Genomic DNA, 144,179 nt, shown 5'->3' on the forward strand with positions numbered 1-144,179 from the left:
TCTCTCTCTCTCTCTCATTTTGTAGCAATCCCCAACTCTTATGCTTATGTTGCTACCCTGCCCCCTCTATAAAAGTATATTTAACCACCTTGAATACAATTTGTTTTATACATCAAGGTTGCATGGAATATAATTTGTTTTATACATCAAGATTGAATATAATTTGTTTTATATTTAACCCCTCTATAAAGGTTGCATGGAATATATATACCCTTGCAGACTGTCACGCCAATTACATCGCTTGACATGGCATCTTAGGGGTTGATTGAGTACTAAGGTGATCTTAGATCATCTAAGATACTTTCGTACAGATGGATATACTTTTCATCCAAACACACATAATTTATTTTATCTAAAATAATCTTGATGTTTTTAATCTTAACTCAATACCATTTATTGGTGGGACTGTTATTATTATTCCATCATTACAATAACAAATCAATTATTGATGAGACCCACTATTTTTTTTTTCAAATTTCCATTAAAAAGTTAAAGTATATCTCAACCAATTTCATAAATCTAAATAAATTTCAATGAGACCCACAAGATTCACCCAAATATCTTAATTAATTACTATTCATAAATAAATTCAGATTATTTGAGATATCCTTAGCATTTAAACAGAGCCTTAGGCAGTCCAAGTTATCCTTCCGTTTTCATTTTATTATATAAAAAAATGTTAATTGAAAACTAATAAAATGTTATAAGGTAATAATACATTTACTTTTATGTAGATAACAAAAGATCATCACTTTCTAGCATAATGAAAAATTGTCAAGCAAAGTATAGCTATACTAAATTTAACCAATTTTTAAATAAATGAAATTACTGAAATAAAATATAAAGAATAATATAGACATCTAGATATAAAAATAATAAATAAATAAGAAATTCATATTCTTTTGATAAAAGAACATGACATCATCTCTTAATAATATGAACCACTTGCAACAATACATAACATAGACAAATTTTAACTAATGCTTGTGGATAGATAATCAATGCTGGTCTATTATTTATAAACTAATATATATTGCTTTGTACAAATTCTAATTTTTTGAATAGCGCTTAAACTACTAATTAGTGGTTGATTAGTGTTATGGGTATTACACAACGACTACCTTTAGTCCCACTAATTTGGTATAATCACCAAAATCATTGCAAAAACTTTAGCTAATAGGCTTAAAACAACCATGCATGGTACTATATCTATCAACCATAGTGCTTTTAACACTGAGATGCTTATTTCAAATAGCATAATGGTTGCATACGAGGCCTTCCACTCAATGAAGACAAGAAAGATAGGGTAAAACTGGGTGCATGGCCATCAAGTTAGATATGTCAAAAGCTTATGATTGAATAGAATGATCGTTTTTAGAGGCCATGATGGATAAACTAGGGTTTGATGAACGATGGATTGACATGGTTATGGGTTGTGTTAAATTATTTCTTACTCAGTCCTTATTAATGGACAACCAGGTGAGTGGTTCAAACCTTCGAGGGGATTAAGACAATGTGACCCTTATCCCCCTTTCTATTCTCATGTGTGCTGAGAGTCTTAGTATCTTGATAAATCAGTCAGACAGTGAAGAGATAATAAGGGGGTAAATATGTCTAGGGGAGGACTAAGACTCACTCACCTGCTATTTGTAGATGATTTGTAGAGTGTGGGAGGGCTAAAATGGATGAGTGGAGGAAGATCACTAATATTCTTGAAACTTATGAATTGGCATCTGGTTAATAACTAAACAAAAGTAAAACTGCAATCTTCTTCAGCTCTAGTGCAAGAGACCAAGAGAAAAATATGATATTGAAGGAGATGGGAACTTGTTCCAATAACAATTATGAGAAATATTTGCATTTGCCAACTATTGTGGGCTAGACAAAATATAACTCTTTTAGGGTATAAAGGAAAGGGTGTAGCAGAAGATAAACAATTGAAAAAATCAGTTTTTATCCCCAACTGGTAAGAAAATCTTATTAAAAGCTATAATGCAAGCAATCTCAAACTACTATATGAGTGTCAAACTACTATATGAGTGTCTTCAAGCTATCCCCAGCTACTATGATGACTTGCTTCTGGTGGGGGCACAAGCAAAATGAGAGAAAAATCTAGTGGAGTAGATGGGAAAAGATGGGGGAGACAAAAAATAGTGGAGGTTTAGGATTCAAAAATGTAGAGAGTTTTAACCAAGTAATGCTAACTTAGCAATGCCAAAGAATCCTAAGTAACCCAAACCCAAACTCATTAGTAGCAAGAATATTCAAAGAGAAATATTTCAAGCACACGGGCTTTCTTGAAGCAAAACTAGGTACAAGACCTTCCCTCATATGAAGAAGCCTATAGGGATCACTGGGCTTAATGAAAGAGGGGCTCATCTAGAGAGTAGGGAATGGGCAGAGCATCAGCATTTGGGGGGGGGGGGGGGGGGGGGGATAGATGGATTCACAAGCCAACAACCTACTGTATCCAATCAACAAAGAAGAATTTTTACAAAAACATAAGAGTGCAAGTGCTTATAGATGAGGAAAATAGGTGCTGGAAGGAAGAAGTAGTAAGGGAAATGTTGGAAAAAGAAGAAGCGGATATGGTGTGTAGCATTCCAATAAGCCTATTTGGTCTATAGGATAAGAGAATCTGTGCTTATCACCTAGATATGGAGAGGAAAACGAGAGTTAAGGGTGAGTCCTCAAGCAACATAGATGATGGGAGCTGTGGAGAAAGCTATGGAGTTTACATGTCCTAGGAGTGGTGAAAACTTTTCTCTAGAAAGCTATTAATGAATGCCTTTCCACGAGAAAAAACTTGCATAAGAGAGGAATTATATAGCATCCCATGTGCCTTGTATGTAGGTTAGAGGTGGAAATAGTTTGCCTTGTCTTATAGATTTGTTGAGTAGTCACAGACCTTTGGTTTAGAGAGCTACAAAGATATGTTCAATACTAAATCTCACCAAGATAGTTTTTGAAGGGGATGTCCAAGTAGTCACAAAGGCAATAAATAGCATAGATGAGGATTCATCATGGTATGAGAATTGAATTGAAAATGTGAATCAAGCCTTTCTTAGCAGACTAAGTTGGAAACTTAAACATGCATATAAAGAATGTAATAAGGCAGCACATCAATTGGCAAAATTTGCTCTTACTTGTGGGGAGGAGAGAGTGTGGATAGATGAATGCCCTGAGGTTATTTGAAAAAAAGTTCTTCATGATAAACTTTGTATAGTTTTATACAAGTATATTAATGAAAGTTAAAAGTTTTACACTAAAAAAAAAAAAAAAAAGATTGGTACAACGACAAGTAGCTGGTTGTATCATACAGCAACAACAACTCCATCTGTGACAACACCTAGTAGTACCAACCAATTGCCACTATGGAAGCAACTCAACACAACACACTCTTCTTTTTATGCACCATCATAAGCTAGCCTTCGATCACTTATTTCCTTTATTTTTTATGCACCCACCAAATGCAAGTGCTGTGCAACATGGGTGCACCACAAAGGTCCACATACGAAAGCTACCACACACTAGTCCACGTGTAGCTCCTTGAGCTCCCATTACCCCCACCCAAGCCAGACATAAATCATGCGATCAAAACCAAAATTTCTCTCTCTCTCTCTCTCTCTCTCTCTCTCTCTCTCTCTCTCTCTCTCTCTCTCTCTCTCTCTCTCTCTCTCTCCTCTCTCTCTCTCTCTCTCTCTTTGTGCAAGTAAGGCTTAAACATACATATGTGCTCATAAGATGCATGCTACGGTCATGGGTTGAGAAAGTATGCATTGCATAGCATAAGTGATAGGAATACGTTGTTGTTTCCTTTGGGTTTCAAGTATTAAATGTCAAAATATGATAATGATGAACATATGATATGGCTTGCAATGATGTAAATGGGCATTTTGTTAAGTTTAAGAAGTAAATAAATTGTGTTGTGTATGAATGAAGCTTGACAAATCATGTATATGTTGGTTATTGTGGTTAGACAGATTTAATGTGTTGATGAAGTTTGTAAAATCTTATGTGTGTATTGGTTTGTTGTATGTTGAGAAAGCATATGAATTGTATGATTTATACTATATGTGATTGCTCCATGTATAATGAATTTGAGTCGTGTATGTGTTGTTAAGTGTGATACCCCGTTTTTAAGTATATTTTCACTAAAGGAGCTTTTTAATTTAATTAATATATTAGTTCTTTTATTTTAAATTATTGTATTTTAAATTGATTTTATTTTATTTGATGTGGCGTTTAATTTATTTTAGTCGTTTTATGGTTTTAAAATCGTTTTCGTCGGATCAGTCTTTGGATTCCGGAGGTGAGAATTGGACCTCATTTTCTTTCTCTATCTTTTCTTTTTTCTTTTTTATTTTTCCCTTTTTTCTTTCTTTCTTTTTCCTTTTCTTCTTTTCTTATTTCTTTCTTTTCTTCTTCTTCTTTTTCCTTCTCCCCTCTCGCGCACTGCAGCTCTCTCTTCTCTCTTCCCGTTGCCGATGTGTCTTCCACCCAGAACCACCGCCGCTGGCCAGCATGGCAGACACCTCCCACCCAGAAAACCCCCCTCCGGCCGGTGAACACCCCCACTAAAAATCAGCCCCATCCGAGCCGCCATTAACCCCCTAGAGCCCCATCTTTCCGCATGGTTTTGAGTCATTTTCGGCGTCGTCGCTCCACCTCCGGCCACCATCTTTTTACCACTTCATCCCCTACCTCTGGCTGTCCTAACCCACCCATTTCTGGCTCCGATCCATTACCGGAGCAGCTCCCAGGAGCTCAACTCCGATCAGCCCTTTTTTGCACTTCCACCGCCATTTCCACTACCACCCACAGCCAAAACTCACTTTCTTTAGCTTCATAAACATCTTTAGACCATTCTCTATCAATTTCATGTCTTGGTTTGTCCCCGTTCAAAAGTGGGTAATTTACAACCCACGGCTACAGTGTAAAATATACTATTATGTTACTTTTTCTCTGACGTTTGCAACGTCGTGAGCTTTCAAAAAATACCTTATAGCGCTGTAAGTATTTTTCAAACTCTATTTTAGATTTAAATATATTTTTACTTTTACAATAAATTTTTTGACTGGTTGGTTGATTCCGGACTGAGTCCGAAGAGTTCGGGAGTCGGATGGATTGAAGACGGAGTTGCTTGATTTTGTTGTTTTTGTAATTGCTTGGTTATTTGTGCCTTGAGGCGTGCATTACATGGAGCATTCATGTGCATTTTATTTAAATTGAGAAAATCCGATTTTATTCGTGTAAATGGATTTTCGGGTGCGTGTGTATCACGACCCCAAGCCGAGATGGGGTATTATCTTGGTGGAGCTCCTCTGGTCACTCGGGAGTGGATAATACTGAGTTACGACCGGATCGCACAATACGGTAACGCTGTCGTGTCAACTCCGTGGTCCCTAGAGTGGCGGGGACTAGAGGATGGTCTGGTCCAGGGACGCACTGGGTGCGAGTACTAGGCATCACTTGTTTAGGTGTCACACGCGTAGTCATTACCTGCAGTGTGGCATAGGGGCCAAAGTGTATGGATGATCCCTATTGGAGATCATGGTGAATGCAATAATTGGATCGGTTTTATGGATTTCGGATACGGGCCGTTTTCTGGAAAAATGGCGAGGTTACGTTGAGGCTTTGTGATCCATTTTCTGAAAAAATGATAGTTTCTTGTTTTGGGCCATTATCCGGGATAATGGCAAAGACTGGTTTTAAAGGTTATGTTTTTGGGCCTAATGAGATTTTGGCGTGCGTAGAAAAATGTGGTTTTTGTGGGACATGTGCATATGCGAATATGCATCGTGTTTGAGTTTAATATGTTTTTATCTAGTGGCATTTGGATCTTATTTACCTGCGGCACCATTTTTGGTACCCTAGATTTTGATGCAGAGATCGAGGAGGAGGAGGAGGCTGAGCCTGAGGAGGCGGCTCCGCCGGAGTATTGATTTGGAGTTATGCTTTGTAGTTGGTTTTGAAATGATATTTGTAGCTTGTAATATTTTATTAAGTATGTTTTGAACGGCTTTGTATTAAACAAAGAAAAATTCTAGTACTTAGTTATATGACTTTGTTTATCCGTTGCGTGTTTTTAATTGCACACTCGTTGCATGTACACACATTTGGCACTTGGCGATAGGGTGGTGACCCGTGTTGTCATCATCCTGATGTATCGATTTTCCCGTATCCGTACATGGGATTTGGAGGCGTCATAGGTGGTATCAGAGCAGTTTGGCTCTGGGTAAAACCATATGTCCCGTAGGTATAATACCAAAAAGTTTTTAAAGTTGTGTTTTAAAATTTATTTTAAGTAAAGTTGCTACTTGATTTGTTTTATTTGATTTGAATTTATTTGAGCTAGTTTGCTTATGTTTATTTATTTAGTTATCTTATTGCATGCTAGTATATTATATTTTCTTGTTATGTGGTTTGGTTTTGGTTTTTGGTTTTATGTTGTTGGTTTTATTTGTTTTCTTAAAGGGGGTCAAAGGTTGTGTTGTGGCAGGAAAATGGTGAGGCCAAGAAAGTCTACTCAAGAGCCTCGGGACGATACGCCAAGAGATGATGCCATAGCCCAAGCAATAAGGCAAATGACTGATTTCATGCAGCAAAATTTTAGGCCACAACAAGGAGGTCCTCGGCCACAACAAGGAGGGCCTTGGCTACAACAAGGAGGGCCTAGTGGAGTGGTGCAAGCTGGATGCACCTATGAGCGCTTTCTAGCGCATAGAACTCCACCATTCACGGGAGAAGAGGATTCACTACGGGCTGGAAAGTGGGTCAGAGATTTAGAAAGAACTTTTGAAGCATGTGGTTGCACTGAGGCGCAACAAGTACTTTATGACAGCTATCTGTTGCAAGGCAATGCTTCTGAGTGATGGGATACAAAAAGAGTAATGCTGGAGTCAAAATTGGGGTCTTTCGCCGCTGTGTCCTAGCAAAGCTTTAAGAAAAAATTTAATGACCGATCCTTTCCCACTTTTGTGAGGTGGTAAAAAGTAAAAGAGTTCTCAAACTTGATCCAAGGGAGTATGACCGTGGAACAGTACGCCCGAAGATTTATAGAGCTTGGGCGATTTGCTCGCCACCTCATCACCACGAAGGAGATGCAAGCCGAGCGTTTCCAGGAGGGTCTGCATCCTGATATATGCAGAATGGTAGTCTGCCATCAGATTTCCACTTTTCAGGATTTAGTGGACTTGGCCACTCTTGCAGAGCGAGAGAATAATTTGAGTATGGGCTCCCCTCCAGGACATAAGAGGTGGAGTTTTACAGGCGAAGGAAGTAGTTCTGGTTCTCCTCAGAAATTTGTTCAGCGGACCAGGACTCAACCACAAGTAGCCTCAGGTGTACGTATGAGAGGACGGGTGCCAGTTTGCAGGAGTTATAATAGAGCCCATGTGGGTGACTGCCCTTCGGGTGAGGCTCGATGTTATAATTGTGGCCAGCAGGGGCACTTTGTTCGTGGGTGTCCTAGGCCAGTTCAAGGAAGCCGTGGAGGTAGACGTGGTGGAAGGATGAATCAGAGGCAAACAGTGCAGGCCCGGGTTTATGCTGTTACACCCGGAGATGTTGATGATGAGACACCAGCGACCCATGATGCTGGAGTAATTACATGTATGGATCTAATTTAATGTTAGATTCAATTTTTGGTGTGATTTGGTTTCTTCTTTATTTTGAATTTCATGGATTAATGTGTTTGGTTCAGGGAGAGTCCGTTTATATGAATTTTATGCTTGCACTTTGTTTGATTTGGGTGCATCTCAGTCGTTTGTATCTTCCACTTTTGCTCGGATATGTAATCTGGTTACGGGACCTTTGCCAAAGTCATTGGTAGTGGCTCTACCAAATGGTGAAGTGGTGTGGTGTTCCAAAGTTGCTTTGGGTTGCCCTTTGAATTTTGGTGGAAGGTTTCTGGATGCAGATTTGGTTGTATTTAAGCTGTTGGATTTTGACATCATCCTTGGGATGGATTGGCTATACCGATATTCTGCGAGTATTAATTGTAGAAGTCCGGTTATTAGCTTTCAGCTTCCAGATGGTGATTATTTGGAATTTGTGGGAAGTAAGCTAAAAGAAAAGCCAGTAGTTATATCGACAATTCAAGCAAGAAGAGAGATTGCATGTGGGGCGGATGTCTTCATAGTCCAAATGGTGTCTACGCCGTCTGAGAAGAAGTCATTGGTAGATATCCCAATTGTGGAAGAATTCCCCGACGTGTTTGTGGATGACTTGTCTGGGCTACCCCCTGTTCGCGAAATGGAGTTTGTTAATGACTTGGAACCTGGAGCGGCCCCTGTACATAAAGCTCCTTATCGTATGACATCAGCTGAATTAAAAGAGTTGAAGGTTCAGTTGCAAGAGTTGGTGGATAAGGGGTTCATTCAACCAAGTACTTCGCCATGAGGTGCGCCAGTGCTGTTTGTTAAAAAGAAAGATGGAACCCTCAGAATGTGCATTGATTATCGGGAACTAAATAAGGTGACCATCAATAATAAATATCCTCTCACACAAATCGATGATTTGTTTGATCAGTTTCAAGAAGCAGCTGTGTTCTCGAAGATTGATTTAAGATCAGGATACTACCAGCTAAGGATAAGGAATAAGGATATACTTAAAACTGCTTTCAGATCAAGATATGGGCATTATGAATTTAAGGTGATGCTTTTTGGGTTAGCCAATGCCCCTGCTGCTTTTATGAATTTAATGAATCGGGTATTTAGACCTTATTTGGATTCCTTTGTGGTAGTATTCATTGATGTTATTTTAATTTATTCCCGAGATTTGGAAGAGCATGTTTATCACCTTCGTCTAGTTCTTGGGAAATTAAGAGAACACCAGTTGATGAAAAACTCAGCAAATGTGAATTCTGGTTGGAGGAAGTCAGATTTCTTGGACATGTGATTTTCCGAGACGGGGTGGTTGTTGAACCTAGTAAGGTGGAAGCCATTTTGTCGTGGCAGTGTCCGACAACCGTGCGCGAGATTCGGAGTTTCTTGGGATTTGCCAGATATTACTGAAGATTTGTGGAGGGATTTTCTCGCTTATCCGAGCCTCTCACAGCTTTGACTAGAAAAAATGCAGAATTTATTTGGTCAGATAAGTATGAGAGAAGCTTCCAAGAATTGAAGAACAGGTTGACAACTGCATCAGTGTTGGCACTTCCAGAACTGCATAAGCCATTCGTAGTTTTCAGTGATGCGTCTAAATTTGGATTGGGTTGTGTCCTTATGCAGGAGGGACGAGTTGTTGCTTATGCATCTCGTCAGCTAAGGGATCATGAGAAGAATTATCCAACACACGATTTAAAATTGGTTGCGATTGTATTTGCTCTTAAGATCTGGCGGCACTATCTGTATAGGGAAGTTTGCGAAGTATACACCGATCACAAGAGTTTGAAGCACTTGTCCTCTCAGAAGAACCTGAACAAGAGGCAGAGGCGATGGCTAGAGTTAATCAGTGACTACCAGTGCAAGATCAAGTATCATCCGGGGAAGGCAAATATAGTTGCTGATGCTTTGAGTCGAAAGTCGCACTTGGAAGATGAAGCCGAATCGTCAGAATTGGATTCTTTACTTTGCGGGATAAGAAGACTCCTCATTGAAAGTTCACAGCAAGAGGAGATATTATCTTCAATTCTTGATATTCGAGTAGCTGATTTTGAGGAATTGAAGACTCTTCAAATGAAGGATCCAAAACTGTTGGATATCAGAAAAAGAATCAGAAAATCTCGAGGGCCGTTGCATTATAGTATGGATAAAGATGGAATTCTTCGGTTCCGAGATCGTAGAGTGGTCCCTAAAGATTCAGAATTCAAGGAGTGGATCATGGCAAAAGCTCATGCGGCCCCTTATTCAGTTCATCCTGGCAGTACAAAGATGTACCGGGACTTAAAAAAAAATTATTGGTGGGAAGGGATGAAGAAGGATATTGCCTTGTATATTGAAAGATGCCACGCATGCCGTCAAGTCAAGGTCGAGCATCAAAGACCCGCTGGCATGCTCCAACCCCTCTCTATTCCTGAGTGGAAGTGGGACGACATTACGATGGTTTTGTAGTGGGCTTACCGAGGACTCCTAGTGGGAAGAACTCGGTTTGGGTGATTGTTGACCAGTTAACGAAGAGTGCTCATTTCTTGCCTGTTAATAACACTGATTCCTTCGGTAAGTTGACTCGCTTGTACGTGAAAGAGATAGTGCGGTTGCACGACATACCGAAGAGTATTGTGTCGGATCGGGACCCAAGGTTCACGTCTCAGTTTTGGAAAAGTTTGCAGGCAGCATTGGGTATTAAGTTGAAGTTCAGTACTGCATATCACCCTCAGACGGATGGTCAATCAGAGCGCACTATTCAGACCCTTGAAGATATGTTGCGAGTGTGTGTTATGGAATTTCAAGGGAGTTGGAAAAATCATTTGCCGCTCATAAAATTTGCGTATAATAATAGCTTCCATGCGTCCATCTAGATGGCCCCTTATGAAACTCTTTAGGGGAGGAAGTGCAGATCGCCTTTGTGTTGGGATGAGGTCGGGGAGAATAAAATAATTGGGCCTAAATTAATTCAGGAGATGCAAAGCCAAGTTCAAATTATCAGGGATAAAATGGCGGCAGCTCAGAGTCGTCAGAAAAGCTACGCTGATACAAGAAGGAGAGAGTTATCTTTTGAAGAAGGTGATTGGGTTTATCTCAAAGTCTCTCCTATGAAAGGAATTAAGCATTTTGGTAAAAGGAGGAAACTGGATCCGAAGTATGTCAGCCTTTTTCAGATTTTGGAGAAGGTAGTGTCCGTCGCTTATAGAGTTGCATTGCAGGATATTTTGGAGATATTCACGATGTCTTCCATGTATCATCCTTGAAGAAGAGTTTTGGACAACAAGAGCCGCGCTTTGTCGACCCAGAGCATATTCAGTTCCAACTGGACCTTACTTATGAGGTTGTTCCTTCACATATCATGGATTGGAAAGAGTAACAATTAAGGTCCAAGACGATACCTTTGGTAAAGGTGGCATGGGGAGATCTGTTAGCTCAAGATTTCTCTTGGGAGAGAGTAGCTGACATGAGGGAGCAGTACCTCTACTTGTTTGAGTAAATGACGGTACGTTTCTTAAACTTGATCTCAGTGGAATTTTGTGGCTTGCTTCAAGTTAGTGTTTGATCTTGCAAATTTCGAGGACGAAATTTGTTTTTAAGGAGGAGAGGATGTGATACCCCGTTTTTATGTGTATTTTCACTGAATGAGCTTTTTAATTTAATTAATATATTAGCTCTTTTATTTTAAATTATTGTATTTTAAATTGGTTTTATTTTATTTGATGTGGCGTTTAATTTATTTTAGTCGTTTTATGGTTTTAAAATCGTTTTCATCGAATCAGTCTTTGGATTCCGGAGGTGAGGATTGGACCTCATTTTCTTTTCCCATCTTTTATTTTCTCTTTTTTCTTTTTCCCTTTTTCCTTTTTTTCTTTTTCCTTTTCTTCTTTTCTTCTTTCTTTCTTTTCTTCTTCTTCTTTTTCCTTCTCCCCTCCCGCGCGCTGCAGCTCTCTTTTCTCTCTTCCCATCACCGATTTATCTTCCACCCGACACCTCCCACCCAGAAAAACCCCCCTTCGGCTAGTGAACACCCCCACCAAAAATCAGCCCCATCCGAGCCACAGTTTACCCCCTAGAACCCTATCTTTCCGCACGGTTTTGAGCTATTTCCAGCGCCGTCGCTCCACCTCCGGCCCCCATCTTTTTACCACTTCATCCCCTACCTCTAGTCGTCCTAACCCACCCATTTCTGGCTCTGATCCGTTGCCGGAGCAGCTCCCACGAGCTCAACTTCGATCAGCCCTTTTTTGTACTTCCACCGCCATTTCCACCGCCACCCACGGCCAAAACTCACTTCCTTTAACTTCATAAACATCTTTATACAATTTTCTATCAATTTCGTGTCTTGGTTTGTCCCCGTTCGAAAGTGGATAATTTACAACCCACGGCTACAGTGTAAAATACACCGTTACATTACTTTTTCTCCACCATTTGCAACGTCGTAAGCTTTCAAAAAATACTTTATAGCGCTGTAAGTATTTTCCAAACTCTATTTTAGATTTAAATGTATTTTTACTTTTACAATAAATTTTTTGACTGGTTGGTTGATTCCGGACTGAGTCTGAGGAGTCCAGGGGCCGGATGGATTGAGGACGGAGTTGCTTGGTTTTGTTGTTTTTGTGATTGGTTGGTTATTTATGCCTTGGGGCATGCATTACATAGAGCATTCATGTGCAATTTATTTAAATTGAGAAAATCCAGTTTTATTCGTGTAAATGGATTTTCGGGTGCGTGTGTATCATGACCCCAAGCCAGGATGGGGTATTATCTCGGTGGAGCTCCTCTGGTCACTTGGGAATGGATAATACTGAGTGACATCCCTTGGGTTATCACTGGGCGACGACTGAATCGCACGATACTGTAACACTGTCGTGTCAACTCTGTGGTCCCTAGAGTGGCGGGGACTAGAGGATGGCCTAGTCCAAGGACGTGCTGGGCGCGAGTACTGGGCATCGTTTGTTTAGGTGTCACACGCGTAGTCGTTACCTGCGGTGTGGCACAGGAGCCAGAGTGTGCGGATAATCCCTAGGAGAGATCATGGTGCATGCAATAATTGGATCAGTTTTATGGCTTTCGGATACGGGCCGTTTTCTGGGAAAATGGCGAGGTTACGTTAAGGCTTTGTGATCCATTTTCTGGAAAAATGGTGGTTTCTTATTTTGGGCCATTATCCAAGATAATGGCAAGGACTGGTTTTAAAGGTTATGTTTTTGAGCCAAATGAGATTTTGGCGTGCGTGGAAAAATGTGGTTTTTATGGGACATGTGCATTAGCATTCTTTCATGCATCGTGGTTGAGTTTAATATGTTTTTATCTAATGGCATTTGGATCTTACTTACCTGCGGCACCATTTTTGGTACAGTAGATTTTGATGCAGAGATCGAGGAGGAGGAGGAGGCTAAGCCAGAGGAGGCGGCTCTGCCGGAGTATTGATTTGGAGTTATGCTTTGTAGTTGGTTTTGAAACGATATTTGTAGCTTGTAATATTTTATTAAGTATGTTTTGAACGGCTTTGTATTAAACAAAGAAAAATTCTGGTACTTAGTTATATGACTTTATTTATCCGCTGCGTGTTTTTAATTGCACACTCGTTGCATGTACACACACTTGGCACTTGGCGATAGGGTGGTGACCCGTGTTGTCATCATCCCGATGTCTCCATTTTCCCATAACCGTACGTGGGATTTGGGAGCGTCACATTAAGAGGCATGTGGATTGAAGAAGCAAGTATTCACATGAGTTGGGGAAATTTTGGTGTAGTTATTTGAATTCTTTTGTGTATAAACATGTGGTGTTTGAATATCAAAGCAAGTTGTAATTGTATGTATATGCTTAGGTTTGGAATATGTTATGGATTCAATATGAGAGTGAGTGAAGCTTGGATTGAGATGGATTATGTCAAGTATGGTTGTTATTGTGAATGTAGAGAAGAAGGCATTATACTTGAAGTTGGATTGAATTGTGTATATAGGAAATGTTGAGTAATAAAATAGAGTTATAACATGGTGTATGACCAAAAATAGGAATGTAGAAGTTAACTTCCTTCATTTGAACCCATTCCTTCATTCAATTAACATTTTTTTTATTCAAAAAATCTAGCCTTGGCGTCGAGGCTTGAGACACCTTTAACTTTCTTACCTCTTTCCAACATCCTTGAGTCTAAAGACTTACAACTCTAGGTACTCTTAAATACTCTATTACATCACTTACACAAGCCATGATTCAGTGCTTGAAACTTAGTCATGTACATTATCCTAAACCTAAACTATGAACTTTGGAATTCAACTTCACTTCTTGTCCATAACCTTCATCAGTCTCTTGAGTGATCCTTCAAACCTCATTTACTTTACCTTTCTTGACTTCAAGACCATGACTTGTGATCTCTTGAGATTATCTTTCCAACTCTTGAAATTCAACTCCTTATTCAAAACAATACTTCAAGCTTTACAACTCAGTCCCACTACATACTAATATCCAAACTACAAATACAATGCACTTTCTCCACACAATTAGAATAGCATCTCAAAATTTTATGCTTTAATACAAGCTTCACCATTCAACCTCAACACTTCAAGACAATTCATCTCAATCCAAATGCCATTAATTTTCTCACACTTCATAATATAACATAATCCAAAGCCAAACACATGTATACAATTATAAATGAGTTTCAATACTCAAATATTACATATTTATGTAGAGTTAGCTTCTACATAATTATTCTAAAATCTGTCAAACATAGACCACCAACTAAAACATATAATTAGAACCATAGTCTCAACTTCAAGTTTGTCCAACTTCTAAAAATACACTTGTTTAATTCATATGCCACTTAACAACACTTACACATCTCTAAATATCAAATATGCATCATATAATTCATTTGATCCATAACATAGTCTAATCCAAAACGCTATATTACCAACATACTTGATTGAGCTCTCAAACTCAACTAAGTCCTTTTGCATGACGTTCCTTGATTCCGCTAGGAATCGTATAGACTTTGAAGTATTGAGACATGTAACACAATTGCTTGCGCCCATTCATGACAATCAAAGATGCAATGCACCTAGCATGTATCTATAAATATGCAAAATTCATAACGAATAATTTTATTTTCTTTAAACAATATTATGCACTAAATGAGATACATCCCAAAACATTAAAACAAAATTCATAAATTAAATGTGATAGACATTCAAGATTATAGTACAAGTCCAAAAGGTCTATAATCATAATAGTATGGGAGATAGAGCTCCGTAAATACAAGCATAAACTAAAGTATCTACTATACAAATCCATTGAGTGGCTTGTGCAACTTAGTCAAGAATGTCATAATACTATTGATAAATCGGAGAATGGAGGCTATAAGTTTTGTGTTTTGCCTTCGCTATCTAATCGACCACTTCCAATTAATCAATCCCCTACACGTCTTCTGGTCTTGACATATAGTCTACCTTTTAGGGAGAATGGTAGTTGGGACTACTATAGTAAAATTTGATTACAAATATCAGTAAGTTAATAAATAACTTAAACTAATAGTTTAAATATGCATGCATGATAGTAAAAGTATGAATGCATACCATGATCATAAATAAGCTTGACATAACTTGATAAATAACATGGCATTTGTTAATATGACTTAAACTGACATGAATTGAACTTGAGCATGGGCTGAACGTGAAAATGAACTTGGACGTGAAATAATATGAACTTGAATATGAAATACATGAACTTGAAATCTTGTTTAATAATTAAACATGATTAATAAACATGAATAGTACTACATTGTTCCCTTTGAGCCATGCATCCCTATTGGTACCGCATCATATCACAAGAATCTACACTAACTATGAGTGCATTAACATATGTATCAGATCATAGGTATCCGCACCTATTATGAAAAATGTAATATACGTATCTCATGACATGTATTTGCACTTGCACAAATACGTATAATATTAAATTGAACATGTGGGTGGCATCATCAGCATTGGTGCCTGCCTTCGCTCCGGTGACCAGTTAATTAGGCCACATTCGAAGCCTATTATGGTACTTTGTCAATTCGAAAAAGTTTGCACTAATTTAGACATTCTAGCATGAACAAAGGAATTTTACTAGGATATTACCACATCCTACCATTTAGGATCTTGACAAACATAAACAGACTTGATTTGATGTGGAAAAACTATTTTTGAGACACACTATGTACTTGAGATATGACATAACGTGACATGTAGGTGATATGAATGACATGACATGAAGTATAGTGTAACAGATAACATTTCATGATAATGACATAATAGGTAACAAATGAATGACATAGCATAATGTACAACAGATAAATATTTTATGACATCACATAATGTGTAACAGATATACATTTCATGACACGGTAAATTGTGTAACATTCATACATGTAGTGACATGATATAACATGACATATATAAGAACATAAGAACATGAATAATTGTTCTCTTGCCAACACACATACACAATATTCTGACAGTAAGTTAGAAGTTAACTTACTCATACATAAAAATGTACTTAAAATAAATAATAGAATATCATAATATGACATTTATAATAAGTATAATAGACATGGATGATGGTCTATTACCACCATACATACACAAGTATTTTAAAAGTAAGTTAGATGCTAATATACAATGTTGTAGCATGACGAATAAAATGAGAGAATAAATGGAAATTATAAAAAGATATTTTTAAATATTAGAAACTCATTATTAAAAAACTTAGAAATATAGAAATTCTAAATCAAAGTAAAATTACAATTTTACTCCTCTACATGTAAAAAATGACTATTTTACCCCTAACTTAAGGATTTTCACATTCTAACTTCAAAACTCACTAAAATTTACATTTCTCATGTAAATTTTGTTCTCAATCTAAATATCTAATTAGAAAAATTTAAAACGCAACATAACTAGATCAAACATGCATAGGCTTAAACATGTATAGGCCAAATCTCTTGATTTTTGTTGCAATTCTATCAAACCTCATTTCTCATGCTTAAATTGAAATATGTAACATACAAAAATCATATTCCATGCTCAAATAACATACAAAAACAACCAACAAAACTTTCATCACAAAACTGACAAAACTTTTAAGTATTTAACCTCAAGCACAACCCTTGATTGATGTTAAAGGTTTTAGCTCTTTTCAAAACAATTCCAAGAACCCCAAAAGTCCAATAACTTACTCTCAATACATTCATAATACATTCTTAAGAATTATCATGCTGGGAATCATCAAGCCAAAACCAAAAAAAATAACAAAATCACACTTGATACATTTGATTTTCACATTTTTCACCAAAACTGAAAACTATGTAGTTTGGTTTTGATCAAACCATTAAATCCGAAACATATCATGAAATAAATCATAAATGATCAATATCATATGGTTAATAATCAAGTCATAGAATATATATATACATATATATGTATATATATATATATATATATTTATATTTATATAAGCATCATAAGATCACATGGCAAGAATTGCATCAAAACATAAATCTACTAGAAAGCCTCAAATACAAGACCTATCCAAACCTTTACATGTATAAAAATTTATATCTTTAAAATCAACACCATAAATCCTCAAACTAATATTCTAACATGTAAAGAAAATTCATATGAACATCATATGTGAATATTAAAACCACTAGAGCATGCTTTCTCAACAAAAGATTCAAACTTATTCAAAATAGAATCTGTTTTCATACTCCTAATTTTCAACTATTCAGATCTTTGCAAAACTCTCATAAAAAAACTTATAACATGCAACGAATCTTCATCAAAATTTTATATTAGAATTTTAACTATAAACCTTAAAAATATCAAACCAAAATCTTGCCAAGAACACCATAAAAAAAAAAAAAAATTAAAGAATCACATATTGTCCAATTTATCTCCCAGAATGTCCTCTCCATGCTTAAAGAAACTTTTAACCCATCCAATGACCATGAAAATCTACACAAAGCATACAAAAAGAAACTAAACTCAAAGTGGAACAACTTATGTGAAGGTTTTTTTTGTAAGAAAACACTTACAACAACTTCAAACAAGTCGAACAATGTAAGCTAGAAAAACTATACGAGAGAGTCTCTCTGGTTTTCTCTCCAAAAAAAGGTTTCAAAAGTGATTAAATGCAAAGATAATGGATAAGGATGACACTTAAGAATTTGGAAGGGGTGATAGGAGATGTGTGAAAAACACTTTGGGTCATTGGGTGTTGCTGCCCAAGGTTTTCTGCCTATTGCTACCGTGTGAGAGGGAGGGGGTGAGGTGGCTTTTGGCCTTCCCCATCAACTACTATTTGGGGCTGACTTGGGCAGTGAAAGGACTAGCAATGGTAAAGGGAAAATTTCTCCACAAGCCTTGCCTTGGTGGTGCAATTTCGTGAGCCTTAATTGAATAGGATTCCATTTAGGGTTTGGTTGGGGTTTGGGTTCCTATCAAGTTCAAATCTAATTTTTTTTTTACCTAATAAAATTATCAAGATATAAAATAATAATAATAAGGATGTAATAACATAAATTTTAGTGGCTATTAGCACATGAAAGTGATTTAATCAAGTAATTAAACATTAAGCTAAAACCAAATTTGATTAGGGTTTGGAGGCAAACTTTTGGGGTTTGAAGAAACTATTTAGTGTTTCAGTTTTCACTAAAATTTTGAATTTTCAATTAGATTCCAATTATTTAGGGTTTCACTAGGGTTAAAACCCTTTTTGATTTGACACAAATTGGATGGTTGGATAGAACAGTGTTTGGTTTAGGTGGCATGATCACAAAACTTGATTTCCTACACATTTCCATCTTATGGTTCCTCTTGGCTCCAAGTGTCCAATACTATTCACAAAGTGTGACTAAGATCTTGCCAAGTACCCATATAAGATTTCTTTAACCTAATTTGAACATTCCAAAATGTGATCTTGAAAACACTAAACTGAGTGCTACATGGTGCTTACACTAGTCACTATTCACTCCAAGAAATGGTGAAAATAACTTTACACCATAAAATCCTAAATATTCATACAAAACTAAGAGTATACTTCATTTTACAAAATTCAACTCCTAAATGCCTTAAACAATTTAAAACGCGTTTCCGAATAGTTGCTGTCTAGAAAATGAAAATTGTTTTATTACGCTATATAATCCTAAGTATTCATCTAAGACTAATGGCATAGACTGTTTTTCATTCTCACACTCTTAAGTAGTTTAAATAAATAAAATCACATTTCTAGCATCATAGTAAGTAGTAAGACTGACTATATTGGCAGACTGAAGCATATACGATTAATCGATTCATGAAAGCTTTTTTGGGGATTTCCATGAGGTTCTTAAATCTTAAAGAAATTCATCCTTTGAATTTCTAACAGTCTATTTGTGATGACCCACTTTTGAGTGTATTTTCGCTGAAATGGTTGTTTTTATTTTAATTAATGTATTAGTTATTTATTTTAATTTATTTACGTTTTAAAATTGTTTTTTTTTATTTAATTGATGTTGTGTTTTATTTCTTTTAGTTGTGTTGTGGTTTTTAATATCTTCGCGGCGGTTTAGTGTTGTTTTTCCCGGACTGAGGATTAGACCTCGTCTTTTCCCTACATCTCTTTCCCTTTTTCCTTTTCTTTTTCCTTTTTCTCTTTTTCCTTCTTTCTTTTTCCTTTCTTTTTCTTTTTTTTTTCTTTCTTTTCTTTTTCCCTCTCTCTCCCCGCGTCGACCCCCCCCGGCCTCTCTCTCTCTTCTCTCTCCCTCACGCCGGAAGCCTCTCACCCCCGATCTACCGCCGTCCGGCCACCGTGCGGCTCACCGCCGGTACCGTTCGGTTCGTCTCCCTCCGGCGCACCTCCCCACCGAAGCTCACCCCCATCCGGCCGGCCGTTTGGCTGGAAAACCTCTTTAAAGCCCGCACGGCTTTGGCTCCGATCCGCCGCCGTCGCTCCACCTCCAGCCACCATTTCTTCACCACTTCATCACCGGTCCCTTGCCGTCCTAACCCACCTATTTCCGGCCTCCAACGACCACCGGAACAGCTCCTACGAGCTAGCTTTCCTTTTTGGGAAATCCGGCCTCCCACCGCCCTTTCTGCCGCCACCCACGGCCAACCACCACTTCCAATAGCTTCACAATCATCCCTAGACCATTCCCTATCGATCCCAAGCCCTAGTTTGTCCCCATTCAAAAGTGGGTTTTTCACAACCCACGGCCACAGTGAATTTTTACTGTGACGTTGCTTTTTCTCCGCCGTTTGCAACGCCGCGTGTTTTCTAAAATTGCCATATAGCGCTGTAAGTATTTTCCAAACCCTATTTTCAGATTTAAATATATATTGCTCATTCAATTTATTTTATCTGCTGGTTGGTTGATTCCGGACTGAGTCCGAAGAGTTCAGGGGTCGGATGGATGGAGGACGGAGTTGCCTGTTTATTTGATTTATGTTGTTGGATTATTTTATTATGCATTGTTATGACATTGCATGGTGCATGCACGTGTGTTTGTGAAATAGTGTGAAAAGCCTATGTATTGGCGTAAATGGTCTTACGGGTGCGTGTGTATCACGACCCCAAGCCGGGATGGGGTATTATCTCGGTGGAGCTCCTCTGGTCACTCGGGAGCGAAATAAACTGAGTGACATCCCCTAAGTTGTCGCTGGGCGATGACGAGAGCGGGGCTAGGGGATGCTTGGCTACGAATGCGTCGGGCGCGGAACCGGGCATCGCTCTACTCACCGACTCCGTGGCCCTTCGCTGGCGAGGGCTAGAGGATGCTTGGCTACGAACACGCGGGGCGTGGAACTGGGCATCGCTCGTTAGGTGTCACATGCATGGTGGTACTCTGCGGTGTAGCACTGGAGCCAGGGTGTGCGGATGACCCCTAGGGGAGGTCATGGTGCATACGGATAAAATGGATAATGGTTTGAGTTGGATAAAGGCCAAATGTGACTTTTGGCGTGGTTTTTGGAAAAGAAGTGTCTTTGGGCCAAATGAGATTTTTGGCATGTGTGGAAAATTATGTTTTTGGGTTTTGTGCATCGGGCATGCTTCATGCTTTTTGTTTGAGTTCTATGTGTTTTTATCTAGTAGTGTTTGGGTTTTACTTACCTGCGATACCATTTTTGGTTCCGTAGCTTTTGGTGCAAAGTTGGAGGACGAAGAGGAGGAGGCTGAGCCCGAGGATGCGGCTCCGCCGGGTTGCTGATGCTATGCTTTATATTTGGTTTAAAACTGTATTTGTGTTTTTGTAATATTTTATTTATGTATGTTTTAAACAGCTTGTATTACGTTAAGAAAAATTCTGGTACTTAGTTATGACTTTCGTTATCCGCTGCGTGTTTCTTTGTGCACATATGTTGCCTTGCACACACTTGGCACCCGTCGATAGGATGGTGACCCGGGTTGTCACCATCCGGACGTCTCGATTTCCCCATGTTCGGGCGTGGGGATTTGGGGGCGTCACACTATTACTTTTTTCATATACCATTCATAATACACATTTAAACGTAACATACATTAAGATAATACAATTACAATGCTTTACAAGCTTTACTTACAACTTTATAACAATCCCAACTAAAATTCACTTCATCATATTTTCTCGTAATGAACATATTCAATACAAACAATCTGTCCATACCATTTATACACCAACACAAACAAAACTACAAAGCTTTATTCATGGATCCATACAATCCCAATCAAGTACATGATAACTTTTCTCTGCCCAAGCATTTAAAATGCAACACCATTTTCTCTAAATAAACATAATAACCCATGTGATATGGGTATAAAGATTATACCAAAATTAATAGGTCGAATTGGTGGTTAATATGGCTAAGAATTGTAGTCTTTTGAACCAATCAAAGAGAAACTCAAAAGGATAGTGGAAGTAGAGCACCATAAGGATTTCATGCGGTTAAGTGGAAGTGGGTGGCTGAGCATGGAGGCTTATTGGTGGTGTCATGTCTTTCTTTGTAGGGACAGTGATGGTAGTATGACTGGAGGAACAAAGAGAGGGAGTTAGGAAACACTAGAAATAGAAGACGTATGTATTTTATGTCATTGTCGTGCTACTAGTTGTTACTGTGCTCGAGCTAGACCATCGCGATCACCTACTGCTTGTGCTATTGCTTCTCCTCTTGCATTGCTGGTGCTTATGTCTACTTATGGATGGTGACTGAAATCGTTGACTATATCTTACGGGACCATAAAAATGCTCTAGGCCCATTTCAACTAAGAGGATGCATGCCTCGAAATTCCAAGATGTGTTGTCATCTAAACTTTGCAGTTAAATGGCTTGTCTATGGATCTTAAATTTTCAAGAATTGGTAGATGTTGCCTTAATTGTAGAGGAATAGTATAGGAGTTTGGTTGTGTAACGCCTTGGTCCTGGAGGGATAAGAGAGTTAGCTCATGTAGCCTAAACATATCAAAACTATAAATCTCCAAATTCCAACTAAAACATAAATTCATTTATTCATATCAAATATATATGTTCCTCCACCAAGACACCATAGAAAATACCTCAATAAAATGAACTAAAATCTCCACAAACCTGGACATATCCATAACTCGAAACATAAAAATAACATGAAATGATAATTCTACTAAGACTCTTCAATAAATAATTGTGCACTCTTGCACTTATTCCTATACGACCATTATCCTTGCTAACAATTCCTATTTTTGACTTCCAGCTGAGGCATCAAAATTATCTAAAAAATGTTATGAAAATAAGGGAGTGATTTATCAATAACTTAGTAAGTAAAGAAATTATACTAGTATGTAAACATGAGTATTTACAGAGATCATAATGTAGAAACTAAAATTTTCATTTTCAAAGTGTGGAAATAGAACATGTTATCAAAATATCAGAGCGAAGATTCAAAAATAATTTCATTCAAAAATATCCTTTGGTATGGCATAAATGATCACCATCATCATCATATCAGAACATCATATCAAAACAGAGGCCATGTATAACCCTCGTGGTAGGGTTGTGCATCTACAGATAACCAAGCAGAACATAAATCACTCTGTCACTAAGGTGTGAACTCAAACAGATACCACTACTATAACCCGTGGCAAGGCCATATCTACTATTATAACTTGTGGTTAGGCCACATCCACTATTATTACTCATGGTTGGACCCTATCCACTATTATCACCCGTGGTTGGTCGTAACTAAACAAAGTGGAAACAAAATCAAATTCATAACTAGAAAGTCACACCAAATGTTTTTCAGAAGTTACATCTTATCAAAACAGAGCACTAAATAAAATCATATCATCTTCAGAATCAAAAAAAATCCAAAGCATATTCACACAATCATGCATAAATTTTTATAATCGCTCTTTTTGCATAGTTTAGAAAAATAAAGTGCAAAAACTAAGCTCATGTTTATGCCAATCATGACAAAAATGCTTTCTATTTCATCAGAGTTCATGAGTAATGCTGAACAAATAACTGAGGTTATTTTCACATTTCTTTTAAAAAATAAATATACATATTTTTCAAAATCAACCCCGTTTCATTTTCTTTTTATGCGAAGTCTAGCATAGGAACCCCCCTACTTACCTGAACTTCTTAGCTTCTCTGAATTTCTTCAAAACAGTGTCAAATGAATATCAATCATCACCTATAAAAATTCATGTAACTTGAATAAATCTTCAAATGAACATATAACTCGTATTTAAACCTAAAATACCTATTTTAATTACTCAAAGCCTAAAATTCTCGTAACTCTAAGAATACTTTCACTTTCTAAATTCCTCAATATTCTCATAATTGAATAAATATTTTGTTTAACTCGGAAAAAAATTAAAATGATATCTTAAAAATATCCAACATATTAATAACATAGAATGCTTTGATCATTTTATATTCCCCCCCCCCCCCCCCCCCAAAAAAAAAAAAGTCATGAAAACCTTCTCTCTTAAAAAAAAAAAAAGGTTTACTTTAACATAATTATTCAATTTTACAAGAAGTCTAATAATACCCATATAATTTAAATATTCTCAACATGTTCTTTTATTTTACAAAAATAATTTTATTCGGATAGATATATCCACATCTATAAAAATAACATTAAAGATTCATTTCAAACATTAAACTTAAGTGTTTTAAATTAAAAGATTAAACACTTATTATTTATTACTAAAATCAAATTGTAAGATTAATACTAAATAATATAAATTAATACCTTTCAAAATTTTCAGGATGGAGACAAATAAATTTTGGCTAACACCATAAATAAATCAAGCCAAATCCACTTTAACACATTAACAAGCTTTTGAAAATAAAACAACCACTATCACAAAAGTTAAACCCAAGACGAGTTAGGCACGTGGGCTTTAATGGCCATACTGAAATTTTAGCTAGGTATGCACTACTGAGAACGGAAAAACTTAAACAACTTAAAGCAGCAAACCAAAACATATAATAAAACCAAAGAATTTTGAAGCGACGGCTACCTAGTGAAAAACCAACTAGAGACATCATGGCTGAATGGTTCGCTGGCAGCAAGCTAAGGGTAGTGCGGCTGAGCTTATACAAAGAAGGGAGAAGGAGTGCAGTAGCTTACCTAGAGAGAATCAGGAGCAGTGACAAAACGGGCTGAAGATCAACAATGGTTTGTGCGACAGTGGATTGTGGTGGTGCAGCGAGGATACCATGGTCTCTCTCTGGCGGTGAAGGGAATTACAATAGCCGAGAATGGCCTTTGGTCAAGCAACGGTTTTGAGAGCTCAAAATGCTCTATTTTAATTGGCAAAAATAAAGGCTTGATGTACACAGGTTGGATGGTTCTCGGTCTACGGCTTGTGGAGATGGTTCACTAAAACTTAGGTTGCAGAAACTCTATTCTTGGAGAATTCTCACACAAAGAATACATCTATACGTGTATATATATATATATATATATATATATATATATAACCGTCAACCCTAGAAGAGGATAGTCGTGCATGGCATGGAACGTGCCTGACGTGGAACTAGTCCTTGGCTTTCATGCGCTTGGTTATTAAATGCAAAAGGTTTTGGCTTTTTCCTTAAGTTCTGGGTCTCGATTCAACGTCTAAAAATAATATAACTTGTCCCACTAATTTTTTCGGCCTATAAAAATATTTCACCTAAGCCAAAATATTTAAAGATTCTAACCTACTCAACAATCCTAGTAAGAATATTCGATATCAGCCAAAAATAAAATTTAGGCTAATAGTCCAATCCAAAAATACTCATTAATCTCTAGTGGTCTTTTAATCCATATAAACCCAATTATTATTTTTTTTAAAAATACAGTTGGGTACGGGATCCGGGTGTTACAGGTTGCACAGGCCATTAATAAGAGGAAGCGAGCTTTCCTTTCAATTTAGCTAAAGTAAATCCTACAAGAAGATTTGTGATAAGTTTTGGTGACAAAGGGAATGGCATAGCCACCAGCAAATCAACAACTATTTTAGTCCTAATCTAAGACAATGTGGGGTGAATCACTATGGAGAATACAGAATGTCCACCTCAGATTGTTTGAAATGTGGCCAGTGGCGCCACATGGCTAAGAATTACCTAAAACTTGGGCTAAGAAATGGAGTGGCTGATGGTACAATAGAATTGCGCCAATGTATGAGGGCATGCCACCTTTCGAGGACAAAGGGAAGGTAAAGAAGAGTCTTACGTCGGCATATAAAGGGAAGATCATAGTTTGATGAAAAATAGGGAGAAGTGGTTTGCAGAGTGCAACTAGTCCAACAAAAGAGTGAGCAACACAACATAGAAAGCCTGGCAGACACATCTCAAAATAGAGGTAATAAATGACTTTTCGTCCTGTGTTGGGTGAGCAAACAGGAAGGCAAGAAAGAGGAGCTGAAGAGGCTAGTAGCTTGGATGGAGGGTGAGGTACGAGCCTAAGGTGAGTAACGGTCAGGAACAAGACCCATGCGGATGTACAAGCTTTTTGGGACAACACGGAAATGCTCAGAGGGTAGCATTGCCGCACACATAAACTCACTCTATTTGAAATGTCACATCCAGAGTGGGTTTGTAGGGAAAAGGTTGTAGCTCTGTAGGACATATCTTCAGAGCCAAGAGGTACTTGGGAACTTGACAATTAAACGACAGTGTGTGTCTTACCACGTGTCAATCACCATGGATGGGTAGACATTCCTCGAGCCATTCCTAATGCACATTGCCACCAATGTCATACGAGAAGGAGAATGCCTCGTGCTGATTGGGCTAGAATATTTTCATTTGGCCTTACTTGATAGATTTGAAGGAGAATATCCCGAGCTAATCATGTATGGTGTCTTCGAGCTGGTTGGTTGAGTGGATGTGTTCCTCAATGCAACATGTATATCCTTTGGTGTATGAATGAATGATTTAAAACAAGTGAATTAACTCGCACGTTGGTCGGGTGTGAGTGATTCCCTTAGTCAAACGGCGAAGCAATTTCCCCTGCTTGGCCTTTTATCTATGTGATATTTTATGTGATAAGATTCTACATGATCCAATAAGATGAGTTTTACAAGCTTGAGAATAGGATTATTCATCGCCTCGGTGATATATATATATATATATATATATATATATATATATATATGTACATTGAGGTTTTGCAAAGAAGGCAATTCCTCAGAGTGTGATTTCTCACCATACTTGTATTTTAATCAGAGGGTGATTCCTCGTCATAACTTTGAATGCTTGTGTTTTGCTTAGAGGTTGATTCCTCGACACACACAATGCACGTGTTCATTGTTCTTTCTACATCAAAATGTGCATTACATCATCACATGCATTGTCTCTCATTAGCAATTTTTTTAGAGCTGTTTAACCTATTCAGAAGTAGACCCATGACAAGTACCCGAGGAAGAAAGACCAACACTGCCCCAGCAATAGATACGGGGGCATGTCTCCGTTATTAGTAATTTTATTGTTTTTTTGGAGTTGTATTACTTAGTCCAATGACCAATCATGTTTGGTTCACCATATTTGGATGTAAGGAAAAAACAAATGGTTTTGAGTATTATTTTTTAAATGAAGTGACATGTGGATACTTGAGGGTTTATTGAAAGAACCTATTTACAATTTAAAACTCTCGTACAATTAGCACTTAATCTTTACTTATTCCACTGCGGTTTAAACGACCATTTACTTACACATACACTTCCTTATGAACATTGCATTCCTAATTTCGATCTAAATCTTGAGTGTTGCCGACTAACTGGCACCCTTAGCATCATAGATCTTCGCCAAATTTTGTATTGAGGAATGAGGTGCCACAAACATGATTCTTGTACACTATTTGAATTGTTCTCGTCACAATCATGACTTTGCCATGTTTGCCCGGTTATGTAATTTGTAACTTGAACCGTTACAACAAAAGTTGCTATAGCAATCACATTTGAGTAGTATTAGATTGTCCATTAGAGGTTCGCCAAAAGGCCTTTATAGGTAGATTTGATTGTATTATGTATGATTGGTCTTGATTTACTTTTGGCAACAGATTGACAGAAAGTTACGACTTGTTACTCGGTTGCTAGCCTTCATGCTTGGTCGCATCAATTTGGTTGATAGGTGCTATACTCCCTTATATACTTTGCATCCTAGCATGGGTTTCGGGGCAAGGAACGCTTCTTGATATCCTACATTCTCGCATTCTTCCAACTCTAACTTGCTTATCCATTACTTGCTCAATACCTTCACTCACTTTCAAACTGGCTCACGTTACCTATCACCCTGTCTAACTTTTACTCGCCCGATGTAAATCTCACATGCCCTTTAGTCGCCTAGCCTTTGTTGGCCCAAGGTGACGCTTACTCCATTCGTTATTTACTCCTTTCCTGAACCTTTACCCACTAAGGGTAGTGTTTGCCTAGGTCTTGCTTGCACAAGGCTTTTGCTTTCCTTATCTATTCAACAGGGCCCTCCCTTGCACACGAGATGATGAATATTTCACCTAGTCTCACTTTGCTTTTACGTGGGAAGTTCCTACCTTTGAAGGCGGTTCTCACAAATTGTCTAGGTCTCTGTCTCATCTCCCTGGGCCAAATCCCATTCTAAAGCTCCATCCTCATAGTGGTCCTCACCTCGTGAGGTTAAAATATAAAAATACAGAAAATTGAGTCCAATGCTCAATAAGCAACACCTCATAAATAAACATAGAGTTTACTTGAAAACATGTGTTCCCATAAATACATGATTAACCATGAACATGAACTATGCATGATGCCCTAAGTTGTATTTCACTTTCCTTTTTAGGAAATACCCATTATTAACCCAGGTGAATTCAGATTAGTAAATCTTAAAGATTTTGATTCCATCTATGGCCACGGTTTAGGAATACATACATAAGGATGACAATACCAAATGTACTACCAACGTGCCTATCATGTCATGCTTAACTGTCATACATTCATACATATCATAACATAGGCCATTATATGTCTTAGTTGCCATATATTCATCATGATCATACTCGCATGCATTTTTTTCATATATTTACTTATCATATCTTGTCATAATACATGGAATTCACATAAGCAAAGTGGGACTAGGTGAAATATTCATACATCATATTGTATTATGATGTATGAGAACCACATAAAATCATAACTCATCATAAAATATTGTGATGCATATGCAATGAAAAATAGCATGAAACTTAATTATGAAAATCTACCATGCAATCAAAAATAGTATTCATCATTACTTGAATACGTAAAAAATGACTACTAATCAAGGGTCATATGTATGTAATGTTTTTAAAAGTATCGTTTATCGTATTCTAGTACCTTATAGCTATAACCCAATATTTAAGGCCCACTCAGTTTTTGATAACTTTTGGGTTTCACCTTGGGCTCATTCTAAGCTTCCTCCTTAGAAATTGGATCCTCTAACCTCTTATGTTTTAAGCCCATTTATCACTACCCTTGTGGTTCTCTTGATAGACTTTTCGTCGGGTGCCACACACACGACCGTCCGCCCAAAACCCACCACCACCAAAAACCAACTGATAAAATTTCCAAAATCCAGAGAGAGAGAGAGAGAGAGAGACGAAGGAGGTTTGGGTGAGAAGAAGAGAGACACAGAGAACAAATCTCAGTGGCAACACATGCAAGAAATCCTCTATTATTTAGTCAATGGTTAAACAACTTGATAGGCGGCTTAGTACATTGCAAATTATAGAATAACAAAAAGGGAAATAAAATGCACATGTTGACTATTAATTGTTGAAAATGATGTCGCTAAAACTTTAACGAGATAGCAAGAGGACTAAAATGTGAGTCTCAAAACCCAAGGATAAAATGTGCGAATATTGTAAACCCAGAGAGCCACCAAATGCTTACCTTTTACACCATATGGAGTGCAATGGGGGAAGTTTCAATTCTACCAGAGCCACGAAACATGCAGAAGGAAAAGATTAAACAGAGCTGGAAAGGAGCAACTACAGCTTCACTATCCGTTTGTTCTCTTACTCCTTTGCACCAAACTTTAATTAAAACCAAATGGAGAACAACAAAAGAAAAACTACCATTGGAAAGCAACCTCGAATACATTTTTTTTATTCAATATTTCAGCATAAAACTCAAATAGGATAACAAGAGCTTGATATAGTTACAAGGCAAAAACTTCGAAACACAAACTAAATACTATCAATGATTACCAAAGCCAGACAATATTGGAAGTCCCTCCAGTGATTTGATGCTCATCAAATCGGATAAATAATGGACATCTTGACACCCAGGTCAGCAAAAACTGGGTATCAAGCCACAATGTGTGCATGTCTATCTCTATACTAAAATAGACAAGATCACCAAAGAATCCGGTATAAATACAAACTGATAGGATGACAAACTTGATGCTATCAATGATCATGAAAGCCAAAAGAGAAGTGCCCTCCTTTTGTACATCCGATGCTCATCAAAATCTAATTATTACGAAGTTGACATCATAACACCCAGGTCAGCAAAAATTGGGTAACAAGTGACTGTGTGCGCATCTATGAGTCTGTATTTTAATGATGTGCCGTATGAAAATTTGGCAACCGACTTCCCAGTCAGTCAACGTCTATATACCTCCACTCCTGGAAATAAAATATAGACAGCTAAAGAAGAGGTGATTATCAGCCACTTGCCCCGTCATCCTCACTGTCTTCACTGTCATCACTGCATTTATAATCCCAAGAATCAGCTAACGCTCCCAACAAGTTCAAACCGCATATATAAAGGCAAAAAGAAAAATGATACAGAAGCATGCGCACAATTTTATGCATGCAGACATCTACTTGAACGTCTATTGTTTCATCGTGTTCCCTAAAAGTAGATGCACATTGGCAATAGATAACAGTATATAAAATGGCACTCTTGCATTTAACTAATATATTATAAGATTATACAAGTCATTGAATGAAAAGACTAACATATATACCACATACACGGTAATACTATACGGGCCACTAACCTTTTTTTTTATCATCAAATAAGAATTTTATTCAAAATAGGCAAACCCAAGTATACTGGACATAGACATATACAAAATGATTGTCTAAAGCTACAAGAAAATCATGTGCGTTCATGCCATTAAAATCTATTACAATCGACTAATGGACTAAAGTATGAAGAAAAAAAGTTCAAATCTACCCATCTTCAGTTCACAATCCTCAAAATTCAGACCATTCCTCTTCATCCATATGCACCACAATAAACAGATCGGTATCATCTTCCACATAGCTGCAATATGAGAGTTACCTCGGATGCCTTGCCAACTGGCTAAAAAGTCAAAACCATTCTTGGCATTACCCAAAGGAGTCCCACTCTAGCAAAGATATCATTCCAAAAGCTCATGGCTACTCTGCACTCACCAACTCCCCACTTTTCTTACACATTTTTTTATTTTTGATAATTAACTTTTCTTACACATATAATACCAATCCAATACAAGTCGGCATTTTCTTCAATTATCTAAGGTGAGAATATTTCCTAATGAAGCAGTCCATACAAAAATAGAAGCTTTAAGGGGTGCCTTAGTCTTACATATGTTCTTCCATGGGAATGCTCCTGTAGAGTGTGTCATAAGGGACTTGTAGTATGACTGTATAGTAAAACTCCCCTTCTTGGATGGTGACCGCATACTCTTATCTGTTCCTCCAGTCACTCTACAATTATGCACAAGAATGAAGAAATCTGTAAATGTGTCAATTTCCCACTCTTGGGAAGCTCTAAGGAAAATGATATTCTATTGAGAAGAGCCACTAGAGAGATCCATGAGCTTTGCTACTGAAGCCTCCTGTCTCATGCGATGCCATATAGTGTTGGATAGGCTTCTTTGAGGATTAGATCTTCACACCATAGGTCATTCCATAATTTAATTCTGGAACCATCCCCAACTGCAAAGTGTGTCTCAATGGAGATTGGTCCAGCCTCTTCGTATGTGTTTCCAAAGCCCCACCCCATGTGATCCTCTCACCTCATTTGAGCACCATCCTCCCCACAATCCACCATATTTTAAGTCTATGATCACCCCGATCCCCCCTCTTCGTGGTATCTCCAGTACCATTGGCCTAATAAAGCCTTGTTGAAAACCAACAAGTTCCGAATTCCCAGCCCGCCTTAGTACTGGGTACAAACAAAAATTCACCAAATTTGAATTCTTCGTCTATTTCCCCTCGATAGTAAATCTCTTTGCAATTTCTCTAACCGGTTAGCCACCTTGCATAGTATTGGAAATAAGGTACATAGGCAAGTTGGATAAAATACTTTTTATCAATGTAACTCTACCACCTTTAGACAAATAAATTCTCTTCCAACACGCAAATTTATGCTCCACTTTTTCCAACACCCCATCCCAACTAGACTGTGACTTAAAGGAGGCACCCAAAGGAAGACCGAGTATTTCATTGGCAAGGTGGAGACTTTGCACCCCAAAATATTGGCCAAGCTCAAAACACCTGGAACATTTCCAACTAGAACTAATTCTAATTTGGCAAGATTCACTTTTAATCCCAATGCCGCTTCAAAGCAAAGAAAAAGACTTCAAAGCTTGAATGTGATTATGACTAGCACGACAGAAGACAAGTATCATATGCAAATAAGAGGTGAGTCATCTCAAGTGTACTGATTCTTGCATCCCCAATGACAAAGCCAGATTGAAATCTACCTTCCACAAGACCTGCAATCATTTTACTAAAAGCTTCCATTATGAAAACAAAGAATAATGGAGATAGGGAATCACCTTACCTCAAACTCCTTGAAGTTCCAAAGAAACCCTTTGAGGTACCGTTCACCAAAATAGAGAAATGTATGGTGGATATACAAAATTTGATCCAAGAGCACTAGTGCGCTCCTTGTCTACATGTCAAGTTTACTCGATCATATGCCTTCTCCATGTCGAGTTTGCATAATAACCGTAGTTCATGCAACTCTCGAAACATTTATTGGCAATGAGAATCAAATCAAGAATTTACCGACCTCAAATGAATGCATTTTGGGGCTTGGATATGATCTTCTCCAATAGTGCACTCAATCTATTCGCCAATACCTTCGAAAGGATCTTGTACATTTTGCTCACCAAGCTAATAGACCAAAAGTCCTTAATCTCCACCACCCCAGGCTTCTTTGGGATAAGAGCAATGAAAGTATCATTTAGGCTTTTTACAAAGTTACCTCGTTTATGAAACTCATGAAAGAAGCTCATGATGTATTCTTTAACTACCTCCCAACATGCCTTAACGAATGCAATAGTGAACCCGTCCAGACCCAAAGTTTTGTCACCTACCATACTTCTCACCACCCTACGAATCTTCACCTCCTCGAATAGCCTCTCTAGCCAACTTGCTTCTTGCAAGTCAATCGACTCGAAAACAAGGTCTCCAAGAAAATTGTCCGAAAGTAGTTTTTCTTAGTAGTTGGTAATATGATCCTTGATCTCATATGGATTCGATGTAATCCTCCCATCTACCAATAAGGACTCAATGACATTGTGCCTTCTATGTGAATTAGCAATGTGATGGAAGAACTTGGTACTATCCTCTTCTTTTAACCATAAAGCCCTCAATTTTTGTCTCCAATAAATCTCTTCAACTAAAGCCATCCTTTCAATATCCAAGGGGACATGCTTTTTGTCAGCCTTTTCTTCTTCTGAAAGGCCCCTCTCCTCCTCCACGTCCTCCAAACCTTGTAATTCATCAAAGGGGGGTTTTTCTCAGTGTTCCACATTCCCAAAAATCTGCCCATTCCACTTCTTCAAGTCATCCCACCAGCCTCTTCTCACAATATTAGCATTAGGACCATAAACACCAACAAAGAACCATTAATAACCATCTATCTTTTCCACCACTTTTATATCCCACATTACCAAGATGCCTCCCGAAGCCCACCTTGGCAGCAAATATGACCACCGCACATGACAACAATTCCACAAACTCCATATGATGTTATGGGGGATAAATTCTCTTGCAAACATAAAACATCCACTTTCCAGCCATTCAACTGCTTACATTCCACGAGACTATGGGTGCTGGGTGGTCACAAACTCCTTCTGGCCCTCTTCCATTGCACTCAAGCCCCTCATATGTCTGAAACAAACAGGCTCGACTTTTAACTCCATTGGCGGTCTCAACTCTGGCAACCCATCGTCCATGGGTGTCTAAATATACAAGGAAATCATGTACATTCATGCCATAAGTCTATTACAATCGACCAATGAAATAAAGTTTGAAGAAAAAAAGCTCTAAGCTCGTCCACTGTCCATTCACGATCCTCAAAGCTGCGATCATTCCTACATCCATATGCACCACCATAGATACATTGGAATCATCTTCCACATAGCTGCAATTTAAGAATTAACCCTGAGGCCTTGCCAACTGGCCAAAAATTCAACAACCCTTATTGGCATCACCCAAAGGAGCCCCACTCTAGCAAAGATATCATTTTACAAACTCATTCCCCTCCATTTCTTCAATATGAAAACAAAATTCTGTCTGCCACCATTGCCATATTCCACTAAAGCCACATATCAACCTTGAGCATTGGAACATCTCTGAGCAATGTAACCTCTATTGCCATCCCATGAGGTTGCAAAGAACTTTTTTTCTTTTTCTTTTTTTTTTCTTTTTTTTTTTTTTAATTTTATTTTTAATTTGTAAACAAAATTTTATTGATCATAAGAATAGGCAAAGCCCAAGTACACGGGTCATATACAAGAGCAATGCCTAGGAGTGAAGTTCTAGTGATACAAGAAATTCATGAATGGTCATACCATTAAAATCAATTACAATCGACCATTGGAACAAGGTGTTAAAAAAGAAAGGTTTAAGTTCATCCAATGACTGCTCACGATCTTCGAAGTTTCGCTCATTCCTCTCCCTCCAAAGACACCACCATAGGCATATCAAAACCATATTCCAAATAGCAGCAATTTAGAAGTGCCTTGAAGACCTCTTCATGAAGCTAAGAGGTCAATCTCTGTTCTTGGCATCACCCAAGCTACACCCACCCTAGTAAAAAAGTCATTCCACAAAGTCGTGGCAATTTCACAATGCATTAGTGAATGCTTGACAGATTCTCAGCTCTTTTTATACATACAACACCAACCCAATACTATGATGCAGCGTTTTCTTAGGTTATCAATTGTGAGGATCTTCCCCAAAGCTGTCCGTACAAAAAATGATGCCTTTAAGGGGGCCTTTGTATTCCAAATGCTCTTCCACAAAAATGGATTTGCATTATGCTTAGAGATGGAATGGTAGGAACATAATGTGAACTTCCCTTTCGCTAAGGGGCGCTAAAAGAGTTTGTATTCACCTCCCCCCCTCATAGAGACTGAATAGACTAGGGTGTAGAATTCAAAGATTGCGTCAACTTCCCAATAATGGACAACTTTAAAGGATGTGACACTCCATTGGGGGGTGCCATTAGAAAAGTGAAGGAGGTCCTCAATCGAGGCTTCTTTTCTGCTTGCTATACCAAAGAAGTCAAGATAGGCTTCCTTAAGTATCCTATCACCATACCATATGTCATGCCAGAATTTAATACGAAACCCGTCATTTGCCTCAAAACGGGTAAAACTAAAAAAGATATTCCATCCACATCTTATGTGCTTCAAGAGCCTCACCCCATAGGATCCATTCACCTTATTTGAGCACCAATCTCTCCATGCTCTACCATACTTTTCGTCTAAAACTAATCTCCACAAAGCTCAATGTTCTAAGGGATATCACCATAGCCATTTACCCAACAATGCCTTGTTAAAAACAACAAATTTCGGATACCCAGCCTCCTGGATAAGCTGGGGAACAAAACGTGGTCCATTTTACCAAATGAAATTTAAACTCATCATTCATCCCTCCCCGAAATCCCGCTGTATTTTCTCCATGCGATAAGCTACCTGTGGTGGAAGCAGAAATAAAGAGAAAATAAGTTAGTAGGATGGATAGCATACTTTTAATGAGTGTGGCTCTGCCACCTTTGGATAAGTACATCCACTTCCAACTGAGTTTTTGCTCCATCTTTTCTAGGACATAATTCCAAATGGATAACTATTTGTAATGAGCACCCAATGGGAGGCCAAAATATTTCATTGGTAGGTGAGATATCTTACATCCCAAGATAGAAGCCATACCATCCACATTTTACGGAATTACATTTGATTTGCCCAAGTTCACCTTTAATCCGGAAATGACTTCAAAGCATAGAAGGAGAGCCCTTAGTGCACGAATATGATCATGGCTGGCCTCACAAAATACCAAGGTATCATCGGCAAATAAGAGGTGAGAAATATTGAGAGTGCTAGTACTGGCTTCCCCCATTGAAAAGCCGGATTAAAGCCACCCTCCACCACATTGTCAATCATTTTGCTAAGTGCTTCTATTACGAAAACAAAAAGTAATGGAGATAAGGGATCCCCTTGTCTCAATCCCCGCGAGCTTTGAACGAACTGCTCGTTGTGCCATTACTCAAAATAGACACTTGAGTTTTGCGAACCCTTTCGACTTATGACATTTCCCTTACCTCCAATTTCTACATGAGTTTTGCAAGCCCTTTCGACTTCGAACATTTCCCTTGCCTCCAAAATATTCTCCAAACCTTTAAGTTCCTCTAAGGGTGTCTTCTTCTGGTTTTCCACTTACCAAACACATTCCAACTCTTCAGATCTTTTTTAAACGCATTCAATTTACATGCCAAAAATGTATCCTCGGGTTCCGTGGAAATGATAGGAAGTCCACCATTGTTTAACGCGGCCAATAAAGCCCTCAGATTTCAGCCACATGTCCTCAAATTTGAAGTAGTTTGGACCTCCATGTATTCCGCCACAGTCAAGAAGGATGGGAAAGTGGCCTAAACCTAATCGGGGAAGACACTTTTGGATGAATTTTGGAAAATGAGCTTCCCAATCCGAGGAGACCAAGATTCTATTGATCCTTGACCAAGAAGGAAATTCACAGTAGCTCAATCAAGGGAAGGAACTGAGTGACATTAAAATCACCCCAATGCACCAACGCATATCCCAAATGCTACATAGCCTAGCCAACTCATCCCATAATAAGCTTCTAGCTTGATCTAGATTAAGACCATAAACTCTTGCGAAGGCCCATTGGAATCCATCCTCAACATATTCTTGAACGAGCAAGCCACCGTATAATCCCCCATAACATCCTTCCACCTTTTCCACCACCCGTTTGTCCCACATCACTAGAATGCCCCCCGAAGCTCCATTGGGAGGGTAGATAGTGCCAACCCACCTGATTACATGCCCACAAACTCCTAATGATGCTTAAAGAAAAACTCCAATTTCGTTTCTTGTAAACATATAATGTCGCCTCGCCACATTTGTAGTTGATTTCTGATTGTGAAGCACCTCTCCTTCTCATTCAGCCTCCTCACGTTCCAAGAAATGATTTTTGGCTTCATTGTACAACCTCGTTTGCCCTTCCCATTGCTCTCCCATGATTCAAGCTCCTTTCACTTGTCCCATCACTAACAATCCAGGTAAGCCAGTTGAGCTTTCCATCTGAGCTAGTCTACCTTTGTCCAGTCTCTACAGCTACAAGTAAAACAATAAATTGGTCTTTGAAACCATTACATACAATCTCCACACAATGTTGGATCTCTTTTAACTATATGGACTACCCATTATGAAGCCTTTGTATCATTCGGATGTATAGAGTTCATTGGGTTAGGTGCATCACAGGAATCTCCATTACTACCCAAAGGAACTACCTTCGCCACCTCAAAACACGACCCTAGCCAGTGCTCCCTCTCTTCCCCATTAGATTGATACAAAACCATAGAAACCTTCGAAGATTCGGCCCCTGCAGATTCAGATACCATACCGGTGGCAGAGGCCACCTTTAATGGGAGTTTCGAACAACTCTGTGAAGACTTGGGTGAGGCCACACCATCAAACCCTGCGATTTTGGCAACGTTTTTAGCTCCAAAGCAGATACAACTTTCTCTATAGTCACTGGCACTGATGTCACCACTCTGGGTCGACAAAGGTGGGGGATGCACCCTCCAACCCCGTGATTTTGGCGTCATTTCATCTCTAAGACAGATATGACTTCCTCAGTGACACCATCACTGCCACAACCTCTGGGTTGTCGTCCACTGGATCCCCCATGTCCAACGACCCGTTCTGTGAGATTCCCAGCTAACAGAATAATGGATCCAACGGTCTGGCTACTACATTGATTGTTGGGTTGGCCCCTTTCCTGGACTTAGCCCGCTAGTGTTGAGTTACAGGCCTTGAGGACATGGGTTGGGCCCTTTCCTTATGCAGCCCACAGGTTACAAGCCCCTCTTAACTCTTTTGTTTCCCTTACACAGCCCAGAGCCCAGATCTTCCTCCAACCCCAGCACGTATCATTGGCTTACCCTCTGGATAAAACTATCTAACATCTCCCTTATTTCTAAAATTTCCCTTGTGAGGCTATTTGGGGTTAACTACTTTGTACCACTATCGCTAAACAGACCATCCCCCTCCCTTGTTGCATAAGTGTTGTTGGTTGGTAGTGTGTTTGACCAACGTGTCTGGCACGCCTCTACAACGGAAATACCATTCCTTTGTGAATTGTCCAAATTGCCCTTCATCAATTGCCCATCCCTCCTTTGTGCTTCCTTTAGTCTACAATGAGCTCGTCTAATGGCAGAATCATCACATGGAGCCAAGACAACCTGTCACATCCCCCAGGAGATTTGCCCAGGACCACACCTCGGCACGACCCATGGAGGGTCAGGACAGTCACATGGCTAGTCTGCTTGCATGCCTTAGCTCAAACCATAACACGCAGCGGGCGAGCATGGAGGCTACTGACCTTGCGCAGACCATGCGTGCAGGCTTGCGCGTGCATCTGCGCGCATGCATGCGTGCCCCCACACCACCTAGCAAGGCCAGTGGCGTGCCCCCACAGGCACGCCATCCAACGCACGGCTCCAGCCCGTGCCTTGCAGAGCAGGTTAGTGGCATGCCTCACGGCGTGCCATCCAGCGCATGGCTCCAGCCCATGCCTTGCGGAGCAGGTCAGTGGCATGCCCACCAGGCATGCCATCCAACGCATGGCTCTAGCCCATGCCTTGCAGACTCAGCGCCTAGGCCACCAGCCTGGGCCATGCCGTGCACCATCATGGCTTACCTTCAGCAAGCCATGCCCATCATGCCGTGCACCACCATGGCTCACCTTCAGCAAGCCATGCCCACCATGCCGTGCACCACCATGGCTCACCATCAGCTAGCCATGCCGCACCACCCTGGCTCACCATCAGCCAGCCATGCCGCGCACCACCATGGCTCACCACCCAGCAAGCCATGACCGCACCACCTGACCACCGTGCACCACCTAGCCCACCATGGGCCATGCATGCCACGGCTAGCCTTGGTCCATGGCCATTATCTTGTTATTTATTTTATTTATTTAATTTGCTTTATTTATTTATTTTCTAAGGACCTATTGGGGGTTTCCAATTTGTTTTTCTTATAAATAGGACCTCCTTCATTTGCTTTAGAATCTTTTGGCAAACTCCTAGAGGGAAGACTATTGTTTGAGAGATCATAAACTGGTGCCTTTGCACTTAAGCTTTTTGGGTGCAATTCGTGAATCCCAAAGAGAGAATCACACTTTGCAATTCGTGAATAAGTGTGATTCAATCTATCTTGTTCTTGCAACTTGGTGCAATTCGTGAATCCAAGTTGTGTTTATCAATCTATGAGGTTTATTCATTACTTGTGCAATCCGTGAATCAAGTATTGATTATCCTTATTATGTGTTTGTTCATTCAAGTTCATTAGTATTTTGCTATTGTTCTTGAGCGTTCTTCGTTGTTCTTGAGTGTTCTTCATTTTGCACTCGAGTGTTCTTCATTGTTCATGCATGTTCTTCATTTTGTTCATGCATGTTCATCATTGTTCTTGAGGTGTTCTTATTGAAGTTGGCTCATTCAATCCGTCCAAGCCCCAAAATCGCCCCACACAAGTGTTAGTCCACTTTCCATAGTAGTTTGCTTCATCTTTCATGCCTTAGCCGCCCACCCTAATTGCCAAGCAAGATTCCTATAATTAAGGAACCCTAGTTGACCCATTCCATACTCCATAGCCGGCCATACACATCATCCATCATATCCCAAGATTTTAGGAGAGTCATCTCCAAGATTCGAGGGAGATCATCCTCCAAGATTTTAGGAAACTTCCTAAAATCTCTCCTCCATCAAATTTCGGCCAGCCCTAGCCATTCCCTCCACATCACTCATCTTCAATCCTAGCCACCCATCTTACATTTTCCAAACCCTAAATACATCATCCAAACCCTAAGCCTATCTTCCAAGTGGCGCCTACACCATAGCACTCACTAGTGCCGTGCGCCCATCACCCTTGAACCACACCATCACTCTTCATCTTCCATCACTCCATACACCCATCTTAGCCTAAACACTTAACCCCACCATCCCCAAGTGGTCATATTGACCACCTTTGCACGTGAGCCAAGCAAGAGAGGAACCAAGGTTCGGTCATCACAACGCCACCATTGGCGTGGAGGACTTGGTGTTTTGGGTCTAGACCGAGGACCCCAACACAACCTTCATGTATGACTTCCCAAGGCCCTTTTCCGAGTCTTTTTGTAGGATGGTTCCAGCCCCTCTCAAGAATTGCTTCCCAGATTTTCCCACGCTTTCATGCATCTCATGAAGAGAGTTAGGAATCTTCCATAAGCATTTGGACCTCTTTGTGCAATGAAAGCGCTGCTGCTTGCAGGGGAGGTTTTATAAAATTCCTTTTTTTTTTTTTTTTTTCCATTTGAGCAAGCACACTTACAACGTCTGCAACAGCCATGTCACAGCTGAGGATCCCAAAACCAACTCTTTCAACACCTTTCTACCTCGCTGTACAGTACACACCGAGTGACTACCTTCCTTAGAGAGCTCAAAAATTTTAGTTTCAGTAAGGACCAGTTTCTAGTGACCCATCTTAGATACAGCAAATCAAGAACATCATGATCATCGAGAACCCTTCATGGAAACAATACCGAGAGAGAACTTCCTTATGAACATGGTTACCAAATGGATCTAAGAACTCATTTTTATCGCCATTCGAGCATTCCTCAAGAACTCTAATGAACTAGTTCACCGTGAACATCTCTAGGACCAATGCTTTCGTAACCTTCCAATTGCTCTCTATTATGCGAATCCATCAGCTACCTTCCTTAGACAGTTCAACAACTTTAGATTCTAATCCGTTTCAAGAAACCCATGATGATCTTGTAATTAGACACTACAAATCATCATCAGTGAGAAAGTGTATGGAGAGAGAAAGTAAGGGGCACTAACCTTAAGAAAGGACACATCATGATCAAAAAATCTCATTCAAATTCTAGTAATTGACAAACCGCATAGCTTAGGAAATTGTTTTCCAATACATTACTTCATTGGTCGGTTGTAATTGATTTCAATGGAATGAGTTTTCATGAACTTCTTGTATCACTGAACTAGCAGACTCATGCGATGCTCTTGTATATGTCCCATATACTTGGGCTTATGCCTATTCTTATGATTAATAAAATTTTGCTTATCAATCAAAAATAAAAAATAAAAAATCACAAACTAAAGAAATACTCGCAATGACAGAATTTGGCAGAAAGTTAAACTAGAATGGACAACTTGAATGATGGTTAATTGAACACAATAGCCAAGCTTTGCATCAAAGTGGAAATTACTATCAGGAACAAGTTATTTGAACAGTAGTATCATCAAGATGTACATAGAAAAGGGTGAGACTCAAAACTAGCTACATGTTTTGTCTTGCAGGCACCGAAAACATGACTGTATAGACTATCTATAGAAATTAAAGATGATACTAATTCCTAATAAGTAATAGAACCACCATACAGGGCAAAACATTAATATTCATCCACATTGTAGAGTTGGCATAGAGTATTTGACTGGATATACCTCTGTTCAGGATACTTTGATAGCCGTCTAGCATCCAAGCCAGTGATAAATTTCTGCGCAGCTTGGACATTTTCAGCACCTGGAAAACATAAGCACTTTCTTTGTTTAACCAATTACCCACATTGAGAATTTGAGAGAGAAAACAACAGTGAAGAACTCATTTAATTTATCTTCAGATCATTCATTCAATGAAAAGTAGCAAAGTGAGATAAAACAAGAGCAGAAGAAAATACCCTTTGTTAATTGGAAGATGTGCAGTGCACATCTTTCTGCAGCAAGTCTCACTGGAGTGCTTCCATCTTTCAAACAATCAGCAAGAGAGGGTCCAATAACGGTAAGATGGGCCATAATTGCCGATGGATTTGTCTGCAACAAAGTTGACCACATATAAAGTGCCCAGAACTTTTTGGATGAGATCCACCCAATACAGTTCATAATATCAATGCAAGAGTAAGTTCAACCACATACTTTTGCAACTGCTTTTAGAGCAGATAATGCCCTTCTTCTTACTTCACTGGAGTCATCATGCAAAGCTGACACTAGGGATGAAAGAATATCTAGATGTGCACTCGTGTTAGCTGAGTCACTTTCAATTTCATGAAGTAGAAGCCTTCCTAATGCCTTTGTCGAAGCCTCTCGAAGTAGGAACTGCTTGAGAGAGACTGTTAACAATTGGCAAATGTAAAATCAAAAAATGCATTACATTAAGAACCATGTACCTTCTCATCTTTCAAAGTTCCCTCAAGGTTGTCTACTATAAGCTGGAACAATGGAGACAAACAGATAGCGTTGGGGTTGTGTCTGAGCAAGGATGAAATGGTGAGTATCGAACCATGCCTTGCAGACCAAATTGGTGATGAAACCAAACTTGAAATTTCTCGAATCAGGTCAGTCAGCTCAGCATCTTCCATGTACTGTGATATCATTAAAGGAAAGTCAGGTTACAAGAACATAGAACACAACCTAATATAAAGACTATGATGGAAATACAGTATTTAAAAAAGGAACCATCATGTGGGGTACAGGAACCAAACACTGTACATAGTGGTGGTGGTGGTAGCAGAATTGGATTTACAGAAAAAACTCTTAAAAAATACAACCAATTAAGAACCTGATCTTCATATTTATTGCTCATTTTAAGAGTGAAGCATTAACTAAAACTTAGATACAACAGGAGAGATTCTTTTATCATCCACTTGGTACCTGTGATATGATACCCAGTATGCTTGAAACAGATATTCGAACTTGTTCATCATCATGATGAATCCAACCCTTTAGGAAAATGAATACACGACTTCTAACAGAAGCGTTCACATTCTTTCCAGCATGCTTCAGGACACCTTTTAAAGCAGTCAGAATGGCCCCTCGAACACCACCATCCGAAGGCTAAAAGTCAAAATACAGCAGCGTTATACAATCCAGCTTTGGATTTAGCATCCAGCACGATTAAAGAATGACAATCCTCACCTGCAAACTAGACAGGAGATCCCCGACTAAAGGATCAACCCTGGTACTGAGCGCACTGAGCTTTCCAAGTGCAAGGGCAGCACTCGAACGAACAGTCCTGCACACATATACAACATAAGAAGCAAGCAAACATAATGCATGAAAGTTAGGAAATAATGCCAGCAAGTGCTGACATTTTCCGTCAAATGATAATTCTGTAAATTTCCCAACAAAAACATCAATGAATAAGTTGACCAACAAAAACCAGAAGATACTATGCTCACACCAACAGAAAACACATAAGGAATACTAGTTCAGTAAATTCAAAGCTAACCTTGTACTGTCTTGTAAACACTTAACAAATGTAGTTTGAAGCTGAGGGAGAAAAGGTTTCAAAGCCATCCCACCCTTTCTTATCATTATGCTTAAAGTAGACAAAATGGCACTCTTCACCTGCCAGGGGAACCGATCACCTATGATCCGGATAAGAGGCCTGTAGTTATAAGCATGCAATAACCACAGTTAGTATCTCATAACATGTCTCAGAAAAACCATGGGAACCTTTTTTCCCTACAGAAGAGCTAGTATTGGAAATTTATATATAGTCAAACGCAAGAGTACCCAACAGGAATATATAACAAGTACATTCAACCACTGGGGTTGATGCTCAAATATAATTGCTTAATTCCAAAGAAAAACCAAAAGTATCGGGATTTCCATGGTACATACCCTGTTATTGGAATGACAAACTCCTTCAGTGCTTGTTCACTAGTCACTTCAATCAGTTCCCCAAGACCCAATGCTGCCTGCTCTCTTAATTCAGCAGACCCACTTATTAGACCCTAAAGGTGCAATGTAATATCAGAGGCTGAATTTCCTTGCTCAAATTCAAAGGTAATTCCAGAATAAGAGGCTACAACAGTGTTTAGTCCTTCCTTAATATTGTGGGACTGCCTATGGTAAATTATTGAGAAAACTATCAACCTTAAAACTCTCCATCAAATTACTTTAGCCATAAAAGAAGTGCACGCATCATCAATGTCCAATACAAGACAAACAAAAACTAAGTCAATTGGGATTTGGAAGTAAGCCAAACATTCAGAAGAGGTGGAAACATTAAGGAAGAACTGAAGGCAAGAAAAATACGGAGCAGAAAGTACCAGGTTCTAATCAACATAATTAATAATAAATGAAAACCCAACCCTTCGCATATGATTTGAAAATTTCCTTTTTACTGTTTGCATATAAGGAAAATTCTTTAATACTTTTTATATCAACCGCTCATGAATATAAGTAAACTGAAAATGACACCAATTTCCATGTTACACATTCAAGTATGTTACCTACTCCCACAAGATTGAGGCTCCATTTGAATGCTAAGAGTATCTCAGATCATCTATGAATAGTAGTAAAATAGTTTGTGAATAGTAGTGAAATAGTCTGAGAACAGTTGTGTTCCCAAGACAATCAAGATTGGTTTTAACTCTCCGTCTTTCAGTACAACCAATTAGATGATGGAACAGAAGTACAAATTTGGCAGGAGAAACTGAATAATAGGCATTGTAAACCAATCAAGCTCGATAGGAAGCGCTGCCAACTGTTATTCCAATTGAATATACTGGAGTATAAACACTCAAAACTTTTTGTTACAGACATCTATTCATTACTGTCTTGTTAATTTGTTTCAGACATGGACAGGAGGAAACAACTTGTATCTAATCGTTCAATGGAGCATGAAGCAAAAGAAACTTGACTTAGAAAACTGAATTGAAGAAAATTTATAGCTGAAAAACCCTTCATATGTCAAGTTAACAGGATGATCAGGCAAAGAAATGCAAAACAACAGACGGAAGCAAGAAATTTATATTTCAAGTATCCACAGTGATAAATTCAGGCGTACTAATCTCATTTGCTTTTGTTTCTTTTTTATTGAGGCACAAGGAAATGGTTTATATACCCTGAATAAAGGCATATAATATCATAGGTCCCAGGTGAGGAACATGACCGAGATGATTAACTTACTAAGCTTCATATCCCCGCAAGAAGAAAAAAAAACAAAGCTATAATGACTGAAAAATGGTATGAAATCAGTGCTTTTAAAATAGAAAAGTGAGAATACTTGGAGAAAGATTGGAAGTAATGGCTGAAGGGCTTTCGGGAGAGAGAGTCCAGGTATGAGAATTTGTCCTCCCTGCAGTTCATGAAACATTATATTACACATTCAGATGAATTGACCATCCACAAAAGCATATCTAAACTACACATATCTAAACTACACAAGGATTGACTCTTACAGAACAAAAGCATCAACCGTATACAATCATCCAAAGTACTTCTCACCTTCTTTTTCCTACGCTCCTTATCTCGTGATGTAGATACAGCATCACGCACTAGTTTTACATATGAAGGAAGCACCTCCTTTGGAACTGAATTGACAACCTTTGACAAAGCCTCCCAAGAAACCTGTTGAACAGAATATAAGGTACAATCTACAATATGGAGATCAACAATGAAATGCTAATAACACGTAAAATATACCACAACAGTAGCTGAATCTGAATCACTAAGCATTATAATCAGGGTAGATATCATGTTAGGAGCTTCATCAACCAAATATAATTCGCTGTTTTTGAAGAAATATCCTATCAGATAACAAGAACTTCTTCTGATTGAAGCCTGAAACCATCAAAGGTAATGAAAATAAAGTGAGAGAGATCAAGAAATCAACAAAAGAACAGAGAGCTTGAATATAAACTACCTGACTATCAGCAACACCTCTAAGGAGCTCTGATATCAGAGACTCAACACCTTCCTCATCAATTACCAAGACTACCGTTTCTGCAGCCTCCTTTGCCAAAGTTTGAACATCCTACAATTTAAACATATCATAAATCATATAAACAGTACGGAAGATGACATGAAAGAGAAAAAAATGAAAGCAGAATTGTTAGTTCTCATTAAAGGATAGGAGAAGAAACTACCACAGAAATGTGATCTATTAATTTAACCGCTATACCTTTTCATCACCACCCATTGCAGACAGTAGAGCAGGAAGAATGGTACCAAGGTGAAAGTTGAGACCAGGTCCAGCAACCTCCGCCAAAGCTCCGAGAGCATGTGCATTAAAGGCACTGAAGATGTATGAACAAGTTTTAGGGAAAGAAGTGACAAAAAATGGAACAAGTACATTTACTAAATTGGAGACACTTACGAAAGTGGAAGATGAACCAGCTTGGGCAAAATATGAGGCAAAACAGCAGTAGTCCTGACACTAATAACCCAATGCTATAGTTTAGCATTTGATATTGAAAAAAATTAAGAAATTGAGATAAAAGCAGCAACCGATCATATGTAGGCAGGATGGATATTTCACCTCAAGATTTGCTTAAGTCCATCAAGGGCAGTATCGGAAGTTTGTTCATCTTCCAGGGCATGCAGAAGAGTTGGAACTATTATATCAATTGCTTGCATTCCAGCACTCTACATCAAGAGCTTGATTATTCAATAACTTGCAAATTACTACTGAGAGAATGTATTTTGAAATGATAGCAGAAAATATATGCACCTTGTAAAGAGTGCTGAATGCTAAGCCGGCTGACTCACGAACCTCGGGCATGCTTTCAAAGGATATAAAATTATAGTCATTTACATACAACTATAAATTTAACTCAATCATTTAGCAAATCACAAAAAAATGAGACATACTTGTCACAAAGAGCAGTCTGAATAGTAAGGATCAGATCATCCATAAAACTTAATAGCTGACTCTTTCCAGCACTTGCCATCACTTCACTTAGACCAATGCATACACCCTGCCACCATGTATATAGGAATTCAAATGATCAAGAAAACATTTACAGAAGTTCTTTTCGTTTTTAATATAAAGTATTAACTTGTTTCAAAGTTCTGAGATAAAATGAGGACAGATAGTGCCCAAAAAAAGTTGCATTTCCATCTCACAAAAGAAAGATACTTAAAAAAATAATAATAATCTGTTGAAAAATCTTACCATAAAGCAGAGAGAGAGAAGCTAGAAGAGAAGTACTCTTGATAAAACACAAAGATTGAAAAAATATTGCAATTGCAAGGTATGAGGGAATAGCCTCCAAAAGTTCACTACCATGGCAACAAAACTTTCCTAGTCAGCACACAAACAAATAGAAAACAGTCCTTGACGTCATTCTTTTAACTCCAAAGAGAGAAAACAAGCAAGCCCATTATAATTATGCCCTTGTTACGAAGTGCATCCACTCTCGAAATTTTCCCCCACATTTGTGCCACTACCACTCAAGGGGAGACATGCTTGAAGGGGGGGATGGATCCACGCCACCCATCCAGAAGCCAGTGTCTAAGTCATTCGCATGCAGGAGGACAGGATAATTCACCTTGGGGGAGGGAGAGGGGAAGGTAGTGGATGCCTGCCACTTCCCAAGTGGCCCCCCGCCCAATGAGGTGCTGGAGGCAGACAAATCCTTTTGTGTGGAATCATAAAGCTTCTATTGGGGTTTGCCAGAAAAATGGCAATACATTGGGAGGAAAAAAATATTTTCAGTTATGCAACTAAATGACTTTTAATTGTTTTGGTTTTCGGAAGCAAAAATCTAATAAGCACACTGAAAAGGTACTAAAAAATGTTCTTGAGACCAAAAGCAAACGTTCCATCAGCCATGGGAGTTCATAATAATGAGAAAAACATATTACAGAAAGACAGCTACAATGCCAAAAAGAACAATGATTAAAAGGAAAACCCAACAAGAGATAGGGAAACATTCTCACTTGTCTTCTGCTAGTATTAGGGTCCTTCAGCCCCCGGGATAAAATTGGGATTATCAAAGGAAGTACTCTCTCACCAAGCTTCCTAACAAGCTCTCCTAGTGATCGTCCAGCAACCTACAAGAGCACAATAGTTAATAAATAGAAAACTAGCAGATTGTAGCTCAAGAAAAACAGATCGCCAATATTCAACTGCAGACCTGACGCCTTTCAGAGGATGATGATGCAAGAGAAGTGATTAGAGTATTCATTAAAACTGTAAGAATTTCTTTGAGAGTCTTTGGAGTATTTGCCACTATGGTTTTCCACACATGTAAGGCAGCCTGAAAGCAAAGCCATATTTGAATACATATTATATGTGAAAAAATTTTGATAAGTTATATGTTACAGAAATGAAAACAACTTACATAAGTCCTGTAAAAGGTAATAATTATGCCGGTTTCTTACCTGACGCACAGATATGCTGACATCACTCCTAACCATATATAATGCAGCAAGAACTTCATTGCGCTTATCCCTTCCTAGAACCTCAATGATAGCACGCCCGTGTGCTTCAGTGCTAGCACCTTCATCATCACTGCCCCCCTCAAGCAATGCTTTTCCAGAAGTTCCAGCAACCTGGAAGAAATATAAATTGTCAGACATAGCAATTCAGCAAACAGAATGAAATTCTTTTATTGACACAGAGAGTTCTTCTATCAAATAGGGGATGTTTGCTCAACACACCACATATGTGGCTTGGAGGACGGGTGATTCTGAAATGACATTAGGTGAATATGGCTCTCAAGGACACATTTCTTATCGTTTATAGGATGAGGCGTACACAGGACGCTTCATTGGCAGAGCTTACAGAGATCTATCCCATCAATGGAATGTGAGCTCTATTAGGGCTGCCCAAGATTGGGAAGCTAACATATTCTCAAAATCCTTTAACCTCTTGTACTCCACGGAAATAAAAATTCAAGACGTAGATAAGATGGCATGGACTCCCTCTAGAAAGAAAAAATCTATTTGGTCCTTCCACAAGGTCACCGCCAATTGGAAGAACAATTCCTTCCCCAGAAGAGCATTCGAGGCCCTTTTACAGGCGCCCTTCTGTTTATGGACAACCTCATTGAGGAAGATCCCGAGCATGAATAACCTAAAAAATCGGCGGAATATTTTAATTGACTAGTGTTGTATGTGCATGACAAGCACAAGGTGCATCCCTTGCTTCTTCATTGTGAGGTTGCAAAAACCTATATCCTTAATGATTAAAGGAGTCTATATGCTCTCCCACAAATGACAGGAGTTTTGAAGCCAAGGACAGCTCATTAGAGGATCTTAGAATCCTTTAATTCAACACATTGTTTCTTTGGAAAATGGCTATAGATTTCAATGGGCCCAATGTTCATGATTTTCTTGCATCTATTTCGTCTTTTTCTTCTTGACTATGTTTTTTCTCTCATATGCATCCTCTGTAGATTTCCATTAATATATTTACTTTAAACAAGAGATCCCCCAACATATACTTTAAACAATTCAGGAGCAAAATTTCTATAGATTTCAATGGGCTCAATGAACCATTGGGCGCAATACAGGTTTTCCATAAAATAGCAATGAAAGTAGCTGCGGAGCATATACTTTGAACAAGAGATCCCCCAACAATTCCACAGAGCTCTGTCGAATACGCCAACTATCATTGAAAATACCATCTTCAACAGCTGGCAGGAGTAGGGGTAAGGACCTGGGAGTAAAAAAAATTATAAGAATATGAAGAGAAATTTGTTAAGTGAAAATAAATCATCATTGTAACATTCAGAGATAATAGCAGATATCCCACGTTACAGCAGACTTACATACAGGACATCCCAACTTAATCCCCGGTGACTAAAAAGTTCACAAAATGCTTTGACATAAAAATTAGAAAACATCCCCGAATCTTTCAAGGTTACAATACCATTCCATATAATTTTTAAAAATGCAATATCCTAGGACGTTCATTGTTAAGTCCCTTCCTGCTCATTTAGTAAATTTTCTTTCACGTTTAAAAAAACAATGTGCAAAATGACTAGAATATATTCTTAACTATGAAAACCAAAACAAGAGGGAGGGAGGCAGGAAATCAGGTGTTGCGTAAAAATCCTTACGTGGCCGCATAATGCTCAACCAGGACATGCCCAGCACCTAGTGCTGCATCACGTACAGATTCATTCTCATCGGCAAGACCTTCAAAAGTAAAGGCAGATATGGTGTTCAGGAATAGAACCAATAAACCTCACAAGATAGTACAACAAGAAATTCCAAAATGACATCACACTTACCATCTAATATAGCAGGCAGAACCTGTTGCAAATAGTTCTGGAATTGGATGCCCAATGACCTTGGCAAATACTGTAATAAATTTCCATAAGGCAACAATTATGGAGAGCCAAGGAAACAAAGGCTAATAGTAATGATAAGCAATCATACAAACTATGTGTTTACCTTGAAAAGTGTTAAATATCCATCACGTACAGATGCTCTCTGATGAGAACAATTGCGAATAATATCAGGGAGGACATGCTCGAAGTACGTTGTCCCAAGTGCAGCTAAGACCTAGAGAGAGTGAAACATAAAACTTTTATTACCAAATAATTATATCAAGAAAAAAGAGTGAATTGTGTGGCACTTCAAAAAGGGAGCACCATCTCTATTCAATAAATATCAGATACCAGTACTTCTTAAGAGATATTTCACACTTCTCATACGCATTTTATACATATTCAGTATTTTCTTGATACAATTGACTAGCATAAAATATACTGTGAACATAAGGATATGACCATTTTCAATATAGATAAGAAACAAAAAAACATAATGAATGCAATGGATGAATTCTAATAAAGTCAGGTTTTTTACGCGTCCCTTCTCTTTTAATTCACAACTAAGGCTTTCACGTCTCTGTGTTTAATCTCATCAATTTTTCACCGGGCCTCATTAAGTTTAGCAAAATTCCTTTTCGACTTTGCACTTCTCACTTCTACTCCTAGACATCAAATAATGTCCTCTTTTTATTCCAGAAAGAAAAGAATGACAGCCAAAAAAACTTGGCATTCAAACGCATCAATGCAAAATGTAAGTACTACATGATCTAGAGTTGATAATATGTTGTTCACTGGGATAATGAGAATACAATAATAAATTTTCATAAATTATGGACTGTCCCTTTTTAATAGCTATTCATTAGAATGCCAGAGCTAAAGTATCACTATTGAATACTTTCACGATATAACCAAAAATATGACAACACGACAGAAGGTGCGAGTTTCTTTCCAAATATGTGTGTATATGGGGCTCTACTCACCCTGCTATATCATTTCTATAGTTTAAAAAAGAAGTGCAGAAGAAAAAGTGCCATACCAACGTAGCTGTGTGGTACGCTACGATGCAGTTCTGTATCAGATGGTAATAGGTAGAACCAAATTCCAACAGATCACTGAGATATACAAAAACTAGTTGTACATCTAAACAAGAATGTGATATGTAAATGATATCTTAATTTATCTCCAAACATGCAATTCTGATGTTTTCATATTTCACATAGACTATGTTTCCCAACTTAACCCTAATAGAAGGAATAATCATTCAGATTCCGTAACTGTTGGTAGCAAGATTTCTGCTGATCAAGCAGACATTCAACAACATATCATGGAGTTTTACAAGAAGTTGTATAGCCAGCAGTAAAGTTGGAGGCTGAAGTTGGATGATCTCTTTTTTTATTTCATTGAAAGAATGGAAGCAAGTACGTCGAAGCATTGTTTGGAGGAATCAGAGGTACTTGAAGTCTTGAAAGCTATGAATGGAGATAACGCCTCGGGCCTGGACAGGTTTTTCTTAGCATTTTTCAGGATTGCTGGAAGGTATTAAAGGAGTGTATTATGAATGATTTTAATGTATTCATGCTAAAGGCATGTTCAAAAGAAGTTTAAATGTAATCTTCATAGAACCTAGTACTCAAAAAACAGGGATGGTTGATATCAAGGGATTTCGTCCAATTAGCCTTGTCAATGGGTCATACAAGATAATTGCTAAGTTCTTTCAAATCAGTTTAGAGTTGTTGAGAAGATTATTTCAAAGCCACAAATTGCGTTTGTTAGAGCTATTAAGATTTTAGGCTCAATACCTATTCCCTAAGAATGTTTGGATAATAGGCTCAATTCAGGTGAGCCAAGAGCACTTTGCAAATTAGATAATGAGAACGCCAACAATCATTTTAATTGGGAATTTCTTCAATATCTTGCAAGGGCAATGTGGCTTTGGAGAAAAATGGTGAACATTGGTAGGGTGGTCCATTTTCACTGTTACTCATAGTTGTTGTCATGGATTCTCCAATCAAAATGTTATCAGCAACCACTGATTGAGCGTTTTTTTCTGTGACATTTTTGTTGAGGCTAGTGATCTCGGTCGACTAAACATTTCTCACCTAATGTTTACAAATGATACCTTAATATTTTGCTGGACTAACTCAAGCCACCTTTGCTGCTTGAGGCCCTTTTTTATGCTTTGAAGTTGTTTTTGGATTGAAAATGAATTTGGCCAAGTCAGAGATTGTTCATCTAGGTAATGTTACTAATGTGGATGGTCTGGCTAGTACATTGGGGGTGAAAGGTATGAAATATCTTGTCCCCTCCCCTTGAGTGCCACTTTCAAGGACAAGTTTAGCGAAAAGATTGAGAAACATTATGCTGGATGGAAGAGAATGTACTTGTCTGCGAGAAGTATGATCACCTCCATCAAGAGCACTATTTTCTATTTGCTTAAATATTTCTTGTATTTGTTCCCCCTTCCCACTAATGTGGTCAATCATTTTATGAAGTTGACTAGTTGAAGAGTTCAAGTTTAACCAAGTAAAATGGGGAAAGGGGGATCAATGACGTTAATAAACGTCTTCGCATTAGATCTCTCATTCATAGTTGGAAGATTGATGTTGTTTGCCTACAAGAAACCAAATTGAATTTTGTTGTTAGAAGTATCATTCGTAGCTTGTGTAGAGTTTCATATGTATGTTGGACCTACTTAGCTTCTTCGGGGGCCTCAGGTGGTGTTTTGGTGATGTGGGATAATAGAGTTGTTGAATTGGTGCAGGATTGTGTTGGAGTTTTCTCGGTGGCTTGTGTTTTAGATAATTTCGAAGATGGGTGGAAATGAGCATTGGCAAGTGTTTATGGACCTAAAGGGATCAGGATAGATATTTGTTGTGGGACAAATTGTCAGGATTATACTATTTGTGGGATTTGCCTTGGTGCATATGAGGGGATTTTAATATAATTCGTTATCCAAGTGAGGGTGGATTTTTCTTCTATGAGTTCAGCCATGGAGGATTTTTCTCAGTTGATTTTTGATTTGGAACTGCTGGATCTGCCTCTGATGCGGGGTGAATGTACATGGTCTAATTTTAGAGGTTAAAGGCTGGACAGATTCTTAGTCTCTTCTTCTTGGGAGACTCATTATCCGAAGTTATGTCAAAAAAGATTGCCAAGGGTATGTTCTGATCATTTTCCCATTTTACTTGATTGTGGGGGTATTCATGAGGGTAAATGTTATTTTAAGTTTGAGAATATGTGGCTTGAAGTTGAGGGTTTTGTAGACAAGGTGAGAAGCTGGTGGTACTCTTTATCATTTTGAGGGGACTCCTACCTTTTTTTTGGCCAGTAAACTCAAAGTTTTTAAGGCAGATTTGAAGAAGTGGAACAAGGAAGTTGTCAGGAATGTAGAGCAGCAGAAAAAATCACTTTGGGAGGAGCTACAGTCCTTGGAGGTTGAGGGGGGAAGTGAGGAGACTTTGTTAAGGAAGAAAGAAGTAATGTTAGAACTTGAGAGGGTACTTTTGATCGAAGAAATATCATGGAAGCAGAGACCGAGAGTTCTATGGCTTAAAGTGGGAGATAAGTGCACTAGCTTCTTTCATAAAATGGCTAACTCTCATTAGTGTAGCAATGCTATTGAGATGATTAAAGCTGATAATAATATGCTCTCTACACCTAATGAGATTCAATATCATGTTGTGCAGTTTTATAGTACTCTCCTAAGTGAGACGGAGGATTGGAGACCTAAAATTGATGGCTTGAATTCTGAGGCTGTGGATTCTTTTACGGCAAGCCAGCTAGAGAGGCGGTTTGAAGAGCTTGAGGTGCATTGGGTGGTATGTGGGATGAGAAGAGACAAAGCCATTGGCTTGGAAAGGTTTTCTATGGCCTTTTTCAAGATTGTTCGGAGATTCTGCGAGAGGAGGTGATGCAGGTTCAACAAGAATTTCATGATTATCAAAAGTTTGAGAAGTCGTTGAATGCCACATTTATCACTTTAATTGAGAGTGGGTGCATCGGAGTTGAAGGATTTCAGTCCTATTAGTTTGGTAAGTGGAACTTATAAGATAGTTTAGAAGGTTTTGGCAAATCAAATGAGCAAGGTGATGGATAAGATTATTTCTAAACCTGAAAATGCATCTGTTAGAGACCGACAAATCATTGATTCTGTGCTGATTGCGAATGGGTGTTTAGATAGTCGAATGCTGGAAGGTGTTCCAGGGGTTCTTTGTAAACTGGACATGGAAAAAGCGTACAATCATGTAAACTGGGATTTTCTCTTATGCATGCTTAGAAGATGTGGTTTTGGTGACAGGTGGAGTGGTTGGGTCAGACATTGTATCTCGACTGCTCGGTTTTCAGTTTTAGTTAATGGGCAGCCTTGTGGTTATTTTCAGAGTTCTAGAGGATTGACACAGGGGGATCCATTATCTCCATTTTTATTTGTTCTTGTTATGGAGGCTTTGAGCCATATGGTGGAAGCCGTGGTAGGAGGTTTTATGTCAGGTTTCTCAGTGGGAACTAATAATAATGGCTTCATTTCCATAACATATTTGCTTTTTGCTGATGATACTCTTATTTTTTGTGATGCTGTTGGGGAATAAATTCAAGCTTTCAGGGCCGTCTTGTTATGTTTTCAAACAGTATCAGGGCTAAAGGTGAACTTGGGTAAATCAGAGCTGGTCCCAGTGGGAGATCTGCATAATATTAACAATTTGGCGGAATAATTGGGGTGTAGGGTTGCTTATTTGCCCGTGAGATATTTGGGTCTCCCGCTGGGAGCATCATTCAAAGCAAAGTATATTTGGGTTGGGGTGGTTGAGAAGATTGAGAAGAGGTTGGCAGCGTGGAAAATATTGTATTCATCTAAAGGGGGTAGAATCACCCTTATAAAGATACTCTTTCTAATATCCCAACTTGGTTCCTTTCATTATTTCCTTTACCACTTGGAGTGGCTAAGCGTATTGAAAAGTTGTATAGAGCATTTTTGGGGGTGGTTTGGAGGAGGAGAATAAGATTCCTTTAGTAAGCTGCAAAAAAGTATGCTGTCCGATTGTTGATGGAGGATTGAGGGTTCGTAATTTGTGTAGTTTTACTAAGGCGTTGTTGGGGAAGTGATTGTGGAGATATCATAGGGAAGAGGAAGCGTTGTCGAGGGGGGTGTTCGATCAGAAGTATGGGAGTGACTGGGGGGGATGGTGCACTAAGGAGAGTAGGGGGTCTTATGGTGTGAGTGTATGGAAGTTCACTAGGAAAGGATGGGATTATTTTGTGAAACAAGTCAAATTTGTGGTAGGTGATGGTTCAAGAGTTCGATTCTGGTTTGATGTTTGGTGTAGTGAGAATGCACTGTTTAGATCTTTTCCAGCTGTTTTCAGATTGGCTGTTAATCAACAGGCATCAATTTCAGAGTTGATGACTTACTCTAATGGAGAGGTGCATTGGGATGTTAGATTTTTCAGACCTGTCCAGGATTGGGAAATTGAGGAGGTTACTGATTTGTTTAGATTGGTGTATTCAGTGGATATTAGAAGACAAGACAGTGATCAAATGTTCTGGAGACATACAGTGACTAAAAAGTTCTGTTAGATCATATTATAAGTTGTTGTCCAATCAGCATTACATTTCTATTCCTTGGAAGAGTATTTGGAAGGCTCATGATCTGTCAAAGGTGGCTTTTTTTGTATGGACAAGAGCTATTGGGAATATTCAAACTATTGACAATCTGAGAAAGCATGGAATGATTGTTATGGAGTAATACTTCATGTGCAAGAAAGCTGCAGAATCAGTGAATCATTTATTTCTACATTGTGATGTGGTTAAAGTGTTATGGGATGGTGTGTTTACTAGATCCGGACTGACGTGGGTTATGCCAAAATCAGTGGTAGATTTACACGGCATGTTGGACTAGACTTCATACTTGCTCTCAAGTGGCAGCTGCATGGAAGATGATCCCTTTGTGCATTATGTGGTGCATATGGTTGGAAAGTAATGAGAGGTGTTTTAATAATAGGGAACGCAATGTAAAAGAACTCTGGAAATTTTTTATGTGTTCCTGTATTAGTTGGTTTTCAGCTATTGTTCTTAATGGAGGGGATGTTCAAGAGTTTTTGTCCCCATTTGGCTCTCCAGTTTCGTACGGAGGTTTAGGAGTTCAATACTTTCTTTTTATAGGTAAACGGGATTTTATTGATAATGGCAGGGCCGCAGGAGTTCAAAACTTGCTTTTGTTCAATTAGGCCCTTTTAGGGAAGTGGCTTTGGCATTGCCAACATTAAAGGGAGGTCTTGTAGTGGGCTCGAAATTTGGTAGTGCCTGAGGTGAGTGCTGTTCTAAGGAGCTAAACGGGCTGCTGCATGTGACAGAGATTGTCTAAAAATATCAGAATAGGAAGATGGCTTTCTTATAGTCATACTAGATTTGACATGAGGGATGGCTTTAGGATCACGGTCTGGCATAATTTATGGCAAGTAGCATAATTTATGGCAAGTAGATAGGGCCATAACGAAGATTTCCCAGAGGCATTCAATATTGCACGAGTGCAGGAAGCTTCAAAGGCTAACCTATTGGACTTCTTTAAGGGACCCCCAACGGAATTTTTGCATTTTTAGAGCAGCACATAACTTGGAGGTTGTCTTCACAGGATTCTCAATTTCAAATACTCTACTGGATTTTGATGGGCAGCTGCAGAAAAGATTTTTTGGAACCCTTCTAAGAAAAAGAAGCTCGGTGTGTAATCTTTCTCTCAAGTTCTTATGCCTGTCCATATATAATGCCAAATAAACACATGCTAAAATTTTGTTCCTTGGAAAAGTAGTTGGTGAACTGTGGCTCCACACAGGGTGGCTTCTTTTGTGCGGATAGCTGTTTTAAATATGATTCTCACTTTAGATAATTTAAGGAAAGAATAAATATATTTGCACTCATATTTATTGACAAACCAAACACGCTGTTGATGCAGAAGTGCGGTGCCTGTCTTATAAGCTTAGATAAAATAAAATAAAATAAATGGTATTGGTATTTTGATCTTTACTGTGCATAAAAAGTAATAGGTCTCACAGTAAATAATGTGTTCACACCATACTTGTAAATATAGTATAACTATTAAGGAAAAGGAAAAGGTGTGTATAGGTCATTAATCAGTGTTGTATGTGCTGAAGAACTAGAGAAGTAGTGGACAATCTTTCACTCCATCGTGAAATCACAACTACTTTGTGGAACACACTTCCAATCTACTTGGAGTGGATTAGGTAATGCTTCTAAGTGTGGAAAATCTCAGCATCACTGTGAAGTTTTGTAGGAATTGTTTCCTTCTTGCCTAACAAGGTGTCTATGGAGGGCACAAAATGATCAGCTTTGGAGACTATAAAAAATCAATGGACAAGCTCAAAGTCATATTAATTAAAACCCTTTTTCTTTGCGCAGTCACTCATAATTGTGATGCCGCCCTCAATATCAATATTTTCTTTTTCTTCTTCTATTGTTTAGGTGTATGTTGAATATTTACTATGTGTAGAGATGTCACCACTTTTGACTTTGAATAAATTACATTTACTTAAAAAAAAATGCAATTCTTTCGCACTTCTGTTTTCTTTTTGGGCGGGGGGAGAGTGCAGATAGGCATATTTCAAACATTTATCAGCATGTGGAAAGTATATACATCCCCAATCATAAGGCTGTGCAAAAGTATGTGGAAAGCCCAATTAGATGGAAAGGAAATAAGCTACAATAATCAAATTAAAATAAATCAAAGTGAAGTAAATTTGGATAACAATTCTTACCTCACTCAACCCTTGAGCAGCTCCGGAGCGCTCAACATTACTATTATCAGATTTAAGTGTATCAAACAACCATGGAACAAGATCTGGGAAATTTTCTTCTCCCATCCCTCTTATAAGGGATCCAAGGGCTCTCGCTGCAACTGACCTAACTTCCGGAATAGGATCCACCAAAACCTGTTGCATTGAACCCACAAATGAGGATAGGCTTCCCTAAAAAGATCAAAATGTATGAAGTCTAGAAAAGAAGGTACCTTTTTCACTTCAGGAAGAAGCAACCCTATGTAAGGAGTCATATCCTTTGGATCTGTAACCAAGGAGCACATATTTCCAACAATTTGCGCAGCTCTCTTTTTAGTATCAGCACTTCTCTCCCTTAGCCCTCTATGCACTATAGGTACCAAAAGGGCAAGGGAAGGGGCATCAATTGAATTAACAAAGGTTGTCTGCGAAGAGTCAATCATACCTTAGAGCAAGAACAAGATAGACGAACCTTAGGTGATTGATCACAAATTTTAAGTTGAAGAGCTTACTTGGAGTAGGATATCTAGCGAGTATTTTGTATGGTCATTGGGGTCAGTAAGACCCATTAAAAGAGTAGGAACAAGGGAAGATATTTCCGGATTCTTTATTACACTCCCAACCTAAGATTTGCACAAGAAAAATTTTGTAAAAGCATATAAAAATTAACAGCATTAGTAATTCACAATACAAATTACACATAAAACATAACAGCATTAATAGCCCACAACAAACAATAACCTGTTGAAGGGCCGTTTGCCCTGCTGACTGGACTTTGGGATGGGTATCTGTCAAAACCTACAGTTAGAAGCAATAATAATGGTCAAGACCACTTATTGTTTACCTCAGAGAAAATAAATTCATAGTCAATAATACAATTGTAGACAGACCTCTGTCAGTTTGGGCACAATCTTAGGGAGGCACTGAGATAGTTGTTGCGGAGCACAGTAAGCCATAGCACCAAGTAGTTGTACACTGCTTTGCTTTGTTCTCCAAGCTTTATCCTCAAGACCCTAAAAGATATTTACATAATAAAATTACAACTTAAAAGCAAAAAATTGTAATATAACTTTGGCAGTAAGGGGTACATTTAAAAAATAATGACATTCTAAGGCCAGGATGAAAACGAAAATGGGGTGGGCGGAAGAGATTACATTTGTCAAAGGGCATTAGAATTGCTTTGTCCAATTGAAGTTAGGGGAAGTTCCAGAATTCACCCTATACGAGGTGGAAGATGACTCCATGGTAAAGTTATGGCACAAAACGTGGTCTGGAGATCTTCTTAGGAGGGGTTTTTTCTCGCTTAGCTTGATAACGTATGGATCAAAGATTCTACGATGGCAGACAATTTGCAGATTTCAATGGCTTTACTCAATAAGTAGAATGTATTATAGCAACCAGTATTGAGAGGTTAAGCTCTTTGCTTCATTTTATGCTCAGTGTTTGGGCTCCCCCAAAATAGGGGTGAGACCAATAATTCTTTTTAATAAGTATGAGATAAATATTATTGATATGAATGAAATAGGCATAGCCTATTTATACCAAGAAGTATACAGAAGAACACCTTAATACATTCTAAGAGCAATAAATTAAAGACAATAAATCATGAACATTGTCCCCATTTAGTACAATAGCGGAAAACCAAAACAGTAAAGTGTGGAGAAAAAAATTCTTCAGCTCCGCCATTGTGCGCTTTATCTTCAAAGCAACGCGCATTCCTTTCCGACTAGATACACCACATGATACACAATGGGATCATCTTCCACGCTGCTGCCACTTGATGACAGCCTTGCATCTTCCTCCAACAACACAACAAATCCACCACCCTCAAAGGCATAACCCAAGCAACATCAACCCTTTGAAAGATCTCATCCCACAACACCCTTGTTATCTCACAATGCAGTAAGAGGTGATCCATAGATTCTCCATTTTGTTTACACATATAACACCAATCCATCACTACACATCCCATCTTCCTCAAATTGTCTGTGGTCAATATCTTCCCAAGGGCGGCATTCCATACAAAAAAGGCTACTACTTTAGAAGGCACATGAAACCTCCAAATACTCTTCCAAGGGAACGGCGTATGATCTTGTGTTGACAAAATTTTATAGTACACCTTAACTGTACATTTCTTGTGATTATTAGACCTCCACTTCAATCTATCACAATGTGCCATAGGAGTCCCCATGTAGTATAGTAGGCTGAAAAAATCTGATAAAATAGATAATTCCTAATCGTGAAATGTCTGTGCTACTTATCAAAAAATAAATAAATTCCCAATTGTGAAAATCCCTATTAAAAATAATATTCCACTGAAGAGAACCATGAAGATAATTATGGCACAGACATCATAGATTGCAAGAAGATAATGGACGAACTTAATTCCACAGTACTAAAAGAGGTGTGAATTGTGTTAGGTTGCAGTGGGTCTAGGCCTCCTAGTTATTGTTTTTCTCCTTCAATATTAATGAAATTTGAATTACTTATAGAATGGGTCGCAGGCTAGCTTTGTGGCTTCAATTGATGTTGTTGCTGATGGCTTCACCGGTGAAGGTAAGAGGTGTGGTTACTTCAGGAGGCCCCTATTTGCGACTACATTGTAACAGGGACCACACAGAATGGGTCGTAGGCTGTTTCTGTGGATCCAAATGATGATATTTTGCTCGTGAAGGAAACAATTGCCAATTTATCTCAAGAAGAATCCGCTTAGTACTTGCACTATCGCTCTAAAGAATGATCTGTCACTAGTAGCTATGCATGTGTGTGAAAATGAGGTTGATTTGTCTTGGGATTCCTCAAAACATGGTAAGCCAAACTGAGAAAGGTGTTGTGGAATGTTATCTCATGATTTTTCTCCTAGTTTTTTTAATTGAGAATGCACGGGGGTCTTTTGGGGAAGGATCAGATGTTTGAGGAGATGCAATTAGTGCCTAGGGTAAAGGATTGCAAAAGAACTTGTGTACAAGGGAGGGAGGAGGTTGGTGGTGATCTTGTGCCACTATGCACATTGGTCTGTGTCATACCTTGGAAGGATTTTCATCCAAATGGGTGCTTAAAAAAGTAAAAGAGATTCAAGAGTATGCGGGGATTTCTTGTGACAGCTTTGAAGAACAATTTCAAGCCTTACTCGTTGCTATTGAGTAGAGACGACATTCTCTCTCCTCTAAATACACCACAAAAGGTGAAAGAGAGATAAAAAGACTACCTTGTTTTTATGAAGCCTAAGATTCTTTTGTATGCTCAGGGGTTGAATGATCTTAATAAGTGCCTCCGTATCAAGAATTTGCTTTGCCTTTGGAAGGTCAATATTGTATGCTAGCAGGAAAATAAGCTGGATTTGGTTGATAGAAGCATTATTAAAAGCTTCTAGGATTGTTTGTACGTTGGTTGGGTTTTCCTTGCCCCAAAAAGAGCCTTGTGTTGTGTCGTTGTGACGTGGGATAAGAGGATTGTAGAGTATCTTGAGGAGTGTATAGGTGATTATTCAGTGGCATCCTCCTTCAAGAATGTAGAAGATGGTTTTGTGTGGACTTTTGCAGGTAAATATGGTCCAAATTTAGATAGTAGCAGAAGGCTATTGTGGGATGAGATTGTTGGTTTCTGTAGCTGGTGCGAAGTGCCTTGGTGCATAGGAGGGGATTTCAATGTCAAGTTGTTTCACCTTCGTGGGAGGCTCAATTAACTAAGATCTGCCATAAGAGAGTGCCTCAAATTTGTTCGGACAACACTCCTATTTTGTTGGATTGTGGGGGGATATTCATGAGGGTCACAGATATTTCAAATTCAAAAAAATGTGGCTGAAAGCTTGTGGTTTTGTGGACAAGCTGACATAGTGGTGGTCTTCTTATCAAATTCATGGCACCCCAATTTTATATTAGCAGATAAACTAAAAGCTTTAAAGAATGACCTAAAGATGTGGAATGGACAAGCATTCAAAAATTTTGATAGATAGAAGAAGACTCTTCATGAGGAGTTGCAAGGATAGAAGGGAAGGGAGGAGAGAGGTGCATTTCCAGACAAAGTGACTTTGAGAAAAAGCCATATTGCATTGGAGCTAAAGGGGTGCAATTGATGGAGGAGATTTCATGGAGGCAAAAATCTAGTGATTGAAAAAGGGGATAAGTGCAAAAAGTTCTTGCATCGGGTGGCCAACTCACATCGGAGGAACATGCCATTGAGATGCTGCATATCGACAGTCTTGTTTGTTCAGAGCACTCTAAGATCAAGGATCACATTGCCCACTTTTACAAAAGTCCTATAACAGAGCAATTTACTTGCAGGCCTAAACTCCATGGTTTTGCTTGAGTCTATTGATGTTCTGAGTGCTAGTCAATTGGAGAGACCATTTTGAGAGGAAAAGGTTTAATCAAAGTTTTGAATACCGTTTCGGTGACCATTTCGGTTCAGGCACTAGAATAAATATTTCGGTACCGGTATGTTTTGGTGTACCGTTTCGGGATTAATTATATATTATATATAAATATTTATATGTATATATAAACTAACAACTAATAAAATAAATATATATATATATGTAAGTGTGTATCATGTATATGTGTATATATATAGAAGAATTGAATATTTATAAAATGAATATATGTTGAAAAAAATCACAAACTTGAGTTAAGACACAAAAATAAAGAAACAAAATAAAAGAATAGATAAATTATTAAAAATAATGATATTTAAAAAAATAGAGAATGAGGGGACATATTTAAAGTTATAAAAAAATTAAAATTATATAAATATATTTATATTTTATAATTAATTAAATACGGTTTGGATTTAAAATTTACAAAAACGCCATCTAAATATAAGAAAATTACAAAAACAGTCCGAAACGGAATGGAGATTGAAACGCTCAATTCTGGCCGAAATGGCCGGAATTTGAAGCGAAACGGAATGGGGTGGTAGAGTGTACCGTACACTACACTGGAATGGTAAATTCCAGCCATTCCGGCCAGAACGGAACGGAATTCAAAACCTTCAATAGGTGATAAAAGGGATGGCTTAAGAAAAGCCCTCATATCCGAATGGTTTCTCCGTGGCCTCTTTCAAACTTGTTGGAATGTTGGTAGTGATAACATGAAGGTTTTTCACGAATTTCATTCATATGAAAAGTTTGAAAAAATTTTGAATGCGACCTTTATTGCAGTTATCCCAAAGAAGGCCGAGGCTTAGGATGTGAATGATTTTCTCCCTATTAGCCTTGTTAATGGGGTATACAAAATCGTATCCAAAGTTCTTACAATTGTACGCCTACAGTCGTGGAGAAGAATATTTTCAAACCCTAGAATGCTTGTGTTAAAGGAAAACAAATTCTTTTTATTTATAGGCAAAACAGAAACAAATTCTTGACACGATGCTAATTGCCAATGAATGGCTAGCAGAATCAAAGCGGGAGTGCTAGGTATTTTATGTAAGTTGGCTATGGTTAAGGCTTATGCCCATGTCAATTGGGAATTTCTATTTTGCTTGCTTGGGAGGTACAGTTTTGGGAAAAGATGTTGCAATTGGATCAAACATTGTGTCTCCACCCCCTCACTGCTCTATCTTGGTGAATGGCACTCCAATTGATTTCTTTAACAGCTCTAGAGATTAAGACAAAGGGATGCATTATCTCCTTTTCTGTTTTGTTATTGTTATGGATGCCTTCAATAGAATGCTGGAGGACACTGCAAGTGGAGGATTTTTTTTCTTATATAAGTAAACAAAGTTTATTAATAGAGATAGGCATAGCCCAAGTACACAAGATGGTATACAAGAGATAAGACCTATCTAGGTCAAGGTAGTGGAAACAAGAAATTCATGAAAATTTAGGCCATTGCAAGCGGAGGATTTTTTTTCTTATATAAGTAAACGAAGTTTATTAATAGAGATAGGCATAGCCCAAGTACACAAGATGGTATACAAGAGATAAGACCTATCTAGGTCAAGGTAGTGGAAACAAGAAATTCATGAAAATTTAGGCCATTAAAATCTAAAGCTATGGCCCATAGAAATAAAGTATCGGTGACCACTCCTTGTTTTCGAAAGTTCGATCATTACACTCTTGTCATATGCACCACATAATGTAGATCAGGATCATCTTCCACACGACCTTGACTTGTGGGACACCTCTCGATGTATCCAACTAGCCAGTAGCTCAACCACTATGGCAGGCATTACATAAGTTAACTCAACTCGACTGAACACTTCAACCCAAGAGACGCTCCACTGACTAGTCGGATTTCTTACACATTCAACACCAATCTAGGATAATGAGGTGTCGCTTCTTCAGGTTATCGGCTGTCAAAATCTTCCCCAAGGCTGCTGTCCAAGTGAAAAAGACTGCTTTAGGAGGCGCCTTATTGCTCCAAATTTTCCTCCACAAGAACCAAATATTTGGTAAATGTGTAGGGACTTATAGAAAGATCAAACCGAGAAAGCACCTTACCCGAAGGTGTCCACCACAGTCTATCGACATGTTGTCCATTCGGCTACTTCCCAACCTTGCGCCACTTTACTGAAAGTGACATTCTACTAAACTTTATCCCCTAATTGAATTATTATGTCCGCTACTGAGGCTTCTTGATTACGTGCCACTCGGAAAACAGATGGAAAAGAGTCCTTTAGAGCCTCATCCCCACACCATACATCCCTCCAAAACTCAATCTGGGAACCCTCACCCAGCACTAGTTTAGAGTGGGTATAAAACAGCTCCCCACCTCGCCTAATGTGCTTCCAAACCCCCACTCCATAAACCCCATTCACCTCTCCAGTACACCAACCACCCCACAAGCTTCCATATTTGCAATCAACCACCAATTTCCATAGGGCTTCAGGCTCCAAATTATACCTCCATAGCCACTTCGCAAGTAGGGCCCGATTGAATGTTTTCAAAATTTTTATACCCAACCCACCTGACAAGATTGGCCTACACACCTTATCCCAGCTGACCAAATGGAATTTGAATTCCTCCCCCATTCCGCTCCATAAGATGTCATCGTATAGTTTTTCAATCCGAGCCACCACACTAGCTGGAATTGGGGACAAAGACAAAAAATATGTTGGTAAGTTCGAGAGAGTAATCTTAATGAGAGTCAACCGGCCACCCTTCAACAAGTGCAATCGCTTCCATGCTGCCAATCTTCTTCCTATCTTCTCTATAACCGTGTCCCAAATGGATAGAGCCCATGAGGCAGCCCCCAAAGGGAGTCCCAAATAAGTCATGGGAAGAGAAGCTACCATACACCCAAGAATGCAAGCTAATTGTTGAGTGTTGCTGACATTACCCACTGGCACTAACTCTGATTTGTCGAAATTCACTTTCAAACCTGACGCTGCTTCAAAGCATAGCAATAGTGCCTTCAGTGCCCTTATCTGGTCTCGATCTGCCTCACAAAATAATAGTATATCATCTGCAAATGATAAATGAGATAAAGTAATAATGCCCCGAGTTGGGTCACCCACCGAAAATCCAGTCACAAACATTTTCGAAACCACAGCTGATAGCATCCTACTAAGAGCCTCCATTATGAATACAAAGAGAAGTGGGGACAGCAGGTCTTCTTGCCTTAAGCATCGAGAACTATAGAAGAAACCAGTAGGGCTCCCATTAATCAATACTGAGAACCTTGCTATTGAGATGCACCAACTGATCCACGTTCGCCACCTATCCCCAAAACCGCATCTCCCTAACAAATATAGAAGTCCCAGTTAACATGATCATATGCCTTCTCCATGTCTAATTTACAAATAATCCCTGTGGAGCTAGATTTTAGTCTGTCATCCAAGCCTTCATTCACTATAAGGAGAGTCTAGGATTTGATGACCCCCCACAAAAGCATTTTGTGGCTTTGTAATTATCTTGCCCATAACCTCCCCTGATCTATTTGCTAGCACCTTGGAGATAATTTTGTACACCCCATTGACAAGGCTAATGGGCCTAAAATCCTTAACCTCTGATGCTCCAATCTTCTTCGGGATCAACGCAATGAAAGTAGCATTTAAGTTTTTCTCGAACTTCCCAGCCGAGAACAATTCCTGGAATACATTCATCAAGGTTTTCTTTCACTCCCCTATATCTACAAAAGATTGAGAGTTCCAAAGCTTAAGATCATTCTTCAAAGCTTTAAGTTTACCGGCTAGTGGGGGGGGGGGGGGGGGGGGGGGGGGGGGGGGGGGGGGTGGGTTAACCATGAAACTGATACAATGACCACCATTGCCTAACCCTTTCCACAAAGCCCTCACTTTTAAGCCCCATGTTTTCAACTTAAAGTAAAGGCGCCTAGCTTGGATACCACCACAATCCAACTGGATGGGAAATGATCTAGGCATAGACGAGGCAACCTCTTTTGACACACCTACGGGTAATGAGATCCCAATCCACCACGTCCGATTATTAGACCAGGTAAAAGAGCCCCCACAAGGGGGATATCCACCAAGTTCGAGTTGAAAATACAATCTGAAAATTCTATCATTGCGGGGGGCATCCTGCTGTCTCCAAATCGTTCACTAGGAAATCTAATAACATTGAAATCCCCATCTACACAACAGGGAAGGTCCCACCAGCTATGTAACCCAGCAAGTTCCTCCCATAAGAGTCTTCAATCATTGTCTACATTCGGCCCATATAAAACTGCAAAAGCACACAAATAATTATCTGCTACACTCTTGAAAGAACAAGCCACAGTAAACTCCCCCACAAAATCCTCTAACTTCTCAACAACTTTTCTACCCCACAGTAAACTCCCTACAGTGTCTTCTTTACCCAGGATACCTTGGTCTTCCCTTGAGGGCAGCTTTGAAAACAGAGGTCATATAGGATCATGTGCTTGAGAAGATTGGCAGAAGGTTGGCAAGATGGAAAATGATGTATCTATCAAAAGAAGGGAGAATCACATTAATCAAGAGCACTCTCTCTAGCCAACCTCCATCTTCCTTTCCATATTTCCTTGACCTGCAAGCATGGCAAACCATATTGAGAAGATTTTTCACACTTTTTTGTGGGGTGGAATCAGGGATGAGGCCAACTTTCACCTTCTTAGCAGGGATTAGGTTTGCTCCTCAATCTCTAGTGCTGGATTAGGGTTTGGAAGCTAAAAAATTTTAACAAGGCTCTTCCTAGGAAGTGGTTATGGCGTTTTCATCATGAAGGAGAGACGAATTTGGAAGTATAAAACGACATCGCTTTGGGGAAATCCCCAAAAGGAGGTCATTTTATATGCAAAATGAGTATATATTAGGCCAAAACCATAATTCTCCTCTCCTCTCCTCTCCTCTCTCTCTCCCTCCATCGTTCTCTCCTATCATCTTCTCCTACTCCTCTCCTTCTCCTCCTCCACTTTTCGGTTTTTCTTCTCCTCCTTGAAGCGTGGTTGTGGTTCTTTGCTCAAACCCACAGCCACACCATGGTTTTACCGTGGTCGTGGTCCCGCCTCTGTCCACTATAGACTACATCGAACCCTGGGACTCCCCCAATATTGTGGCTAACTTCCATTCATGGGATATATTAATTGTGACCTAGACCAGATAAACATTGGAAAATAAAAGTCATTCCCCCTCACTGCCATGTAAGTCAAATACTACCATAGCCTTTTGAGACTCAACCAAAAGAACCTCAAACTTCAGGCATAAGGCATTGTTTACTAGCACCAACCCCTGAGTGTCATCAACGATTCTATTTGTGGTCGCTACGAACTCCCTTTGAATAATGCTCCCCTCTATCTGAGCTCACTACCACCTTCCGTTCATCATCAACAATTTTTGGGCACTGAAGGCCAAGTCCATATTCTACGGGTTGGCTCAAGTGTTTAGGGCCTTGGTCTCGAGGCTATGCTCCCCCATGTCTAAAGTTCAAATCCTTGCGTTCAAACAAGGCCACATCCCCCGGAAGAAAAACCAATGATTTACCTAATTTATGTGATGTGGTTGATTTACATGAGTCAGGGGTTTAAATAGGTAAAAGACATCTTGTGTTTCTGCAGTCTCCAAGGTTCCTCATCATCATAAATTAGTGTTCAAGATAAATGTTATTTATATAAGAGCTCCTTGTGGCAAGAAAGAGAAGGAGATCAAACTAAAAAATGAACTCTAAAATCATATTTTGCAAGACACCTATAGTACTTTACTTCCAATGAACTTTATACTTCCGAGAATCGATGTATTGAGAAATAGAACTCGGGACCTCTCGCAGTAAGGTATTACTTCCAATGAACTCGGGATTTCTCAATGTACAGATCAAAAAAACTATTCCGTTCTCAATGAACACCAATGAGAATATATTTCTTCATTTGGACATAATATTATCCAGTGTACTAGCAACCTCAATGACGGGTTGCTGAGATATGATATTATAAAATGATTTCACCTCAAACACCCCCACACTTCAAGGAAGCCCCTCTTTTCGACCAGAAACAATAAAGCCAATCAAAAATTGGCGTAAGGAAATCCAACTTCTAATTGTGTGTCGCTCACATGAAATCCACTTCCAAATGAGAGCATTGCTAGACAACTATAAATGGCCTGTTATTGAGTCAAGCAGTGTTAATTAACTCCACGATTGCAGCCTTGAAATACTAGTTCCCACACTACACACATATGATGCCAAAACCATACTTCCGAACCATCCCGCCACAAATCTAGGGCAGAAAAATGAATTCCCTCCAGTTTTTTATTCTATTTTACCGAAGGTTAACACCACACAACCCATTAACCATATTATAACTCCACTAACCCCAAGAACTCCCATATTAAACATCCACCTCCGTTCTCCAAATACTTTCTCCTATGCGTAACAGCATAACCATTTCATCAGAAAATCTCAATTAAACCACATCGAATTACAAACCCTCAAACCTCCCATGAGGACTGGACATCACATTTTAAGACCATTTCACCAAATAGTAGAAAAATTTGACAACAGTATCAAAGTGAATTTGCCTCACAAGTCCCTGACCAAGTTCTATGCAAGGACTATTACAGGTGGGCAGCCGGCCATTTCTCCTACATAGTGCTCCTGTAAGAGCAAAAAGTAAATTCTACATAGTGCTACTTTAAGAGAAAAATAGTAAATCCTACGGGTTTCTATACAATGGCTATAAATTGGCTTTGATCTCTCTGGTGCTGCACATGTAGAGAAGAATTTTTTAAGGAGTTTCCAGAAGCTTAGGCTTGCCCTGTCTAGGACAATTGTTCAAAACATATTTCGTACGCAGACAACATATTTGCGAGTCATTGTGGCAAATCTTGTTTGACTGCAAGGCTACATTAGAAATATGACTAGATATGTTTTTAAATGTATGTTCATATAAAAAATTCAAAAAGATCCATTTATAGATTTTGCTGTGATTTTACTTATCAAAAATATATTCCGCTACATTTAGGTTTATGAGATTGTATAACCAAGCTTTTTTATCAAACTAAGCCCTAGCTCAAACAAACATGAAAATTTAAGGCAATTTTTTTAAATGAACTATCTCATTCTCAAGGTAGAGTAAAAATCCAATATATTTTACCTTTATGCTAGAATAATCTATTGCACAAAACTAACACACTATCAAGATAATGTAAATCCAAAGAGAATTTGCATTTCTTATAATAAGTGGAGGAGTGCAACGTGTGTCACAGAACGTATCATTTAATTTCAAATTTCAAGCCATTATAGCAGGTATAGAGAGTATAATACCAACGTAATGTTGGGAATGATTTGTTGCATATTTACAAATACAATATACTAAAAAACTAAAAGTACGAATTTTTAATTTGACAACGAAATATATTTGAACATGTACCTAATAACAGTTATAGATAGTATTGGATAGTGAAATAAGAACCTTTAGAAGAGACGGAAGGACAAGCTTCACCCCATGAGCACTAAGTTGAGACATCATTGCACGGGCGGCACACTCAGCAGCCTCACGAACTGCTATAACTTGATCAGAGAAAGAAACCAAAAGTAACGGCAACATTTGAATCACATACCTAGACAGATATCAGTTGAGACCACAAGGGGGGGAAATGACATCAGTCAAAAATTGGAATGGTGAAGAACTCACACTTTTGACCATGAAGAACTGCCTACTTACGGTTCATATAATCTTCCAAGTGTTTCACAGAGGCACTCAAATCCCAATAGAGCTCCTTCACGACATTTAGCAGAATTCCTGCAGTTAAAATGCCAGATCAATAACAAGTAAATTACTTGCCTTCAAGAACCAAAGACTTGACAAAATAAACTAAAATGCAGTCTCCTAGGATATGGCCAAAAGATCATGATCAATATTAAAAGCTCCATATTTGGAATTACAAAATGCAGGCCCACCTATACAATCAAATCTAAAGAGAGAGCCAATCAGCTATACATCAATAGACATAATTTCATTATCAATGCAGGTGCAACTCATAACACCGTTTAACCAATGAAACAAATTAGTTGGTCTTAATATAGGATGGTCTTCTAGGAAACAACATAGCCCAGCTTGGTCTGAATTATTGATCCTTTTTATCTAGAAACAAAAATTTTATTGAAAATAAGAGTAGGCACGACTTATTGATCTTTTTTATCTATAAACAAAATTTTATTGAAAATAAGAGTAGGCACGAACCCAAGTACACGGGACTTATACAAGAGTGTATGAGCTATGCATGATAATCTAGTGATACAAGAAATTCACGAAAGTTCATTCCCCTAAAATGAATTACAATCGACCAATGGAGTAAAAAATTCAAAAATAAAGTTCTAAGCTCATCCATTGGCTGCTCAAGATCTTCAAAACTTCATTCCGTTGCTCTCCCTCCAAAGGCACTACCATAGGCATAACGAGACCATCTTTCAAATTGCTGCAATATGTGAATTAACCCCAAAGGGCTCTACAAGATGCTCGGAGATCAATCACCATTCTCGTCATCCTACATGTTAGTTCCACTCTAGCAAAGAAGTCACTCCATATAGTCATAGCAATCCCACAATAAAGTAGTGAACAGACTCCCCACTACTTTTGCACATGCAACACCAATCCATGACAATGATTCGGCTTTTCCTTATGCTGTCCAATGTCAGGATATTCCCCAAGGAAGCAGTCCATACAAAAACAATTGCATTTGCAGGAGCCTCTGTCTTCCAAATGCTCTTCTATGGGAATGAACTCGTGTTATTCATGCTTAGGGACTTGTAGAATGGACGGATGGTGAACTTCCCTATCTTGGAGGAGCACCAAGAAAATTTTATCTTCATTCCATGCCAGAATTTAATTATACACCCACAACACAACCCAAAGCGAGTATGTTTAAAAAATGTATCCCATTCTCTTCTTACATGCTTCCAAAGTATTTGAACAGCACCTTCCCCGTGCCTCACTGTAATTTGATTTTATGACGGTCCTCCACAACACCCCCCCCCCCCCCTTTCTTGTTAGTATCTCAATAACCATTTAACCAAGAAAGCTGTGTTAAAAATCTGAAAATTCCAGATTCCAAATCCACCTTATGAAATCATAGAGCACACCACAATCCATTTTACCAAATCCTTTACCACAATCCAAGAAATGCATTGTTTTATATTTGGCACAATACGAGTTGCATACTCATTTGGCAGCACTCTTTTTAAAGTTAGCCTAACATACTCAGGCAGCACTCTTTTCAAACTTAGCCTAACATACTCACGAAATATCTGTATCCTGCCATCAAGAACCTTCGAGTAGTTTGTGGAGGATGATCCTAGGCTATTTGTTGTGGTGTATTTCGAGAGAAAGGAACAATCAAAGCTCCAAAGGTAAATAAAGGATAGTGGCAGATCTTCAGGATTGCTTTTTTCAAACACCATATCATTGGATAAGTGATATGTAACTTACCAAAATTACCTCCATAATTTACTACTCAGAACCCATCACCAAAGTAAAGAGAATTTACTACTCAGAACCCATCACCAAAGTAAAGAGAGAGACGGAGTGTGTGAGTGAGGCCATTCCCAATTTGTCAATTAGGTCTTTCCAAACCCTACCATATTTCCCCTCAGGAGTATTATAAAACCATGTCAACCTACAACCCCATACTCCCCAAGGCCAGATCAAGCCTAATTGTTTTTTTTTTTTTTTTTTTATAAGTAATAATCTTTATTGAATATGAAGAAACTAGGCAATGCCCAAGTACACAGGGAGTATACAAAGTGAGACACCTAGTTACATTCTAGTGGGCTATAAAGAAAATAGAAACTCATGAACATTCCCGCCCTTTAAAACAATAGCAGAAAACCATTGAATCAAGCCTAATTGTTTGAGCATCCCGAGGCAAATGTGCTCTGTTTCTGGCACTATAAGATTTGATAAACTCCAGCCGCCTCTCTGCTAGGAGCAATTTCATGGTGAATAATAACCAGCTGAGACTGATTCAAGCCAGAGAGGTGCAAATGATATCGCTACTTGTCTTAATAATTTAGAGTACCGACAAGTTCCTTTCAGCCATTAACACAAATGATTTTGATTCTACCATAAATTCAGTTGAATAGCCCATAAGGAATGACAGAAAACTGGTTCACTTGGAAAAAGAATGAAAACTAGGAAAAAACCCAAGGATTTCCAATGACAATTCTGAATTCTGTCAAACACCTTTCCAATCAGCAGACAAAGAAGCCAGTTGATATTAAAACTTTCATATCTGTGAAGCACCATTCGTCAATTCTTGCTGATATGACAAATACAAAAAAGAGACTGAACTCGTATACCATAAAAAATAAAATAAAACTTATGATAGAATGACCAGTGAAACCCCTTCTCACTTGATTGGATTACTCGCATATCTGATCAGGATTTTGTAAAATACTTTCATGTAGAAAAACAAGTGGAAGACCTTTAGGTTAGTTTCTCTCTTGTTTTGTGGGTGAGGGAGGACTCATGAGTAACACCTTCCTGTTTCCAGTGACCATCTCCAACATATAGATGCTCAAAAACATACAGGTTTTGGGTGACCAAAAATCTGAAAACAACATGAGGACTTATGACTGAAACAATGAGAATTTGATTTGGGTTTCAAATGATGGAATTTTGACACATTTTAGATTGCTGGTAGCTAGAAAAATGTCATACACTTTTCAGCAGCAGCAGGGGTTTTGGGAGATAAAGTTGATAGAAATCAAAGAGCAGGGAAAAAATCAGATAGTAGTCTATTCATCATTCCTAGTTTGCTTAAGCATCATACCTTAGAGAAGGATCGTGTGTTCCACAGACCTCAAGAGCATAATTCCAGAAAAATTTTCAGATCACTATTCTCTCTCTACTTTAGGAACCCCTATCTCATCCATAACAAACTACTCAAAAAACATACTAAAAAACAATTTAGGATCTAATGGTCCTAGCATAAGACCAATGCCCAGAAACATATAAATTGCAAGAACCTTAAACTCCAAAATTAAAATATATCTAAACTAATTAACATTGGCAGGAGTGCAATGCTAGAACTTTTGAAGATGGCGAGAGGACAATGTTAAGGAGTTAAAAGCCATTATCATCTCAATAGTTATACCACTGCTGACAACAATTCTCAACTTACTAGTTTCTAGATTTAGGAGTCTTTTTCTTTTCCATCTACTAGTTAGTACGGTATGATGTCTTCTATACTTCTTGTAACGCCTCAATGGAAGCCCAAACCACATGGCCTATACTCCAAAATGACTAGTCAATGATACAATTGGAGCCCCATTAGAACCTTATCAAGAGCAAGAACTCCTCCTTCCCAAGCTATGTGGGATCTCATTCACCACCTACCCTTATCCTTATCATATGGGGTATCACACTTCTTGTGTACAATATTTGCCCTCTACACTATTAATGAGATTTACTTATCAAAACAAAATAACAACATTTGCCACTATCTCAAATAGTGAAGAAAAAATAACACTTGCAGTAACAACAGCTGAAAAGAGAACAACATCAACTCCTTGTAACCTGCAGTCATATTTGCATACGGAACCAACACTATCCAAATTATATGAAATAGTGCAATCAGCCACCTACAATACAAATGAATCACTAACCTGTCTGCAATACCTTCCCTTAGTGTAGCCACGATACCATACTTCTTCAAGCAAGAAATTCCAAACCCCTTAACCACACCTGCAAGTCCAAAAGCTGCTCCACGGCGTTCGCCATACTTGTCACTCTTCATCAATTTATCCAACAGCCTGGATATTAGAGCAGGTGCATCATCCTAATGCATGGAAAAAAAAAAATGAAAAAAGAAGAAGAAGAAGTTATGCAAGGGAGAAAAAAAAAAAAAAAAAATTGGCTCTGGTCCAAGTTTAAGGTTTAAAACTTCATATTAGACAAATTTAACCTTCTGAAAATCAATCAAAAAAACAATAATTGTAGCAGCATTTGAGGTTAAACAAATACGTGCTGAAAAGTGACAATGCGACCTTATTTGGAATTTTGCTGTCTTATTTGAACACCATCACATATTACAAATGCAAACCAGCACTAAAAGCCATGGCACAGATTTTTGTTCCTACTTCTTTTCTCTTCTTTTCCAGAGCCCTTCTTGTTGGGCATTAATAACCATGTTACTGATTATTGCATTGCCCTAAAGACCAGCTAAACCTATCAATTAAGTACGGAAAGAAACAGCTAGTCATGCAATGTTTTTCTACTTTTGCAGGTCTAGTCATGCCAAGTGGTGACTCATAAATGTAAAATGAAAACAAATTTTCCCATTTAGGAGAATCAACAATCAGTGGGATACCATCTCTGTAGGGACATCTAGCTTATAAGCCTTAACCTCATTAGTATTAAAATGGAAAGTTAAATTTTTTAATTAATATATATAATTGCCCCTTTGACATACATGCTTTGATTTCATTAGTGGAGATAGGCACGTCGAGACTGCCCGTTGAACAGCTTCTGATGGTGTGTTTAGCACATCCAACAACTTCTCAACAACAGTATGAACTTTTGGATCATCCTGTTCAAAAACAATTTTCCTACCATGTTATTGATAGGTATTTCAAAGGCAGTTTATTAAAACTAACTTTGTAACTAAAAACCACGGTCAATTCCCCAAAATGGTAAGCTTCACACCTTTGCCAAATGTTTTGCTAGAGCTCCGGTGAAGATAACCACACCCTCACGAACCAAATCATATGTTTCTTCATCTGTTGCCTATGAGAAAGCAAATTAATCATACTAGATGTCACAAAAGGTTCTGAATTATATTAATATGTCACAACTGTAATTTATTCCATGCAAAATAAAAGTGATTCATAATTTGTAACAGATGCAGAGTTCCAATCACTGTGTGGATAAAAGTATTTATGATCACATCGCACCAGAGAACAAAAAGTAGAAAAAAATAATAAAAATTAATTAAAACAAGCATTGCTAATCCAAAAGAACACCAACCGTTTTGTTTAAGTAGTTCTCAAAAATTGGAAACAACAATGACACATTCTCTCCCCCATGCTTGTCAATAATCAAGATACCAGCATTAATCATTCTTCCCCTAACATCTGCATTAGGATCAGCCTGCAGAATCAAAAGGATCTTTCTAGTAAATTCCAAGCTTTAAAGATGACCCAAAATACTTATCAACAGAAAAAGTAACTAAAAAGAAGGAAATGACCAGAAACCAGACAAAGCAAAAATTTGGAGAAATACAAAACAAATAATAATAATAATAATAATAATTTTATAAGTCTAATACTCTGAAATCCCTTTTTCCTTTTGGCAACAACTCCGAAAACATATAAATTAAAATTAGATGCGTTGAGAAGAATAAGGAAAGTTTCATGCTCAAAGAACAGTGAAGATCTTACTAGTGCTCTTGATATGAGAAATGTCATAACAACCGGAAGGTCTTTGGTCCTAAGAACGTCAGCAGAAGAATGTAATGCCAATGCTATTCCTTGTCGACACAACCAACCAGCATCAATATGTTCATCTCCAAAACCAGCATCACGGATATACAAAGAAAATAAAGATGATAGTGATTCCTGAAAATATTACCAAAACATAAGAAAACTACATTGCTAAGGCAGGATGCAAGGTTCATATCCAACTAACCTGTATACAATCTGGGTGTTCATCCAAAGCAGCAGATAATGCCTCCGCAGCAGCCAAGCGGACATTATAATTGCAATGCGAAAGCGCTTTGAAAATTCCTGAATAGTCTGTCCCAAAATCATACCCATAGCGATCCCACAAATCTTCTGCTGCTTCTGCAATTAACTGAAACAAGAAGAAGATCAATATAACAAAGTGAAATTGTTCTGTGACAGGAAAAAAAAAAAAAAAAAAAAGACGACAATGAGGAGAACATAAGATTGAAACGAAGAAAAACAGAACTACTGATACACGAAAGATATTATTACTAAGTGGAGATATTTCTACACCATTTGGACGTCCAAAGATCAACTTGCAAGGATGCTCTCAAACTCTTTTTGGTCATAATTGGTTGGAACATGATATATATATATATGTTCCAGCTTCAGGGTAGTGCTAGATGTGCTCTTGTAATATAGCATACTATGTAAGGAAATACTCATCCATTGTATTGTTTTTGCAACATGTAGATTTGATGCATGCATAGTAGAGTTATTGACACATTGCTTTTGTCTTTCAGTGAACTCTAGTTCTTGACTTATACAGTCACCTCATATTTTAAAGTAGCTGTGGAAATAGAAAATTAAACCATTTCCTGCTCAGCTGAGTAAATCAGGAAGCCAAGAACCCTTTTTGAAACTGGTTAACTCAACAAGCAACACAAACTGGATAATGTCCTTCTCTGCTTAGTCCGTGACAAAAGAAAGTACATTCAAAGTGTAACTACTATATACATATATAGGCATACTTTGAAATTAATTTTACTAACATCAAGGATAGCATGAAAATGGTGTCTGCTTTACAAATTTTGGCATAGTGGTAGATTGCCATTGCATGTAAAAGAAAACTCAAGTGCATTTCTCATAACAACCCTTCTATTGAGTTCTTTTATCTTTCTTGAATGGCTTTATCATCAGCCTTAGTTCAAGACTAAATTCCACTAAGACTCCATCCCCAGCCACCCGTAGCATTTTCCCTAGGGTTATGACCAAATATCCTACAGATAAGGACCTTGCTACAATCCTTTATGGTTATTTGAGTGAAAACTGTTAAGATTTAGTAGAATAGTGAACAGATGAGCGATGATGTTTCAAGATGCCGCTTTGTATACTAATAGAATGCTTTAAGAACCCCCAAGGGTTGGTTCAAGTGGTAAAGGCCTTGGGTTTGGGGGTATGCTCCCCCCAAGTCTAGGTTCAAATCCTTGTGCGTGAAAATAATCTCTAGGGGCTACCGAACTGAGAGATTTTTCCCTTAAATTACCCAAGGTATACTTGCAGGAAACTCCTTGCCGAGAGCCTGTGCACCCTGCGAGTAGTCTGGACGTTGTGTGCCAATGGGAAAAAACTAATAGAATGCGTTAACTGTTGTATGCATGTTAGTGATTTGAAACAAAACAAGATTTTAAAAATAACAAAGCTAATATAATCTGCCCGCAGAATCTGTTTGTCTGAGTGTCTGAGTGTCTCATGTTTGCACCCAACCCCCACTCCAGCGCCTCTCGCCGAAGCTGATTCCTTCTTTCTTTCCCTCTCTTTCTCTTTCTCTCTTCTCCCTTCTTCTACAGTCTTTCCCTTCTCTTTTTTCTTTTCTTTTTCCTGATTCTTTATGATGGAAGAGCTTAGACGATTTTCAGTAGAATCGAAAACTTCCATCTTTGCGAAAGAGGGGGCCAATACCTTCCGTATCACTGAGAAAAGCAGAAGGATGTCTCTTTTCATTCTTTTAAATGGCTCGACGGCCTCTTGGGTGGTGAATATGGTGGGAGAAGCCATCAGAAGCAGATGGCGTGAAGATTTCTTCAAAAAAACAGAGGGTGGGTAATGGGATGTTTACTATACAGCTGCTCAGAAATTCTAGAGGATATTACCTTCTATTGGAGGAATATAATAATGGAAGGAGAAGAGGCTCAGTGATCATTCCAGAAGGTTTAAAGGGCAACGGCTGGGAAGGCTTTGTCTACAATTTAAAAAAAACTGCGGAACACACGGTGGCGCAACCAGTGTCACGAAGCGATGGAAAGTCTGTCCAGGCCCCGAAATCCTATGCCATGGTGGTTGGTTCTGAGGCAGCTTTCAAATCCGCCATGGAAGAGAAGGAGAAAGCAGCTGGTCCTTTCCCAGGGGACACGGGGGCGTCTCATGTCAGGGGCAAAAAAGTAGGGGAAGTAGAGGGTGTACTTTGGGCTATCAGAGCACAGCTTTCAGGCATGCTAGAAGAAGTTTCTTTACTGGTGCAAAAAGTTGATTTGGGACTGAGTATGGTGATGGGACTGGGTAAGGAGAATTCGGCACCTACGCCTTCGGCGTCAAACTCTCTGCATGTCTCTGAAAAATCCTTTCCCAAAGTGGGAAGATACGGGTCTCTAAATGAGAGCAGGAATCTGGTTGTTTTGGGAGGGCCAGAGGGTGGCCCAGGCCCATATTCTTCCAACTTAAATTCTAAACCCACCTCTAATAAGACCCGGTCTTTACCCCAACTGCCTTCAAGCCCACAGGCCCCCAGCCCCCTTGACCCTACCCCCCGTTCAGGCCAACGGGCCTCAAATTCATGGGCTGCAAGCCCATCTACAAGCCCACAACCTCGGTTACGGGCTACTCCAGTCAGGCCGATATTCAGACAGGCCGATATTTCGACCTCTGCAAACCTCAGTCCGATACCAGGTGACACGGTGGTTGCTCCGGCCTCTTCACTGACACAGACGTCGCCGGCAGTGGCAGGCGAACCCTCTGGAGGCTTTCCAGCGTCCAGAACTTCTACAGTAAGTAGGGTTCCTGAATCTCGGTTCAGGCAGCAGGATTGGGAAGCCGTTTCTAAGGAAAATAAGCCTCGACTGCGCTTCTGTCTTCACAGAACTTGCCGACAGGTTCGGGTGACCATCCTTGTTTGGCGCAAGCGAGTTTGGAGGCTATTTCTGAGGAACAGCTAGGGGTTCAAGAAGATCCGAATGAAGAGGAAGAGGCTGGCAATTCCTCAGGGGAGTCGAGTTCTACATCAGAGGTGGGGATTGTGAAGTCCACTTTTGTTTCAACAGATGGGGATGCTGTTGAAGTTGTTGATGTTGTTACCGAGGGTGAAATAGGGCCTGAACAGTTATCTACACGGGTTCCTTGCTCTAAGTTTTCTAATTCTGAACTGCAATTGGTGTTAGGTGGGGATGTTTCTATATTAGGTGAATCTGGTGAATTACCAGACTCTGATGAAGACCTTGATCCTGTTCCATTATGCTCTTTTAGCCCTGGTATTGATTGGTCTAGTAATCCTTCTGATTGGGTTGTAAGAAAGGCAAAAGATCTTAGTAATTTTCTTGGTATTTCTTGTGAGGGTTATGAAGAGCAATTCAGAGCTCTTCTCACGGCTATTGAAGCTGGGCATCCTGCTCTAGCAAGATCTGCTGTTAAAAAGGAAAGGGAGCTCAAGAGGTTGGAATGCACGATTAATTACAATTCCAAGGGTGGGAGTACCTTTAGAGATAAAGGTAAGGAGAGGGTTGTTAATGTTTTTTTATGAAACCTAAAATTATTTCTTGGAATGTTCGGGGGTTGAACTACTTTAGAAAGCGTCTTCGTGTGAAAAATATGTTAAGACAGTGGAAGGCTGATATCTACTGTTTCCAAGAAACTAAACTGAAAGCGGTTAGCCATTCGGTGATTCATAATTTATGGAATTGTAACTATGTGGGCTGGGTTGAGTTAGTCTCTAATGGAGCTTCCGGTGGTATCATTGTTATGTGGGATCGAAGGGTAGTGGAAGTGGTTAATCATTATGTGGGAGAATTCTTGGTGGCTTGCCATTTTAAGAACGTAGTTGATGGTGTTGAATGGGCTTTCGCTGGTATTTATGGGCCAAATTTAGATTCTTGTAGGAGTTTATTGTGGGATGAAATTGCGGGCATTTGTAGTTGGCGGGATCTTCCATGGTGCATTGGAGGGGATTTCAACATTACTCGTTTTCCTTGTGAGAGAGATGGGGACTCGATTATTTCTAAAGCCATGTTTGACTTTTCTGAATTTATTTCTGACATGCAATTGATTGATTTGCCCATGGTGGGTAGAGATTTCACTTGGTCAAATGGAAGAGCTTGGTCCCATATCGATAGATTTCTTGTTTCAGCATCATGGGAAGCCCTTTTTCCGGAGTTAAGTCAGAAATGGTTACAACGTGTTGTTTCTGACCATTATCCTATTTTGTTGGACTGTGGGGGCATTGCTAGTGGTCCAAGACCCTTTAAATTTGAAAATATGTGGTTGAAGGTGGAAGGTTTCGTTGATAGAGTCAGAAGGTGGTGGGCCTCCTATCACTTTCTTGGTACACCCAGCTTTATCTTGGCAGGAAAATTAAAGGAACTCAAAAGAGATTTGAAGAAATGGAATGTTGAGTTTTTTGGCAATGTCAAAAACAACAGATTACGCCTGCTGGAACAGTTGTATAATTTGGAGGAAAAGGAGTTGAGGGGTACAATTTCTAGTGATGAAAAGGAATTGAAGACAAGGGTGTCAGCGGATATTAATAAATTAATGCTTATGGAAGAAATCTCTTGGAGGCAAAAATCCAGGATTTTATGGCTCAAGGAAGGAAACAAAGCACGAAATTCTTTCATAGAATGGCTAATTCACATCGCAGAAATAATGCCATAAAAGTCCTCCAGGTTGACGATAATATGATTTGTGATAAGAGATAAAAGAGCATATTGTGAATTTTTATGATAGACTTTTTCGGGAAGATCTCTCTTGGAGGCCCAAGTTAGAGGGGCTGGTTTTTGACTCTATTGATAATCAAAGGCCCTTTGAGGAAGATGAAGTACTAGATGTGGTTAGGGGCATGTCTAAGGATAAAGCTCCAGGTCCTGATGGTTTTTCTATGGCTTTTTTCCAAGCTTGTTGGGATATTGTGAAGGATGATGTTATGAAAGTTTTTGAAGAATTTTACTCCTTCAGCAAATTTGAAAAGAGTTTTAATACTACTTTTTTAGCTCTTATCCCTAAGAAGGCAGGTGCTGTTGAAATAAGAGATTTTCGACCAATCAGCTTGGTCAACGGGGTTTATAAGATCCTCTCTAAGGTGTTAGCCAACTGCCTCAGCATGGTTATAGATAAAATTATTACAAAGCCTCAAAATGCGTTTGTGAAGGGAAGACAAATTCTTGATTCGGCACTTATTGCTCATGAGTGTTTGGAAAACAGAATAAGGACAGGTCAATCTGGAATCTTAGTTAAATTAGACATGGAAAAAGCTTTTGACCATGTAATTTGGGATTTTCTTCTTTTTTTGCTTAAGAGATTTGGTTTTGGGGAGAAATGGTGCTCTTGGATAAGTCATTGTATTTCGATGACCAAGTTTTCTATTTTGGTGAATGGCTGTCCGGCTGGTTTTTTCAGTAGTTCTCGTGGCTTAAGACAAGGAGATCCCTTGTCTCCTTTTCTCTTTGTCTTAGTCATGGACGCATTGAGTCGTATGATTGAGTTGGCAATTGATGGAGGTTATATGTCGGGCTTTAAGGTGGGAGATGTTGCTAGGGGCTGCATCACCGTTTCTCATCTTCTCTTCGCAGATGACACTTTACTTTTCAGTGAAGCTAACCAGGATCATCTTCGGGCCTTGAGAGCTTTATTGTTATGTTATGAAGCTGTTTCTGGACTTAGAATAAATCTAAATAAGTCTGAAATCGTTCCAGTGGGTTCAGTCAGCAATATATATGATTTGGCTAATATTATGGGCTGCAAAGTTTCTTCACTACCCATGAAATACCTTGGATTACCTTTGGGGGCTCCTCATAATTCTGTTTCCATTTGGGATGGGGTGATTGAGAAGATTGAAAGGAGATTAGCTGGCAGGAAAAAGATTTATTTATCCAAAGGGGGCAGAGTTACATTAATTAAAAGCACCTTGTCTAATTTACCTACTTATTTCCTCTCTCTTTTTCCTATTCCAATGAGGGTGGTAAAACTTATTGAGAGGATTTTTAGAAATTTCTTATGGGATGGAAAGGGGGAGAAAGAAAACTTCACTTGGTGAATTGGAAGAAGGTTAGTACTCCGGTGTCTTGTGGAGGTTTGGGTGTGCGGAATCTGAAACTTTTTAATAAAGCTCTTCTTGGGAAGTGGCTTTGGAGGTATAACAATGAGAATACTGCTTTGTGGAAACAGATTGTTGATGCTAAATATGGAAGGATTTGGGGGAATTGGTGTACTAATGAAATAAAAGGGGTGTTTGGGGTGGGTCTATGGAAGTCTATTCGAATGGGATGGGGGGACTTTGTCAGAAACACTAATCTCAAAGTGGGGACGGGATCTAACATCTCTTTTTGGCATGATGAATGGTGTGGTGATTTAGCTCTTACATTACCATTCCCTCGCCTTTTCAGGATTGCTACATGTAAAGGGGCTGCTGTGGCGGATTCTTACTTGTTTTCTAATAACATGTTAATCTGGAATGTGGATTTCTCTAGAGACTTACAGGACTGGGAAGTGAGTGAAGCTGCTGATTTCTATGCCATCCTTTATGCTTCTAAGATTGATCAGACCAGGGATGATATGCTGCAGTGGACTCATGATTCTAAAAGCAGATTTTCTGTGAAACCCTATTACAAGATCTTAACTAGTCTTGGTAATATAACATTTCCCTGGAAATGTATTTGGAAAGCTAAAGTGCCCAGTAAAGTTGCTTTTTTTGGCTGGTTGGTGTCGCTTGAGAAAGTTTTAACTATCGATAATTTGAGGAAAAGGGGCTTTTATGTGATGGACTGGTGCACCATGTGTAAAAATGATGGTGAATCTGTCAACCATTTGTTTCTTCATTGTGAAATGGCAACGGCTTTGTGGAATGAGTAATTCGACAAGCTAGGTATCGTTTGGGTCATGCCTTTTCAAGTGGTGGATTTTTTGGTTTGCTGGCAAGGAGCAGCTGGAAGTGGGCGAAGTATAGAGGAGTGGAGAATGATCCCCCTGTGCTTATTCTGGTGTCTATGGCTTGAGAGAAATGGGAGGTGTTTTGAAGATCGTGAACGCACAAGGATGGTATTTAGGGACTTTTTCTTCAACACTTTAAACTTTTGGGCAAATAATCTTTTAAGGGATATCAACATTTGTAATGTTTTTCTTTAGTTCTGTTTCTGCTTTAGATCGTACTTAGGTTTATTCTCTTGTATACTACCCGTGTACTTGGGCTATGCCTATTTACTTTGAATAAAATCCATATTATCTATCAAAAAAAATATAATCTGCCCGCAACCCAAAAAAGTAAACCTTTTTGATCGAGTTGGGTTGGCTTGGGTTATCCTTGAAGAAACTACTAAGGCCTTTTGCGAATTGGATATGATGGTACAGCAACCCAAAAATTGTAGCAGATGGAAGATGGTCTAATCTGCCTAGTGTAATGCATTTGGACAGAAAGCAATAATAGAAATTTTGAGGATCATGAGGATACCAGAGGAGCTTAGAGCTTCCTTTTCAATATTCAGTTCCTTTCAACAGCTTCTATAGATTTTAATGTGCTGAGTTTTCCATGAAATTCTTCTCTTTTTCCCATTTTTTACTAGGTGTTTCTCTCATTTAATTCCTGCCTACTCAAGCTATGCTGTTTGAGTTTATTAATAAGATATATAATTATTTTTTTATATATATAAGTAAAAAGAGATTTTATTAATCCACATAAATAGGCAAGGCCCAAGTACAATAAGATATATAATTATTTATCAATCATATATTAATCATATATATATATATATATATATATCTTCCTATAAACTAAAATGCTCTAGGAATAGCATAAATCATGCCTAAGCATCTATTTATACTCGATAAAATTTTCTATAACACTGCAACCACCAATAAAGGTGGTTGTTAGAATTTTCCTAGAGGAATGTTTTGGAGCCAAGTGGCCATGATGAGTTTTCATTCAAAGCCACAATCTTAGGACACTTGTCGAGAAAACAGCAAGGTAGCCATCACTGACACCTTCATGGTTTTTCAATAGATACATCTACACAATAGAAATACGTTTAAGCCCACAAATGCCATATTTTTAGCCAATGACCAGATCTGTTAAATGGACTTTGAAGTGCCCTAAACACCTAAGAAAAGCTACTTTTTTATTGAACTCCACCTGATGAAACTTAGTTTAAGGTCTGACAGAGTTTTAGCATGCTTTAAAGCAGAACTAGAGACTTCAAAACTATGTTTCAGAAACCTAATGACTTTGGGAAAGCTAAATTTGAGTGAGGTAAGATTCGCTCACAAAGCATAACATAATAAACATTTACATTACACCACACAGGTATGATAGGCTAGAATCCATGCATAGAATCCAATCCTAAACTCCTTTTAAAAGGCATAAAACAATCATTTTTTAGGGACTTAAGGAGGAAAAAATATAACTGTCCTAATGCTGCAAGTAATGTTTAAGAAAGCCAAATGATGCAAATTGTAAGAGATATATGCTTACAAATGTGATGACTAGGTCATTGAATGAAGTTGTTGAGTTATTAAAGCTAATGAGTTAGGCAAGTAGCCATGATCATATCCTTACTGTTTCAGACTTTATATGATATGACTTCTCAAAAATATTTTTAAGTATATGTGCTATATATTATTCTAGCCAACCCCAAGGGGTTGGCCCATGTGGTGAAGGCCTTGGCATTGGGGTATCACTCCCCTCAAAGGTCCAAGGTTCAACACCTCATGAGTGCAAACAATCTTTTGGGACCACACCCCCTGGTGAAAAGCTAGCGATTTAACCATTTCCGTGAAAGGAAACTTCCGAGGGTGCGATGCACGGGACCGAGGTTTACTCTGCAGGGCTGGGTCTGAAGAGCCCTACCTTGGAGACATTCCCCAACATCAAAAAAAAAAAAAAAATTATTCTAGCCTTTCCTTTGGAAACCCTTTTCACTTACCCAGTACAATAAGTTAATGTTTTTATGATATGAACATGCCTAAAAGGAAGGGAAAAAAAAAAAAAAAAAATGAACTTTTTTTAAATGTTTTTGGCCCTCTATAAAGATTTGAACCAGTTCAAAAGCAAAACAGCAGGGAAAGCCATCTTATATCATCCGCAATCGATTGCAACACCATTTAACGGTTGATGTTCATATCTTGGACATGACTACACTTGTTAGCCACATAAATGGGACAAGGATCCCCATGATCGCCAGCCCCCACACAAAGGTCATACCAATGTGTATGCCACCCAAGAAATTAATTGAAGACTAATGTTGTTATGATATGTGTGCTAGGTTTTATCGTGGGTCTCAGCCTCCAGTGCCAGAGAAGTGTTCAAAGAACCCGATGGCACCAGCAAGGGTATCGGAACCCGTTTTCCAACAGGATCAAGAGGTCTCTCTTCCACGCAAAGAGGCCTGTCTCACTTCGGGTTATTCCAGTTCAAGGGAACCAACACAGAATAGACCGATAGAGCCAGAGGGACCCTCGATGGTAGCAGGAAGCCTGCCGGTGGCTGTCATTGCCTCTAAGGGGGCTCCGATGGAGGTGGGCAGCCTTTTTTCGGCTCTGCAGATGGGTAGGTAGTCTGTCCAGAATAGATTCATGGAGAAGGCTGGTCTTTCGACAACTACTACAATCAATATGGGGGACCCGTGCAAGGTGGGGGGCCAGTTGGGGGAGTTTTCTACCAGAGGGGATGGATGTGACTCCGAATCAGGCTAAAATGGCAATGGTCTTGTTCAACAAAGAACTTCCTGCTAGAAGGGGGGGGGGGGGGGGGGGGGGGGTGGGGTGGAGGATGATCCTACTCCATTATGTACAATTCCCCCTAATTCAAAGGTGCATGTCTCAGATTGGGTCTTCAAGAAGGTGGAAGAAATGCAAGCAGTTCTTGGATTCTCCTGTGTAGGCTTTGAAGAACAGATTAGAGCCCTTTTCATAGCCATTGAAGATAGTCGCTCGAAATCGGCCACGAAGCGAGAAAGGGAACTTAAAAGACTCTCATGCTCCATTAATTATGAAGGCAAGAAGGGTGGGGGCAGAAGGGATAGATTGAAAGGGAGGGGTATTCTTTGTAATTATGAAGCCTAAGATCTTGTCGTGGAATGTGCGGGGGCTGAATGATTGTAATAAGCGTCTTCGCATAAGATCCTTATTACGGTCATGGAAAGTGGATATTGTGTGTTTCCAAGAAACTAAGCGGGTTGTGGATAGAAGAATCATTCAAAGTTTGTGGGGGTGTTCGTATGTTGGTTGGTCTTATTTGGCCTCGATGGGGGCTTCCAGTGGGGTCCTTTTAATGTTGGACAAAAGAGTGGTGGAGGCGGTTGAGCTGTGTGTTGGGAATTTTTCAGTTACAAGTCGTTTTAAAAACATGATTGATGGATGGGAGTGGGCGTTTTCAGGCATTTATGGACCAAATTTGGATGGAGATAGGAGGCGACTTTGGAAGGAGTTGGCGGGGTTAATGTATTTATGGGAGGTGTCGTGGTGTATGGGGGGAGATTTCAATATTGTTCGGTTCCCTAGTGAGCAATCGGGGAGTCATCACAACTTGGCAGCCATGGAAGAGTTCTCGGAGTTTGTATTTGATTTGGATCGCATGGACCTCCCTCTCATACGGGGCGAGTTCACGTGGTCAAATAGTCGGGGTTGGTCGAGATTGGATAGGCTCCTTCTCTCTTCGTCATGGGAGGCGTATTTCCCCGCGCTTTCTCAAAAGCAGCTGCCCCGAGTGTGCTCGGATCATTTTCCTATTGTTTTGGACTGCGGAGGTATCATGGGAATACACCGGTATTTCAAGTTTGAAAATATGTGGTTAGCGGCGGATGGGTTTGTGGAAAAGGTACGTTCTTGGTGGTCCTCTTATGTGTTTACAAGCACGCCTAGTTTCATTTTAGCATGCAAGCTGAAGGCTCTGAAGCAAGATCTTAAAAGTGGAATATGGAAGTGTTTGGCAGTATAGATAACCAAAAGAACAACCTTATGGAGGAATTACAGGAGTTAGATGAAAGGGAATTGACAGGAGATCTTTCGAAGGAGGCCTTAGTTAGAAAAAGGGGGGTGGTGACTAATTTGGAGAAGGTGTTATTGATGGAAGAGATTTCCTGGCGACAAAAATCTGGCCCTCAAATACTCTCGTCTCCTAACGAGCTAGAAAATCATATCGTGCAATATTATGAGAACCTCATTTCGAAACCTGCAAGCTTGAGGCCGAAGCTTGACAGTTTGTTGTTTGATTCTATTGATTCACATAGTGCGAGTGGATTGGAAAGGCCTTTTGATGAAGATGAGGTGTATAAGGTTATCCACAGTATGACGAAGGATAAAGCACAGGACCCGGATGGATTCTCGATGGGCTTCTTTTAGGCTTGTTGTGAAAGATGATACTATGCAAGTATTTATGGAATTCCACTCTTTTCATAAATTTGAGAAAAGCCTAAATGCAACGTTCATCACTCTTATAGCAAAACAACATGGGGCTAAGGCCAATAAAGATTTTGGCCCCATAAGCCTTGTGAGTGGAGTTTATAAAATTATTTCAAAAGTGCTTGCTAATCCGCTTAGCCCGGTGTTGGATCACATTATCTCTAAGCCTCAAAACGCTTTTATTCGAGGGAGACAAATTCTAGACTCGGTACTTATTGCCAATGAATGTCTGGATCACAAGATGCGGGAGGGAGTCCCAGGTATTCTTTGCAAACTTGATATGGAAAAGGCCTATGATCTTGTGAATTGGGACTTCCTTCTATACTTGCTAGAGAGGTGCGGTTTTGGTAATAGGTGGATTTCCTGGATTCGACATTGTATCTCTACCGCTCGCTTCTCAGTGCTAGTTAATGGCACTCCTGCTGGATTTTTTAGCAGTTCACGCGGCCTAAGGCAAGGGGATTCTTTATCTCCCCTTATGTTCGTAATTGTTATGGAGGCATTGGGCAGATTGGTGAATGCTGCTGTTGGTGGAGATTTTCTTTCTGGCTTTTCAGTGGGTAATATTTCACTCTCACATCGCTTATTTGCAAATGATACTCTCCTTTTTTGTGATGCGGACCCTGGCCAAATTCAATCTATTCGGGCTCTTCTATTAGTTTTTGAAGCGGTGTCAGGGCTGAAGGTGAACCTTGGTAAATCTGAGATGGTAGCGGTGGGGGCGGTACCCAATATCAACTGCCTAGTGCGGTTCTTGGATTGTACGGTGTCTTCCTTGCCGATAAAATACTTGGGACTCCCTTTGGGGGCGGCGTTTAAGGCTCAAGCTATTTGGGATAGAGTGGTAGAAAAAGTAGAGACGAAACTGGCGGGGTGGAAACGGATGTATCTATCGAAAGGGGGCCGTCTCATGCTAGTTAAGAGTTCTCTTACTAATCTCCCCACATATTTCCTTTCACCCTCATCTTTGCCTACATGGGTGGTGACTAGAATTGAGAGATTAGTCCGTGCCTTTCTATGGGGGGTATGGGGGAGGAAACAAAATTTCATTTGGTTAATTAGGACAAAGTTTGTTCCCCCATCCCGTATGGCGGTTTAGGAGTCTGCAATTTGAGATTGTTTAATAAAGATTTATTGGGAAAATGGTTGTGAAGATTCTTCCTAGAGGGGGGGACACACTCTGGAAGGATATTATTGTTTCTAGACATGGGAGTGAGTGGGGAGGATGGTGCTCCAATGTAGTGAGGGGAGGGTGAGGGGTCCAGAATCAGTTTTTGGCATGATGTTTGGTGCGGAGATAATGCTTTGTAAATGGTTTTTCCAGCACTACATCGTATTGCAGACAGTACTAAGGCTTCCATGGCAGATATGTGGGTTTTCTCTCATAGTTCTTACCAATGGAATGTCCTCTTTAATAGGGATATTCATGATTGGGAATTGCACGCCGTATCTGATTTTTTCAGTCTGCTTTATTCTATGGGAAATTCCACAGCACAAGAGGATAAGGTACAGTGGAGGTCCATTGACAGTAAAAAATATACAGTCAGGACATACTACAAGATTTTGTCAGGCCCAGGTCATGTTCCATTTCCATGGAAGAGAATTTGGAGATCTCAAGTGCCTACTAAAGTAGCTTTCCTTGTGTGGACTGTGGCTCTTGGGAAGATCTTGACTACGGACAATTTGAGAAAGAGAGGACTCATTGTGATGTATTGGTGTTCTCTGTGTAAAAAACATGGAGAATCTGTAGACCACCTACTATTGCATTGTGAGGTTACAAGGGGGCTTTGGGATGAGATCTTTAGAAGAATGGATATTGCTTGGGTGGATCTACTGGCCTTTTAGAAGCAACTTCAAGGCCGCTCTCAAGTGGTAGCAGTGTGGAAGATGATCACGTTGTGTAACATGTGGTGTACATGGTTGGAAAGGAATGAAAGATGCTTTGAGAATAGGAAGCGCACAATGGCAGAGCTCCAAAATTTTTTTATGCTCACCTTGATGCTTTGGTTCTCAGCTATTGCACTTGATGGAAACAATGTTCATGACTTTCTTTTCTTAATTCAGAATGTATTTAGGTGTTCTTTTGTATACTCCTTATGTACACGAGCTATGCCTATTTCATTCGAATGAATAAAATTTACTTCTTACTTATTGTAGAATTATAGGGAGATTTAATTTGATGATCTGTCAGCAATGTTAGGGGCTAAGATTGAGGAGATCTACAGCTAACAGATCATGTTTTCTTATCCCATGATTTTAGGAGATTTAATTTGATAATCTGTCAGCAATGTTAGGTGCTAAGATTGAGGAGATCTACAGCTAACAGATCATGTTTTCTTATCCCATGATTTTAGGAGATTTAATTTGATGATCTGTCAGCAATGTTAGGTGCTAAGATTCAGGAGATCTACAGCTAACAGATCATGCTTTTTTATCCCAAGATTTTAGGGGATTTGGTAGTCTGTTACCAAATCCGTAGATATGAGTTTCCATTTTTATAGCTTTCTGTTTTAGGTAGTTTTGATTCTTTCCTAAGTTGTAAATATCCCTAAAATAGATGAGTATTATCATCTATATATATATAGAGGGGAATGTAATCATTTTTGATATATTGGAATATTGAGTTTTTCCTTCCAATTTCGATATGGTATCAGAGCATTCTCTGAACCCTAATTCCCTCATATGACCAAATACGGGAAACGTGATTCAACTACTACCGTTTCCCAAATCACCTCCAATCAGGAAGCAATGGCTTCCAGCAACAGTAGTGCAGATAGTAACCTCATGCCCATTACAGGACACAAACTGAATGGGAACAACTATCTTCAATGGTCCCATTCCGTAATGATGTTCATATGCGGAAAGGGCAAAGACGATTATCTCAATGGAGTTGCAGTCAAACCGAACAAAACGGATGAAAAGTTCAAAGTCTGGAATGCTGAAAATAATATGGTCATGTCATGGCTCATTAATTCCATGACAAATGACATTGGAGAAAATTTTCTTCTCTATGGAACGGCAAAGGAGATTTGGGACGCTGCCAAGGAAACATATTCTAACAATGAGAATACGTCGGAGTTGTTCGAGGTGGAGAGTGTTCTCCATGACTTCCGCCAAGGAGAGTTAACGGTGACTCAGTACTTCAACACACTCATTCGCTATTGGCAGCAGCTGGACTTGTTCGAGGAGCACAATTGGAGCTGTCCGGATGATGGAATCAGGTATAGACAGATTATTGAACGGAAAAAAGAATATACAAATTTCTGATTGGATTAAATAAGAATCTCGATGAAGTACGAGGAAGAATCTTAGGATCCAAACCACTACTAAATATCCGGGAAGCATTTTCAGAAGTTCGGAGAGAGGCAAGTCGAAAGAAGATCATGATGGGCTCTCAAGATTCTGTGACAAATCCTGAGAGCTCAGCCCTTACAGTTAGAGGAAATCCATCCAACAACAATGATCACAGACCAAAGAAAGGGCGACCATGGTGTGATCATTGCCGACGTCCTGGTCACACCAAGGACACGTGCTGGAAGATTCACGGCAAACCTGCAGATTGGAAGCCTTCCCGGTTTGCCTATGACAAAGAAGGACGGGGCAACCTCGTCTCCATGGATGAAAAACCATCACCCGAACCCACTCCCTTCAGCAAGGAACAGATAGAAGTCTTACAGAAATTGTTCAGCCAATCCTTGCCTGCACCTGCCCCCACTGTGGTTGGTACTGGTTCCTTGGCACAAAAAGGTAATTTTTTGAGTGCTCTAAATGTTAAAAAGGAGAAGCTAAGTCCATGGATTATAGATTCAGGAGCATCTGATCATATGACTGGAGATGAGAAGCTTTTTTCCACTTACAATCCATGCTATAAAAATTTAACTGTGAGAACAGCCGATGGTTCACTCTCAAAGGTGGCTGGTACAGGTTCTGTTAGAGTTTCTAAGAACATCACTCTTGATTCAGTTCTCCTTGTGCCAAAATTAAATTGCAATTTATTGTCCATTAGTAAACTCACTCGGGATCTCAATTGTGTTACTAAATTTGGCTCCAATCTGTGTGAATTTCAGGTCTTAGACTCGGGGAGGATGATTGGCAGTGCTAAGATGTGTTCGGGGCTCTATCTTCTAGAGGTTAATGATCCTCCTCAAGGAACAACTTACCAATCTGCTTGTTCAGTGTCCAGTAGTCCTATTTCTTTGTCTGTGAGTCAGTCTACTAATGATAGTGCAATTACGTTGTGGCACTATAGGTTAGGTCATCCAAATTTCTTGTATCTTGAGAAGTTGTTTCCTTCATTATTCCATAATAAAAATCCAAATGAGTTTCAATGTGAGGTTTGCCAATTTTCTAAACATATTCGTAATTCTTATCCTAACCGATCCTACAAAGCATCTCAACCTTTTTCCATGATTCATAGTGATGTATGGGGTCCTTCTAGGATCAAAAATGTTACTGGTTCTCGCTGGTTCATTTCATTTATTGATGATCACACTAGACTCACATGGGTATTCCTCATGAAAGAAAAATCAGAGACAAACCAGATTTTCAAAACCTTCAACACCATGATCCAAACACAATTCCAAGCAAAAATCCAAATTCTGAAAACTGACAATGCCAAAGAGTATTTCAACTCCATTCTTAATGATTATCTCTTGAGTCATGGTATAGTTCACCAAAGTTCCTGTGTCAACACTCCCCAGCAAAATGGTATTGCCGAAAGAAAAAACCGGCATCTTCTTGATGTTGCTCGCTCCTTAATGTTCTCTACCCATGTACCAAAATTTTTCTGGGGTGAAGCCATCCTCACTGCTGCATATCTCATAAATAGGATGCCATCTCGTATTCTGAACTTCCAGACTCCCTGTCAAATTCTTCTTGAGTTCTTTCCCAATACTCGTCTCATCTCCACCATCCCATTCAAAGTTTTCGGGTGCTCAACTTTTGTCCATGTCCATCAACAACACAGGGACAAACTTGATCCTAGAGCTCTTAAATGTATTTTCCTTGGGTACTCTCCAACTCAAAAAGGATATAAGTGCTACTCACCGGTCACTAAACAGTTCTATCACTCCATGGATGTCACATTCTTTGAGCAACAACCTTATTTCCCCAAATCTGATATTCAGGGGGAGACTAATTTTATCCAGGAATACCAGCTTTGGGATATTGAAGAATCACCTCTTTTCTCTCCTAATTCTGACCAAACCTGCCCATCACTAAATCATGGATCCATTCCTCCTCAAAATCTCTTCCTTGAATCTCCTTACTTCCTAGAATCTCCTCCTCAAGATCAAACCAATAATCCACCCCAAAATCTGGACACTATTCAATCAGCAAAGAATGATGAGTTGATTACCTACTCAAGGAGGAGAAAGAACCAAAGGAGATGGAACAAGAAGCATCTCTTGAGCAACCCCAAGAGTCTGACCCAAGTCCTAGATCAAGTGAAGATCCATCAGGTAACTATAATCCCGAAACTAATGATGATAGTGACTTTCCTATTACTGTGAGAAAAGGTGTAAGATCATGCACAAAACACCCTATATACACATTTGTGTCATATGAAGGACTGTCACCGAAGTTCAAAGCATTTGTTGCCAACCTTGACAACATCCAGGTTCCTAATAATATACAAGAAGCTCTCAGCTCACCTGAGTGGAAATCAGCAGTGTATGAAGAAATTCATGCACTTGAAAAAAATGGAACTTGGGAAATTTCAGAATTACCAGCTGGAAAACGCCCAGTAGGCTGCAAATGGATCTTCACAGTCAAATATAATGAAGATGGGAGTGTTAATCGATTCAAGGCACGGCTGGTTGCAAAGGGATTCACCCAATCATATGGAATCGACTATGAGGAGACATTTGCCCCTATAGCCAAATTAAACACAGTTCGGGTTCTACTATCTTTGGCTGCAAACCTTGATTGGCCTCTCCACCAACTAGATGTCAAGAATGCCTTCCTAAATGGGGACCTAGCTGAAGAAGTTTACATGGAAATTCCTCCAGGATTTGAGACACAAACTACACGCAACAAAGTTTGTAAACTTAGGAGATCTCTATATGGGCTCAAGCAATCTCCAAGAGCCTGGTTTGAAAGATTCACAAAGGTAGTTAAGAAATATGGCTACTCTCAATGTCAAACTGACCATACTCTATTTGTTAAACACTCTCCTGCAGGAAAGCTTGCTGTCCTCATTGTATATGTGGACGACGTAATTCTAACAGGAGATTATGAAGAGGAAATCAGCACCATCAAAAGTTTTCTAGCTGCAGAATTTGAGATCAAGGACCTTGGGAATCTCAAATACTTCCTAGGCATGGAGATTGCAAGGTCAAGAAAGGGAATCTCTGTCTCACAAAGAAAATATGTCCTAGATCTCTTAAAAGAGACTAGAATGCTCGGGTGTAAGCCAGCAGATGCTCCTATGGATCCAACAACTAAACTAGGCACTAAGGAAAATTGTGCACCCGTGGATAAAGGGAGATACCAAAGATTAGTGGGTAAACTAATATACCTATCTCACACACGACCAGATATTGGTTTTTCTGTCAGCATGGTAAGTCAATTCATGAATAATCCAAATGAAGAACACATGGAGGCTGTGTATAGAATCCTGAGATACCTGAAACTAACACCAGGTAAAGGATTATTTTTTGAGAAGAACCAAAGAAAAGATATTGAAGTGTTCAGCGATGCAGATTGGGCAAGATCGGTACAAGACCGAAGATCAACTTCAGGGTACTGCACATATGTGTGGGGTAATTTGGTCACATGGAGAAGTAAGAAGCAATCAGTGGTGTCAAGGAGCAGTGCAGAAGCTGAATTCCGGGCAATGGCACACGGCATTTGTGAGGGAATATGGTTAAGAAGGGTGCTAAAGGAATTAAAGATTTCAGATGAAGAACCTATGAAAATGTTTTGTGATAATCAGTCAGCAATTAGCATTGCCAAAAATCCAGTACATCATGATAGAACAAAACATGTGGAAATTGATCGACATTTCATAAAGGAGAAGATAGAGGAAGGAATAATCAAGATGTTGTACGTGCCTACATGCCTTCAAACAGCTGACATTCTTACCAAGGCTCTACCAAGAAAGGTGTTTGATGATCTGAGTTCCAAGCTGGAGTTAATAAATATTTACCACCCAGCTTGAGGGGGAGTGTAGAATTATAGGGAGATTTAATTTGATGATCTGTCAGCAATGTTAGGGGCTAAGATTGAGGAGATCTACAGCTAACAGATCATGTTTTCTTATCCCATGATTTTAGGAGATTTAATTTGATGATCTGTCAGCAATGTTAGGTGCTAAGATTGAGGAGATCTACAGCTAATAGATCATGTTTTCTTATCCCATGATTTTAGGAGATTTAATTTGATGATCTGTCAGCAATGTTAGGTGCTAAGATTCAGGAGATCTACAGCTAACAGATCATGCTTTCTTATCCCAAGATTTTAGGGGATTTGGTAGTCTGTTACCAAATCCGTAGATATGAGTTTCCATTTTTATAGCTTTCTGTTTTAGGTAGTTTTGATTCTTTCCTAAGTTGTAAATATCCCTAAAATAGATGAGTATTATCATCTATATATATATAGAGGGGAATGTAATCATTTTTGATATATTGGAATATTGAGTTTTTCCTTCCAATTTCGATACTTATAAAAAAAAAAAAAAAAAAGGTTTTATTGTGGCATTCTCAATGTTTCAAAAATAAAAATGTTTTTAACCCTATTAATTATATAATTTTTTTATAAGTAAACAATTGTAATAATAGAATAGGCATAGCCTCAGTACACAAGATGGTATACAAAAGGAAACACCTATATAGGATGAAGAAAAGGAAGTGAAAAAATCATGAAGGCCTAGGCCATTAAAATCTACAGCTATGCCCCATTGTAACCATGTTCTGACTTCTAACAAAAAGAGATCTAAGATTCTCAAATGAGTACTCCTTGTCTTTGAATGTCATGTCATTTCACTCTTGCCATAATGTAACATACGAACCTAGAAGTTAGATTAATTCAGTTAGAAATTATTTAGTTATGTTACTATTTTATTTATTCTTTTATTAATTACTTATTTATCTTTCTTCAGATGCTTATAATTATTTATTTGTTAAATAAGTTAATAAACCAGATTAAGTAGAGTTTTAAAGAGGTTTCCTTTATCTTGTATTCCTTGTTTTTATCGGATGGATTTCAAATTGTTTTCAAAAAGATTCTGAGATCAGAACGACACTCAAATCAGATCCTATCTAAACTCCTTCTGAAGACCACGTAAATAAGAAACCCTTTCTCCATAAAACCCCACATTACTCAGACTCTTCACACACAAAGATAGGCAGAAAACTCACACCAGCCCAACGTAACAGCTCCTACAAACCTGGAAAATCACTCTCACAGCCAACCAAAGCAGCCAACTCGCCGGAAACCGCCACAGAAAGTGCCGACCAGCCCAGTCCCGTCGAACCCACTCCCTTCCGGTAAGCCCACGCTGGAATCTTCTCTCTCTCTCTCTCTCCCTCTATTCTGTGTTTCGGTTTAATAGATTTTCTCTCTCTCTCTTTTTCTCCCTTGGTTTGCATCACCATTCCGAGAAGACCAGTGGTGTTGCCGGTAACTTCCAGTCAACCCAGAGCTGTCATCGCCTCAGCTTCCTCTCGGTAAAGCATCGCACCTCCACTTGCTTTTTCTTTTTCTTTCTTTGGTTCCAATGTTATGCGTGAGCCATTCCCGTAAGCCTCCTGGACTCTTTCATTTGCTTTACTTTAGACTTTTCCAATAGCCCCTCAAATAAATTCTTATATTACCTTTATGCCATTTAAAGCCCCCGTAATCATCTTTTTGAAGAACCTTTAGTTAAAATTACAATCCTGCCATTAAGTGCCTATGCCTTATTTTATGTTCCTATACGTGGGCTGCCCCTCACTTAGGCCTTGGGCCTCCTGTTTTCTTAAGTGGTTGCTATCATATTATTTTAAATTAGGGCTTGATTTTACTACAGTTCAGCAATTGTTTTAGTGATTTTATTGGACAGATTATATTTTCAAAAAAAAAAAAAGGAAAACATCACCTTTACAGAAACTTTATCTACTTAAATAAATTAGTCTTAGACCCTTTTTATAGAAAATATTTAAGGGCTTTTAAGCATACTTTAAAGAATTCTTTTATATTGTTTCAGCTTATTATCATAGTTCATATTCCAATTAATCTTTAACTAGTTTTTATAAAATTATTAAGTTATGTGTTTGCACAAAATATTAAGTATCATTATATGAGTTTTGGAATAATATTAGCTTATTTAACCTTTATTTGAATATTTATTAGATTATCTATATGGTAAGATTTTAAGTAATTAGATTGCTACGACACGTTTTCTAGAAATATTAGTAACGTCTAGTGCCTCGTATAGGTCACGAGCTACGACGTGAGATTTTGGAAGCAGCGCTAAGAGGTAAATAATATGATCATATAAATGTATGTGTAATGTAAATATTATAATTGGGTATGATAATATGATATGGTTTTGATGGTTATCTACGTTGCGCTAAGAGCCAAGTCAAGGTTAGATCGCTTTCATGAACTTCTATGAATTATGATGATTTACATGAAAGTAAGCTTATATATATGTTTTATGCTTTTATGGATTGTTGATTGATGGATTGAATGTTACTAAAATCACATGGAAGCCATGATATGATCATATAATAATTTAAGATAGGTATTCTATGAATTAAAATAGCCAGATCATGCATGCTTCATTCATGTAGTGCTTAGACCATGTATGCCATGTATTGTTCATGCAATAACTTAAGTCAAGCATGCCATGTGATAAATAGCCAGATCATGTATGCCATATTCATGTAGTTTTGAGATCATGCATGCCATGAAATGTCATAAAATGATTAAATCATGTTAGGCCATGTCATGCTATGCTATACCATGTACAAGAATATATCATGTTATGCCATGCCATGTACAAGAATATGCCATGCTAGAAAAGTCTATGAAGTCCAAGAAAATTATCATGCATTAAGAAAGATAAACATTTTAGGGTAGCACGAACCCAAGCGTGTTTACCATAGTCATGCTAAGACGGTACCACGGACTCAAGCGTGGTTACCACAAGTTAAGTGAAACACGGACTCAAGCATGTTTCACTCCATGTCATGCAAGTTAAGTGAACATGGACCCAAGCATGTTTCACTTCATGTCAAGCAAGATAAGTGAAACACGGACCCAAGCGTGTTTCACTCCATGTCAAGCAAGATAAGTGAAACACGGACTCAAGCGTGTTTCACTCCACGTCAAGCAAGATAAGTGAAACACGGACTCAAGCGTGTTTCACTTCATGTTATGCAAGTTAAGTGAAACACAGACTCAAGCGTGTTTCACTACATGACAAGTTATGTGGTGCCATGGATTCAAGCGTGGTTCACCATGAAATAAGTACAATTCAAGATAAACAAGTTACTCATTCATTCACGCTTCATGTTGCCATGATCATGAATGTTTCCGTTCATGTTAATCCATGAATGTTATATAAAAGTTACGATAAGGCTTTAAAAATCAATTTTATGCTAAGCTAGATAGTATTTTACGGTATGATGTATTATTTACTGAGTATTCGACTCATTTTTATTGTTTGTCTTTTTGTTTTCTTCTATGTTGATTGTCACAGATGGTGATTATGATGATGCAGAGCTGGATGGTCAGGAGTAGATTTAGTATAAGGACTTAGAGATGAATAAGTGTCTTTTACACAAGGATTAAGTTTCTTTTATGTCATTTCAATAACTAGTCTTGTTTAAGACTAGCTCATGTTTTGCTTTATTCAGTCTTAAGTTTCAAGACTATTTATATCCTTTCAATTAAGTTTCTTTCGATAAATGAGGTCTTTCAGAGTAATGAGTCTCTTTACCGGGCATTTTATCATGTTTGTTAGTAACGTCTCTTTCCTATGGGAACGGGGTGTTACACATAAGCACCACAGAATACAGATAGGAACCATCTTCCACACGGCTGTGATTATATAATATAACTTTATTTATTATATAATATACCTATATTATTAATTTTTTTATCGACACTTTATCTATTTACTAATTATTCAACTCATTTTTTGTTTTTAAGCTTTAAAAACCCAAATAATAACCAGGGAATCAAGAGATGAAGAAAAGAAATATATATTAAGCCTAAATTTCAACTCACTTTTTCCATTTCAATTTAAATAGCCAAATCGTTGATACATGGCATATCACAAGTCAAAAAGTGAACAAGAAAAAGAAAAAAATAAACATAAAAATCAAAAAACATGAAAAAAAAAAAAAAAAAACCACACACACACAACAACACGAGTTGCTAGGTCACACGTGTGGAATGAAAACTAGATTGAATGAAAATTTTAGTAAGATGCGACAAAAACCTAAAAATCAAATAGTTCTTTTGATCCAGTGAAAAGTTTTCAAACAGGCAAACTAGGCACTATTTTTTAATTCTTCTTATCTCTTAATCCATTCTATTTTCAGGAAAAAATGATTAGACACCCAAACCTTCTCTGGATCATGTAAAGCAATCCAAATGCTAGTCGCGACATCAACATTCTCAGGAAGAGAACGGCTAGCAACAGCAGGAATGCATTTAATGGCATTTAAGCAGGCCATTCTAACGTGAACATCCTTTGCATAAACTCCATATAGGGCCTGCAAACGCACATTGAGAGATAGCATAAGCATCAGTATAACCAAACGCATTACAGGAAAAATGTAATAGAGAGTTATAAATGTACTTACAGGTGCCACTTCATCGGGTTTAAGGCCAAGACTCAACTCATTTAAGGCAGGACCAATAGATGCCTGATAAGCTGGAATGACACCTAGAACATGATAGAGAACCTGCAAATCAGAAATTAACAAAGACAGCAAGAAATAAGTAACACCAGAAACAAATAACCGAAAAAAATGAAAGGTATATACTATGTGTATTCATGTTTTGGTGCACATAGAAAAATGAAAAATTTGGAATGTAACCGATATCATTCGAAGTCTTGGAAGGGGTAACAGGGGATCCATGTGTAAATAAAGAATCCGCAGCACATCTTCATGGAGTCCTGTCTTCTTGGAGACTAACAGAATTCGCTCAATTATCTAAAAGATATTAAAGTCTTAGTAAAATAGAGCATTATTGAACTGCTTCAATCATACAAGACAAGAAGAAAAGCTTACCGGGAAAACCAAAGTAAAAGAATCAACAGGAAGAGGTCCAGATTTACAAGATGCTGATAAGCCATTTACTATTCGTTCAAAGAGCCCCAATGATGGCCTTTCATTAGCTACTTCATCACCAACTGATGGAATCAGATCCAACAAAACATTATCTTCTTCAGTCACAATTAAGCGTAACGCAGTAGCAATGTCGAGGGCCCAATTACAGAGAGGTGGAGCAGAACATGTAGTGAGTTTAACCATGGTTTCATAGGCCACTTCACTAACCACCGGTGACCGTAGTAAAGGATTGACAAAACCGACCTGATGTAACATGGAAAATAGAGCTTATAACTGAAAGATGATATACAACAAAACATCTAAATCTTCTGTCAAAGATTTCAGAGGACATGGCACAAAAAATAAGGAAATAGTAAAAACACTAATCAATTAGCTGGTGTAGATCTAGGTTTGAAACACAGAATAACATGTGAACTATTGTGATAATCAATTTTAACCCAAAATAATAATGTGGTATAACCAGAGCAAATCATAATGGGATGTAACCAGCACATTTACATATAGTTCATTGACTTGATATACAGAGAGGTGAGATCATCAGAACCAATCATCCACCCTTGTCAAGCCTCAGGCAGATTGTAAGCTAACACCAATATGGAAAGAAAAGTCCCCATAGGAATCCAATTTCCAATTTTCCACTCAGATCTCAACACAAAGTATCAGCAGGTGAAAGAAGAAATTATGTTCCATATGTGCTCAGCTCATAGTTTCTTCTCGGTTTTGCATGAAGATTTCACAAATATAAAAGCAGCCTAAGCTGACCTGTAGCCATAATTAAATTTTTCTACTCTTTTCAACTTCGGGCAGTATCCTTTCACTATACAGCAGATAATATAATATCTACACAAATATCAATGTCTAATGCATGTTGAATAAAAAAAGTTCAGATCTAGGGACAAAAGAACCATGACAGACTTTAAGGTTCCTCCACAAGCATTCTAGAATAATTCTTGGGAGTTAAAATAGAAAGCTCTCTTCCTTTTGATTGGTGAGACTTGAAGCCAAAGATATATCCATTCCCTCTACAACTGGAGCTGAGAGCAGGGGCTTCAATTTAATTTGCATAGTTCACAGCGCCATTCATTATCCATAAACCATAATTCTCATGGTGCATTTATAAAGCGACACAAATTGAAATTAGAATATTAATTTGTCAACAAAATATAGATTACAAAGGCAGGCCTTCGGACACAAACCAGGGAAGGTAATTGACTGTGAGCAAATACAGGATTAGAAATGGCCATCTCCCCAAGAGCTCTCAGCATCAATGATAATGTTTTCTGTATTTCTTGAATCTTCTCACGAATAGAGGCTTCCTCCCTAAGCAGCAACTCCCGTGCCTCCTCTTTCCCCGTCTTTACCTTATCTAGATGAATCAGAATAAACAAAAAAAAAAAAAAAAAAAAAAAAGCATATAATGAAAATTAACTAATGCTGAGGACGAAAAATTAAGGAAAAATAGAAAACAGGATTCCACAGTAACGTGCCAACTTTCTTTGCAGACTTTCCGACATCCTTTTTCCCCACAGCAGCTTCTCTGTTGTGATCCTGGGAAGACATACATATAACTAATACTGAAGAGGAGAAAAAAGGAAAAAGGAAAAAGCACCAAACATGACCATCTAGATGCACCATGTCATTTTGGTCTTCATATGTCCGGAAACGACCCTTTGCCTGTTTAGTGTTCTTGGCGGCAATGGATTCTGCAACATAAACACCTTGCTCACTGGAAAGCATGCCTTCAGGCGTACGAAAAACCTGAAACAAATTGGAAAAGTTGAAGCAGACTTACTATGGAACCCATATAACAAAGAACAAAAGAAATACTTAAAAAAAAATCAAATATGAATATATATATATATAGAGAGAGAGAGAGAGAGAGAGAGAGAGAGAGAGAGAGAGAGAGAGAAGAAAAGTACACAACAAGCTCACAAGAAAAAGAAGTTTAAAATGATACTAAGAGAAAATGCTGAATTCATTAATTGGGAAACTAATGGAGCACAGCATACGAAAGATTTTGAGAATTTGAGCAAAAACATTTTAGGTGTGGCTTGTGCTTGTGTTAGTGAAAGTGATATGGTGCATTTGAAAAAATGTGGAAAGTAAAAAATTAAAAAAAAAATTAAAAATTAAAAAAAAAAAATCTTAGATGTTTTTTTCTGATATTTGTGAAAGTGGAGTCAACTAAAGTAGAAAACTGTAGTGAGATTTGTTTTTATTTAAAGGCGGTTTTGTAACATTTGGCACAAATCCAGTACTAATATTGTATTTTAAGCCGAAGAATTTTACCAAAATGTCATTCTTCGAAAGCATATCATGTGAATAACGCTCTGGAAGATTTTGCAGATGCTGGCATAAAAAATAAGTTCTAATCAGATGTCAGCAGACTACCGAAACAATATTGCCTCATTGGATCCACTTGCCTAATAAATCTTAAATTATAGTTGATTTATGTAGCAAAACCTTTTCAAACTCTATATAGGTATCTCTAGGTGTTATAGACATCAATGTGGATAACGAAGATATCGCCGCTTGGCATTCAAGTGGATTAGCACTCATCAACCCCATCGGTCCCAGTAGTCCCTGAAAAACACAACAGCAAGGGATCAGTCTTAACAAGAACATCACTTCATAAAAAAAAAAAAAAAAAAAGGTGAAGCCAAATTAAGAGAAGGCTTACAATAGCTTTTTTTAATCAGTAAATAAGAATTTTGTTTAAACAAAAGGTGAAGCCAAGTAAATGGGACATATAGGACATATAAAAGAACAACACCACCTATGCATGTGTCTAAAGATACAAGGAAATCATGTACGTTCATGCCATTAGAGATGGCTTACGATAACTTTAATTGGGGTCTCTGTGGTACTTGTTGAGAGATGTGATTTAAGGGATAAATAGTGCGAGTGTATGATATATTGTATTTCCACTTTGAGATTCTCGATCTTCTTTTTTTAAACGACTCGATATTAAAAGTAAACCCCAAGCTTTTTCAATATCTGGCCAAATCTGTGTCAAAGTGATCCTTTACCCTCGTTGCTATTTGTGGTGGTCATGGAAGCCCTAAGCAAAATATTATATGCAACAGTGGACAAGGGATTCTTATCATGTTTCTCAATGGACCAAAGGCGCACATAGATGAATTGCTCATCTCCTTTCCACTGATGACCCAAAGCATTTACAATATTTGTGATGCTTGTTTCGATGACTTGAAGCTAACCCCGGTTGGTGATATGGAAGACATTGGGCATTGCCAACCATCCTTGGATGTAGAATGGCATCTTTACCCATGAAGGATTTAAGTCTTCCCTGAGGGGTTCTTACAACACAATGACAAAGTGGGATGGTGTTATAGCGAAATGAAGGTAATCGGCAGAATGGAAATGTATACATTCGTCAAAAGGGGCTCTGGTTCAGCTCAATCAAGAGCACTCTCTAGCATACCCACCTATTTTTTGTCCCTCTTTCCAATCCCAGTTGCTGTGGAGAAGTGCATTGGGAAGATTCGGAGGGACTTCCTATTGGGTAGTGTGGAGGGTGAACCTAATTATCATCATCTAGCCAAAAGGTCAATGATATTGATATCTTCTGGTGGTTTGGGGCTCAAAAACTTTATTGTGTTTATTTGGGCATTAATGGAGAAATGGTTATGGCAATATGCAACAAAAAGCAGATCTCTATGGCAATTAGTGGTAGAATTAAGTATGGGAGCATGTGAGGTGGATGGTACTCTAATATGGTCAACGGGACTTTTAAAGTAGGGGTGTAAAAAACATTCGTCAGGGATGTGGTGAATTTTCTAGGTCCATCGAATATAAGGAAGGGGACAAATCCGTGCTGTGTGAAGATCAGCGTCCCAACTAATTATTCAACAAAACAAGGAATAATCCCTAATGTGTCAGGACCTTAACCATGGTTTTATTATGTTGGGTCTCTTACCTAGCTTATGGTTTATGCTTGGTAGCATTCATAACCCTACAGGAAGGGGGGTGTTACAGTTATATCCAAATTTAATATTTGAGCACCAAAACTTTTTTCAACAACTTTATCTCCGGACCGATTCCTACATACATCAAAAAATTGTGCACTTTTGCAGTGCCCCTTTACAGGATGCACCAAGTAAGAATCACAAGTGACATATTCCAGGCTCCAGTACCATTGTCACTCTTTTCTATTTTTTACTATTAGAAACTGCCTGCGGAGTACAGCATATTTCTGATCCATTCTTCACTTGGTGGTGAAAATTAAATAAGCCATCTATCCTAGAAAACCAATCAGAAAACGCCCAAGTTAAATTATCTAATCATGCTAAATACTTCATTTGTGGGTAAAGAAGTCACAAGTAGAAATCCATATCAAGGATTACAGAGGAATGTCCACTATGTAGTCCAATGGAAAATGAAAAAATTGTCAAAATAGGAAAATATTTTCATCAAGCATCTAAAATATACCTTACACAAATTTCCCACATCAGCGGAAAGAATGCCAATGATGTCGAAACCAAGAGCTTGAAAACATTTAAAAAGTCTCTGAAACAAGATGAAATGGGTCAATTAACATTGAGTAGCATGTCATACTGGTTGACATTGAGTATGTTCAGACATGCAACCATCTACAATCAAACACGAAAGCATGCCATATGTATATTTTAAATCTGCAAAAGGGGCAAACATATGAAAATAGCAATTTCTACCATAATACAGGCAATAATAGCCACGCAAGAAGTAGATATGAACATATCAACAAAGCTTTTTAGAGGTTTTCCATGAATTTGGAGGTTTTCCTTGAGCTATGTGGCAGTGATCTAAGAACCTCAAAATTCACAAGACTTTACCACTCAACAAATAAAAGGCAGTTTTGTGCTTCTTACACCAGATGAGACATATCACATATCAAACCTATCATCTCCCGAAATTTTCAAGGTGGCCAGCCATGTCTTTTTTGTTATTTCGAAGTCATATGCATTTTAACATTGTTTCCTGAAATCATTATCTCATTTTCCAAATATGGTTGTGTAAACTAATCTTTCGACTTTACTGCCATCAAATAAAAATAAATATATGCTCAAGAAAGAAAAAAGACCACTAAACAGAAATTACACAGAATCAAGGTTCATGTTAATTAATAAAGAAAACACTTACCCTCCAAACTGTATCTCGCTTTGCAGTGCCAACCACACATGGATGATGTGAGCAGAATATAATTCGCATGGATGTACTAGGGGCAGCAGCTAGAGCTGTTGATGATATTAGAACTAAAGCCTTCACCAAGACCTCCACTGATGGAAGGAAGGGAACTTGAGGGTCCAAAGAATTCTCCGTGTCACTACACACATACAAAGTTAGATGCCTTCACAACATCACAGACCAGTATTAACAAATGATTAATTACATGCACAACTCAGTATTGTTTTAAACCATCAGAATACAACAGGATTTGATTGTAAGCTATGCTTGAGCACATTGCTTTTCCACAACTTCAACGTAAATATGTATATTGATGTGGGTATACGTATGTACAAATATATGCATCTCCTTACCAAATATATATATAGATATATATATATACAAATACATACATGTCATGTATACATCGTAATAGCAATACAAGGAGTTAAAAGAACCATCGAAACAAAAATTATACCTGAAATAAAATTGTGCATATGCATTTCAATGTGTGCATTTTAACACAATGGAGAAAAGGAAAATAAAAGTTTAGAATGACAAAAGTAAGCAATCTTAAAAGAGTCATTGAACATAAATGTACCTTGTCTTTGAACTACAAAGTCTCTCCCCAACTAGAGAGAGAAAATTTGAAAATTCAATTAAAAGATCTTCAGATAATTGTGGTGCAGCAGTAATTATCTTTCTCGTAGCGTTGCAAGCGATTCTTCGTATGTCCCAATTTGGATGACATATCAAAAAGATTATCAACTGCACCATTCAACAATCAATAAGTAATCTTCCTAGTCAAGAAAAATATCCATGTAGTACCACACACCGATTTACCTGTAATAGTGATCTGACTGAAAACGTGGCCACCACTCTGCAGTATAAACAACATAGATCCATTGAGAAAACCCACTTGAAAGTTTTCTAAGACACTACACTACACAGATAATAATAACGGAGAGGCTTTGCAACATAAATGAATTCAAACCTGTCAAAATGGCCCACCAGCAAAACTTCAAGAAGATCAATACATGCCACGCAATCCTCAGTAGAGAACTTTGAGGCCTGTGTAGCACATCTAAGTATTAAAATAACCAAGAAAAACCTAGATTAGATACCAATAAAATCAAAGAGTCTGCAAATAGCTACCAAAGAAACTGGTACGAGTGAGGGTTCGTTTTGAGATATCAAAGACCAGATCTTTTCCTTTGTGACGGTCTCCTCTGAGAAAAGGAGTAGAAGTTAATGAAATTAATGATCTACAAATGAAAATCAGTGATAGAAATGCAGACGCGGTTGCATGTATAACTTCATGGCTCAACTTGTAGCTACAAGGATAATAGCAGTAAACACTATAAACCTGCTCTCATATCAACAGCTGCAATTTTCCCCACTACGAGCAAAGCATATACACCATCCAAACGCTGTACAGCCTTACTAAAACCAGTTTTAACAAGTTGGACCAGAGGACCCAATAAAGATGATACCTGAAATGTTTAATTTAAAAGCATCAAAATGATGAATGCAACAGCCTCAACTAGAATCAATCAACAAAAGCATGTTAGGATAAAATTAGGAAGACAACTTACTTGTAAAACATTAGCATCATTTCTGCATATGACTCGGAGACAACGAAGATGTCCCCTCCTCAAAGTTTCCTTCTCCTTGAGCCCAGAAGCAATAAAGGAAACTACATCTGGCTGAACAGCATCAGCAGATCGTGCTGCCCAAGAAGCTACAGCCAACAAAATTGCAAGCTTCACCTCTTCATTTCCTAAACATTAGAACATTGTATAAACAATCAGCCACGCGAAAAAATAAATAAATAAATTCCAACCTTTGGAAAGGGAAAAGCAAAGTGACAATTGAAAGCAATAAAGCTTACAAGAAAAGCTTATGATGCCCACAGGTATATAAAAGAAAAAAAGATAAACATCAGTCATTTGAAAAGAAAAAGAAAAGAAAAAAAAAATTACCATCATCCTTGTAATAGGACAAAAGGAAGACACAAATGGAACTTGATAGGCTGTTCAGGTATTTCCCCTCAGGAGCATTAGACAATTCCTGAAGTGCATTGACCATGCCAATTCTCTGGTAAGGATACGCAAGTCTGCCTTCTGAGCCTGTTTAAATTTGAAGCATGAACATTTGAAGTAAAATGCACATTCAGTTATTGACCTTCCTAAATACACCGTCTTACAGCAACCATTATAATTACTTAAATCGCAAAAGAAATGATTTGACAGCAAATATAAATAAATAAAATCAGACCTCCAATTACAGCTTTGACAGCATTGAACATTGCTTCAAAAATGTCTGGATTACTAGACTTTCGGCTCAAGCACCTGACTATTGCTAATGCCACAAGCCTTCTCCCTTCATCCGCATGCCGAGCTTGTGGTAAAACCACAGAAAGAATTTCGGTGGCATACCTACTCAAATCAAGCTTGACCGACTCCAAAAGAATTGAAACAGACTCCAACACAATCTCAGGATTGCGTTTCAGCATTTTTACAGAAGATGGAACCACAATACTTTGAAAATCTTCATGGGTCATGCGTTTAAAAAGTAAACAAAAAGCCTCACTCAGAACCTTTGTTGGTTTTTCTCTAGCATTTAGCACTGCCTTGACATATATATCAAGAAATATTGGCTACAGAAAACAAGAAGAAACCATGTCAACATTCAGGCAGAAGAAACAACACACCAGCATTTCCATCATATGCATGATACATGACGAAAAATAAACTTAACTGACCTTGCACTCCTCAAACAAAGAAGGGGACATGCTTGAGAACTCTAGTAATAACCATATTAATTCAGGACTATCTTTGTATGGAATCCGCCCATTCTTAAATTCTTCAACATATGCCTTAAAAATGTCAGGAGACTGAAAAAAAATGGCCACATGAAAAATGCTTAAAAATCAAAAGTTAAAGGTAACAGCAGGACAACTTTCTCAATAATCAGTAAAAGTTAAATGGCCTAAACCTGAGAAAATAGACTCAAAAATGTTTGCTTGCAAGCCCTTCGCACACGGAAAGATCTTCGTACAACAATATGAAGTAAAGATGCTTGCGCTGCAGCTACCCTACATAATGCATTCTTCGAAACTGTCGCAAACTGACTCTTGCTTAATAGGAGGCATGACCACCTAAGAAGTCTGTAGCAACCCACATGGGATTGGAACTTTAGCTGCCTTTCCATTACCTGGACAAGTGCTGCTGCAAAATTCTTCATGAACAATAAGTCACCAAGAGCTTTTTCAATCACATCATCAACAGCTTTCCTTGATCCGTGATCATCATAGATTGACAATGTTCTAAACAATATATCTACCAGAAGTGATGCAAGCTCTGCACACATCTCTGCAAAATAACGATGAAAGATATATTTTAAATGCGTACATACATAAATGTATATATGTGTGTCTGTGTAAATATATTTACATGCATCAAAATAACATCAATCTAGTCACACCACTGCTTTTACTTGCGGGCTGCCTATTAGTGTTTAGGGGCATGAATATTCACAAAATGGTTGAAGTTTACAAAAGGTGAACTGAACTTTCTTTAATTCTAGCTACGACAAATCACCATTAAGGTCATTCTACAAATGCTATGGGAAAAATCACCACGTTAATTAGGACTCCTGGCTAAATATGACAAGGAGACGTGGTTTAGGGCAGAAGTAGTGCAGGTGGTTAGCTCTATGTATTGCCATGGTGCGCTACTCAATCTTGGTAAATGGCTACCGCTCGGGTATCTTTGCAACTCACAGGTTGTGACCAGGGCCCCTTGTGTCTACCCTATTGTTGTTGTCGATATTTGCCCTTATCAAGATTATTTCAACACCGGAAGACAATGACAATCTCTCAAGATTGTTAGTGGGAACATGTAATGAGCAACTTCTTGCATTACATTCACTCTTGGTGGGCAACACATTGAATTTTGTGTGGGAAATCCATAATACTGCATTTTCTTTTGTTTATACGTTCTTTCAGATTTGAAGATTAACTTGGCCAAGTCACAGTTGCTACCAGTTGGCAATGTCGATTATGTTAATAGTTCGATCAAGTACTTGGGTATACCATTGGGAGCTAACGCAAAGGCGATTGGAATGGTATTCTGGATATTTGAAAAATCAATTGGGGGGTTGGATGAAAGGGGAATATAGTAACCTTGAGCAAGAGCACTATCTCGAATCTATCAACTTATTTTATGTCCTTATTTCCTCTCCCTCTAGTAGTTGTGAAGCACGTTGAGATGTTACAAAAGGATATATTATTGGGGAGGAGAAAAAATCAACTTTATGAATTCACCCAAAGTGAGCTTGGTTTCCAATTTCCATAGGCAGCCTAAGTTAGAAGAACACTCAACAAAGCATGACTAAGGGAAGGGCTTTGGCATTTTGCTAAAGATATAGGAAGCCTTTGGAGGGAGGTGATAAAGATGAAGTATTGCAACAAGTGGGGATGATTGAGTGCCAGTTAGATGAACAAAAGCTACAGGATGGGGTTGGAAGAACATACAAAGAGAATGGAGGAATTTTCCCAACATATACAATCTCAAGTGAGGAATGGAGCCAAGGTCAATTTATGGGACAATGTATGATGTGGAGATTAGCCTCTTAAAAGCACATTCCAGGTGTATTCACCATTTCTTTTTTTTCTTTTTATAAGTTAGGTTCATCTCCCGTATACTTCCTGTGTATTTGGGCCTTACCTAATTACGTGGTTTAATAAATTCTTTTAACTATCAAAAAAAAGTAATAATCGTTTTTTTTAGCAATAAAAAAACTTTTATTGATAAAAATTCTTTTTATAAGTAGTAATCATTTCATTTAAATAGCTATAGGAGTGGATCTTTTTTTTTTTTTTTTTTTGATAAGTAGCTATAAGTGTGGATCTCCTCGCATGTCTAATAAATCCCATACATTCTCTCCATACAATTTCTCTCATCTTCTCTACTACCTGTTTCCAATGTTCAGCATTTTTCCGGACATTATTAGGAGTAATTTTTTAAGGATGGAATGCTCGAAATGATTATTACTTCTAAAAAGAATTTCGATCGATAAAATTTTGTTTGCCGATCAAAAAAAAATTATTACTTATAGAAAGAAAAAAAATAAATGATGAATACATCTAAGTATGTGCTTTTTTTTTATAGGTAATAAGAGATTTTATTCGAAATGAATAGGCATAGCTCAAGTACACAGGAAGTATGCAAGAGAATACACTTGAGTACAAGCTAAAGCAAAAACAATACTAAGTAAAAGCGTTACAAATGTTGATATCCCTCACAAGATTGTTCACCCAAAAATTTGAAGTGCTAAATAAAAAGTCCCTAAATTCCGCCATTTAAAATAGCTATAGGCATGGATCTCCTTGCATGTCTAATCTAGGTATGTGCTTTTTAAGAGGCTAATCTACACAGCATACATTTAAAATAGCTATAGGTGGGGATCTCCTTGCATGTCTAATAAATCCCATACATTTTCTCTCCGTACATCTTCTCTCATCTTCTCTACTACTCGTTTCCAATGTTTAGCATTTTTTCGGACATTATTACGAAGGCAGTCCTCATTGAGACAAAGTTAATTGAGATTTCATCTGCAGGAACTTGTACAATATGCATAATAGAGAGAGGAATGAAGGTGACTAAAGACCTAGTACAAGGTATTCCAATAGTGACCTAGGTTGTGTAGGCTCCAGAAGAATGCTCGGAATTTATCATAACATCCAGCCTAGGCAGCAGTGCTTATATTCCACAAAAGTCCTGTAATGTATATGGTAGATATCTGACTATAGTAGAGTACAAAGGCAGTGGAAGGAAAAGTCTCATCATGATCCCCGAAGAAGTGGAAGGCAAAGGTTGGAAGAAGAGGGCTATGGAGCTTCGTGAGATAAGTGGTAGTGTGGGCAAAACCAAAGATGGCTGATACTCTCAAACATCAATTGTGCACAAATGTTACATGCAGTGGACTTACCTCTAAGTCGTGCACAAAGGTAGTCTCATGCTTTGCTCCAGTCATTAAAGGCGATGCCGGGAGAACGGAGGAGACACCGAGAAGAGTAGGGTTGCCAAACCAAGGAATGAGGGGAAGTACGGGTATTTCGAAGGAGATAGAAGTTACCATTAAGGAGAATGGTTTGGGAGGTTCTCTGATAGTGTATTGGCATTCGGTCTTCATAGATGCCAAACAGACCACTCGATATTCCATCTACATAGTGATGCAGGTCATATCTTATTGATTGTATATGTAGATAATATTGTAATTATCTGGGAGTGATTCAGTTGGAATCGTCAGGCTGAAACAATTTTTACATGATCAGTTTCAGACAAAAGACGTGTAAACTTATATACTTTCTTGGAATCGAAGTTAGTAGATCTAAAAAGGGTATCAGCCTATCTCAAAGAAAATATGCGCTTGATCTTTTGGAAGAAACTGGCATGTTGGGTGCATGGCCTATTGACACTCCTATGGATCCAAATCATAAACTCTTGAAAGAGGAAGATGAGTTGTTTGGAGATCCAGGTCGGTATCTCAGACTTGTTGAAAAATTAAATTATCTGACTATCACTAGACCTAATATTTCTTATGCAGTAAGTGTATTGAGCCAATTTCTACAAATGCCTAGGGTCTCACACTGGGATGTTGTAATCCATATTCTTTGGTATCTTAAGCGAGCTCCTGGTCTTGGGTTGTTGTATAGACCAAATGGACATCTTAGAATTGAAGCTTTTTCAGATGCTGATTTGGCAGGATCTCCTTCAAATAGAAGATCGAATACTAGATATTATACCTTTGTAGGAGATAACTTGGTTACATGGAAGAGTAAGAAGCAAACAGTAGTAGCTCAATCTAGTGCAGAGGCCGAACACAGAGCAATGGCTCATACTGCTAGTGAGCTGACATGGTTGCAACACTTTCTTCATGAGATTGGGTTTCCAGCTCCTATCCCCTTTCAGTTATTTTGTGATAATCAAGCTGCAGTACATATTATATCTAATCTTGTGTTCCATGAGAAGACTAAACACATTGAGATTGATTGTCACTTCATTTGAGATAAGATATTCAGTGGTGACATTTCTACACCCTTTGTGAAGTCTGTTGATCAACTTACGGATGTGTTTACCAAACCATTTTGTCATAGTTGGCTACAATTTATTTGTTCCAAACTAGGTTTATATGATATATATGCCCCAGCTTGAGGGGGAGTGTTGGAATACATAGTTGTAACTAATTGTATAGAATGAGGGTATAATGGTCATTACTCTATGTATATGTATAGTTGGATATTCATCAATAAAACATAACAAAGTATCTTCTCTCTCTTGTTTATCAACTACAGGTGTAATAGATTTCTATCTCCACCTAAAGGAGATTATATAGTGAATTTGAGAATCCTCAAGGAGTAACTTAAGACGAGAACGTAAGCAGTGGGGTTAAATCTCGTTAAAATATTTTTTTTTTTTTTATAGATAATAGAGATTTTATTCGTAGTAAATAGGCATAGCCCAAGTACACAGGTAGCATATAAAAGAATAAACCTAAGTACAATCTAAAGCAGAAACAGTACTAAGGAAAAGCATTACAAATGTTGATATCCCTCAAAAGATTATTCACCCAAAAGTTTAAAGTGTTGAAGAAAAAGTCCCTAAATTCCATCCTTGTGCATTCACGATCTTCAAAACGCCTCCCATTTCTCTCAAGCCATAGACACCAGAATAAGCACAGGGGGATCATTCTCCACTCCTCCGTACTTCGTCCACTTCCAGCTGCTCCTTGCCAGCAAGCCAAAAAATCCACCACATGAAAAGGCATTACCCAATCAATACCTACCTTGACAAATAACTCATTCCACAAAGCCGTTGCCATTTCACAATGAAGAAACAAATGGTTGATAGATTCACCATCATTTTTACACATGGTGCACCAGTCCATCACATAAAAGCCCATTTTCCTCAAATTATCGGTAGTTAAAACTTTCTCAAGCGACACCAACCAGCCAAAAAAAACAACTTTACTGGGCACTTTAGCTTTCCAAATACATTTCCAGGGAAATGTTATATTACCAAGACTAGTTAAGACCTTGTAATAGGATTACATAAAATCTGCTTTTAGAATCTCGTTAAAATACTGAATTTACATCTCTCTTACCCTTATTCTTTTTATTTACTGCTACTTAGTATTTTATTCACATTTTACATTATGTAGTTGATTTATAATTGTTAATTTTTTAAAACAACTCAATTCACCCCCCTCTCTCGGGTTAGACATCCAGGCAACAATGAGCTTGATTATGGGCTGGTATTTAGGCTTAGCTTTTGCAAACCAAGACTTAGACCTACCATTTATCCTAGAGGAAGGGGTGTTACAGGTTGAGTCCTTGCTCTCCTCCTATACTTGGTTGTATCATCTTTTACTACATTGTGATATAGCTACCATTCTATGGCAACCTATTTTTACTTGTTTAAGTTGAGCGATGCCTAAAAATGTGGTAGATCTTTCAGCATGCCACAAGGAATAGTTTAAGGGCTAGCATGGACACATTGTGGAAGATCTCTGTGTGTGTGCATGTGTGTTAATCATTAATAAAATCATCCTTTTTTTGCAAGGCAATGTTTTAGGGACATTAGATCCCACCCCCCCCCCCCAAAAAAAAAAACAATGTATGAAGGTTTTTTTTATCAATAAACAAGAATTTTTATGAATGATACAAATAGGCATGGCCAAGTATACAAGACATAAAAACCCCAGTAGGAAGTATTTGAGCCCTCCCTCCATCTTAGAGTCCTGTGGTCCCTAGGGACCAGAGTGGATGCCAATTGGCCCACAGGCCATTGACCATTAATAAAATCATCTTATCAAAATAATACCCTCATAAACACTCTAATTCCATTTCAAATTTAAACTGGAAACTAATTTATCTATAAACACATTTCTGAAAACGGATACATTAAATGAATACGGATATGAAAACTTTTAAATGGACATATGCAAAACCATCACATGATTGGTGGATTATGAAGCCTACAAGTTGTGAATCCTTCCCAAAACAAGGGCAAATCCCAAGTCGCATGATGTTGCCTACTCAAAGTAGTCAACAAACCTATTGTCAACAATCAGCAATGAGACATTATAACCTTGCACAAAACAACACACAATGGACAAAAATGGTATAGGTAGCGCATGCATGCACAAAAATGAAATATACATGCATTTATGCATGTGATCATGTGTCGCAGTACTTGGCATGAGAATGAAAAGGTATAGAAGTTGGAACCAATTCGGGACACGGTTGAGTTTGGATGTTGGGTTGAGTTGAATTGAGTTGAGTTGAGTTGAATAAAATATTGTTAGAATATTAGTTTTAAATATTATGAGTGTGTTGGGATTTGAAAAAGTTAAATTTTTTATTATATTTTATATAGAAATTTGAAAAAGGTGTATGGAGATTTGAAAAAGGTGTATGGGGATTTGAAAAAGGTATGGGGATTTAAAAAAGTTAAATTTTTTATTATATTTTATATAGAAATTTAAAAAAGTATATGGAGATTTGAAAAAGGTGTAATGATGAGATGAAGTAAGTTTAGGAGAATTTGGCAACCAAACGGAGGACACTTTCCCAAAAACCCATTCTAACATTTTCTACAGTAACAAAGAAAGTCACTTCAAAATGAAAATGTAACAACTAGCCAAGCAATACAGAAGTGAAAATGAAACAAAAACCAAAATTGCATTTGAAATATAGAAATATAATCCAAAAAATAATTAGGTGACTGACCTGAATTGCCTAGAATCCTGGGGATTTCGTTGCGGAAGATTAGGACCCGGGTCTTGGTGGACGTGGAGGAGACCAACCCAGCAATGGAAACAAGTGAATCGAATGAATTTGCAGCCATGGTGAAGCAGGTAGACACAGATTAAGGATCCGAGTGAGGTTATGGAGCTTAAGGTGGCTGGCTGGTTAGGGTTTTAGGAGCAGCCAAGTCTTGTCAGTGTGAGAAACAGTCAATCTCCTTGATCTCGATCTTCTCCCTCACCATTCCTCCAAAATAAATAAATAAATAAATTAACCCAACTTACCCAAGCCAGTTGCAACAATAGGCACAAAAAATTGCACGGTAGTGATAAAACAAATCAAATGCTCTTTTTTTCTTTTTCTTTTTTTTCTTTTTTTTGCTCTTTTCAAATTTTAGATTTTAGATACGGCCAACTTGTTGTTCATGTTCACTTAACCAAAATAACTCTTGGGCAGTGGACTAATCCAACCAATGGGTGCATAAAAGAAAACAACCAACGTCCATTCATACGACACCATATACCGTTTGGGCCCTATAGAACAACTACTATAATTCCCATCGCTTGCTCAACCAAAACATCAATTCCACAATGGTCCAAGTGTACAGATCCACAACTGCCACTAAGTACTCAATCCCGTGGCGGAGGGCTGTGACAAACGGGGATTTGAGAGAAAGAAAACAGAGAGACAGAGGAGAGAGAGACCGAAGGAAGAACTTACTGGCCAGGTGGCTCACTACGGCAGCAGGGCTTGTGGTGTAGGCGCCGTGGAGTGCGATAGAGGCGTGACGCCGGCGGAATAGAAAACAGATAAATACGGCAGTGGCGTTCGACGGCTGAGGAGTTTGACGAACAGTGTCGGAAAGAGCGGCCTAATCACGGGAAAAGGGAGGAAACCGAGTGAGAAGTATAGATAGAGAGAGAGAACAATAGAGAGAGAAAGAGAGGAAGGCTTACCGGTACGGTGGAGCACGGTGGCGGCGTGCAACCTGTGCTTGGAGTGGCAGCAGCAGAGAGATGTGAGAGAATCGGAGACGAAGACCGACACAGATAGAGAAGGACGGACGAGAGAGAGACAGTCAGACGAGAGACTTACCGACCGGTGGCGTGCGGCTGAGTAGTGCAGACAAGAGTGAGAATCGAAGAGGGAGAGTAAACAGTGTCACAGACGGAGAAAGGAATGTGTCCAGGGGGAGGAAGGAGAAAGAGATGGAAATAAACCCTATGGATCAAAACGGTGCGTTTAGCATCGCTCTTTAATTTTTGCCTTTCCTAGCCGGGCTGGGCTTTAAAGGTTTTGGTCTTGGCTCGAACAATTCAACAGCTGCCTTGACGCGAACAATTCAACAGCTGCCTTGACGCGTTGAATGATTTATTGTAAGGGGATTTAGGTGCAATTTGAACGATGAAATGATATGGAATAGTTTTAAATAAAAATTTAAAAAAATATTATTTAAATATTATTTTTTAATATTATTATTATTTTAAGATTTAAAAATATTGAATTATTTATTATATTTTATGTAAAAATTTATTAAAATTATATTGATGAAATAAAATCAAATGAAATGAAATACTTTTATTATCCAAACGAGACATTAATAAAAAACACAATCGATAAAAGGATGATATAGGTCAATGGTGCATGCACGTGCAAAAATATATTCATACATGAATGTATGCATGTGTTCATGGGTCGCAATGCTTGGCATGAGAAAGAAAAGGTATAGATTTAACCTATTTGAAACTTGGACTAAATTAATATCAACTCAGTTCAGTCTAATTTTAAATTAAATCTAACATCTAAATACACAACTCTCAAATTACTAAATTCATCTCAACTTAAAATATCTTTATACGTAGGTGGTGACTATTTACATGTTAGATGTACTGCACATATTTTGAATTTAATTGTGACCGATGGATTGAAAGATGTTGATGACTTGGTTGCATGAGTAAGAATGACTGTGAGGTTTGTGAGATCTTCTTCTACTAAATTGGAGAAATTTAAGATTGTTACAAAAAATGCAGGCATAATATTCAAGAATGGTCTTTGTACTGATATTTCTACAAGATGGAACTTAACCTTTTTTATGTTAGAGGCGGCTTAAGAATATAAGGTAGCCTTCAATTATTGTGTGATGAAAATATTCAATATATCAAATACTTTGATGAGCATGGGGATTAAGAAAGCTTATTGATAATGATTGGGAGGTAATGTTTACTTTTGTAGATTTTTTAAAGCTTTTCTAGGAGGTCACATTAAAGTTATTTGATTCTTTATACCCTACATCTCATGAGTTCTTTCACTAAATATGGACAATAAAAAAAGAATTGGATGAAATAGGTAGGGTGACCATTTTAGGATGCGGGAAATGACATTGACCATAAGGGTCAAATATGACAAATATTGAAAAGATTTAAGTAGGCTAAATATTTTGTTATATGTAACTATTACTTTTGATCCCCATCTCAATATTGATGGGATTGTATATGGCTTGAGACTTGCACGCGGGAAGACATAGGCTGAACTTATTAGAGAAATAGTTAGAGAAACCCCGAGTAAATTGTTTGATAAGTTTACTACGATCAAAGATGGTACCGCATCTACACCTACATCTACCCCAGCTCCTCCTCTAAACACTGGAGTAGCGAAAAAGTGTAGGATGGCATGGAGTGAGAACCTCTCACATAACCCCCTACTAGTTCGTCAATCTATAAAGACAAAGTCGAAGGTAGACAGATATTTGGCAGGGGATTTTCTTTTACATACAACGGACTTTGATATATTAGCATAATGTAATATCAATGTCATGAAATATCCCATCATTGGAGAGATAGCCCGTTGTATTTTAGTCATCCCTATTAGTACCGTTATCTCAGAGTCGGCCTTTAGTATCGGAAGGCACGTATTGAATCTATTTCAAAATTTATTGTCTGCTACCACTATAAAGGTATTGATATGCACGTAGAGTTGAATGATAGAAAAGAAAATTTATGTTTAAGATATTCTTGAGTTTAAGAAGACCGACGAGGAAGAGAGTGGTGATCAGCTTGGATCTGGTAATCATTGATTTTATTTTCTTATTTTGATTTATTTATATTCATTTCATCCGTATTCGTTTATAAGTTAATTGTTGTAACAATACATGAGATGAGTTACGTCTGCTGTAGTATGATTTCGCGCTATTAGACCCACCATTGTCAATTTGTCATTTGTCATACCCATAGGTTTGTAAATTTTGTATTGTCCCATTATTGATTTTTTGTATATATTTATATAATTTTTTGTATATAGTTGATTTTTGTATTTACATATTATTTGTACAATATGAATATGTGTAGCTCAAGTCTCAAATCTCAATGAGTTAATTCTAATCCCAAGCCTAAGGACCAAAATTCAAATGACATTTTCTCAATGTCTCATCTTAATCCCCATCTCATCATGGTTAGTCAAATTTTAATTTTTAATTTTTTTATTTCCAATATATGTTTGTAATTTTAATTCTTGTTTTTAGTTTATAATTGTAATTTATTTTCCTATTAAATTGTTAATGTTGTTTTAGATTTTATGATCTCACAGGATGCAATACTAATTGCATATCTTTCCACCCTTGATCACCCGCCTTAGCCGCCCCAAATGTCATACAGCTTGCTTAGTTCAATGAAATTTGAATCAGTTGTACTTATATTTAGTTATTTGTAATTTTGATATAATGTCCGTTGTACCTTTTTATATTTATAATTTTGTAATTATTTACCGTCAAATTTTATAATAGTTTAGTTATTATTATTCTTTATTAGGTAGTAATTTGTAGTAATACTTCATTAGTTCGTTTGCTCTAAATTTATATAATGTATATTATTTTTATTCATGTAAATTTTTTTAAATATTCTTTTTGTTAATTTCTGGGCCAAAGACCCATTTGGAGGGATGATGGATGGATTGTCAGCCCACACACTCTAAGGGCAAGTGTCAAGGTGGAAAACCCCACCCCGTCCATGTAGAGGCGAGGGGCGGGGAGGGGGCTACCCAACCCTGTAGGGTGCGGGTAGCACCCCAAGGTAGAGGCAACCGACAAGACCCTAATGGGGATACTCAAAAAGAAACTCAATGACAGGAAGGGTGCTTAGGTGGAGGAGCTTCCCATGGTTCTGTAGGCATACCAGGTTACGATGTGGATGCCAATGGAAGAAAACTCGTTCACCTTGGCCTATGGTTGAAGCAATGTTGCCAATTGAATTCGAGATCCCCACCTACAGGGTACAACGTTTCAAACAAGACTTTAACGACAAGAGACTTGAGGAACAACTTAACCTATTGAAAGAAGTCAAGCTCGAGGCAAAAGTGACAACAACCGCCTACAGAAGGTGGGTAGAGCGATGCTTCAATAGGAGGGTATACCGGAGATTATTCAAAGTCAGAAACCTCAAGCTGAAGCAGATAGGAACCACCACCCAAGATGAGGAGAAGCTGGGCCCTCAGAGAGAAGGACTCTACGTAGTTGTTGCCAACAACTGCCCGAGCACCTATTGGCTTCGAGGCTCCTGAGGGAATGAGCTGCCACATCCTTGGAACGCCTAGCATCCATGAATGTTTTATCATTAAAAACTTTATAATTTGTAATTTACATTCCTGTGTTATTATCACAAATTCATCCAATGGGAATATGGCTTTTCAAGAATAAAGTGTATGGGCTCCTTGTCTACATTAGCTAAAATCAAATCTTCATCCACAAAATCCCAATGATTACTTATCTCCCCGCAGGATACCAAAGAGACGGGTGTAACGCCTCAGGCTACCTTGTCCTTCTCGTGGCAAAGTGTGAGCCCTCGGCAACCCAATTATTTACCTTCCTCGTGAGTGTCAATAGGTAGGAGTGAGTCCAATTCAAAACTGCCCAAACAACCTACCTCCCAACAAGGGTCAACAAACGAGACCAGCACTTAAGGTGACCCGACCTCCCCCACAGAGGAGAGTAGGTCCAGCTTTATTGCTACTCGAACAACTTACCCCGATCTCAACCACTACGAAGAGTGGATATAGCACTAGCTTGGCCCTCACTTGCCTTCCATGTGGCATCAATGAGTAAGAGCAGGTCTAGTCCCAAACTGCCCGAACTTCTCTACAAAGGTCAACAGGCGGGACTAACCCCTATGCTAGCCTGACCTCCCGACGTAGGAGAACAGGTCCTCGCCACATCAAAGGGTAGACTGGCTTCTCAGTTGTCTAACTAATTACCTCCCTAGGAGGGTCCAAAGGGAGGGCATGGTCTGAGGCACCCCTACCCCTACCCGTCCCTTGATGGAGTGCAAGTCAGTCCTTCGACTATCCAACATAACTCTGGAGCACTATCTCCAGCAATAGAACACCTTGAGCTTATGCTACACCATTCGGATTGACTAGGTTAGCAGGTATCAAAAATCATTTACACTGGCAAATTTAACTTTTGTAGTGCAGATTAGTACCCTTGATTTACCTTCCCCGTAAGGCACGAAAGGGATAGGTGTAATACCTATATCACCCATTATAATTTAAAAATAAATCACCCATACAACCCCCCCGCCCAACTTGCTTCATTCACATTGTTTTTGCTTTGCCAATACACGAAATAAAAAGAGTCACCTCCTAAAACTATCTTGCTAGGTTGTGTTATAGAGAGAAGATACGGAAAAATGGAAAGAAATGAAAGAGTATGGTTTGCTCAATATTTAACCGCAAGGGAATATATATTATACACATGTATAAGTAACCATTGCCAGAAAATTGTGGCAATCAAACAACTTGATTAGTGTACAAGTAACCACTACAAATAACAAAATTTAGTGCTTTATAGTCAATGCACCAACGCCAAAGCATAAAAAAAATTAGTTAGCTAAAATGCATCGCATGTGTTTGACAAAAGTCTTATGAAACATTAAAGGTGAAATTAGACAAGATTGAGTTAAGATCGTTGCTTACCCGGTAAGAGCGCATTCCTGGACCCATGATTGTTGATCTCTTAATGGTAAGACTTCAGTCGTGAAGCTTGACCGTGGAGGACCTCTGCTTCTGTAGTAAGATGGTAGTGGAGTATCTTGATTTCGGCATGGGGATGGAGTTATATAGAAAATTGAAACAAAAATGAAAAAATAAAAACCAAATAGGGGCACAATATACACCTGCAGAGGAGATGCTCACAACGTCAAGGTTAGAGTACCAAACTTGAGAGATTGGAAATAAAGTTTCTAACAGATGGAAATGAAGTTGAGTGCAGATGGTAGAGGATCAGTTTGACCGCACCATATTTCAGAGAAAAATTTCATGTTTGTTTACCACGCTGATTGCAGAAGCCACAGAGGGTTGCAATGGTTCAGATGGTAAAAGGCCGATCAAATTGACTGTTGGAGCATGGGGGTTGCAAAGAGTTTGTGGTTGATAGTAGGAAAATTGCCGTTGAAACAGTGGCCAGTTGTTACACCTTGGGTCCCATTGAAGCTGTCAATTGTGGGGGATGGTGATTGGAGTAATGCCTTTTTGCCTCATTGCTTCCAGATTTCAATTCAGTGCTGGCTCTTCGAGGTTCAATCCGTCGCATCTCACTGCAATAGAGTTCCTCACGTTCTCCTCAGTAATTTATTCGCATCTCGCTGTAGCAGAGTTCCTCACGTTCTCCTAAGTAATTTTTCCAATAGCTCAATTTGGTTATAGATGGGGGAAGCTAAAGAAGGAGCGCGAGAGAGAGAGAGAGAGAGAGAGAGAGAGAGAGAGAGAGAGAGAGAGAGAGAGAGAGAGAGAGAGAGATGCAGGTAGGAATTAACGGAAACTTAAAAACAATTTCAAAATACAGACGTCAGGAATCTCTGCCATTTGTCAAGGGTTATATCTATGTATAGTATTAAAGTTTAGCTCACCTCGATGTAGTTCAGTTGGGTGTTTGGTTTCTAGAAGAGGCTTCAATTTAAAGTGCATTGAGCTTATCTTAACTCACTCAAGTAACCAAACGGGCCCTAAGTGTATTAAGGGGAAATATGAGATGGGCTCGAGTATGGGCTTGGCCTGTGTTTTAGCTTTAGAGGAAAAAAGGTCTGTTGTGGGCTTCAATGGGAAGGCAAAAGACTTGGGCTAGGCAAGAGGGAATGAAAAGGCCATGGGCCCAAGTCCTGGGCTTCAACCCAGGGGAAAGGTCTCGTCTAGCCCATCAGGGGTTGTTTAGATGAAATGATCGTAGGTCATAAGAGTTGTTGGCCCATCAGTGGGGAAGCACAAGCCACCAGCACCTATGATCCTAGAGACCACACTAATGACTCCAGAACCGTCTTTAGCAACCATGCCGACAAACCTAGAACCACAGATGGCTCTAAAACCCCAGACAATCCCATTATCATCGACAATAGCACCTAAAGAGCTTGGAGAAGGGAGTTTGAGCACCTCTTTTCCCGGTGGTAGCACTTGAGTGTTGGATTTAGCACAGACAAGTCTGACGATGGTTTTTGGTGCATCAACGACATCAACTAGCTCCATGATGTCATCGACAATGGTACTTATAGAAGAAAGGGCTCCGATTCTTACGAACTGCCTCCTATCATCAATTGGGCAACCACAGGGGGTTGTGCTGGAGGCTTCCGACTCCATCCTTAGGGTCAAAATCTTAGTGAAATATGAAGGAGTGGACTAAAAATAGCCACATGGAGTTGGGCTAGGACGTGAGGACAGAGGTCTTTTTGGTGGGGGTGCCAGATGGGGAATGTCTTGATGGTGAGGATTTGTAGTTGGCCATTTGTGAGCAGGAATGCTTAGATGGGAGGAAGGCTTAACCAATTGAACACTTCCTCCTAGTTCTGGCTCAAAGAGATTCAGGTTGGAATGGGTGTTCAAGAAGGTGTTGAAGTTACAAGCTGTTATTAGAGCCTACAATATAGGGTATAAAGAGCAGTTCAGGGCCCTTCTTGTTGCCATTGAAGCTGGTCATTTGAAGTCTGCTACAAAGAGAGATAAGGAACTCAAAAAGCTCTAATGTTCTATTAATTATGAAGTAAAGGAGGGGAGAGGTGGAAGGGATAGATCAAAAGGGATGAGGATCAACTTTGTTTATGAAACCTAAGATTCTCTCTTGGAATGTGTGTGGGCTCAATGATCGCAACAAGTGCCTTCATATAAAATCTCTATTGCGATTGGGGTAGGTTGATGTGGTGTGTTTTTAAGAGACAAAATTTCAGTTTGTTGATAGAAGAATTGTTCGTAGTGTGTAGGGGTGTTTGTACGTGTGTTGGTCTTATTTGGCTTCAGTGGGTGTGTCGAGTGTTCTTTTAATCTGGGACAAAAGAGTAGTGGAGGTGGTAGAAGAGTGTGCTGGGACTTTCTTAGTCGCTAATCTCTTTAAAAATGTGGTAGATGATGAGGAGTGGGCTTTTGTAGATATCTTTGGGCCCAACTTGGATAGAGATAGGAGGAGGCTTTGGGAGAAATTGGTTTATATTGTTTATGGGATGTATCGTGGTGTATGGGAGGTGATTTCAACATCACCCGCTTCCCCAACAAGCGATTAGGGAGTCATTACAATTCTTTGGTCATGGAGGAGTTCTTTGAGTTTATTTTTTATTTGGACCTTATGGATCTCTCCCTAGTTGGGGGCGCGTTCACTTGGTCCAACAGTACGGGTTGGTCGAGATTGGATAGGTTTCTTGTCTCTCCTTCGTGGGAGGTCTACTTTCCTAAGTTGTGCCAAAAGCTGTTGCCTCATGTATACTCAGATCATTTCCCTATTTTGTTAGAGTCTGGCAGTATTCATGGGGGGCATTGATATTTCAAGTTTGAAAATATGTGGTTAGTGGTTGATGGTTTCATTGAGAATGTTTGTTCTTGGTGGTCTTCTTAGCACTTCATGGTTACTTTTTTTTTTTTTTTTTTTAAAAAAAGAGATAAAGGTCACATGTTCATGAGTAACTCCCTTCCAATTTTATTAAAAGCCTTCACTTATGGTGAATGAATACCGTGGTAACAACTTGAGAGCCAAAGCGAAAGAATAGTAAAAAACCAATTTAAACAGGCCTATAACCAAAACCAAAAGACAAAAGGAGAACAACAAAACAATTCAAAGTAAACTCATATTAACAATGTAGGTATGGTAAGCCCATCTTGTTCAACCTGATGATGCCCCTCAAATGACTAGGCACAGAACCTTCCCCCTCAAAACGACATGTAAATCCTTCCTCACCTTGACGCACCAAAAAATTCGCAGCTTGGTTTGGCTCTCAAAACTAATGTCGAATTGAGAAATTAATGCCTTGTAATTCCTGAAGAACTTCCTCTCAAAAATCCCAAAGATACCAAATTAAACACTATCCAGCAATAACCCAGTTCACTACTAATTGTGAGTCACACTCAATTTTCAGGAAAAAAAAACCCATAGATTTGTATAGAGCCACCCCCTCTTTGAGGGCTCTAAGTTCAGCCTCATTATTGAGACTATTGCCAAAATAGGCAGAGAAACCCCCCAAAATAGAACCACCACTATCCTGAATCACCCCTCCTCCACCACAGGTTCTTGGATTTCCTCTACAACTTCCATCAACGTTAAGCTTTACAAAACCAAACGACAGCTTGCACCACAAGACACACTGTTGAACTCAAGGTTTCAAGTTTCATGTGATTATAAATCTACACATGGATTTTGATGATAACAAATGAATTCAAAGAATAAATGAGTTTCAAGCTCAAGTTGTTCGCACAATGGAATCAAGCACATCAAAGAACCAAACATGAGCAAGAAGGAAACAAGTTCACATTAAAGTTATAGAGTAATGTTGTAAATCTCTTAACATTCGAAATTAGGATTAATGCTCAAAATTAATATTTTATCACAAAGTATTAAAATACATTTTTCATATGGGCATGTTTTATTTGAATATTTTCAAAAGTGATTGATACTTTTTTAGACTTATACAAAAAGTAAAAGATTAGGTTTGAATTTTTTGAAAAGGAAAGTGTGCTCCTTTTGTCATATGCAAAAAGTAAAATATTAGGTTTGAATTTTTTGAAAAGGAAAGTGTGTTCATTTTGTCATATGCCAAAAGTAAAAGATTAGGTTTGATTTTTTTGAAAAAGTGAATGATGTTGTCTTTGACAATTGAAAAAGAAGAACCTTTTATTTGAATTTTTTGAAAAAATGAATGATGTTGTCTTTGACATGTGAATCTTTTTAAATTTGAATATGAAGTCTCATATGCCTATAAATAGATCATTTGAGAGCTTCACATTCACAACACTAAGAGCATACAACATTCATTCAAAGCTTTCATTCTCTCTTCTCTAAGCATTGAGCCTTAATCCTTGTTCATTTTGAGAGATATAGTTTGCGCTGTATTGTTCTTATTTCACTCATTGAGGAGTGTTTTCTGATAACCTACCCACTATCAGCTTTTGTATCAGAAAAAGGGTGTGTATAACCCTTGTACGTGTAGAAAGTATTTTACACGGGGAATAGTTGAATCACCACGTGTAAGGTGATTGCAAGTGTAGAGGGTGTTCTACACGGATCCTTTGTAGCGGTGTTGTTCAAAGGGGTAATAGGTTTCTATCTCCACCTGAAGGAGGTTGAATAGTGAATTTGGAAATCCTCAAGGGGTAGCTTGAGGCAAGGACGCAGGCAGTGGGGCCGAACCTCGTTAACATACTGAGTTTGCTTCTCTCTTACCCTTGCTCTTTATATTTATTGTTATTTCATATTTTATTTATATTTTATATTATATATTTGATTTATAATTGTTATTTTTTTTAATACAACTCAATTCACCCCCCCTCTTGTGTTAGTCATCTGGGCAACACACACCTCACCCAATAACTCTTAATGGATTGCATGGGTAGGCCTAAATTCTGTAAAATCCGCTCATTCGAAAGAGAGAGGGAGTGCACTTTCTTATATTCACTCGATAGAATATTCAGCCACGTTTTCAGCGAGAACCAGGAACCATCAATAGACTCCACACAACCCTCCATCCTAGCTCTGCAATGCCTCTGCCAAAATTTCCAAGTGATAATACAAGGAAAGATGCCAATTAGCATACCTAGTTGTGAGTTCTTCTTAGCTAGAGCAAACCAAGTCACACATCCCCACCAAGTTTGTGACGGCAACACTGAAATTCCAAACTCCCTTATTGCCCTCTACCATTGCTGTGCTGCAACCTCTCTTGACCATAAAACATGATCAAGAGACTCAACCTCTTTAGCCACACAATAATCACATCTGGATGCCAAGGAAATACCACATAATTGCACCTGAGTATCCACAAGTAAACACTAAAAATGGGCCTTCCACATACACAAGGAAATTTACTTTGGTAAGAGTCTACGCCAGATCCAAGGTAAATCAATAGGAGTAGTCGACTTAACTCGAACCATCTCCCAAGCACTGGCTGATGAAAAATTCCTATAAGTTGTAGGCTTCCACACAATGATATCTTCCCCTTCTTTACCAACAGCAATCGAGGAAACAATGTCCCCCATGAGACTAGTACCAACCAGATTTTCAAGGGACTCAAAATCCCAAGCCCTATCAACCCAACACTCCCGAAGCTGAATCAAAGGGTTTGTCACGTCTGGTACCCTCAAGCAAAGTGATCCATTCTCTAACCATCGATCAAACCAGAAGGATATGCACCCCACTTTTTACTTTCCAGATGATATTCTCACACACCTTAGGCAAGACAGACATGATAGACTTCCAAAACTGAGAACAAGAAATATCATTTTTTGCAAGCATTAAATGCCCACGTCGGGCATATTTTGTTTTGAAAAACCGGGTCCACAGATTGTCAACTGGTATAAGATGCCAAGCAAATTTCATGTGAAGGGAGCTCTGAACCTCAAAGAAATCTCAAAGACCCAGACCTCCCTTTAACGTCGACCTACACACCTTGGACCGTGAACACCACTTCTGTTTAGCAATGCCATTTACCTCTCCTAAAAAAAAAAGAAAAAAAGAGGATAGTAGTGAGTTAAGTCTCTTCAAAGTCACTTTAGGAACATTCATAACCGATAGGAGATGTGTTAACATGAATGAGAGCACATGTTTAAGCAGAATAAACTGTCCATCCTATGACAATAATCTAAGCTTCCACCCTACCACATTATCCCAAATTTTATTCGCAAGTAGCTCCAAATGCCTAGCCATTAAATGACTAGAAATCAGAGGAACACCCAGGTAAAGAATCAGAAAAATACCTTCTAAGAACCCATAAATTCTTAGGTTCGGTTTGGCCCATCAAAATTTTTATCTCCAACTCAAAATTCTCATATCATCATTACAATTTTCCCAAATCTCCATATAAAATATAATAAATAATTCAACTTTTTCAAATCTCAAAACAATAATAATATTAAAATATAATATTATAATATTATAATATTTTATCTTAAAATTCAAAATTCTTATCTTACTATCAAACCATACAGTACGCCACGACTCCTTGCATGTCTAATGTGCTTGGAAAGAAAAATCGCTGATTTCCTCTTGTTAATACTTTTGCCAGACCAGATCTCATACAGTTCAAAAATCTGCGTTAATCTTTTAACGGGTTGAGCATCTCCATTAGCAAATACCATACGATAATCTGTATAAAATAGATGAGAAATCAAAGGTGCACCCATAAGATGATAAAATTTGCTAATGAGACATTCCTCAAAATCCCTCTTGAGTAGGCGGGATAAAACTTCCTCCATAATGATAAACAAATAAGAGGAAAGAGAATTACCTTGGCGCAACCCTCTAAACGGTTTAAAGAATCCTTTATACTTCTCATTCATCATAATTGAAAACCAATGAGACTTCACACACTTCGCAATTTGACAAAAGAATTTATCGTTAAAACCAAATCCCTTCAAAACATCTAACAGAAAACCCTAGTGGACTCTATCATAAGCTTTAGTCGTGTCAACCTTTATAATAATATTACCTCCTTGAGTTTTCCTATGTATCGAGTGCACCATCTCCTGAGTAAGGGTGATATTTTCAAAACTACTACGTCCCAGGATAAATTGTTACAACCCCTAGAAAAGTCACCTTGGGACAAGCCTTGACACTGCCCTTAGGAGTCAAGGACAGCACCTTGGCTAGACCACAAGCATGCCTTGGCTCTTGGGGTGACACGCACAGGGCACCTAGCAAGCATGCATGCCTTGGCCCGTGCGGTGGCACACACGGGGCGCCCAGCATGCAGGCTAGTGTGGCTAGCGAGAGCTTGCTTGCGCGAGCAGCTTGGTGCCGCACGCCCATGCAAAATCTCAGTGTGCAGGTCCATGCGCACCATGGTGGGCCGCGTGGCCCTTGCATGCACCCATGCACCGCAAGGCCTTGCGCGGCGCTTCCAGCCCACACAGCCATACTTCAGCAAGGTTAGTGGCATGCCCATCAGGCATGCCATCCAACGCATGGCTCTAGCCTTTGTCTTGCATAGCAGGTCAATGGTATGCCCACCAGGTATGCCATCCAGTGCACAGTTACAACCAGTGCCTTGCAGAGTAGGTCAGGCATGCCACCCAGCGCATGGCTCCAGCCCATGCCTTGCAGACTCAGCACCTAGCCCACCAGCCTAGGCCATGCCGTGCACCGTCATGGCTCACCATCAGTAAGCCATGCCGCACCACTTGACCATGGACCAACCCAAAGACTGTTGTGCACCCACTTAGCCCACCATGGGTGTGACGCCCCCAAATCCCCACGCACGAATACGGGAAAATCAAGACATTCGGATGATGACATCACGGGTCACCACCCTATCGACATGTGTCAAGTGTGTGTATAAGCAACAATTGTGTACGAAGAAACACGCAGCGGATAGCAAAGTCATATAACTAAGTACCAGAATTTTTCTTAATTTAATACAAAACTGATCAAAACATACATATTAAAATATTACAAAACACAAATATTATTTCAAAGCCAAATACAAAATATAAACTCCACTCAGAACTCCGGCGAAGCCGCATCCTCGGACTCAGCCTCCTCCTCCTCTTCCTCGATCGCTGCACCAAAATCTACGGTACCAGAAATGGTGCCGCAGGTAAGTAAAATCCAAACACCACTAGATAAAAATATATAAAACTCAAACAATATGCATGAAAGAAAAGCCAATGCACATGTCCCGTAAAGCCATATTTTTCCATGCACGCCAAAAACCTATTTAGCCCACAAAAACATATCGCTTAAAATCAAGTCTCGCCATTACCCAGATAATGGCCCAAACCACCATTTTCCCAGAAAATGGATCAAAAACCTCAAAACCAAATTTCGTCATTTTTCCAGAAAATGGCCCGCATCCGAAAACCATAAAAACGATCCAATTATAATGGCACCATGATCTCCCCTAGGGATCATTCGCACACCCTGGCTCTATGCCACACCGCAGGTAACGACTACGTGTATGACACCTAAACAAGCGATGCCCAGCGCGTACCTGGCCAGGCCATCCTCTAGTCCCCGCCACTCTAGGGACCACGAATTGACACGACAGCGTTACCATATCGTGCGATCCGTTCGTCGCCCTGCGACAACCCAGGGATGTCACTCAGTATTATCCACTCCCGAGTGACCAGAGGAGCTCCACCGAGATAATAACCCATCCGGGCCTGGGCTCGTGAAACACACGCACCCGAAAATCCATTTACACCAATAAAACAGGATTTTTCTCAATTAAAATAAAATGCACATTTATGCAATATGTAACACACGCCTTATGGCACAAATAACCAAGCAATCACAAACAACCAAAACTAAGCACTCCGTCCTCGATCCATCCGACCCCCGAACTCTTCGGATTCAGTCCGGAATCAACCAACCAACAGATAAATATTTATTGTAAGAGTAAAATACATTTAAATCTAAAAGTAGAGTTTGGAAAATACTTACAGCGCTATACGGTATTTTTTGAAAGATCGCAGCGTTGCAAACGGTGGAGGAAAAGCAACGTAACAGTGTAATTTACACTATGGCCGTGGGTAATAAATTACCCACTTTCGAACGGGGACAAACTAAGGCACAAAATTGATAGGAAATGGTCTTGAGATATTTATGAAGTTAAAGGAAATGAGTTTTGGCCGTGGGTAGTGGTGGAAACGGCGGAAGAAGCGGAAAAAGATCAAATCGGAGTTGAACTCGTGGAAACTACTCCGGCAACGGATCGAGACCAGAAATAGGTGGTTTAGGTCGGCAAGAGGTAGGGGAAGAAGCTATGAAGAGATGGTGGCCGAAGGTGGTGCGACGGCGCCGGAATCGGTGAAAAACCGTGTGGCTTGGAGGAGCTCGTGGTGGCTAACGGTGGCTCGGATGGAGGTGAAACTTGCTAGGGATGTTCACCGGTGAGAGGGGACGAAAACTGGGTGGGTGGTTTAGGCCACGCCGCCGGCAAGCGGTGGTTCTAGGCTGCGAAAGCAACCGGCGACAGGGGAGAAAAACAGGGCAGGTGTTGTGACTTCTAGGGGCCCGTGGCGGCTAACGGATGGTTCGATGGTTTTGAAAATTGGTGGGGATGATCTCTGGTGGGAGGGGAAGAGAATGATGGGGGTGGTGCACTACAAGGCAGCCGGACGACGACGGTAAGGAGAAAGAGAAGTTGTTCGGCGTACGTGGGAGAGAAAGAAGAAGAAAGAAGAAGAAAAGAAAGAAAAAGAAAGAAAAAGAAGGAAAAGGAAAAGGAAAAAGGAAAAAGAGAAAAGAAAAAGAAAAGATGAGGGAAAAGAAATGAGGTCCAGTCCTCACTCCGGAAACCAAAACAGATCCGCTGAAAACGATTTTAAAATCGTAAAACGACTAAATAAATTGAACACAACATAAAATAAATAAAAAACAATTTAAATACATTAATTTAAAATAAATAAACCAATATATTAATTAAATTAAAAACAACCCTTCAGTGAAAATATACGTAAAAGCGGGTCATCACAGAAGTTGAGGATTTTCGCCCTATAAGCCTAGTGAGTGAGGTATACAAGATTATATTAAAGGTTCTTGCTAATCGATTAAGCTCAATGATGGAGTAAATTATTTCTAAGCCTTAGAATACTTTTGTTTGGGGGAGACTAATACTTGATTTAGTTCTCATTGGCAATGAGTGCTTGGATCATAGGTTGAAAGAGGGAGTACCAAGTATCTTTTGTTAGCTCGATATGGAAAAAACATATGACCATGTGAATTGTGATTTTCTCTTTTATTCACTTGAGAGGTGCGGCTTTTGTGATCGGTGGATATCTTGGATTCAAATTGTGTTACAATTGCTCGTTTCTTAGTCGGTTTCTCGGTGGGTACTGATACTAATGGTTCTATAATAATCTTATATCTCTTATTTGCAAATAACACGTTTCTTTTTTGTGATGCGAGCCTTAGCCATATTCAAGCTTTACGTGCACTTTTGTTCTACTTTGAAGCCGTGTCGGGGCTTAAGGTGAACCTTAGCAAGTCAGATATGATGGCGGTGGAAGCGGTGCTGTGAATCAATAGGCTGACAAATCTCTTGGGATGTAAAGTGTCTTGCTTGCCCATGAATTACTTGGGCCTTTTGTTGGGGGCAACTTTTAAAACAAGGGATATTTGGGATGGAGTTATTAAGAAAGTGGAGAAAGTGTTGATTGGTTGGAAACGGTTTTATTTATCAAAAAGGGCCAAATTACTCTTATTAAGAGCATTTTATCTTAGGGGTGTCAAATCGTATTAATGGGTCGTGTTCGTGTCTTGTTAAAACATGTATATTATACCATATGGATAAATCTGAATTTGACCCGTTAAACTTATCGTGTTAAAATATCAAACCATAATACGTCCCATTAACATAATGAGTCATGTCGTATCAACTTGTTTCAACCCATTTATGTAAATGGATTGAATAGACCTGAAATTAAATGGTTTGACCTGATTAAATTTAGTATAATTTTATATAAATGTTAAAATACAATTTCTATAAAAAATTATAAAACTAACTAAAAATCCAAATAATTAAAATATAGAAATTAAAATTTTAAAAATGTTATTTTTAGATATAATTGTAACTTTAACTTTCTTAATGGGTCATAACGGGTTATAACGTGTCAAAATGGATTGACCCGTTATTAACCCGTTATACAATTCTATTTTAACAGGTCAACCTGTTTTGACCCGAACATGTTAAGACTAAATCCAAATATGTTGTTATTATCGTGTCATGTTCTTGTTGGGTTAACAGGTCGTGTCACATATTGCCACTCCTACAATTTATCTAACCTTAGACCCTATTTTCTATTTCTTTTTCTGTTACTTGTTGGGGTGGCGACTAGAATTGAAAAATTATTTCGAGCTTTCTTGTGGTGTGGTATAGGCGAGGAAACAAAATTTCATCTTGTAAAATCGGATAAAGTTTGCTTCCCAATCTTGACTAGAGGGTTGGGAGTGCTCAACTTAAGGACCTTCAATAAAGCGCTATTGGGAAAATGGCTTTAGAGATACCACTTGGAGGGGGATTTGTTGTGGAAGGAAGCTATTAACCATAGACATGGTAGTGTTTTTTTTTTTTTTGGGTTGGTGCTCTAATGTTGCGAGGGGGTATGGTGTGGGTTTGTGGAAATTTATTAGGAGGGGTTGGTCGTGTTTTGAAATTCATATCAGTTTTATTGTTGGAGATGGAACCCGAATCAGGTTTTGGAAGGATGTTTAGTGCGGAGAGAATACTCTTGAAAGGGCTTTCCCAGCTCTTTTCAACATTGATACTAACAAAGAGGCTTCTGTGGCGGATCTTCATGCATTTTCTCATAATTCTCACCATTGGAATGTCCTATCTAATAGGGCTAATCATGATTGAGAATTGCATACAGTTTCAAAATTTTTCAGGTTGATATTTTCCACAGGGAGGCTAATGGTACATGGGGATTGGATACAATGAAAATCTAGTGACAACAAGAAATTCACTGTGAAGGCATATTACAAATTATTGGCACCTCATGGTAATGATACTTTCCCGCGGAAAAGTATTTGGAGGTCCTACGCGCCTTTCAAAGTGGCTTTCTTTATATGGACTACGGCGCTTGAGAACATTTTGACCACAGATAACTTGAGGAAGATGAGACTTATATTGATGGATTGGTGCTATATATGCAAAAATCATGGAGAGCTAGTGAATAACTTATTATTACATTGTGAGGTGACAAGAAAGTTGTGGAATGAGATCTTTAGAATAATTGATGTTTCTTGGGTAATGCCATTGAGGGTGGTTGACTTACTCGCTTGTTGGACGGATATTCACAACTGTGCTTAGGTGGCGGCAGTAGGGAAGATGATATCACTATGTATTATGTGGTGCATTTAGTCGAAAAGGAATGCACAGTGTTTTGATGATAGAATATACTTAAGCATTTTTTCTGTATACTTCATGTGTACATAGGTTTTGCTTACTTTCATGATTTCAAAAAAATTTGAAAAATACTTTAGTTACAAAGGGAGTACATAAAAATAAACTTACAAATTAATATAGTTTGATATGGTATGTCGGATTGTAAAGTTACTTTTATTATAAAGTAGATCTAACGGATTCCATAAAATCATACCAGTTTATGGATATATTTTATATAATCACTTTATGTCTGTAACAGTTCTCATAAAATTTACTTTTTACTTATAAAAGAAATTACAAAGATTTTAAGGTTGGGTTTGAGTAGTGAAAAATGTTAAGAAGTATTGTGAATAGTAGTGAAAAAGTAATGAAAAAATAATAATAAAATATTGAATAATAATAAAAAGTAATGAATAATAATAAAAAATATGTGAAAAGTAATAATAAAATAATAACTAATGATAAAATATGTTGAAAATAGCTGAAGTACTTTTTTTTTTTTTTTAATACCCAAACATAGGTTTAAACTCTAACCAATTCGGTTCGGTTTGATAAGTGAAAATTTTGAGATAAGAATTTTGAGTTTTAATATGAAATATTAAAATATTAAAATATAATAATATTATTATTTTAAAATTAGAAAAAGTTAAAAAAATTTAAATTATTTGTTATATTTTAAATAAAAATTTGAGAAAATTATAATAATTTTTGAGTTTTAGACGAGACCGACAAACCGAACCGTCCAGTCATCTCCCTGTTCTCTCACAAACGGTGGCTCCTCGCTTTCACTTTTTACCCTCTCTCCCCCTCCTCCTCTCTCTCCTTCTGTTCTAAACTGCGAGTGAACTGATGGACCTTTCTTCCTCGTCTTCCGTTTCTTTGCCTCAAAACCCTAGCAGAAACTTTTGTTACTCTCAGCCTCAGAATCCTCCATCAAAGCCTGCTGACCTCCACACCACACTCTCCTCCCTCAAAAGCCTCATCTGCCTCTCGCACCAAACTCTCCACTCCCTCTCCATTCTCGTCCCTCCGAAACCACACCGAAGCCCCAATCACGTCCCATGCCCCTTCAATCACCACCATCTCATGCCCCCTCACTCCCTCTTTCTCCATTCTCTCCGCTGCCATTATCCCAATCTCCCCCTCCAAAATCGTCTCCACCAGTACTCATCCGATTCCCCTTTCGACTCCAATTTTCATTCCATATTTTTGTACGGGGACTGCCCGGGTGTTGTTTGCTTGTCGAGTCTAGATTCTGCGAAGAGGACGTTCACGATTCCGACCTTTTTATCCGTCGAGTTCGCGGATCTTGTTCATTGTGGCGGAAAAGAGGTTGAAGGGCTTCGGAAGGAGTGCTTTTTGGAGATTACTCCGTCGGAGTTAGTGGCAATTAGTGGTGAAACCGAGGCTTGGAGTGATTATCCTAGTGCCTACTCCCATGGTGTTCTTCGTGCGCTTTCTAGGGGTACGAGGATGCTTAGAGAGTATGGATTGATGAATTGGGTAATTGCCAGTTCGCCGCTTTATGGTGGTGTTGTGCTTGATGTCGCTCTGAGGGACCATATATTTTTGCTTTTCAGGCTTTGCCTCAAGGCAATTGTGAAGGAAGCTCGAAGTTTGGATCGGGATCAGGACCAGATGTATAAGGGGAGGAATATGAGTTTCAAATGTCCCGTTTTGGTTCAAGCATTGATATGGTTCGCATCTCAGCTTTCTATTCTGTATGGGGAAATGAATGCAAAGCTATTTGCTTTTAACATGCTTAAGCAATGTATATTAGATGCTGCTGCACTTGGCTTGCTGGTGTTCCCCTCTGAGCAAAAGGTGACCGAGTCTGCCACTCTAGAAGAAGAAGGTTCTCCTTCTCAGAATTTGGTTGGTAATGGCTCCGGTATTAGCGATGCCCAATTACTTGAAACAACCATGAACAATAAACTGAACTGCACCGTTACTGGAAAGGTCATTTTAGAGTCACAGGTCGCGGCAGCAATAGCTGCACTGCGTGAACGGGCTTTGCTTGAAGAGAAGATCAAGGGTTTACGGCCTTCCCGACCACTTACGTAAGTATCGACAGTATGTTACTATTCTTTTTTATACCTGTATTTTTCTTTATTTCGATTTAAGAACAAAAAATACCCCTACTCCTTTTTGGCATCCGAGAACTCTATTGAAAACTAATAAAAAGTAGGGGGGTAATTCAAAATAAGAGAGATAATTGAAGGTAGGGGTGTCATAAAAAACAAGAGAGAGAATTTAATGTAGTGGGATAATTCAAATGAAGTGTAATAATTTAAAAAATATTATGTTCTAGCAATTTTCTATTGGCACAATTTACGGTAGGATGGATGTAGGAGATAATTTTCCCTTTTTCTTATTGGCATCGGGTGTCTGAGAACTAAGTCTTGACTAATCCCGGGGTGTATAGGCCCTCGGCAAGGAGTTTCCCCAAGTGTATCTAAGATAATTCAAGGGGAAGTTCTCCAGTCCAATGGCCCTTAGAAATTTTTTACACCCAAGAGGATTCAAATCTTAGACCTAGAGGGAGCATACATCCAAGACCAATCCCTTTACCACTTGAGCTAATCCCTACGGGTTAACTATTCGGTGTAGGACAGAAATTCAAAAATGTTTACATCAATAAAGGATGCTTGCATACTTAAATTAAGAGAGGTACTGAGGGCTATTTAAAATTTTACAATATTTTGACATTAACATATCTTTATTGCCTTCTACCTCTTCATTGCTTCCTACAAGAAGGTAGGGTGGTGGACATACATTTTGAAAATGTATACATCAACAAAGGATGCTTGCATGATTAAATTAGCAGAAGTATTGTGGTTCATTTAATAATTTTACCAACATTTTTATATCATTTTTTTTATTTACTACCTTCTCGCTGCTTCATTGAGTCCTACTTTTTTGTAGAATTGTCATGTTTTGGTATTAGGTGGTAAAATATTGTGTAGGCTTAGGGTATGTGCTGAGCCAAGTATCAGCTGTTCGAGCTGGACTTGACAAAAATATATCTAGGCTCTAGCTCATCGAGTGCGAGTTGAGCTCCAAAAGGTTGTTCAAGCTTAGTTCAAGTAGTATTAGCCAAGTTCAAACTCTTATTTTACAAACACAAAGAAGAAAAAAAAAACTCGGATCAAGCATTACTCAGAAATTGCAGTTAACATGAACAACAATAAAAGAAAACATAGATCGATTGTCATAAACAGAAACCAGCGGACCTACTTTGAACCTTGAATCAATTACCTGCTTGAAGACTCATTTTGGAGTTCATACCGACGATTTCTTACCAAAATGTTGAGGACATAGGTGACAAGACTAAATCCATTTTTTCATGGTCAAAACACAATCTCATTGTAATTTTTTTTCCCAATATTTTGTTTTTGTTTTTGTTTTTTGTGAACTTGTACCATTTTCATCTTTTATAAAGTTTTTGTCGTGAGCAATCTTTTCTTTATTAAAATACTATTGTCATAATATTATAGCTTTTATTATGTTTTATAAATGGAAGTGTGAATGTGAGAAATATAAAAAAAGAGAGGAAAAAGGAAAGAAATACTATTTTTTTTTAGATTTATGAATATTGCAACCCAAATATAGAGAAGTATTGTAGCTCATATGACTTTCATTAACTTTATATAACCCATTGGAGAGCGTATTTTGACATGTTAACCATTTTGCATTTATATGCAAAATGGCTAAACCATTGTGAATCCTCTTACGAGCTTTAAAGAAGTTAAGTAGATTTGTGTTTTGTTTGCGACTTTAATTGAGTTGAACCGAGCTTATGCAAATTTGACTCATTTAATGTTTGAGCCAAAGTTCATTTACAGCCCTACTTAAATTGATTGGAAATGAGAATGATTTGGCCTGTATCCTATTTATTAATTTGAATGTCTAATAAATGTTACATTCTTGTATCAACTTGGATCAATATATTAAGATGGTGCCTAAAATGTGATCAAACCAATATTTAACAGTCTCTTTGATGGATGGCATTGATTGGGTTATATAATTTACGTGGTTTTGGTTGTGTAAATTGGCTTCCAAACGTCCTGTTTGAATTCATTTTATATCTAATTACACGGAGATAGCAGATATATATTGTATCCAGGTTTATCCATCTGATTAACCTGTTCATTTTTTTTACCTATTTATTGTGGTCCTACCATGATTTTTTTTTTAACATCAATGTAATGTTGGACAATGTGTCATTATATTGATATGTTCCTGTTTGACTTATGGTTTTAAGATCTTCTTCTATAGTACAGTTAGTCTTGATAGACATACCAGTTTTCAGTTTTTATAATAATAAATGCTGAAGTGAATGTCTTTCTACTTGTAGATTTGCTGAGCATGATTATGTATCACAGAGAGCTGATGAGGAGCGGATAAGACGTCCTAATTACAGGTCTATAGTTGAGCATGATGGACTTCATCAGCAACGGTTTTCTAATCAGGTTAATGATATCATAGCCTTTTTATATAGTAGCAGGAACTTATGTGCTAACTGTATATTGTTTGGTTTGCAAAAAGTGGTTTGGCACTGGAAATCTTTTGTTTTCCAAAAACTACTTATGTTGATTATGACAATTAAGTCTTCAGAAATCAATTCAATTGTGGTTGGTTTCTACTGATCTTTGGGCTTTTGAGAACTTTTGTGACATTCCTTATATGTGGGAACTCTACCTATTGCTGGCTGAGAGGAAAGGGATGGGAAAGATTGGAAGGAAAGGAGTAGTGGATGGAAGGTGATATCTCCTTAAGACTGAGGGAACATCTTTCCATGGGGCTCATTATTTGTTTACTTATAAAAAAATAATAAGTGGATAAAAATATTTTTTGGTAGCTGCTTTTCCAATCTCTTCCCCATGTTGAACCAAACAAGTGAAATACATATCCTTTCTTTTCTTCGTTTATATCTTGCCTTCCTGCATACACATCAAAAGAATAACAGCACCCATTCCCATCTTCTCTATATTTCCATGCCCTTATCCTGTCCCTTCTCCTGCCAAACAGTGTTAAATCATTCCACATTTTTTAGGAATGCGGTTTTTTGTTTGCTTGTGTTTCCCCTTCTTTGGGTTCAGTCTGATAAAGTATGAACATGGATGTTACTTATAAAAAAACAATTATAAATATGTACAGTAGGTTATACTCCAAAGGAATTGCTGTTAGAATATGAACATCCCTATTTTAACGGAAGCAGCCGCAACACAGTTGTAGACTTGTGGTCATGTTAAAACACATAATCCTTGTCCACTTGTAGCTATTTTGATAGAAAATGACCAACTTTCCTGAATTGACCCATCATAACATCCATATTAGGATGTCATCTCACTTGGATTACCTTGCTGTTAAAAATCCATCAAGGAGTTGACCACTTGGCAGATTTTAAGACGTGTGTTCCCTAGGCTTAGCAACTCAACTTGAAGATTAACCCTTTGAAGTGCTTATTTTGAGATTCTTTGCTCAAGATCTTTTAAGGAATTTGCCTTAAGAAATACAATCAGGGGTTTTCAGTATGGTGCGGCACAACTTAAAGATGGCTCCTCTAAAGTGCTTCTTTTGACAGTCTTCACTCATATTGTAGAAATTGGCCTGAAGACAAGGAGACCAAAAAAAAAAAAAAAAAAAAAAAAAAAAAAATCAATCCTTGAATCCTATTAGGTTGGAGAATGGGTAACTGTTATGAGCAGCTATCCAAGCATGGAGACTGTTGAAGACTATGACTCTGAACTCCGTTACTACCATGTCATGGTCTCCAAAAGTTTCATATTGGGTTCTTGCAAAATACACCATATTAAGCAAGTTGGGGAGCACCCTCCACGCATCTAAATTTCATTGACTTCCCCAAGAGTTTAACCAACAAGCCAACAACTTCACCAACCTTTGGACCATAACCTCTCAATCCTGAAAGTGTTGAGTATTGCCACCCATAAATTTCTAGTCAACTTACAATCTACCAAAAGGTAATTGATTCCCCATTTTGTTTGCACATACCACAACACTTCAGAACAATGTCTCTTTCTCAAATTATCTCTTGTTAAATCTTCTCCAAATGCCATTTTGTGGAAACGAATAGCCAGTCTAAGAGTCCAAATGAGTACATTAAAATAAAACAATCTCAAATATCCATCTTTTGGACAGGTTTTAGCATATTCGAGCATCACTAACTCTTCTCCACCTAAAGGATGCATTGTACTACCATATATTATTAGGAGTTAAGTACATAAACAGTCTAGGTTTTATATTTTATTTTATTGCACTTCAGGTTCTCAATTTTAACCATTTGCTCCTTAGGTTTGTAGTTTTTTTTCCAATAATACCCTCCAGATTTTCATTAGACTGTTTAACGGAAATCAGCTGTGTCATGCCACCTATCAACAGGTGCCATCCCACATGGCTGATCAGCGTGTGAGGTTGTTGGGTTTCAGCCCTTCTTAGAAGGGGTTGGGACCAAGCCCTAGAGTGCCAAAGTGGCTGGGACCAGCTCATGACCCAGCACCCTCGCATGCAGAGGGCCTGGGTCCAGCCCCCCGCATGATGGGTCGGAGGGAGCTTGGACCAGCCCCCACAATGCCAGAGTTGGGTGTCCTCCTCCCCCTTTGGCACGCCACACCTTTTTTATTTGTTATATTTATGACCCTTTGGTTTTTAATTTTTTAAGATTTCCTTTATTTTTTATTTTCTTATATTTTTTTTATTTTTTTTGTGTTTGTAAAAATTTACATTGAGGCTTTTTTTTTTTTGCAAAATTACTTTTTTTTTGGTTTTTTGAAATTTTATTTTCTAGGTTGTAATTTATTTTTCTATTTGTAAATGACTTAAGATTTTTTATAATAAGACTTCTAAAACTATTTTATTATTTTTAGCCATGTAGCGTGTCACATAAATTTTCGTATGACAATTTTATAGAGGGGTCTTATTGAAAACAATTACTAACCTAAAGAGCGAATTGACAAATTGAAAGAAATAAGGGGAGTGAAAAGATAAACCTATAAAACCTTGAGACTGTTTATGTACTTAAGTCTATTATTAGAGATCTGCAAATGTTTTGCAACTGAAGCTTCCATATGTTGGGATAATTGAAACAACTCCTAGTAGAGTGTCTACAGGGGCTATCCTCATGATATAAGTCATGTCAAAATTTGATTCTAGACCTGTCCCTCGCCATGTATAAAATAGAACAAGAAAAAGCACCTGCTCTCTCCTGATGTTTTTCCATGCTCTGGCTCCAAAAGGCCAAATAACCTCATTTGAACACACATGCTATTGTATGTGATTTCCACCACCACCAGTCCACATAACTTCCCTCCTAGTGGCTTCTAATTATTTCTCCAAACTGTTACTAGTTCTTAAAAAGGTGTATGCTTTTGTATACCTCAAGTGTACTTGGGCTATGCCTATCCTTTTATCAATGAAATATCATATTACTTATCAAAAAAAAAAATAAATTATTTCTCCAATGGAGCTTTGTGGTACAAAAGCAAATTTCTAATGCCCTAACCAAAGGATGGCATATGGGGTTGCAAATCTTAGACCGCTTGACTAGGTGGAGCTTGAAATGACTGCCAATCCCTCTACACAAGAAGTCTCTCTAATGCTTGTCAAAGTGCTTGGCTATGCTTACAGGCATAGGGAGAAGAGACAAGAATTAGGTTAGAAGGTTTGAGAGAGTACTTTTGATTAAAGCAACTCAACCTCCTTTAGATAAGCAAAGCTGCTTCCACCAAGCTAAGTGGCGTTAGTGTTGGTGGAAAGCACCAGGCACACTTAAGTGCATAAGCCACATAGAGCCTAGGTGCAAAGTACAAGCGCACGCTTGATTGAGGTAAAGCGTATAATTTTAAACATAATATAAAATAACAAAATATCCATAAAACACAGTAAAAAAAAGCAATATATTAATACACTTGTCCTATTATCTTAGTTGTTTGAGTATTATGCAACATGATATATACATAGTTTTCTCGTGCTTTACAAAAATATACATAACCATGATATTTGATAGAAATGATAAAGTAAATAGTTGAATTAAAATATAACCAAAAGAAAATGCCCAAAAAAGCACAAGAATTATTGGTACTGTCTTCCATGCCAACATAAGTAATACAATGCAATATTAAAGCTTATAATCAAATTTATCATTAAGCAAGGACTGTTATCATTTTCATCAAAGGATTTGTGATGCTCATTATCATTTGTCAACTTCATCTAAATTAATAGCCTCCCCTTCATCTAGAACGGAACTGGTTTTCCTCCATGGTGACCTTACCCTTGAGTCTTGATCTCATGCTGAATTTTTCTTCTTCAACTGTAGCAGCTCTAGGAATTATGCCCCATGTCAAGAAATAACCGTCAAACACAATATCCTCGTTAGCATATTCATTAGCTTTTTATTCTCCTTCATCAGTTGTCCCAGCCAGACTCTCGTTGCTATAATCTATCTCACCCAAAGAAATTGGATCAACTGTGCCACGTGATTACAACTTTGCTTCAGGGATTGATTGTAACCTACATAATTTAGGTAGTCATGAATTAAAGGGCATATAGGCAATTGAAGTTATAACTTCATTCTCTTTGTATCACATGCTCAAAAATACTCCAGCCCAAACCCCATCTGAGCATATATCCACAAAAGTCTAGTCAATGTCATAATTGAAGCCTTGTAGAATAATTATAAACTTACCTATAAAAAAAGTTTTATTTTAGTTTCCCTCCCAAGCAATGAGATTCTAATCACGACCATCCTATACTCAGTCCGGAGTATCAGAGATGTGTCCTTATAGCATTAATTGTCATTTAATAGTAGTATATTTGGATAGTTGATGATGTAGTTTATAGGAGTAAAGCTCCATGCTTTGCAAATTAAATTAAATAGTATATAGATTTTTGTTTTCTAGATTGTATTCTGATTTGCATTATCCTTTATCAAGGTCTTAAATCTCTTAGTTTGCATTTATTATATTCTATAATTCAGCCAACGTTTTGCTGTTATGGGTAAGGGGATGCTTGCATCAATGGTTATGATGCAAGTCATAATGTATGTGACGTAGTCACGTGTCTATTTAAAGTTCAGAACAGCTTAAAAGTTTTCTGCTTTGGCAAGAGAATGTTCTCTCTCTCTCTCTCTCTCTCTCTCAGAAGTAACTTAAATCTTAGTGTCTTCTGTTTATGCCAGGAATCAAACAAGACTAAAACTAGAGAGGAGTTATTGGCTGAAGAAAGGGACTACAAACGCCGAAGAATGTCATATCGTGGAAAAAAGGGGAAGAGAACAACACTACAGGTAAGAACAACTTTATGCTGGTTGTTGTTTTACACAACTGCAAACTTTTAAAGGCATCATCAGTCCAGTGAAAAAGTTGTGGAAGGAAACCAAGTTAAATTATTAATTGTGCATTTATTGTCGGTAACTTTCTACCATGGGCTAATTGGAGTGATATATGAGATCTACATAGTAATGATATCAACAAGATGTTATTATGATGTATTTTGAAATGGTATCATTAAAGCTTAGATTGTGTAGCTTAAATGTTAGTATTATTTTCTGTGTCATAAGTTGTGGATTAAATGAATAGAGGTGCGGGTAACATGGGGTAGAAATGGGAAGAATTACTAGAAAAGGATATGTTGAATAGGAGACAACAAAGAGTAGATGTTAGATAAGATCCATGGCATAAAAAGAGTAATGTGGTGGTTCTCCATTAGTTAAAATGGATCCGTTCTGTATAAAAATTTGCTCAGCTGAGTTAAATTAGAATATATGATATGGTTGTGTTAAATTTCATTATTTCAATTACATTCTTACTTACAAAAAAAAATCAGTATTTCAATTACATTTTCCAATTTTGTGTTGTGTATGAGGTCCTTTGATATAGATAACTGGGTGTTGTTAGACCATGAGAAGACAGTGACAAGAAAGGGTTTTGACTGTCAGTTTTCTCATGGTCTTCGATTGTGTGGGCATTGCATTCCTGTTGAATACACTACATTAAGCACAACCCGAAACAAATTCTCCAAACTTCTATATTTTTATGACTCTGGAATGACCTGTGCCATAACCCACACAATCAAAAAGGTACTGGGAATCATGACTCCCTAACCACCTCACAAGCAGGAAATGATAAACTCTTTCCCTCGCTCTGCTTCATCATATAGCACCTCTCCCAGGCTACGATTTGCCTCTTTCATAAATTATCTAGCATTAATTTAAGAAAGAGCATTGGTCTTGGCGTATTCTCCTCCAAGTCTAAGGTTCAAACTTGTGGGTGCAACAATTCCTAGAGGCCGTGTCCCTTGGTTAAAAACTGATGATTTACCCAAGTTGTGTGATGGGGCGTGTCACAGGGCTGGTAGCCCATCTCTCTTTAGCTTTAATACTTCCAGGATTTCCTTGCTGTTTTCTTTTGTACTAAAATTATGCCTCTCTCATTTCTTGGTCGTTTTGTAAATTTCATACTTCTATAAAAACTAATCTTCCCTAATTTCATCTTACTACTTATTTCTGCACACTCTTCTGATGAAATGGCACACCAACTTTGGGGGATGTGTGTTGTAGAAGGATGACCTTGATACTTATAAAAAAAAGGGACGACCTCGATAATAACAATGGAATTCCTAATGCCTAAAACTAATTATTAATTGAGTATACTGTTAAATTAGCCACATAGATTTTAAGCATTTTAGGAATCTATTATGTGAGGGGAACTTCAATCTCTGCAGGTCACTAATTGCTTAGGCCATGTGTAAGCATTACTTTGATGATCGCTGTCTATTTTTTTTATTAAACTTGATTGAAAAGTTTTTTAGAATAACACAAAAGATGTAGCCCAAGTACATGTCAAGTTTGCTTGAATACCCTCAAATGAGAGTTTCCATATATTATATATGCTGCCAAGTCTTAATTACAGCCTACAAGTCATCTGTAAAATAGGAAAGAATCAAGGAATACAAGAAAGGAAATAAACTCAAGTTGGCACCTAATCAACTATTGCTATTTATAGCGATATATAGATATCATTGACTTCCCCCCTCAAATTGATGTTGGTCGATCGAGAAGCATCAATTTGTCAATCATGAATTGATGACGATGGCGAGACATAACCTTGGTAAAGACGTCAGCAATTTGGTGTTCGGTGGAAATGTGAGGAAGTGTAATCACATGATGATCAAATGCCTCATGAATGGAATTGCAATCTACTTTAATGTGCTTGGTGCGCACATGAAACACAGGATTGGCTGCAATTTGAATAGCATTGGTGTTATCCGCATGAAGAGGGGTAGGAGTAAGTTGTGGAACACTCAGTAAATCCTGAAGCCACACAATCTCAGAACATGCTGATGACATAGCACGATACTTAGATTCAGTAGAAGATTTGGATACGCGATCCTTCTTCTTACTTTTCCAAGAAATGAGAGCATTACCAAGAAACATACACCAACCAATAACGGAACGATGAGTATCTACACAAGCAACCCAATTAGCATCACTGTAACCTGTTAATTGTAAGGAATTCTCAGTGGGAAAGAATAAACCTCTACCAGATGTACCTTTGAGATAACGAATGATCCGTTGTACTGTTGCAAGATGAGATTGACGAGGAGCTTGTATAAACTGACTGACTTGTTGGACAGTAAAGGAAATATCAGGTCGGGTAATAGTCAAGTAATTTAAACTCCCTACTAACTGCCGATATAGAGAGGGATCAGATAATAGTTCACCCTCATCCCGACAA

At 38.4% G+C, this 144,179-nt stretch overlaps 2 protein-coding genes across 5 annotated transcripts in view; one reads left to right on the forward strand and one right to left on the reverse strand.

Moving 5' to 3' along the window:
• Positions 1-29,148: 29,148 nt before the first annotated feature.
• LOC122315815 (protein ILITYHIA) lies at positions 29,149-115,323 on the reverse strand. Of its 4 annotated transcripts, none has more exons than XM_043132001.1 (64): positions 115,193-115,323; positions 115,054-115,085; positions 114,818-114,968; positions 114,080-114,343; positions 107,281-107,657; positions 107,048-107,179; positions 106,561-106,942; positions 106,266-106,412; positions 105,879-106,063; positions 105,650-105,776; positions 105,439-105,512; positions 105,278-105,354; positions 105,127-105,163; positions 104,885-105,051; positions 104,260-104,443; positions 103,570-103,647; positions 101,584-101,703; positions 101,410-101,469; positions 100,753-100,878; positions 100,608-100,668; positions 100,317-100,486; positions 99,061-99,363; positions 98,866-98,982; positions 98,629-98,730; positions 98,389-98,538; positions 75,426-75,590; positions 75,179-75,355; positions 74,766-74,888; positions 74,445-74,525; positions 74,212-74,328; positions 73,406-73,578; positions 69,465-69,542; positions 69,213-69,360; positions 58,284-58,406; positions 58,135-58,191; positions 57,906-58,016; positions 57,627-57,818; positions 57,376-57,549; positions 49,734-49,844; positions 49,571-49,640; positions 49,397-49,475; positions 48,891-48,993; positions 47,715-47,885; positions 47,468-47,590; positions 47,271-47,384; positions 46,200-46,306; positions 46,060-46,111; positions 45,868-45,974; positions 45,706-45,765; positions 45,511-45,625; positions 45,253-45,363; positions 45,033-45,170; positions 44,835-44,957; positions 44,614-44,685; positions 43,224-43,336; positions 42,829-42,987; positions 42,516-42,612; positions 42,252-42,434; positions 41,768-41,962; positions 41,517-41,696; positions 41,282-41,414; positions 41,049-41,127; positions 30,648-30,769; positions 29,149-29,780 (listed from the first exon to the last, which is right to left on the reverse strand). In XM_043132001.1, the coding sequence occupies exons 4-64, from the start codon at positions 114,195-114,197 to the stop codon at positions 29,683-29,685; spliced, it is 8,028 nt and encodes a 2,675-aa protein (XP_042987935.1). In that variant the 5' UTR covers positions 114,198-114,343; positions 114,818-114,968; positions 115,054-115,085; positions 115,193-115,323; the 3' UTR covers positions 29,149-29,682. The 4 variants fall into 4 exon arrangements, with proteins under 4 accessions (XP_042987935.1, XP_042987936.1, XP_042987934.1 ...); XM_043132002.1 differs by adding an exon at positions 111,919-112,070 and having other exon boundaries at positions 100,608-100,878; XM_043132000.1 differs by having other exon boundaries at positions 100,608-100,878.
• Positions 115,324-133,188: 17,865 nt separating this feature from the next.
• Positions 133,189-144,179, forward strand: part of LOC122315377 (U11/U12 small nuclear ribonucleoprotein 48 kDa protein) — a 19,259-nt gene continuing 8,268 nt past the window's right edge. The window contains exons 1-3 of the mRNA XM_043131250.1: positions 133,189-134,486; positions 136,784-136,898; positions 141,623-141,730. Of these exons, the coding sequence (XP_042987184.1) occupies positions 133,276-134,486; positions 136,784-136,898; positions 141,623-141,730 (1,434 nt within the window). The 5' untranslated portion in view covers positions 133,189-133,275. The remainder of the gene's footprint in view (positions 134,487-136,783; positions 136,899-141,622; positions 141,731-144,179) is intronic.

The sequence above is a fragment of the Carya illinoinensis genome, chromosome 7 (genome assembly GCF_018687715.1).
Source record: "Carya illinoinensis cultivar Pawnee chromosome 7, C.illinoinensisPawnee_v1, whole genome shotgun sequence".
Lineage (NCBI taxonomy): Eukaryota > Viridiplantae > Streptophyta > Magnoliopsida > Fagales > Juglandaceae > Carya > Carya illinoinensis.

Excerpts from the sequence above, each read along its gene's own strand:
- LOC122315815 (XM_043132000.1), bottom strand. The coding sequence starts at position 114,197 with ATGGCTGCAAATTCATTCGATTCACTTGTTTCCATTGCTGGGTTGGTC. Across the intron at positions 58,407-69,212 it reads TCCTTCCGTCTCTTCTAAAG|GGTCTTGAGGATAAAGCTTG; the intron begins GTTCTTATTTCA and ends AATATCTTTTAG. Across the intron at positions 41,697-41,767 it reads GAACTTTGAAAGATGAGAAG|TTCCTACTTCGAGAGGCTTC; the intron begins GTACATGGTTCT and ends TCTCTCAAGCAG.